The sequence below is a fragment of the Vitis riparia genome, chromosome 17 (assembly GCF_004353265.1).
Source record: "Vitis riparia cultivar Riparia Gloire de Montpellier isolate 1030 chromosome 17, EGFV_Vit.rip_1.0, whole genome shotgun sequence".
Classification (NCBI taxonomy): Eukaryota; Viridiplantae; Streptophyta; class Magnoliopsida; order Vitales; family Vitaceae; genus Vitis; species Vitis riparia.
The window spans coordinates 18,950,831-19,057,886 of record NC_048447.1 but is presented as its reverse complement, the minus strand read 5'-3'; the positions used below and the strand labels follow the sequence as shown (position 1 = coordinate 19,057,886).

The following is a 107,056-nucleotide window of genomic DNA, read 5'->3' as shown; positions in this document are numbered from 1 at the left end:
TGATGATTACAAAACAAAAATATTGTCATTCAATCATGTGTTAAAATGTTTATATTAGGTTTAAAATTGACAAGCCATTAACAAGAACAATTTGAGTAAAGGATACTAGATCATGCACCATGGACAACTCATCAAGCTTAAAGGTTTTCTTTAAGAACTTAAAATTGCAAAGTTGAGGTGCACTAAGTTAGGATTATATATATATATAAAAAAAAAGTAAAAGGCATCAACAAATTCAATTTTAATTGAAAACTTATACAATTGAAATCTTAAATTATCTTATATCCTTTAAAAAAATTAGGTGAAATATTTTTAAATTGAAAACTGATGTCTTTTCAACGCAATTCTTGGTTAAAAAGATTTTCAAAATGTATAAGGAGCATGTCATAGCTAGTACCCAATTTTTATTGGACCTACAACTTGCAAAAAATCAAAAATTGGAAAAAGTGGGGCTAAACAATCAATCAAGCAAACTTATGCATTTTTCAACCAATACCTAATGGACAAAGGGTGGTTGAGGTTGGGCATCAACTAGTCAAGGTTTCTATCTATAACGATTACCTACAAAATATCCAAACATCTAACTTCTAATTTATCACTTAGTTGACTTATTTAGTTAAAACTATGCCTAACGACTAGTTTCATTATCAAACTCCTATTTAAAGCTTTCTAACTTTATTTATGGGCTTACTAACTTCTTGAAATTACTATAGTATGATATTAAAAAGCTTTGAAATAATTTTTTTTTAAGTGCACTATTCATTTAGTGTGCGCCTTTAACCCTAATTTATCCTTATCTTTGAGCTCCAATTGCAAACAAGACCAAATTTGTGATAATATTTTTTTGTACTTTGCCAAGAGTGATTTTCAAATGTGAGACGTCACTTATAGATATGTAAAAGTATACCAAAACCTTGAATCCAAATGCAAAATGCTTAAAAGCTTTAGGTTTAAAGGAAGCCTTGGAATAATGAAAATAAACCTAAAGCTCAGTTTGAAGCGAGGGAGAGTAGAAGTAGCTAATTATGAAATCCCTATGAAATCATTGTTTGCATCTTTCCACCACTCTCAATTCCCCCTTCCCTCCTAGATGTTAACATAGGATTGTTTAGCTTAACTTTACATTAGTTGATTCATATCATATAAGACAAATGTAGACATTTGACTCAAAAGTTATCAATAGATGTGAGTATTACTTCCTTTAGCACACTTACTCATCAATTTTTATAAATTGGTGTCAAACCTAGCTTTTCGGGGGAAACTTTGCTTCAACACTCTCATATCTTACTAAAGGTCCCTTAAATAATTCAGGTCTCTTCAAAATTTCCTCGCCTTAATTTTAAAAAAAGTTCTTTAAATCTTTTATTTCATATTTAATATTGTATTTATATTTTAAAAAACATATGATATAATTTTTTTCCTCATATCTCTAGTCATCATCAAAAAAAGATGCTTCAAAGGCTTCTCAAACACGCATCTAATAAAATACTTCAATTTGTTGCAGGTTCATGAACCTAGAATTTGTTGTTATATAAAATCATCTATACGTTTGATTAAAAAAAAGATGAGTTTCTTTCATATTTGTCTCCTCCCATCTTTCTTTTCACATACCAACCGATTGACATAATTTTTTCATTATGATTATTTTTATGCTACAAATGAAAATAATAATAATTTGTAGCTATGATCAAATGTATAAATAAATCCATTGTTTTTGCTATAGCTTTTATATGTGAAACCTCTTTTACTTGTATAATCACTCTTCATATAAAAAAATAAAATACATAGTAGAATCTATGAAGAATTTGAATATTAGAAGGCATTGTGCATTATTGACCTTGTGAGTAACAATGACTTAAGTTTCAATTAGCTATAACCAATGACATGAACAGAAAAGTACTTAGAGAAGTTATAAACATTTTCTTCATTTAGTTGAAGCTTATAAATAATGGTAAATTTGTGTTTTTTTTTTTTTTTTTACAAAGAGACAAAATAAAGTCATAACTTGTAAAAAAATTGATATTTCTAATTTTATTTAGCTTATTAGTGTATACTTTCATTTAATTTAATGAAACTAAATTTTCTATTCATTTCATTTGCAAATTCTTGTTTTATGAGCCGTCGTAACTTAAATACCTATATTTCATTTGGTATTTCTTTTTAATAAATAAATTTTAATCCTTGTACTCGTATAAAAAAAAGCTTACTATGTCTCAACTTCTACATACAAGTTGCAACCACACTAAGCATTCAAAAAATCATTAAGAGTAAAAGCCTTTATTCTTCATATCACGTATTTCTTTTCTTATGTAGATTAGTTAACATTCTCCATTACGATTTTTCTTATACTATAAAATAAAAAAGAGTTAATTCATTCATCTTCTTTGAGATTTTGGCTAAATACATTTAGTTCTCAATGATTTGAAATTTTATTAAATACTTCCCTCAATTTGAGTGAGAGGAAGAGGTGAGTCAAAATAACAAATGAAAAAAATAGGGGAGGTATTTGATGAAATTTTAAATTTATAGAGGCTGTATGTATTTAATCTAAACCTAAGATATGTGAATGAAATTATCCTAATAAAATAATAATTATTATTTGCAACTACAAGCTATGATAAATATAAATTTTATTATTTATATTATGTCATGTTTTCAAATGTGAAACCTCTTCTGTTAATACATTATTCTTAATGTATAAGATAAAAGTCATAGACAAGGGTTGTAGGACACATGAACGAAAAAATTGAACACTAAGAAGCGATGGACATGCATCATTAATCTATAAGAGGAACGCATGGTCGAATTGGATGTTTAAACTTTAAAATTTTATTTTTCTATCTCATCTTAAAAGAAGTATTTCAAAGGCTTCTCACATATGCATCCAATAATGATGGAAAATCATTCATCATTATTATTAAGAAAAAAACAAATTTCTTTCTTCTTTATATCATGTTGTCATTTTTTTTTTTTATACAAAATGATTAAAGTAATATTATCCATTATGATAATTCTTAGACTACAAAATGCATATCTCATATTTTCAAATGTAAACCTTTGCTATTAACATGTTATTTTAAGCATAAAAAATAAAAAATAAAAAGATTTAGGTAAAATTTGTAAGGTACATGGATGAAGAAAGCATATATCGTTAAATCTATGAGAATAATGGGTTGAGAATTTAAGGAATCTACTATTATACAAAACTATTCATTTGTACTATTAAGAAAGATTCAACTTGTTTTTTTTTCCTTATGGAGAGTAATTAACATTTTCCATTATTGATTCATATAATTAAATTTTATTATTTATGCATGTTGTGTCATGTTTTTCAAACATGAAACCTCTTTTATTGATTTGTTATTCTTAATGTATAAAATAAAAAGTCATCATGGACGAAAAAATTGAACATTAAAAAGCAATGGACATTATTGACCTATAATTAAGAGCAACACGTGGCCGAAGTGCATATTTAAATTGTTCGATTTTTTATTTATTTATATTCCATCTCCATTTTTATATTTTAAGAATCATACAACACTCTCATACCTTTGGTCATTGTTCAAAGAAATAGTTCAAAGGTTTCTCACATGCACATTCACCAAAATATTGTAACATATTGCAAGTTCGAAAATTGGAATTAGTATGGAAAATCATTCATAGTATTATTAAGAAAAAGACAAATTTCTTTATTCTCTATATCAAGTCGTCAATTTTTATTTTTATGCAGAATGATTAAAGTAATATTATCCATTATGATTATTCTTAGACTACAAAATGTATATTTCATACTTTCCAATGTTAAACCTTTGTTATTAATGTGAAACCAAAGTTTGGTTAATCTTAATTTTGATGATCATATTTCAAGTGTGATTAGGCAAGCCAATTTCCAAAGTGGCAATCACAAAGACAAATTAAGCCAAGGAAAAATCATGAAGAAGAAGACCACCTCAAAGAGAAGAGTTTTTCAAGATCAAAGCTTCATAAGATCTCTTTATAAGGTTATTGGTGCACTAGGACTTTCATGCATTTCATTCTTTATTTATGCACCAAAATCATCAAAGAGTAATATTGTTTTAAATGTCTTAAGAATTAGATGATTTCATGTTTTCAACTAAAACCTTGTGTTAAATGATTTTCAAACTTGTGTTAAAAGGTTTTAAGTTGAAAAAGGTTGGGTATTGAACCAAAAAAATGGCTCAATCGGTTGTGCTCATCCAGTCGAGGACCGGTTGAGGGAGGCCAAAAGTTTCTCTCTCTTCCAGTGGCCTTCTCTTCCCGGTCAAGATTGAACCTCAACCGGTTGAGGTCCGGTCGAGGTCCGGTTGAGGCCCAACGGTCACTTACCAAGCATTAAATACTAACGGTTAGTCAACCGGTCGACCTCTAGCTCGACCGGTTGAACCCCCAACGGCTAGTTTGACTTTTTTCTTCTATAAAAAGGCTCCAATCTTCATTGTTTCAAGAACTTAACCTTTCTAAATATTTCTTTATTATATTTGAGCCTTGAAAGAGTATTTTTGAGTGTACCATTATTTTAAAACTTACATATCTTTAATGCACCATTCAATCCTAGTTTTTCTTGTATCATTTGAGCTTAAAGTTTTTGTGTTAAGATTTTTGAGAGATCATTTATTTGTAAATCTTTGAGAGGAAGTTTCTCAAGTGTGGGGTATCACTTGAAGGGTTGTTCAAGAGTGGAATATCTCTTAAGAAGTGTAAAGGGTGCTTGGACCCAAAAGTCCAAGAGGGTGAATTGGAACCATAATCCAATTGTATTACTTGAAAGCTTAATTTGGAAGTCTTGGATTAGTGGAACCTCAAGATCATGATTGAAGCTAGAGGAGAGTGGATGTAGGTCGGGTTACGCCGAACCACTATAAAATCTTGTGTTTGCATTATCTATTCTCTACTCTTTAATTTATATACAATTGTCTAAATTGTCTCTTGCATTCACTTGTTTAAATTTGTGAAAAGAGACCTTCGTCCTATTCACCTCTCCTCTATGGTAATTACCATAAGTTGGATTAGCCTCAAATTCCTAACAATTAACATATTATTTTAAGCATAAAAAAATAAAATAAAATATTTAGGTAAAATTTGTAAGGTTCATGGATGAAGAAAGTTGATATCGTTAATCCATGAGAATAAGGAATCTACTATTATACAAAATTATTCATTTGTATTATTAAGAAATATTCAACTTTTTTTTTCTTAATAGAGAGTAGTAACATTTCCATTATGATTATTCTTATATTATAAAACAATAATAATAATTATGTGTGACTATGAGCTATTGTAGAATTAAATTTTGTTATTTATGTTGTGTCCCAGTTTTCAAACATGAAACCTCTTTTATTGATTTGTTATTCACGGACGAAAAAATTGAACATTAAAAAGCGTATCATTGACCTATAATTAAGAGTAACACGTGGTTGAAGTGCACATTTAAATTCTTTATTTTATTTTTATATCTCATCTCATTTTTTTGTATTTTAAGAATTATATGACACACTCGTACAGTCAGTCATTGTTAAAAGAAATAATTCAAAGACTTCTCATTTACGTATCTAATAAAATATTAACTTATTTCAAAGTTAAAAATCTAAAATTAATATACGAAATCATTCATCTTAATTATTAAGAAAAAGACAAATTCTTTCATCTTTATATCACATCATCTTTTATTTTTTTATGCATAATGATTAAAATAATATTTTTCATTGTGATTATTCTTTTAGGTCACATTTTCAAATGTTAAATCTCTTTTATGGACACATTATTATAACTAAGCAAAACAAAAGACATAGGTAAAATTTGTAAGATGCATGGATGAAGAAGTTGGTATCGTTAACCCACAAGAGTAACACGTGGTTGAGAATCAAGAATTTATTACTATAAAAAATCATTCATTTGTATTATTAAGAAAGAGTCAATTTATTTCTCCGACGCATTACATCATTTTTTCCCTTACATAGAATAGTAATTATTCTTCTACTATAAAATAAAAATGTAATTACCTTAAATCATTATGGTAGAATTAAATTTTATTATTTATGTCACTTTCAAATGTGAAACCTCTTTTATTGGTGTATTAGTCTTAATTTATAAAATAAAATAAAAAATATCAGATAAGATGAGTTGGTGATGATAATGACCTTAAAATGTCATTTACCTTGATAAGTTGTGTGGAAAATATAATAAAAAATGGAAAAGTCCCTCAAATGACATTTAGCTAAATAAAAGACTAAAATTCCAAAAATTTAATTAAATTAAAAGCAGGATAAATTTTTGCAAGGTATTTAAAGCATGCGAATATGTTTGTTTAATTGTTATTAATTACTTGGCGCATCTAATGTGTTTTTTTGACACATTTCTATTTTTCGTATAATTTTTATTTTTATTAAAGAAAAAAAAACAAAGTTCCATGATCATGTAATAAGAACAATGATTTTTTCATAATTTTTTTCTAATTTTGTAATGATAGATTATGTTTTTGTTTTGAGTTTAAGGAGTATGGAATGTGTAATTTTTCATTTGGGTTGTCTAAAAGAACTATAGAAGTATGCAAAATGCTTAATCGACTTTAGTTTTTTATAATAAAATAATTTAAAAAATATTATATAAACTTCAAAGTTTTTTTTCTTTGCATGGTGTTTTTTTCCTTAATTTTTATATCCTTTTTCTTTCTTTTAATGCATGAAGTTGATGTTAAAACATCCATATAATGTATTAGATGTTAAAAATGTATTAAAAGATATCTCTAATATTATTATTTTTGTTATAAAATATATGTAGGATAAAAATATATTATATTTATAATATAAATATACTAACATTACAATACAATATATCAAAATTAATTTAGAAAATTTTGAACCTTTTTTTTATGATGTTGACAAATTTGTATGATCATAATATATTTTATAACATATTTATATTACGAACCATTTTTAAAAATCAAATGAAGTACTCATTTGAATTTAAATGGATGCAGGGCACATGGACCGACCACCTTATTTAATAATCTTTCTTAAAATAAAATCATAGACAAATTGTGGGACAAATTGATGAAAATTTTGAACAATTAAAAGTGACAAATCTTGTTGACTTTTAAGAACTATTAAAATTAACTTTTATTTTTTTATTTTTTATTTTATGTAGAATGATTCAAATAGTTGCAAATAAATGAACGATAAAAAAGAATAAAAGAAAGAAAAAATGTGAAAATATATCCAAAAATCGACAAATATCAGCATCAAGGAAAGTTCATGGGTGATGGATACATTCATCTTTTTTGTAAAAAGACAAAATGGAGTAGTAGTTCACCAAAAAACCAATCTTCTCGTTTCTTATTGGCTAAGTTATCTTGTAATTCAACTTAGTAGAAAATTTTTTTCTCCTTTCATTTGACTACCAAATCTTGTTTTAGAAGTAGAGTGACTCAAAATTGACTTTTCCTTTGGCATTATTCTTTGCTTATGGAAATTTTAAGTCCTTGTAATAATGCTTAAAAAAGAGTTTAATGCACACAAGATTTTTACATATTTCAAACTCTTTTCATTTATTTTTCGGTTTTAATATAATAATTAAATAATTTGAAAATGTATAAGTTTGTAATTAATTTTAATTATATTTTTTTCGTATTTTTCATGGAAAATAAAAATATGAGAAAATCGTTTCCTTAATCATTTTTTTCTTAATACTTTATTTGAACAAAACATAATGTTAAAAATTCAATCTATAAACTTGAGCAACAACCATTTACGATACTCATCGACTTACCATCACCACTTATTCAAACTTAAGGTTTATCCCATTTTTTTCAAACTTAAGACTCGTCTTACTTATGGGTAGAAAATTTTGTTTCTATATTACTTCAAGCTTATTCAAGAACTTCTTTGTATTAATATTAATATATTTTTAAAACTTTTGTGGAGAGTATGATACATATTATAAGCCAAAATATTACAAGAAATTTTGTTGTTAAAACATCATCAAATCCTCTATTATATATTTTTTTTACTCATATTATATATGATGTAAATTATTATTTTTTTGTCATATTTTTATCTCATCTAATATATGATAGATTTTTTAATTTTTTTTTATATCTTTAGTCATTTTCAAGGAAAGATGTGTTAAAAAGGTTCTCATACATAAATCTAATAAAATGCTCATACGAGAAAAAAATACTTTGTTTTTCCTTCATCGTTGTCACACTCTTTTTTCTTTATTTTTTTAACATGTGAAATTATTAAAATGAATTTATTATTTTTTGACCATATTTTCATCCCATTTAATAGATGGGAGAATTTTTCCTCCTTTGTTTTGTTTTATATCTTTAGTCATTATCAAAGAAAAATGGTTTTAAGGCTTCTTTCACACACATGTAATAATGTATTCCTATGAGAAAAGGACAAATTTTTTTCTTCGTTGCTCACACTTTTCTTTCTTCCTTTGTTTTTTTTTAATATGTGAAATTATTAAAACAATTTTTTTATTATAATTTTTTTATATTAATAAAAAAATAAAAAACATTTTCAAAACCACATCTAATGTGTTTTTTTGACACATTTCTATTTTTAGTATAATTTTTATTTTTATTAAAAAAAAAAACAAAGTTCCATGATCATGAAATAAGAATGATGATTTTTTTTCATATTTTTTTTCTAATTTTGTAATGATAAATTATGTTTTAGTTTTGAGTTTAAGGAATATGGAATGTGTAATTTTTCATTTGGGTTGTCTAAAAGAATTATAGAAGTATGCAAAATGCTTATTCGTCTTTAGTTTTTTATAATAAAATAATTTTAAAAAGATTATATAAACTTCAAAGTTTTTTTTTCTTTGCATGGTGTTTTTTTCCTTAATTTTTATATTTTTTTCTTTCATTTAATGCATCAAGTGGTTGATGTTAAAACATCTGTATAATGTGTTAGATGTTAAAAATGTATGAAAAATATCTCTAATATTATTATTTTTGTTATAAAATACATGTATGACAAAAATATATTATATTTATAATATAAATATACTAACATTATAATACAATATATTAAAATTAATTTAGAAGATTTTGAACTTTTTTTAATGATGTTTACAAATTTGTATGGTCATAATATGCTTTATAGCATATTTATATTACGAATCATTTTTAAAAATAAAATGAAGTACTCATTTGAATTTAAATGGATGTGGGCAGAAGGACCAACCACCTTATTTAATAATCTTTCTTAAAATAAATTCATAGACAAATTGATGAAAATTTTGAACAATTAAAAGTGACAAATATTGTTGACCTTTAAGAACAATGAAAATGATTTTTTTTTTAAATAGAATGATTCAAATAGTTGCAAATAAATGCACGATAAAAAATAATAAAAGAAAAAAAAATGTGCAAATATTTTCGAAAATCATAAATATCAGCATCAAGGAAAGTTCATGGGAGATGGATACATTCATCTTTTTTGTAAAAAGACAAAATGGAGTAGTAGTTCACCAAAAAACCAATCTTCTCATTTCTTATTGGCTAAGTTATCTTGTAATTCAATTTAGTAGATTTTTTTTTCTCCTTTCATTTGACTATCAAATCTTGTTTTAGAAGTAGAGTGACTCAAAATTTACTTTTCCTTTGGCATTATTCTTTGCTTATGAAAATTTTAAGTCCTTGTAATAATGCTTAAAAAAGAGTTTAATGCAAGTAAGATTTTTACATATTTCAAACTCTTTTCATTTATTTTTTGGTTTTAATATAACAATTAAATAATTTAAAAATGTTTAAGTTTGTAATTAATTTTAATTATATTTTTTCGTATTTTTCATGGAAAATAAAAATATGAGAAAATATTTTTCGATTTTAATATAACAATTAAATAATTTGAAAATGTATAAATTTGTAATTAATTTTAATTATATTTTTTTCGTATTTTTCATGGAAAATAAAAATATGAGAAAATTGTTTCCTTAATAATTTTTTTCTTAATACTTTATTTGAACAAAACATAATGTTAAGAATTCAATCTATAAACTTGAGCAACACTCAATTACAATACTCACCGACTCACCATCACCACCTATTCAAACTTAAGGTTTATCCCATTTTTTTCAAACTTAAGGCTTGTCTTCCTATGGGTAGGAAATTTTGTTTCTATATTATCACAATACTTCAAGCTTATTCAAGAACTTCTTTGTATTAATATTAACATATTTTTAAAACTTTTGTGGAAAGTATGATACATATTATAAGCCAAAATATTACAAGAAATTTTGTTGTTAAAACATCATAAAATCCTCTATTATATATTTTTTTTTTACTCATATCATATATGATGTAAATTATTATTTTTTTGTCATATTTTTATCTCATCTAATATATGATAGATTTTTTAATTTTTTTTATTTTATATCTTTAGTCATTTTCAAGGAAAGATGTGTTAAAAAGGTTCTCATACATAAATATAATAAAATGCTCCTATGAGAAAAAGATACTTTGTTTTTCCTTCATCGTTGTCACACTCTTTTTATTTTATTTTTTTAACATGTGAAATTATTAAAATGAATTATTATTTTCTGGCCGTATTTTCATCCCATTTAATAGATGGGAGAATTTTTCCACCTTTGTTTTGTTTTATATCTTTAGTCATTATCAAAGAAAAATGGTTTTAAGACTTCTTTCACACACATGTAATAATATATTCCTATGAGAAAAGGACAAATTTTTTTCTTTGTTGCTCACACTTTTTTTTCTTCCTTTATTTTTCTTTTAATATGTGAAATTATTAAAACAATTTTTTTTATATTAATAAAAAAAATAAAAATAATCCACTACTATGACCGAGGGAAGAAATAAATTCCGTTGTTCTTGCTATGTCGTGCTTTTTTTAGATGTGAAACCTCCTCTATTAGTATATAATCATTATTAGTGCAAAAATAAAAGAAAAAAAACAAAAAATAATTACATAACAACCTCTAGTCCAGGACAGGGACAATCCAGAATCCTCAACCCAGAGCAAGACAACAATGACGCAGGTGCCAAACAGGAACACTCCCCAAAAGAGAGGTACGGGAGACGCTTTTTCCAGAACGTGGGGAGTCACGTTGTAAGTGGGTCCCAATGTGGGGTGCATGTTTGCCAGGTGTCGACAAAATCACCCAATCTCTCCACCGTATACATTTCATTTCATTTCATTTTAATTTCGTGTTTTTCACAGAACAAACCCCTCTTCCCCTAAGCCTTAACCAATGATTAAGCCAACTGTACATCTACACGCCATGCCTCTTCCCAGTACTTTCTCTCTCTGGAAACCCTAGCCTTGAGCATGAATTCTTGGAATGGTTGAATTCATTATTTTCGTTTCCTGGGAAAATTTCGGAAAATATGGCGATCGTGACGGGAGATAGGTACCTGGAATCGCTGGTGAAGTTCGTGGAGAAGCAGGCGGGGCCGTTGATCGAAGGGAGTGTGGTGCTGAAACTCAACCCCGTGGGCCTTCACTATGTGCAGTCGAGGCTCGAGGCGCTTCATGAGTTGGAGAGTCTTCTCGCCGGTGCCCCGGTTGATTATCTCCGGGCCTACATCTCCGACCTAGGCGACCACCGAGCGCTCGAGCAGCTTCGGCGGATTCTGCGCCTGCTGACCTCGCTGAAGGTCGTGTCGGTGCTTCCGCCGTCGGTGAGGGATCCGACGAGGCTGTCGTTGTTGCCGTTTGGGCGGTTGAGGGTTTTGGAGCTCCGCGGGTGCGATCTCTCCACTTCTGCTGCTAGGGGGCTTCTTGAATTGAGGCACACGTTGGAGAAGATCATTTGCCACAATTCTACTGTGAGTTTGTTATGGATGTGTTTTACCTTGTGGTGTTTTGTTGGTAAGGAAATTGAGGGAAAGGTGGTAAAGTGAAAATTTGGATCCACTGTTTTGTTGTCTCACTTCTATTATGTCAAAAGGGGGAATGGTGTAATACTTGCAGTTGATTGGGTGTTTTTTGTTTTTTTCCTCCACACTGGAAGTTCGAAGTTTCCAATTTCAAGTTTAACTGCCGTTTTCTTTGCAACTGAACGTAAGGATAAACCATTGTTGAATTTGATGGCAATCTAATTTCATTTTTGCAAAACTGTACGCTATCATTCCTGTTTTTGTTGACAATCCAAGATTTCCCTCTCATACTTATTGAAAACGTTCTGTATTCTTTTGTTTAGATATCGTCCTTGTGCTTGCATTGATGTGAGAAATAGTTTATGATTAGTTCTTAAATGTCTGCATTCTTTTTTTTTTATTTTAATTTTTGAATAATTCAGGATGCTCTTCGGCATTTGTTTGCAAGTAGAATTGTGGCAATAAAGGACTCACCACAGTGGAAACGATTGTCATTTGTTTCATGTGCTTGTAATGGCTTGCTTCTCATGGATGAGTCTTTGCAACTTCTTCCTGCTGTTGAAACTCTTGATCTAAGCAGAAACAAGTTTTCAAAGGTTGATAATCTACGGAAGTGTACAAAATTAAAGCACCTGGATCTTGGGTTCAATCACCTGAGAACAATATCATCATTTAGTGAGGTAAAATTAATTAGAACTATTACTTACTAGTTGGCTCATAGTTGTGACTTAATTTATTGGATATGCATTGATTGGTTGGAAATTACATTTTTGTCTGTGGAATTTTAATTCTAATACTACCTTATCCATATCTTTCTTATTGATCTAAGAATTTTTGATCTGACAAAATGCTCAACAGTATGCATATGGTAAATTTCATCTTGGGAGGTGGTTAGATCTGCTTAACCAATTTATCTCTAATGTGCAAATAGGTTGGCTGAAAACGGTGAACATAAAAGAAAACTCACATATACAACTTTAACAAAATAACATTTTGCTTGTGTTTCGTTCCCCATAAAATCTAACACAATCTGATGCTAAATTTATGATAATCTTTGCAACTATTATTTGTAGAAGGGTGTTGGTTTTGTTTTGGAGGGTTGTTTGTTGTTACTCTTTTCCTTGCCTTTTGGCTCTATTTTCATACTCTGTGTGTATTTTGGTGTGCCTTTTTCAAGTGCTTTTAATTTATTTGTTTATTTACCTATAAAAAAAATCATTAGTTATGTAAGTATTCTTTAGCTATAGAAGAGCTTGGAAGATATTTCTGATGGAAATAACAATGGGAAGCATGATGAAAATGCTAAAACAAAAAAGGGTGGACAAGATCCTTGACCAGGAGCAATCATCACACTATCTAGAAAAAAAAATCTCCTTCCCTATAGAAATCAACCACTAAAACAAAGACCTAATATAAAACGACCTGAACATAGAGAAATTCAATCCATACTTGATTGTAGACCACTTCAATCCTTGCATAAACGCGGACAACTCGATCCTTGCCTGAGTACAGAAGTTCTCTCCTTCCCTGAGTACAGACTGCTTCAATCCTGGCCTGAGTACAGATGATTTCAATCCTTCCTTGGGCACAGACAAGTTCACTAACTCCCTGATCACACACAACTTGAATCCTTAAACATCCTTCAATTGTGCCACTTCTCGATGTACCACAAAGGTCCTTCAATCATGCTCATTCTCAATGCACTGAAATTATCAATGGAATGCTGTAATGCACAAGCCACCAAGCAAAGAGGAGGATGATATGACTAATGGTCTCATCCTCACTCTGATGACATAAAACAACATTAATTAACTGGGTTACACCCTCTTCTCCTCAGTTGATTGATTGTAAGGATCTTGAAAAACTATGTCCTGCATGAAGAACATCTTTGATTTTTATTTATTAGAAATGAATTGATTTTGGTTGTGATAGAAGAAAAAACATATCTTTGATGGGATGCTAGGACCCTAACTAACTTTTGAAGTCGAGAAAGGAGGAAAATGCTTGAAAGAAAGCACCTTGAAAAGGGACATCATCAACCCCCTCCAGCTTCTAATGCAAAGTGTTCTCCTCCTTCCCCAGTATAAAAAGTGATAATGTGGGCCATGAAAGAAACCACCATTTGTAACTCCTATCATGAAAGCTTCTGGTAAAATACGGAATGCAGTGTGCATACTCCCTCTAGATTGTAACAATCAACAACTACAACTTAGTTATTAGTTGCTAAAGAGAATAGATTTGAAAAAGATACTTGAGAGCCATTTCTTCATGCCAAACATTGAGCTAGAAATGCATTCTTTGACGATTGCCCACATCAATGGAAGCAATGCCTCTAAAGCCATCTCTCCCCTTAAATCTGTTCATATTCCCCTCCCTTGGTTCCCTTATCTATGCTTCCTCAAGCCTTTGTATACCTCCTAGCACTACCACCAAAACACCAAACTTAGCCCAGAAAACCATTTTCATCCAAAATCTATCCATTACCCTCTTGGGCATCCATTCACTAGCCAATTATGTTCTATTAAGATCCAACATAGAGGGGATTTTAACTCTGTTACATTTCCAGGGGAAAAAAGGAATGAATTTAGATTCATGACAGATATGAGGAGGTTCTCTGATGTCATAGAGGAGTTAAGGCTGAAAGACTTTCCTCTTTTTGCAGGCTTGTTCACAAGGAGTGGTGGTTTAAATTCTCAGGCAGCTTTAAGGTTGGACCGCTTCTTAGTCTTTGACGAGTGAGAGGACCATTTTTCGGGTATTTCTCAATTTACCCTTCCTAGGATTGCTTCTAACCACTGTCCCATAATTCTTGAATGTAGAGGGGTAAAAAAGGGCTAGTCACCCTTTAGGTTTGAGAATATGTGGCTTTTGAAGGATGAATTCAAAGAGCTGGTGAGAAACTGGTGGACTGGGTATATTTTTACTGGTACTAGCAGTCATTGCCTTGTTAAGAAATTGAAAGCTCTTAAAAAGGATCTTAGAGTGTGGAATAAAGAAGTTTTTGGCAATGTTTCCTGCAACAAATCAGAAGCCTTTTCTCATGTTCAATTTTGGGACTATTAAGGAAATAGAATGTCCTCTTTCTCTTGAGGAGGCAAAGGCTAGAAAGGAGGCCTTGGAGGATTATAAGAAGTGGGCTTTATTGGAGGAAACTTCGTGGAGACAAAAATCTAGAGAAATTTGGTTAAGGGAGGGAGACAAGAACACTAGGTTTTTTCACAAGATGGCCAATGCTTGTCCAAGAAAGGTTTTGTTAACCAAGGTGAGAATCAATGGGGTTACATTGACTGATGATGAGGAGATTAAGGTTGGGGTGTGCAAGGCCTATCTTACTCTTTTCTCAAAAACGAAGGATTGGAGATTGAGCATAAGGGGTTTACACTTTGAAGTGTTGGGGAAATATAGGTTCAGAAGTCTAGAGGCGTCTTTCTCGGAGGAGGAAGTTTTTGAAGCCCTAAGAATCTCTCTGGTGATAAAGCTCCAGGCCCAGATGGTTTTACCATGGATTTTTGTCATCTTTGTTGGGATTTTTCCAAACTAGAGATTATGGCCTCCTTTGAAGAGTTCTTTCTGCATGACACATTCCAAAGAAGGCTAAATTCCACCTTTCTGGTTTTGATTCTGAAAAAATGGGGAGCTGAAGACTTAAGAGACTTTAGATCAATCAATTTGGTTGGGACTTTGTACAAGTTGCTTGTCAAAGTTTTGGAAAATAGGTTGAAGTCAGTAGTGGGGAGGTGGTTTCAGAAAATCAGCAAGCCTTCATTCAAGGTAGACAAATTTTGGATGCTGTGCTCATTGCTAGTGAGGCTGTTGATTCTAGGGTAAAAAGCAATATTAAAAAAAGCGCATACATGTGCATAATGCAAGCACATTTGAGGGTACATAAATTAGACATTTAGAATATATATGTTTGAATTCAAAAAAGTGCATGCTTCAGTCAATTTGGTGAAGAAAAAAATTTCTTGAGTGTTCCTTCTTTTGCATTTTTTTTTCTTTCCTTTTTTAATTACTTGACATGGTTTATCAGTACTGGAACCCATTTTCTACTGGATATGATTCATGGTTTTATCTTCTCTTGGTCATATTCTATTCAATACTAGGATCACCCCATTGTTCAACTTTTCAAACATTTGAATTTATTACAAAGTAGCAGCTCTTGCCTCCCAATTTCTACTTTTCTGGACAAAGACTCAAAAGGCATAGGTAAACATTTCACCTTCCCACAATTGAATGTTTCAAAAAGGAATAACCCATCAACTGGGGAAAGGACCATGGAGTGGGGTTTGATTGCTCTATCTATTGTAATGAAATGAGGTATCGCATTGTGGACACATGGATGATCAACCAATTGTTTTTAAATTCTGTGTCTGGCAAGTAGTACAGAAGGGGAGACCAATTCATAAATGCCTGATATTTCATGCCTAAGAAATTTCCTATTATTTAGATGCATAACCTCAACCTGAAAAAATTCTATTCAGTTTGGAATTGGGTAAACCAACTTGTATATTGAATGCTATAACTTTTAAAGGTTAGACATGTCCTATTTACCAGAAGAAAAAAAAACTTCTGAAATTAACTTTCAAAAATTTCTGTCGGGAAATTACATAAACAGATTAAAATGTGAAGTGGTATGTTTTCTTGTTTGTGGCCCAAATATTTTATCTCTCTTCAGAATTTCTGATTTAGGAATTAGCTTTGGACCCATACGTCGATGTTGTTGGACTATGCAGGTCTCTTGTCATATTGTTAAACTTGTTATGAGGAACAATGCTCTAACTACGTTGCGTGGGATTGAGAATTTGAAGTCACTTGAAGACCTTGATCTTTCCTACAATGTTATTTCCAATTTTTCAGAGATTGAGATCCTTGCTGGCCTTCCATCTCTACGGCGCTTGTGGTTAGAAGGAAATCCAATATGTTGTGCCAGATGGTATCGACCACAAGTATTCAGTTTTTTTGCTCATCCAGATAAAGTAAGTCAAGGTTTGTTGTAACTTTGGAGCCTTTTTTATTTTTTATTTATTTTTTATGGTTCCTTTTCCCTTTTGAAACTCCTCGTTGTAAGTTTCTTTTTTGTATGCTATTGGTAGACCATAGAATCATAATAGGATAACATCTGAGATCAGAGTTTCAAGAATTTCTCTCCTGTTAAACTAATAATCTCTTTGTTGTTTTTTGTTTGCTTCCTCTTGTATGTTTGATTAGGTGAAATTAGATGAAATGGAAATCAGCACAAGAGAGTTTTGGAAGAGGCAAATTATTATTGCCAGTAGGCAGAAACGGCCTGCTAGCTTTGGATTCTATTATCCTGCGAGAGATGATGCTGGAGAAGGGGGTATAAGCACAAAAAGGGTAGGTGATTTTTGAAGTTTCCTGGCAGGTTTGATCACCCAGTTAATAAGTTGGGTAAAAGTATGTATTTACTTCCTGTCGTTTGGGGCAAACTGCATTCCACCTTAATCTTATACTGTGATTCTTAGCAACTCCTTTCCTCTGTCTCTGAATTTAAATTAATCAAACAAATTGGTTGCCCAAGGAGGGGTTCCTGTTAACTGCCTTTTGAAAGTTCAGGGATAAAGGATAGTTGCTTTAAATCTCTAGGGTTCAACATGTAATTTTCCTGGTTAAGTTCTAGCACTTCCTTGCAGTTATTATATATATGCTTTCTGGAATGGAGTGTTTGTATGTAACTTCTGCGGGTCACTTTTTCTTCACCGCTATTTGCTTATTCTTTTATTAAATAAACTGTGTTGCTATTTTTGGCAGAAAAAGCTATCTCGACTTGCTTGTATTGAGACTGAAGGGAGCATGTATATATGCTCTGACCAAGATTCAGTGTCATGTGATAATGAGGTCAGAAGTAAAGAGGATAATGCCATTTCTGATGATGAAGCCGAAATAGTTGATTTGATGAAAAGAGTTGAGCTCATGAAGAAGGAGCGTTCCGTTCTTTGGTTGCGGGAGTTTAAGGAGTGGATGGATCTGGCTTCTGACAGTTTTGCAGAAGGCAATAAATATGGGTCTGTCTTGGATTCTGGTACAGAAAATTATATGAGAAAGAAAGCTGGTCAAAGGCATCTTGGTGAAAGCTCAAGATATGTCTCAGACTCTGTTCAAGCTTCAGGAGATGAAAGTGGCACGGACATATTGGAATCTAATAACTCCTTTGCAGATATCTCCATAGGTTTGGTTCCTCAATACGTTGATCGTAGTGGTGAATCAGGTTCTATGTTTGCATTGAGGGACACTGGTGTGGATGCTATACAGGATCAATCAAAATCTTATTCACATGAACGGATTAATTGTGTGCCTGTGAAAGCTAAAGACTCACATCTTAATGCCCTTACCGCTCAAGGTAGTAATAGGATGGTTCCAGATGTCAGTGTCACACCATTGACTGTGATTGATGATATCGTGGAGTCTCATTTGTCCTCTGATTGCCCCGGATCACCTCCGCATTATCAAGAGGACCTTCTGCATCGCCGCCACATCTTAGTTGAAGATATTTTGCAGCTATCTGCTGAATCCTATTCAGTGGCATCATCTGATAGCAATACAAGTGACAGCAATGATCTCTGTGAAGTTGAATCATCCGTATCTGAAGTTGAGCAATCAGTAAATGAAGAAATTTCCAATAGGAGTGTGGGGCACTCGTTGACCACTTTTTTTGGTAACATTTATTATGAACAAAGACACCAAATTCCACTGGTAAGAGAAAATGGGAGATATTTATTAGATTCACATGCTGGACAAGCCTCTGCTACTCTGAAACTTTTAAAACCGGAGCAATCTCTGCAATTGTGCAGTAATGATTTTTGTGCTGGTGCTCATGATGGTGAAATTGCTAGTCTTTCAAACGAAGAAGCTGATTGGTTGGACAAGAAAAAGTGCAAAAGGAAGCCAAGAAGAATTGTTTCAGTATCACAGAATAATATGGTTGGGAGGGCAGAAGACTCACAAACATTAGTTGCAATCCAGATTTTTGTGGAGGTGATATGGAAGATGAACAAGGAGAACAGATTTTTGGTTGGAATTTTTGGGACAGATTTGTTGATGGGGAACAGACTTGTGCAAGTGCAACTATAACCCCACTTATTGATGATGCTGGTAGAATCCTTTCTGGATTGAGAGGGCCAACTACTGGGGCTGATGATTTCATTAAGAACTATTTCAATTTAAACATTGCGGATTCAAGTGTTAATGAAACTTGTAAGCAGTATATGCGGTCCAGTTGTTTTCTTGAGCTGGAATCCAGGTACACAGAAAGGTAATTGTTTTTGTAATCCTCTTGGTTCAGGAAAGGTTTTCTAACATGTGAGAAATTATGGTCATTAATGTTGGGTTGGAAAAGGAGCTCCACCAAATATTTGATATTGTTTAAGAGTTTGGGTGCTCCCTTTTGTTAGGTTCCTTGCTTGGCCAATTAGGCTAAAAAAGGGAGTGATGGAACATTATGTCTTTTGTTGTGGATTTTGACTTCTTGAGTTGTAATTAGTGTTTGTTGTGGTTCGTTCTTAAATTTTTGTAATCTTCATTGGTCATCCAACTTTTATGGCTTTTGCTATAAGTAGTTTTTCTCTTGTTTTGATTATATTTGTATATTGTGGAAGGATGTCTCAGCCTTCTCGGTCTTTTTGATTAATAGAAAAATTTAGTGCATTTTTGAGCCACAAAAAGGGAGAAAATTTGTCATTCTATATATATGCTCTATGTCGTATAACTATATTTTGATATATTATACATTATTTTTTTATTAAATATGATAAATGATTTGAAATTATGATAAGTTACTTACTGAATATTTTTACCAATGATAGGTTCACATTGCCCTTTTTTTTTTGTGCTTTTAATATATGAATGAAAACATAATATAATGAAATAGGATATGAAGAGGTAAATGGAAAGATCTTTCTTGTAACTATGAAGTTAATTAGAAGCCTTGGATAACTCTTTTACTTGAATCTATCAAAGAAAAAGTTAATAAGAGACCTTAATTCATGCCATTATCTATAACAATTATAAAATATTTATATGGATAAATTGTTTTTTATAGAACTTGTTTTTGAAGTATGCTTAATTAACTATGTAATTCATGTATTAAAGAAAACAAAATATATAAATTAGAGGAAAAACTAATTAGCCAACCTGAGTTGTCCAAAGAATCAGCCTAAAACCGACAGAACCAACCTTTGGTTGAAAATCTTCAACTTGGGGTGAGGTTAAGTTGAGCTTTGGATGGCTTCTAAGCTGATGGACCCACATGGGTTGCAGCCCCAGTCCCTTCTTTGAAGGGGTGATCACATGGCTAAACGATTTACCTGAAATAGGCAAAAGTTTACTTATTAAAATCTTTCAAATGTTTCTATTAACTACAAAAAATGATAGGAATAAAATGATCGAGTGTTTTTGAGTTCTCAATTTTGAAACTACATTAACTTAAGTTTTATTAATTTCCTTTAATATGTGGTCATGCCTAGAAAAAACTTGAATCTTATTAGTTATTGACTTTTACTAAAAATGCTTCTGATAAAATAAGGCCTGTAAGCTATCCCATGGGGTGTTAAGTGATTGAGTTTCACTTAATGGCATTGGTTAGGCTGCAAGTAAGGGGAGGAAGTGTTTTTTGTTTTCTCCCTTGTTCTTTGCCGTGTGGCTCCTATGTATATGTCCTATGTACTTCCTCTCCTGTCAGTCTAGTCTTTTCTTTCCCATATGCGTGCATATTAACATATTGCTTCCCTTACCACCTATCAAAAAAAAAAAAAAAAAAATCAGAAACAGCTTTACAAAGTTTCTTCAAGTTATACATGGGAACTCTCATTCAGAGAAATCATCCTCAAGCTCAGTTTGAAGAGGACTTAAATATTTTCTTTTATTCTCTATTAGAAGTAAGACATGGCTGGATTATCAAACCAACTACCTTTTTCATCCCCTTTTCCAAATTCTATTTATTCTTGTTTTAATAACAACAGCACAGTAACTCTTGATCTCGAAACAACCACAATATGCACCACTTCCAATTGAAAAATAAATTGAAAACATTTCTCTCCTTGCTTTCTTTGCCAATTATGGGTATAGTTGATGTGGGTTTGTTGTCATGTAGTGATATTTCCTGTTATGTTTTGTCCCATTGCTAAAACAAGTATTTTGGTACTTCCAGCTGTAATGGTTGTTAAAAATCTTCCCATCTCTTCAATTCTTGGGTCTACTTATCCGTTATCTTGGAACTTTAATTTATGTGGTAATCTTTTCGATTCTGAGATAGAAGAATTAGAAAGTCTCATGTCTTCTTTTGCTTGTTTGCACTTAACCCTATTTGTTCCAGATCTGAGAGCTTGGTTTTTATCTTTTTTAGGGTTATTTATAGTCAAATCTTTCTTTCTAGTCTTGTCCCACCTTTTTGATTCATCTCTTGCTTTCCCTACTAATTTGTTTGGAAATCTCAAGTCTCTTTTAAGGTTAAGTCCTTTTTTTGGTTAGTGGCGTATAAGAAGGGAAAATACTAATGACATGTTACAATTGAGAAGGCCTTACAAAGCTCTTAGTCCTGATATCTATAAGTTGTGTATGGAGCATGGAGAATGAACAAATCATCTCTTCTTACATTGTCCTTCAACGATGGGGCTGTGACACAAATTATTTTGAATAGCCAAGATGGATTGGGTTCCCTCGAGGAGCATTTATGACATGATGACCATTAATTATAAGGAATTGGGAAGATCCAAGAGAGACCTAGTATTGTGGCAAACCGCTTGTATTAATTTAATTTGGATTGTGTGGTGGGAAAGAAATGCTAGGGTTTTTTAGGACAAGGCAAGGAATTCAGAGGTTCTATGGGATACTATTCACTTCCTTGCTTCTTTTTGGTCATTTTGCACCACAACTTTTAAGGGCATTCCCCTTAATGTGGTTCAACTAGATTAGTTGGTGTGTAGCTCCAAGGGTGTGGGTTTGTAAGGAGAGGTTGCTTTTTGTAATTACCATATGACTTTTTGCTTTTGGTATTCAGTATGTTTAGCTTTCGTTTGTGGGGGGATTTCTCATCCTTCTATTGTACTTCTTAATTCCTATTTCAATGTAATGCATTGTTGTTTCTTGTAAAAAAAATAAAAATGGTTGAAGAGATTCAGCCCCTTTTTTCTGCTTTTCATTTTTCTAAACTACCTTTTTTATATAAAGATTTGATACATGTATTTAATTATGTCCTCCCAAGATATTTTTCTTGAGATCTATTTGTTCACTGTTGGTATTACTCTTAACCTTTGGTTCATTGTAGAACTAAAGTAGTTCTTGGTAATATGTAGTTAGATGAAATTGTACATTCATAAAGCTTATCAAAAGAAAGAGTTGGAAATACTCTGCTTTCTCATGCTTTATTTCTATTTTGTTCCACATGCAGAGAAGTGGCTATACTACTGAGCAGTGAACACAAGTTGTATGTACTACTCGTTGATGTCACGTTTGATGGGTCAGGTTAGGTTTGTTGTGGTATGAACTCTCAGCAGGAGGCATACTTTCCTACATTCTGTGCTAAATGTTTTTAATTTGGAAAATTCCATATTTTTGTAGTTCAGTTTTATATGATTACTGCATCTAAAATTATTTTAATTTTGCAGGAACCATCTTAAAACTTTTGGGTTGCCACAGGCTTGAAGATGTTAGAGAGGTTTTGGTTGGTGTAGGACTTCAGGTTGTGAGGTTAGTGATTTCTGGTAGTCCTAGAAATTATAAAATTCTCACTTCTCTAAATATCTCTTCCTCCATATATTTGTCAGGGTGTTCTGATAAAAAAAATATATATTTGTCAGGGTGTATATTGAGAGGGATGCAGCATATATGTTTCTAACAAGGAGTATGGAGAAATCAAGGCAATTACTGTGTACCTTGCAAGTTGTTGATTCAAATGAAACATGCAGCAAATGTTCTTTGAGGAGGTGAGTATTTATCTTCTCTATGCCCTTTCACATTGATATCTGAAACTTTGTGGTCAGGGTTTCTAAGTTCTATATTTGTTGTTATTCCCAAAATCAGTTAGTGCCGTCAAGTATGTTTTTTCTTGTCTGTTATGATGGACTGGGTTTTTGGAAATTTAAATGGCAGTTTGGAGCAGGTTCAGGTGGAATTGTTTGAGAAACATATATGTGGAGGTTCAAAAATAAGCATATTCCAATATTCTTTGGTGCTTTTCTGGCGCAATAATATTGAAGGTATGTTCTTGCATCTTCACTGTGGAAATGATTTTTCTTGTTAAAATTAGTTAGCAAGATGCTCCTTAGCATGTTTTGGAATGTTTGGGAGATGACTTTTGGTTTATCAAAAAAGGGAGTTTGTTGGCAAAGAAAATGTTAGTAGAAGCATTATGAAAGACACTAAGGCACACATGCAAAAGAACACAAAAAGGAAGAAAGTTTTTGCGATTGTAAAATGCTTGGAATTTGTGTGTGCTTGTGCCACTGTACTTGTGTGTTAAATAGTTATGAAAATAATTGTGGATATAGTCTGTTGGATGGTTAGCACAAATTGGAAAATCCAATTTGGAAATGTCACCTAAGCATGACAAACAGTGCAAAATAGTATCAAAATATTTATGTGTGGCAAAAAGTTTCTACTTACAAGCCTTTGTTTTCTAAATACAACCTATACCATAGCATATTAGATAAAAGAAAAGAAGGTTGTGCAACAAAACAAAGGATGAGAATCTTTCACAAAAAGAAAATGTACATGAGTAAAAAGAAAAGAGGGGAATAAAAAGTCCCCATGGCAGGAAGCCTTTGGCTTCCCATTCGTTAGGGGGAACAAGATAACAAAAACTAAAGGAGGCGGGAAATTCCAAACAAAGTTGAGAGAAAGCACTAGTTTTCATTCCTTACATTAAATCATGTACATAGATGCTAATGATATAAAGTTATTCTCCTAATTTAACAGAAGGGAAATAATATAATATCTTAACAAAAAAGGAAAATAAAATATTCTCCTAACTTAAAAAGGGAAAGATAGTTAGAATGTCTAAATTAAGAAGACAAATTACAAAACAAAATAAATATGCCCTTCTATCATAAAAAATAGTGGCAAAATAGGAAGAAATTAATTTTTTTTAATAGGCAAAAAGAATAAAAGTAATGAAATTATTTAAATTTTAATATATAGTTAGAAATTTTAAGAATAGAAGTGTTTTAAACATGCCTTGGCAAGCGAGGCACTATAACTAGGGAGTGGTTGTGCATTGAGCCTATTTGCACTTGAAGCACAGTTTTCACAACTGTGAGTCTACTCCCACCACATAAAAAACTATAGGACTTACAAATTTTCCATTCCTCTCTTGTTTCCATTGTAAGCTGTCTGTCTGTCTTTACTCCTTGCATCCTCACCAAATGAATGAACTTGAAGTAAACCACTGCATCCATTTCTGAATCCCCGAAAGTGCCTTCTGATCCGAATGGACCAATGGTCTCCATTCCTTCCCCCTTCCCGCAAATCTGCTACTGCAGCATCCTTGTCAGATGCTAAACTGAAAAGCAATGGGCCTCTTTCCACATTCTCTATCAAGCCATAGCGTAGATCTTCCTTGTCTAGGAGCAAAGATGCAAGAACATGACCTTAGGAACAGTTATGGTAACGAGGGTCTCTTATCTGATCTTCTGACTTAATAGAGTGGTAAATAAGGAATAATAACTTCTGCTTTCATGGCCACTCCTATTATAAATTGGATCAACCTTAAGATAAACTGACAATCAACCCTCAATGTGTGTGTTTTGCTCTTGATATACAGGATTATTAGTACATTAACTAAGCACTTTTAATATGGACTCCTAGTTAACAATACTCTACCTCTGCAGTAGGACTAACAACCTGCCTGATCAGCATCTAAAATACTCAGCAAATGAAAACTTTGGCTTCTTTCATGTGTGGGTGTGTGTTTACACATCTACATTTATTTGCTTGGAACATCTCAGGATTCTATGAGCGGCTTCCTAGTGAATTTGTCTTGTGCCCTACACATGGTGACTAGTTTGGAATCTATCTTAAAAGTTCATAATCTTTTATTCTTTATTGTTTGATTAAGGAAAAAACTGAATTTTAATATAGAAACTAATATTACTTTTATAATAAATTGAATTGGCATTAAAAGGAAAATTTTAATTTTCTTGTAATTTTAAATTTTATCTTGAAAAGGTAATTCAAAAAATTCATTTTATATTGTTTATTTTTGTAAAAGATAAAAATTAGCAATTTATTATTTATTGTCGAAAACAAACAAATATATTAATTGAGAAAGAATAAAACATGAGAAGGATGAGAAATCCTCCCTATGATATACAAACATGATAAAAAAAAACATGGGGAAACCTCCACTATACAAGGAGGGCTATACAAAAGGAACAAAAAAACCTATACACGTATAACATCTCCTGACTTATAAGCTTAACCCTAGGGTGTACATATCGAAAGCTAATTAAGCCGAATTATACTCAAAGGATAGAGTTTAAAAACATTTGTACAGTAAGCCCAAAAAGAAACATAGAATAAAACACATCTCATATCATCCTCGATGTCTTCTAAGTGTCCTAGAAAATCCTAACGTTCCTTTCTCTCCACACAATCCACAACAAAGAGAGACACACGATCCTTTAAAGAGTCTTCCCTCTAATAAAGTTCCCAAAGCACTTGAAAGAAATCACCATCATATCGCGAATACTACCTGGCTAAACCAATGCCATCCCAACTTGTGAAAATATCCTATGCCACAATCCTTAAGTAATCGAATAATGTAAGAAAAAATGATCAATTGTCTCTTTATTCCTCCTACATAGGATGCACCAATCAGGGCTAAGGGCTTTGAAAGACTTTCTCAATTGTAGCATGTCATTGGCATTTACTTTTTTATGCTCCATTAACCAGACAAAGACCATGACCTTAGAGGGGACTGTTGATTTCCACAAAAAATTAGATAGGTAGGAAGGAACAAAAACTAAGAAATTAAATAATGTTATTTTCATTTTTATTTTTATTTTTTATTTACTGAAAATACTCCTAAAGAGGATGGTATCCAAGCTTTCACATTTGGAACAAAAGGAGTCAAATGTACGTGGGGAAGTAAAGACATTTCTCTTTCAAGTTCCTCAATTTTCGCATCAGTTAGATTGCGATGGAAGATAAGATCCCAAGACAGAGAGATGTTATTACCCCAGATGGCTGATGTGGAAAGGTTTTTAGTTGTGGTGTCTCTAAAAAGTCTTGGAAGTTGTAAGCATAAAAGTTGGTCCCCCCACCACAAATCTTCCCAAAAACGAATTTTGGTCCTATCACCTACCGCAAAGTGAGTGTGTGTAGAAAAAACTTGGAGAATATGTGTAATGGCCTTCTAGGGGCAACAATGTGACCATCTTACCATATTGTTCACGTCCCATCCATTAGAATGTGTACTATAGATACTCAAGATAACCTGATGTCAAAGGGCAAAACCTTAAGGTACCTTTAAAGCCACTTTCTTAATAAAGTTTGGTTCCTTAGAGTAATTTTCCTATACCCTAGCCCACCAAACTCCTAAGGCCTACACACTATGTCCCAATTGACCAAATGATCCCTTTTACCCTCACCAAAACCCGACCATAAAAAATCTCTTTGTATTTTTTCAATTCTTAAAGTTATTAAAGTTGAAATCTTGGAAATAGATAAAAAGTAGCTTGGGATGTGCGACAAGACTGAATTAGGGTAATTTTACCTCCTAAGGACAAAAAGACTTTTTTTTATTCATCCAATCTCCTAGAGACTCTATCCGACACTTGATCCTAAAAGGAAATTAATTTTGGATTCCCTCCTAAAGGAAGACCCAAACATGTTAAAGGCCACTCGGAGACTGTATTAATTTAGCAGAGAAGCCAACTTGGTGGTTTGATCTTGACTAATGTTGATTCCAAAAAAAATAGCTTAAAGGATTGCAACTCTTCCAAGTAAGCTCTAGAAAAAAGATAGTGTTGTCAGCAAATTGTAAATGAGACGCTCTGGTCCTATTTTTTCCCACTAGAAGCCCCTCAAATAAACCTTTCTCCTTCTCTTTCATTACCAATCTACTTCAAACATCGCCCACAATGGTGAAGAGGAAAGGGGAAAGGGGATCTCCTTGTCTTAAGCCTTGTATGCCTTAACCCAACCTTTGGTATTTCTATTCATTAAGATTGCAAAAGTTGCCAAAGATAAACATCCCCTCATCTAAGACCTCCATTTTGAACTAAATCATTTTCTTTCAAGTACATGGTCCAAAAAACCCTAATCAACATGGTCATAGGCCTTTTCAAAATCAATTTTGAAGACTACCCGTTCCTTTCTTGATCTCCATTTCTCATCTACCATTTCATTAGCAATCAAGACAACATCTAGAATTTGCCTTCCCTCAACTAAAGCATCTTGAGTCAAGAAAATGGTGTCTTGGAGGACTTTACACAATCACCTTGAAAGTACTTTGGCTATGATTTTGTACAAAATGGTAACCAAACTGATGGGTCTTAATTTGAGATCCTGCTTGTTTGACTCTTTTTTTAAACTAGAGCAATGAAGATAGCATTTGTGCTTTGATTAATTATCCCATTATTGTGAAACTCTAAGAACATTCTTAAAAGATCAGCCTTAATCGTCTCTCAACGCTCTTGATAAAACCCAATGGTGAAGCCATTTGGCCTGGTGGCCTTTTCCATGTTTAAATAAAACATAACATTGTGAATCTCCTCTTTTGAAAAAAGGTAATCCAACTACTTGACACTCTCTATTGAAATAGGAGACCAGTCCAAACCTTCAATCCTCCATGAACCACCTGAAGGCTTGGAGAATAACTTCCCAAAATGGCTTTTAATCTCCTCTAAAATGTTTTCAATGTTATCAAAGACTACCCCATCTTATGACATCAAAGACTTGATGAACTTCCTATTCCGCCTGCTATTGGCCACCCTATGAAAAATTTCGAGTTACAATCCCCTTCTATTGTCCATTTGACCCTAGTTTTTTGCCTCCAATACACCTCGTCTTTTAGCAACACTTCTTCCAATTCCCCCTTCCTTAAAGTCTTCTTTGTTGCTAGTTCAGGATTAAAAATCCCTTGTTCATTCTCATCCAAACCCATAATGTCCAAAAGAATATTTTTCTTTTTTTATTTTAAGTATCCAAAAGACACCTTATTCAACTCTTTCAATGTTGACTTGACAAATTGAAACTTTTTCATGAGTTTTTGACCTTCCCATCCTTCAAACCAACACTAATTCCACCAATAACCTAAAATATCCTTAAAATCTGAATGAAACAACCACATGCTTTAAAATCTAAAAGGTGTTGCCCTCCAATTAAAAAGATTGGTGTTTGACACAATTGGACAATTATCCAAGTCAATTTGGGGAGTGCTTCTTGGATGCTTTGAGGGAATCCTTGCTCTTACTCACTAGAAAATAAGAATCTATCCAACCTTTTGCAAACAGGGGTTTCTTGCAAATTTGACCATGTGAAGGATGCATTCCTAAGAGGAGGATCAATTAACTCACAGGTGTTGGCCCCCAATTAAAAGGATTTTCCATATTTAAATGTTCTTTTTATCAAGAAGGCTTTACAAATCTATTGACTAGTAAAAAATGTTGAATTTTAAAATAAAAAATAAACATTTTTTTTTTTTTTTTTGATAAGCAAGCACAATTCATTAAAGAGGCTAAAAACCCCAACGTATACAGGACGTATACCAGGCAGCAAAGGCCAAAACAATCAAAAAAACCAAAAAACAAACCACCCCTCAACTGGAGGCAATCCACTCCAGGAAATCTAAAAGGGAATGCGGCTCCTCTTCCATATACAATTTAGCCCAACCCCAGATATTACAAACAAAAGAATATTTAAACCTCTGAATTACTAAGACCCCCCCCCCCCCCCCCCCCCTACCTTAAAGGCTAATCTATTCCTTTCCTTCCAAACCATCTAAAAAATGAATAACGGAATGGAATTCCAGAATTTTTTCTTTTTTTTCCCCACAAAAGAACCCCCCCAACTATATAAAACCTCATTTACAGTATTAGGGAACACCCACTTGACCCCAACTAAGCCCAACACTAAATCCCAAAGCACTCTAGCCACTGTACAATGAATAAGTAAGTGATCCACGCTTTTCGCTTTGCAAGCACACAAAAAACACCTATTCGGGAGCTGCCAACCTCTTTTTTGAAGCCTATCAAGAGTTAAGATCTTTCCCCAAGTTGCTTCCCATGCGAAAAACATGATTTTAGTTGGGACTCTTCCCACCCAAATCTTATTTTTCGGAAAGTTGACATCCACAGCCCTATCCAGCCAGCTGTACGCATCCTTCACTCTAAACTGCCCACTTCCCCCTCCCTTCCAAACAACTGAGTCATCCTCCCAAGTAATCCTAACTCCTCTCAACGCTTGAAGCAACTCACCTACCAACTTCACCTCCCAATCATTGAAATCCCTTATAAAACACAAATTCCAGCCTCCTTCCCCAACATTCTGGTCCCACAGGTCTTCAACCTTTGCATTTCTGTTGGCTGCTAAGATGTAGAGATGCGGGAACCTTTGGGACAGCGCTGCATCCCCGCACCACACATCAGTCCAGAAACTAATTTTATTACCTTTCCCCACCTTGAACCCCATTTTGTCCCAGCACCAGCCAGCTTCCTTTAAGATCTCCTTCCACACCCCCACACCACACGCACCCACAACCTTTTTGGTCCTTCAACCATAATCCTCCTGACCATGCCTCTAGCACATACTTCCAAAGGGCCTCCTTATCCGAAGCAAATCTCCAAGTCCACTTGCCAAGAAGCGCTTTATTCATGATAGTAAACTTCCTTATTCCCAACCCCCCATTCTCCTTATCCCCACACACCACCACATCCCACTTAACCAGATGAGTTTTCCTCTCCATGAGACCCCCCCCCCCACAAGAAATCTCTTTGCAATTTTTCTAATCTTCTTGCCACCGAAATGGGCATACGGAATAATGACATCTGGTACACTGGCATGCTACCCATAGTGCTTTTAATTAGAGTGATTCTCCCACCCTTTGAGATATATTGGCTCTTCCAAAGAGCAAACCTCCTTCTCATTTTCTCTTCTACCCCATCCCATCCATATGCAGCCTTATTAGGCACCCCCAGCGGCAGCCCCAAATACACAGTCGGAAGCTGCCCCACCCTACACCCTAACTCCACAGCCATCTCCTCTATCCTTTGCACCTCCCCTACTGGAATAACCTCGCTTTTAGCCAAGTTAATTCTTAAACCGGACGCGACTTCAAACCAGAACAAGATCCAACTTAAATTCGTTAAGTACTCCTTCTTTGCCTCACAAAAAACAATAGTGTCATTGGCGAAAAGCAAATGAGCAATGTGAACAACCCGTCCTCTATCACGCTGAATTTTGCACCCTGAGATGAAGCCCCCCTCCATAGCCCTTCTGATTAGGACGCTCAGCACCTCCATCCCCATGACGAAAAGGTAAGGGGACAGGGGATCCCCTTGACGCAGCCCTTTAGAACTTGAAAAGAAGCCAGCTGACGTTCCATTCACCATAACTGAAAATTTGGCTGTGGAGATACACCACCACATCCACCTCAGCCACTTAGCGCCAAATCCCATTTTTTCCATGACTTTCAAGAGGAATTGCCAATTAATGCTATCATAGGCCTTCTCTATATCTAACTTGCAGATAACCCCCTTGTCTTCCTTCTTATTCCAGTTGTCGATCACCTCATTTGCTATTACAGAAGCGTCAAGAATCTGCCTACCCTTAACAAACGCATTCTGATCATTGGAAACTACTTTATCTATAACTTTCTTAAGCCTGTTGGCCAACACCTTTGCCAGCAGCTTATAGAGGCCCCCCAACAGGCTGATGGGCCTTAAATCTCCCAAATCCTCGACCCCTCCTTTCTTAGGAATCGGCACCAGAAAGGTGTTGTTAATACTCTTGAGGAACGTATTCTGGTCATGGAACTCCTTAAACATCACCAGAATTTCCTCCTTGACGAAATCCCAACAGCATTGCCAAAAGAAAACAGAGAACCCATCAGGACCTGGGGCTTTATCCCCATTCATTTCCATCAGGGCCGACTGTACTTCACCCTCAATGAAGGGAGCCTCCAGCATCTCTGCCTCATGCACACAAATTTGATTAAAAGGGAGGCTTCCAATGTCCGCCTTCCACCTCGGACTTTCAGAAAATTGCTGCTTAAAAGCATTTGCTACCCCCTCTCTGATTTCCCGCTCCTCTGTCAGTCTAATCCCATCAATTCTAATTCTGTCCATGTGATTAACTCTCCTATGGGCAGACGCCATACGGTGGAAATATCTCGTATTCCTATCCCCTGCCTTCAACCAAAGTTCCCTAGACGCCTGCCTCCAGTGAGTTTCTTCCAGATCAACCCACTTGGCATAATCCTCCTTGGCTTCCTTCTTACAAGCTAATTCCTCCATTGACAAGCTCCTCTCATCCTCTACTCTGTCCCAATACTCCACTTGCTGAATCACAGCCTCCTTGTTACTTTCCAGATTACCAAACTCCTCCCTATTCCAAACTTTAAGCTTCTGCTTCAGATCCTTTAATTTCGCCGATAATCTAAAACTGGCACTGCCCCTGACCTCTATTCCCTGCTACCAACTTCGGATTAATTCCTTAAACCCCTCTACTTTGAACCACATATTTTCGAATCTGAAGGGGGCAGACCCTCTCCTCCAACTACCCCCCTCAAGTAAAACTGGATAGTGGTCTGAAATCGGCCTGGGAAGCCTCCGCTGGCTCACCCTACTGAACTGATCAAGCCAGCAAGGAGAAACCAGAAACCTATCTAGACGAGCCCTTGACGTGTTATTCAGACCCCCAGTCCACATGAATGCACCCCCTTGCAATTGAAGGTCCACAAGACCTAGATCATCTACAACTTCCACAAACCTTCTCATAGCTGAAGTTATTCTCCCTTGCCTGCTTCTCTCACCTTGAGCCAGGGTAATGTTGAAATCACCACCTAGACACCAAGGCCCCTCCCAGATTCCTCTGATTGCCCCTACTTCTTCCCACAGCCACTCCCTTTCAAGTCTAGTGAACGGGCCATAAACCCCCGTAAAAGCCCAAATCGCCCCATTCTCCATTGTCCTGAATCTGCAGGATAAAGAGAACTGACCCACCTCCCACTCCAGCAACTCCAGAGCTCTTTTATCCCTACAGATTAGGATACCCCCAGCCGAGCCACACGCATTTAGGACCTTCCAATCTAAAAATCTACCCGTCCCTAAACTTCTCACCACCCTATCAGTCATAATTTGAATTTTTGTCTCCTGGATGCAAAAGAGATCCACCTTCTGCTTCCTTAAAACCGATTTAATAACCTTCCTTTTCGTACTTTCGTCCACCCCCCTTACATTCCAGCTTACCAATTTGAGATTCATTAAACAATCACCATCTGCACCCCTTTGCCCTGAATAGGGCCCTTCTTTTTGCCATCCCCCTCATAATTCACTGAGCATTCCAACCTTTTTAGCTCCCTTTCAAACCTCGATTTTTCTAATAATCCTTTACTATGAATCTTTTCCCTTCTTTTCCTGATTTTAGACAGAAAATTTAAAATCTCCTTCTCCAGCCCATCAGTCGAAAAACCCAGGAATTGACTAAATCTTGCTAGGCTACTTTCTTGCCAATCCAGATCCTCCTCCCCCCTTTCATCTTGAATCTCATTCTGTGAAGACCCCCTTTCCTGCTCCCTTGTCGTTGCTAGGGGCCCTTTGAATTCAACCAGCTCCCAACAAGCACTACCATTCGCCCTGGTACCATCTGCATCTTGCCCTTGAGAAATTCTGCCATTTTGGCAAATCCCCCTAATTTCCCCAGAATGATCAAAGAACTCCCCCTCTGGAGTCCGACCAAGAGCAAGCAAAGAAGAAGGAGAAGAATTCCCGGAGACCCATAAATCCCCTAAAGATGAGAAGGCCTCATACCTCATAGCTTCATTCTGGAGGGCACTGTCTACCATCTCCTCGAGTGGATTGGCCTTCTGAGCGCTCTCAGTTTCCATCTCCCTTACTCTTAGGAATTCTATCTCGATGTTGGCATCAACAAGCATCCTAGACTGAGCCAAGGCCTCCAATGGACCTGAATTAGGCTTGCTCACCTTCGGGCCTGTTCTCTAAGGCGACCCACCTCGCTGAGCCTCATTCTCCTGTAACCCGCTTGAAGACGGCCCACTGCACTCTCTTAGGTCCATAGATGACCCAGATCGTGGCCCATGTCTCTCCTCTACAACTTTCTCTTTGCCTTTTGGGCCTTTTGGTTTGCCCGACGGCCAAGCCCACCACTACTAACTACTTTTGACATACCTGATCCAGATAATGGAAATGGGCTAGGCTCCCCGTCCCTCCTAAGGCCCACATTGTATCCATTAGGCCTATTCGGGTTCAACCCATCATCCGCCCCATCCTCTGACACCCGGAGCATCGACCCGAATTGGATCCGGCCCACCGACAAGACCCTGCCCTTCCCATCCGGTTGCCCATCCATCACATCATCTGACCGTAGCAAAGCCTCGAAGCCTGCGCTGCCCCACTCCTCCACTCGCCGGCCAGCGCGTGCGCCTCCATCGTCCCTTTCCTCTCGACCTTTTGCACTCCGACTGTCCTCCGTCTTCTTTCTGATCAACGGTGTTGCTTCCCACCACATCGGGAGGAGATATGAGTTCTCTTCAACCCCAATTTCTATTGAGCTTGGCAGCTCATCTCTTTTCGTCTTCACCAAAATCCTCGCCCATCGGAGATCTTCCATTTTCTCCGTCGGATCATCCATGGCAACAAAGCCCCCGCACTCATCTCCTACTCTTCGCAAAATACTAGGAGTCCATAACGACAGTGGCAATCCTTTTATCCTCACCCATACTTCCTCTTCTAAATCCCCTTCTTCCAAACACCCATAGCGCGGGCTCCACAACTTCATATCAACGTGAATCCCCCCCACCAACCTTTCTCCACCATCGAGAGTTTTCCTAGCTTCTGCCGCCTTTTCAAACTCCAATAGTGCCCGACCCTCATCCATCCAGGCCAACCCTAACTTTCGTTTTAATCCCCAAACGCTCGCCATCAGCCACCCCATTCTCTCCAAATCCCCTCCTCCTGCTGCTTTAGGATTCCATTTTCCAATCAGACATTGACCCAACCGATCCACATTTCTGCAAATGTCCTCTCCCTTAATCTCCATCCTAATCCCGATGTTATTCCTTCTCCCCCATCTCTCTCCCTTTTCAGGTGGCATTCTTTCAGGGATTGGCTCGTCCTTGTTTATCTCCCTTCTATCAACCCTTGAATACAAGTTCCGCACCACTTTCGCCATGACTGTCCATCCTCTCTTTCCCCTCTTCCTTTCGGGATACAGATGCTGAACCATTTCTCCTCCGCGTCTACAACTCCTAGCCTAATGAAGCTTCCCGCCTTGTTCACTTCACGCACCATGGAATACCTTCTCCCCTTTTCCTTCCATCCCTTCTCCCATTTACCGTTTTTCCCGTCCTTGATACACTGGTCCAGCCCTTCCAGAAACGACCCGACACTTGCCGGCCCCAATCTAACCCAAGAGGAAACACCTTTTTTGCTTTCCACAATAAAGAGTAGGGTTTTACCCCTTCTCTTTTCCACCTCTACTTCAAAGGTTTTCGATTCCACCCCGAACTTCTGCCTTTTCCGATTCAACCTCACCTCATCGTCGTCACCCTCCCCCTTGCTCTCGCCCTCTCTCTCTCTCATTTTTTCCAGAATCACAAAAAAAAAATAATAATAATAAATAAAATTTTGTTCTATTAAAAAATGAATATTTGTTTTGTGTTTTATATTTAATATAACATATTTTTTTTTTTAAAGAAGAATTAATGTGGCAAAAACTAACGTTTGGATGCAAAAAGGGAAAAAAGTGAGTCTGAAAATTTTTCCTTTTTTTTTTTTTTTTTCAAAGAATTGGCATGAAATTATCTATTTATTGACACAAAGCAAGTGAGATATGACTAAAATAAAATGGAGCAAATTAAAGCAATGAAATAAAAGATTGATAACCAAAGTAACATGGAATGAAGTACACATACCCAAAATGACCAACTGAAAGTAGCACAATACAACCGTAAATGTACAAAATAAATGGTTGGGGATATAAAAACAATCTAATCAGATGGCTAAGACTCTTGTGGTGCATTATCAACAACAGAGGACACTATATGGTGATAAATTGTGAGAAAAGATGCTACATCTCCTGTGCCTACATGTTTTTATAATTATTTTTTTGGCAATAAATTGCTGATTTTTCTTGATTTTCCCATGATTATATATTACCCCTTGGTTTCATTTTGGATGCCTGATTTAACCAAACTTTTGCAATATTTCAGCCAAAATTATTGATTTTTAATCATTGGTGACACCTAGTTCTCTTGAAATTTTAAGATCATCAAATAAATGAGGCATTTCTTTATTTTTTAACAGCTAGTTTGTAATCATCTCTCTTTGTGAATCTGCCAATGTATGACTTGAATTACCCAGTAGCATCCATCAAATTAAGTTTTAGAATGCCATTTGGTCAGGGAACTCACTTAGGCTTTATGTTCACCACTCTCTTGACTGAGAGGTTTCACTGACAAATAAAAAAAACAATAAAATACTGGACATTCAAGTTCTGACTTTTATTAAATACAATAAAGTTTCTTATCAAATAAGTAAATAAAAATTAGAGCATGCAACATTGAAGAAAGAGACATGGAAGATGAAAAAGGAGATGGAGCCCTGTGCTGACACAAAGATGTTTGCAACCCTGACCTTTTCTCTTCAATAACATGTATGTGCTATAAGGCATTTACTAGGAAGACATACATCAGATACCGGTCATATGATCTGTGTTCACTGAAGCATTAACCCAAGGGGACCAGATGGTGATTAGACATCTTGCAAGTATAAACTAGGCTGTGTAATTGGGCAAAAACTAAAGCCGTAGCAAAAATTCTCAGTCTAGGTGCTGCCCACAGGGTTAGCTGGGTCTTTAGCATGTTGTGTTCAAATTTTGTTCACTCTGCTCTGCTCTGTGCTTTATGAATAAGTTTGGCCCTTCTTTTAGAAACTTTTTCTTAATGAAAACAGATTTCAGTTTTAGTTTGTTGTATATTTGTTTTCTCCTGATGAGTGATATACCACAAATAGTCCACTAGGGTAGCTCAGTTGGTCAGGGTGAATGCTGGGAGGTGTGATCCTAGTAAGAGGTATACGGTCTCATGTTCAAATCCCACCACTGATGATACCTTGATTTACCCAGGGCTGGTTTTAACAGCTTGGCCATGGAAGGTTCCTCACTTATAAAAAAAATTCCACAAATACTTTTGAATTCTGTTCACTTTGCACATGTATTTTAATTTTTCTTCAAAGAAGAGGTTTTTCTGTTTTAATGCTTAGAATCATTGTGTTTAAAAACTTGGCAGATGAATTATGGCTTTCAAGGTCACTATTTGTAATTGGAGGACATTTGCTTGTGTGCATTGAAGACTTCATGCAATTTAGCGCTCTTTCAATAGATGCATCTTCATCAACATATTTCTCCCTTGATTCATGCTGCTCCATCACTGATGTATCTGAAATGGTAAGTACAACCTTACAAAGGCTTTCTTTAAGATTTGTGGCCTAAATCCACGAACAATTTCCCTTTCTTTAACAACCTTGATACAATAACTACTAACAAAATTGTTGTTTGAGTCTTTGGGTATTATTTTCTCATCTCTTTTGTTGATGAAATCTTATACAAGTGCCAGTGTGATCATAATTTATTGCAATGGTAGCAAGGTAATAGCTGTGTAGCAATCTCATTTGAAATCAAAATGCATATTCAATGGGTTAAAATTTGGTTATCACTTTTTCACATCACTTGAAATAGCCATAATAAATTGATGTTTTGTGTGGTATATCATGGAAAACAGTGCTTGTTTTCGTGCTACATCATCCAAAGCATCAATTTTTTTCCTTGATTTTGTTACTCCCACTCATCAATGATCTTACTGTTTTCCTTCCTTTGTTACTTCATTTAACCATCAATCTTGTTCTTCTTGCTTCATTCTGCATTTCACTAACAAATACCAAGTGAACTCAAGGTGCATGTCTTTGGAGAAGTCGATTTGTTTGAAACATTGTAATTAGCAGATTCCACCATAGGTAATGGTGTCAACAATGTGCAAATTGCGGTTTGGGTGGGGGGTGGATATGTTGGGGTTTTGTGGTATTTGTTCACTAGCTACATTTTAGCTGGAGAGGCCAGATTAGGTGTAAATGCAAAATGTGCTTCTCTGGGCCATAGGTTTCCTGTTGAATATGGCACCTACTTCAGCACTGAGAAAAGAAAAAGTGTCAGGAATGTTTCCATTGTTATCAATAGAATTTGCTATTGACTAAGTAGTTGTTTTATTCTATGCCTGAATCTTCGCATACAAAAGCGAACATAGTTTTTTTCCATATGGAAAAAACTTTTATTAGTGATCCATGGCCTGAGGCTTCAGCTTAGCTCTTTTCAAATTTCACCAGTTAGCTCTTCTACTTCTAAGACGGATGTTGCGGGTTGGGCTAAACTCAATAAGGATGTATGCACAAGAGGAAATGCCGGAGAGGCAGATGTTGGAGGGGCATGTAGAGTTGATTTTGTTCTGGTTGAGGGCTTTATATAGAAAATTGAATCGACATAGTAGCCTGACTCCAGGGGAATGAAAGGTCAGCAATCAGCATGGGATTCTAGTTTTGGAGCATCTGTCTAGCAGTTATGCCCTTTTTATCTCAGGAAAGCCACTTCTATGCTAACATGTACACTTATAGTATGTTAAGTAGAAGCTATGTGACATGTATCCTTCGTGGTAATGTTTAAGTACTGGTGTTGAACATGACATGATGATGGTTGGGGCATGAATATTGTATGACATGCATGATAAATATGTGAACAGGTGTGGCAAATAATGGGAAGGAAGAATTTTTTCATAGTTAATTGTAACTGTAAGACTTGTTTTGGACATTAAACACACTTCACTTCAGCCTTGGGTAAAGAATGGGGAAAAAATGAAAAATTAGGTTACTAATATGTTTCTCAAATCTCGTAAGGTTCAGGATTAAAACATCATTCCTAGGTAGACAACAACTTCAGATACTTGTACCTGAATCAAATGTGAACAGCTTCAACAAATGTTACCAGAAGATGATGGTAATTTGACTTGACTTCTATAATATATTATCTCTGGGAGGCATATATATGTATATATATAGTTAGTTAAAGATAGGTATGTACAAATTAATAACAGGAAAGTGTACAATAGAGTACACAGGATGTCTACAAGGAGCACCTAAAGGAAGGCCTCAAAAGAGCGTGCACAAAAGACCACCTTGAGACTCAACAAGACTCCCACCCAATCTACAAAATCAAATAAAGACATTGAGCCTTTGTTTATGTCCATGCTAATCCAAGCTCAAAGATTACAAAGGAAAGAATGTTTTATCTTTTGATCAGTCTGTTCCTTATTTTCAAAAGCTCTTTGATTGGTTGCCGCCAAATTGTTGCATAGGGGGACAACTTTCCACACCTTTTTCCTTTCCTTCGCTACAAAGTAATCACACTAAATAATGAATGTGATAAATAGATTTTCCCTCTAGTTTGCAAAGATAACTTTTAACTATTATGGCACTACAGAGCAAATTTTCAGTTATTTGGTGGTTGAAGATGTAAAACTTACTGTCAGATGGAAACAATATTTTCAGGTGATTGAGGCGAGGGAGAGTCAGTGTGTTACCTTGGCTCTTGTACGTGCCACGTCAGAGTTGTGCCCATCAGCCAACACAGACAAGGAGCAGGTGGGACTTGATAAAGAAAAGACAGCTTCGGGGTCTCTGACATGGAAGCTCAAGTGGTTCTCAGAAGAGAGTCTATTCAAGTTTGTGGCACTCTTTAAGGCAATCCATGCAGGAGCCACCATGTCCCCTTTACCAGTAAGATGTATATCATAAAACTCTTAATTCATTTAGCCCTTTTTTAATATCTTTTTGGGTGGTGGGGTTGGTTTCATATTCATTTCATTCTTTGATTTGGGTGTTTCCCTTTATTTTTTTGAGTTCATGTAGTGTGGTGAGCAAAAGTAGCTTTTTTTGGGGTATTCTTTTAATGATTTGTGTCTTGTTTTAGGCCTGTAAATGAAACAAATTGTACAGAATAGAACAGTGAACAAAATCGCATTGATTCAATCCCTTTTCACTAAAAACATCCATGTGTAATGGTTTTATTTTTTGTTTATACATTTAAATTTTTGGAATAATTATTTATCTAAAAAGTTGGAAAATTGAAAAATCACTCTCATTCCCATAGTTATTGCACCAATTTCCTAGCAATCTCTTCTCCCAATGTTTTCTCTACATCTTACAATAGGAAACTAATATATATTCCTCTACATAATTTAAAGAAACACCTTATCGACAAGCTTCTTGTTGTGTATAAAAGTGTAAGATGTTGATTTTGCGCCACATATAAACACAATCAACCATCTTTGCAAGCATTTCATGATTATGCGATTCAAGCAGTTTTACCCGTCCACCGGAAAATCTATAACCACCCAACAAATAAATTGGCGTATCGACTTGAAAGTTCCATTCAAGGGTTTTTGTTCCTACCTTTCCAAGGCTGCAATGATCTAATTTCTTTCCTCTGTGCACAAGGAAAATACCATTGGCTGAGTGTCGTGCGTGGATACATTTTTTTTATTTTTTATTTTTAAGGTCATTACTCTTGTATCTCATATAAAAATTAATATTATTTTTTTATTTTAAAAATAGAAAAAGGAGATGTATTTAAACAGATATAAATTTTCATTTGAATATATGTAGAAAATAATAGTAATTTCTATATAAAATATAAAAACTCTTAAATAAAAATCCTTAAAAATTATTTAAAAAATTAAGGTATTAAAAAAAGTTTACTACCTCAAATATAATTTTTTTTTAAATAATTTCTGAGGATAGTAAATAAATATTTAAAAAAAAAAAAGCATGTTACCTTCTATATAGAAATTATTACTACTTTCTGCTTTAAAAATAGAAATCCCAAGCAGCGAGAAATAGCAGCAGCATTACCTCAAACTACCAATGTTGATAAGGAGTTCAACACAATCATCATCACCTAATCCGTTAAATACTTCAGAAGTAGAAGGAAACCTGATGAAAACCCAAGATATCCGGAGATCGATCTGAAAGAAATTAATGTTGCAAAACTTGGTTTTCATCAAGTTTCAGCCCTGCCAACAATCTACTTTTGCTAGAAGATCCAATAAGAAGTTCATCAACAAGGGGGTTTAAAGAAGTTTATCAACAAGAGGGTCTGTTTGTTTGGAATCAGGATCCTTTCTTCTTTTCCTCAACTAGGGTTAAGTCATAGCCTCCATTGCTAGAGATTCAACTCCATTTTCCCCTCTTTAAGGACCAAAAACTTATCCCCTATCTTGTTTTGCTAGTGAGGCTTACAACAAACGAAAATCCATAGCTCCCTGTAATCTACTAAGAATCACATACAGAGACGCTACAACTAGTTTGAATCCACTACTATAATAATAAAAGATAAAACAGAGAACAAAACAAAATCCAGCATCATCCCCAATAAGCAAATGAGCAAAGCAACTGTTTTCGCAATCAAGTTCTATTTATCCCAAAAACAGAAAAAGAACTTCCCATAGGTAATAGCAGAAATTAAATTTGCACACACCACCCTTGTTACAAGAAGCTAAATCACTAATATAGGCTCTGTTACAAGAAATCATTGCTCAAAAATAAATACATGATTTGAACAGCGTCTTTGGTAATTTATACTTCCCTTTCATGCTTAACAGGAAAGGGTGAAGGGAAATGGCATAAAACATGATATTGAACAGTTGCCCCTATGAAACAAGTTTATCCACTATCATGCAAAATCAAAATCAGCTTGTTTAATGAGGTGAGTAGCTGACAAAAAGGAAACAATAATCTTTCAGCGAATGATCCCCAGTGTTTTAATGGGGCCATGGTGAAAAGAATGACTGGAACAATGGTATTAAATCAGAAACAAACAATGGCAAGGAAATGGGTATATCCCAGCTCCTTATTTTTATAAATCAATTTCCGGTATGTGATCTAAAAGGAGGATACATGACAAACTTTATATCTCTAACAAAGGCTTGTTATCTCCGGCTCTTTTTTGGCGTTATTCTTTTGAAAGCCATAAATGTTACTGCTGCTGACAGAGAATACCTGTGTGGAACAAAATTGTTATCAGAGAAAGAGCATTAAAGAATGGTATGTCTTATATTATTGCTGTGTTCTCCAGTTGCAAGCCAATGAAAGATGGCCCTTAGTTCTACTGGGGATTAAAAGGGTAAAATTTTTTCACACAAAACTCAAGGATGAAAATTAGGAAAATGAACCCCACGAACATGAGCTATATGCAATGAGAACAAAAAACATAACATGGAATTTCCAAGAAATCTGCTTTTCTTCTAAATGTGGCATTATGTTTTCATTTTCTTTGATCCACTTTATGGTATAAGACCCTTAAAAAATCAAACCGCTGATATCTAGGTAATGATGTATACATATTTGGGCCTTCCATAAGCAAGTGGAGATGTTGAATGAATTTATCGAATTTACTGACTCCTATCCAATTCATGTTAACCATACAGTCAATGCAGCATATTAGGAATAAGAATGAGACCTTATTATAGATATGACTGCTGAGTTTACATTCTATTGCTCCACCTTATATCACATCAAACAGATGGTACAAAATGTAGGTGTTCAGCATGTGATCAGTGATGACATGCCTCCCTGCTTCATGGTTACTAGGTCTATTACAAGTTCTCACTCTTAGCCTTATTTTTAGCTTCAGGTTCATAACCATGCATGTGTGATTCATGTGATTATATGTGACTCTCTAATCATATGAAATCGCACTTATAGTTAATAAATTTATCACAACTTTTTCACTTCATTATCTTGTTTCAACATCTAATCATATTTACTTAGTTGTTGATATTTATGTTAGATGATGTAAATAAAAGTGTGCACTAGTAAATATAGTTGCTTATATTCATTGTTAACTATCTTCAGGTACCATTTAATTTATGATGTGTCCAAGTACCCATACCATTTTTGGATCCTTTGGACGGCGATAAGCAAGCTAATAATTTTTTGTTTTTTCCCTTTTTTAATTAGGCAAACCACAATACAGATTTTATACACTATGATCATTGCTCTAGGGCTTTCTCTAAAACTTAAAACCTAGATTTCTATGTTCTCATAATATGACATTTCTCAAATAAAACACATCTCAACAGGCCATATGACGCTAACCTATATTCAGTTATTTCCAGTTTAAGAATTAGACAAAAAAGTGATGGGTTTCACACACAGCCTTATAATGAAAATAAAATGGGGGTGCATGACCACTGCAGGACGACCACCTTCTTGGGGGACAAAAAACATATAGTTACTGGTAATAGGAATTGACTTGGTGTTAGTAGGCTTATGTCTCATTGTAAAAGGAGCTGAGTCAGTGTTAATAGCCTTATGCCTCATTGTAGTGATCAAGCATGTGGTTGCACTGATTCCAAACTGATCACGAAATATCAAGTAGGTTGACTTGTGGAATTTGAGGTGAAATTTTTTATTTAACCACCAAGTTCTCATGAAAAAGAACAGCAAAGACCATCAACAGACTATTCCTAGGAACTTGAACAGTATTCCCAATATAAAAAATGCATCAGATTACAATCCCTAGACTCACTTGATTTAAAAATGACGAATTATAACAGGCAAAAACCAAATCACTATTGAATTCTTTTAATTTTTAATGTAGTTTTTTGTTGGATTAAGTCTTAACAGTGTCAAAATACTTCTAGTTAAACAAGAATCAGAAAATTGCAATGGAAGGGTCTTTGGATGAGTATCAGGCCATGTTATATAAACATTCTAAGTATGCAAAATACCCACATCAAACATGACATGATGTGTGTAGATGGGATATGTTCTAATAATGCCTATTGATGATATATGTATCAATTAGGTGTGCCCAACATTACACTCATGTTGAATATTCTTATACAGTTCAATTTGCCCCAAAGGGATATGAACACGGGATTAAAAGGGATCTGATTCTTAGACACACACTGACAACCTAACACTTGTACTAGAGTCCATCTAACAAATATCAGGGAGGAAGATTTTTTGAGTTCTATAAGATATACAAGTAAAGAATGGCACAAAATGAGGTTTTGGATTGAGTTCCCCACATCCCTTTAGAATAGTAGAAAATAGAAAGGGCACAAGACGAGACGATTGACACTGCTCTGAGTCAGGGTTGACTAGAATCCTAGCACATCAGGGAGTTCCATGACAAGGAGCTGGAGATGATTACCACCTCTTCTGTAATGCACTGATCACTACAGGAAGTGGAAGTGGAATCAGTGCACCTAGAGTCTTGATCCACTGGATGCAAATTGAATTGGCACAAAGTGAATCAATTGTCTACTTTTTCAAAGTGGAGCAATCATAAGTAAAATGAAAAAGCAGAGATAAGGCAAATACTGAAGATACAAAAGACAAATATTAAAATAGCCAGGTGTAAAAGAATCAGCATGTGCATGCAGGCATTTGAATATTGAAAGAAGCAACAGGCATACCATGTTAATGTATAGTTTAGATGGTCCTGTGGCATGACTGAACTGTGAATCAATGTGCTGACTTCCTTAGGAACAGGGTAAGGATTACTGGGATTGACATTTTCATTTATGTCATCAATGTAGATAGTATTTTCAGCAAGTCCAGAGGCACGGGAAATTGCAGGTACATCAACATAAAACCATTGCCGAGAACATAGGTCATTTTCTGGAACAAATATGCTAGGCTTCTCACTTCCACGAACTACTCCAACAACCTCCACAGGAGTCACAGCAGGAACCTGATCCTGCAAGTTCCAAGATGCTTTACCACCAAATTTTATATTCAAAATCATTTGTTTCCATTAACCAAGATGTTATGAAATCATAAGCAACAACCTCAACAGTTTTAGGCTTTTTAGACCAAAACCTCCACCAAGAGCTTCTTTCACTCTCTTGAATGGAAGGGGATGCTATATTTTTAGATTGTTCATCAACTGGTAGATCTTCTAAAAACTTGTCTCGCCAACTGCGTGGAACCCATCCTCTATTGACAAGAATTGGTGACTGCATGCTGAGAAGAATTTTTAGTACATTATTAGGTGCAAAAGAACTTAGTCAACAAAGTACAAATCAAGAATCCTAAGAGGCAATAATATATTGATGTCAGAGACTAGTATCAACCAAATAAAATGATTAGTAAAAATAAATAAATGTTAATATGGGCAAGATGACAAAATTTTGAAACACTTGCTAAGATAATAAAATCCTCATCTAAGGGTATTTTCATGCTGTAAACATCCTTCTATAAAATTAATTCAAGTCCGATAGCAACATCCAAGTTTTTCTTCAATGTACATTCTCATGCCACAAGGCAAAGAAGTTTATAATTATCACCAGAACATAATGAAGGGAAGTACAAACCCACACAATGTGAGAAGGAATAGAAAAAGATCCCAAACAAGAAAAACCACATCAGCAAATGACAAGTCATACCATAAAAATTCATTTTAGAGCCCATGAATTTGTTAGGTTAATGTACTTTAATGGATAAACAAGGATCATAAGGAATGTTACATAATTAAAAATACACTTCTTTCCTGAGATTACCTATCAGGGTCATCAGGAATCGGCATAAGGGGTGTGATGAGATAGTAGCCATTTTCAGTCACTCCGGATATACTTCTGGAACGTGGACCCACGTAAATAGATTTCTTCTCATCGAAAAATCCTTTGGCTTTAACCCTCCTGAACTCCAGGGAATCCAAATTTTCATTCAGAGAGTATAAGTTGCTTCCTGGAATAGGTTCCAAATCCAATCTTTTTCGTCTGTAATCCAGCATATTAATCTATATAAACAACAAAAAATGTTAAACTAAATAGTCAAATATCTGTTCTACTTCTCCAACCCACTTGGTTAATAAGAGATGTGATATGACACGAAGGATTCTCCAAATTGACACAAGTAAAAATCATCCCTCATTTTTCCAAAAAAATCCATCTGGGTAGTTTCTTCATGTGATTTAGCATTTCCAAGATCAATAAGTTTTCATCACTGAGAGAAGTGAGCCAAAGAAACAGCCATCTGAGAAAAATATATATATATTTGGTACAGGAAATGAAATAGTTCCTGTATCAATAAGATATGATGATTAATGTTATTTCTTTTAGAGGATTGGGGAAGTCAATCAGAGGCAAGACTTGTGGCAAATTGCTTGCCTCACTTTATTATGGATTGTGTGGCAAGAGAGAAATGCTAGGATTTTTGAGGAAAAGTGGAGATTAGAAGGGATGTTGTGAGATTTACTTCATTTCTACTCCTCTCTTTGGGCCTCCTGTACTGCCGCTTTTAGAGGAGTTCCACTTAATATTATTTAACTCAATTGACTTTCAGTTTGTGATTCAAAATTTTGAGATAGTTGGGGAATGCCTTTGTGTATAGTTTTTGTATAGTGGGGTGTTTGTCTTACTTTGATCTGGATCAGCGATTTGAGGGAAAGACCTCTCATCCTTCTCTTGTACTTTTATTATCATCAATAAATATATTTTTTTTTCTGATAAAAAAAAAAAAAATAGTTCCTGCAAACAAGTTTTCATATTTAAAATAAAAACAAGAGACATAATCATTTTCCATCATTTTCAATTATTAAAGCCATGTCTATCAAACGATTTTCAGTTCATAAAGTGTTTTGCATTCTTGAAAATGATCGAACGTTCCAAGAAACAGTTTCAAAAAATTATACTACCAAACACTTTCCTGTTTCCGAATCAGTAAGTAGTGCCAAAGAGGATAAAAAAAATCCCCAAGTATTCAGTAAGGTCAGTATGCCAACAGATATGAGAAAGGAAAAGGAGAAGCAATTACCCTAAATTCCTAAATTCCTAAATTTAAAAGCAACAGAATGCTTAAAGCAAAGAATAAAATTCTCTGTTTTACGATGGAAAAACATAAGTAATTGTGAAGAAAAGAAATTTAATTCAGACCCATGATCACCTTGTCTTGTCTTCTCAAGATCTGCCAACTTCCAAGGCCAAAGGTGACAGCCCCAGGAACGAAAAGCAACCATTTTGTCCAACCCCGTCTCTGTTCCCCTCCTGCTAATCAGAAAAAAATACCAAAAAAAAAGGTAAAATTCAGAAAAATTCCCAGAGAATTTTAAAATATTTTCTGGGGAACCAACCAGAGACCTGAAGATTGAGGTTCAGTAAGAGAGGAGACAGACGAAGAAGAAGAAACAGAAGCAGATGCAGAAGCTGAGACAGGGGCAGAGGATGAATATAGATGTGGAAACAATGGAGTTGGGATCCAGTGGTTTTTTAAACCCCGGGCGCCCTTTGATAGGGTTTTGGAAATGGAAGCTGCTGCCATCTCCTTCTCCTTCAACAATTCATGTTTTGCGGGAGAGGGAGAAAACCAAAAGGAGAGGGCTTTATCAGGGTTTTTGATATTGGGCCGGGCCCAACTTGTTCAATTCTCATTGGAAAAGGTCCAATTTTTATTTTTTAATTTAAAAAAAAAATTAAAGAAAAATAATAATAAAAGAAATTTCTTGAATAATATTAGATTTCCTTTTTTTTTTTTTTTTAATATGAATATCTTTATAAAAAATAGAAATTATTATGCAAAAGTTATAGCCTTTATTTATGTTCTTAAAAATTACTTTAATTTTTTTTTAAACTTAAGGTAATGAAAATAATTAAATATCTCAAAAATTTTTTAATCATTTTTTTAAAAATTTATATTTTTAATATATTATATAAAATTTATTACTATTTTGATTTTTAAAAATAAAAGGTAAAAAATATATATTTAAATGAGCACTTGAAAATTTACTTATTTTTCTTTAATATACATACACAATTTTCTTTCTATTTTCTTCTTTTAACTTTTCCAACCACCAAACATGACTTAAAACACACTTATAGTATTCTAAGTTTAGCAATCATATATATTTTCATTCATTTCTATAATTTCATTAATTAAAACATCAAAAAAATAATTAGAGTTTTAACCTTTTAATCTCCAAAACCCTTTTTCTCCTAAACATTATTCTAAAATTCAAGTATTATTATTTTTTAATTTTTGTTCAATTAATAGATTTAATTTTTTTTTTTCATTTGTAAAACTTTATAAATTAATCTATAACTAGATTGTGTGGATTGAAGAATTATTTTTCATCCGTTAGACCTTTAAGGCTATGTTTGGTTCTTAGAAAATTTGAGGAAAAATGCAAGGGAAAGAAAATACAAAGGAAAAATAGAAGAAAAAAAAAGTGAAGGAAAATAAAAAAATAGATTAAAAGTTAATAAATTATTTTTTTTGTTACTTTAAACTCATTTTATTTATTTTAACTCATCAATATAAAGATTAAATAATTTTAAAATACATAAGTTTTTAATTAGTTTTAATTATATTTGATTTTCTTTGATATTTTTTATAGGACAACAAAACATGAAAAAATCATTTTCCTTTTCATTTTATTTTTATTTTCTGGAACCAAACATAACATTTGAGTCTGCTTTGATAATGATTTTAGGAATGTTAGATAAATCTTTTAAAAATATGAAAAATCACTTATAATATTTATTTTAGAGAAAATACTCTCACAAGAAACACTTCCATTAACAACACTGCTAAATGCAATCTTTCTCTCTATATATAAAATCTTCCATTTAAGGAAACTAAAGGTGAATCATCATCCTTCTTATATTATAAAGAGCTCACAATATTTTGAATTTTTTTTTAATAAAAAAAAAAAATTAGGATTTTGAATTTTTTTTTAATAAAAATTGCTAAAATACTCTCCACATTTAAATATCATAGAGGTTAGTTTACTTATACAAATTTAGGATCATTTCATGATTTTTAATCAACTAATTCTTTTAAAAATACAAGGGAATAGAATGGTAATGGTAACAAATAAAAGCATAAAACAACTTCCATGCCACTAAATTGACAAAAGTATACATCTGAGTCGTGTCAATAATTTAGATGAACAAGATGTCTAGAATACTGAAACAAACAGTGCTACTAAGAGACCTACAAAGCCATATCCTCCAAAATAAGATATCCCATTTGCTGCATTTTTTGCAGTTGAACCCCCACCAGAGCCACTCGGATCTGAAAATTTTAGAATCCAAATAAATCCAGTCTTATAATTCACATGAAAGTTTGAAACCGTATGAGAGAAAATATAAAAATGTGGGAAAACTCACTGTTGGAAGGAGTTGATGGAGATGGAGGTACTGGAGAAGTAGGTGGTGTTGCAGCTGTTGCAAGGAAAACAAAGAAAATTGCATAAGATGATTCTAGTACTTCGGAAGAAGGATTTGATCATCCCAAGCCTTAGGAAATGAATTCAAACCAAATAAAAAAAATTAAAAATGTTTTTGATAATCCCATAGATAATTAATATTTTCAAGAGAAAAAAAAAAAAGTATGATGGTTACCATTTTTGCAAACTGAAATATCCGGATTGGAGCCGCAAGCCTTGGGAAGCTTCAAAGCATCATCCCGAGTAAGATTGAGAGACTTCAATACAGTGGGATTGTTGACAAACTGGCAGAGGCAGTCGCCGTCGTCTTCCACCATGCCCTTCAGCGGAACACAGCAAGACGCCGGCGGTGATGGTGAGTGCAAGTATGGCTGGCAAGGGAGCAGTTTCTTCATGCATGGCAAGGAAGCACCAGGGTCTGCAGACAACCCCAGAAAAGCCAGTGAAGAAATAATGGAGAGAAATAGCTTAGAATAATCCATGATTCAATGAAAAAAAATTGAAGACTACTGGTATTGCGCACTGATATTGAAACCCTAATGAACGATACTATGTTATCTATAGAGGAAGATTTGTCCTTGTGAGTAGTTAGTGGATTCTCTACGTCTTTCTATAGAGGTTTCTTTGGATGGTTTTGTTCCTGATCTCACTCCCATCTTCAACCGTTTTGATAAACGGATCAAAACGGTTGCTGATCATAGCTCATCTTATCTTTGAGAAGAACGTGGGCTGAGGTCACCGGCGGAGCCAGCCAATGCTCATGGGGGCACACGCCCCCTCAAATTTCCAAAAAAACAAAATTCCCCTTTTAGGAAAATAAAAACCAAAATAGAAATTTGCCCTCAATTTTACAAAATAAATAAAATAAAATCCCTTACGTGTAATAATTTTTAGGAAAATAAAACCCAAATGGAAAATTTGCCCCCTCTAAAAAAATATAAATTTAATTTAAAAATTTTTAAAATAAAAAATAATGGTAACTAAATGATATTACAAATACATAATATTTACCATTAATTACTAATAATATATTAAGATTAAACTAATATAATTTTTTTTAAAAAAAATCTTATTTAATATTATTCATACTTATTTTTTCTTGTTGATTCATTATTTTTCTTTTTTATACTTATTTTTTATGGTGTGTTTAACTAAGTCATAAAAACTAATATTTGATTAGTTTTTATTAACTATTTATATTTTTACTTAGAAGTAAGAATGCAATATAAGTCCATCAAAATCTAACCATTAAAATAATTTTAAAGGTTTTTTCTATGAAATAATTAAAATTATTAAAAATTCCTAATGATTTTTTGCTCTATTTTTTAATTCTTTTGAAATTTTCCTTTTAGTATTCTTAATAATTCTTCTTTATATAAAATTTAGAAGTTTTTTAAGTGTTCTTAGTAACATGGTGGCTGAATTTGATATATTTTCACAATTAACATTTAAAATTATTTAATTATTTATAATAATATAAAATACTATTAATTACTTTACAATTTATGAATGATAACTATAATATAATATTTTTCTTCGTGAAAGTCTATGGCTCTGCCATGTGTATATATTTGGATTTGACAACAAGAATCTCTTTGAGTGAAGGGTAATAAAAAGTAACTTCAATGTATATAGAAAATTGACCATTTTCAAAAAATTCCATGGAGATAATCCAAGCATGCATGCATTCTGTTAATATGATATATGATATAGGAAAATTAATATGATGATAATGATTATAAGATATGTAATCATTTCCGCAAATAATAATGGAAAAGTTTCCTCCCTTCTCATTTTTAATTTAAATCGGCTTTAAGCTAATTTTGGTTCTCAAAAAATATTAAAATTTTTTTTTCTCAAATTTGATTTTACTATAAAAAATAATAAAGAAATGGAAATATAATTATACTACTAAACTAGATAATTAGCCATTTAATAAATGTAAATAAAATTTAATCAAATTATTAGATACTCCAAAAACACAATTTTTTCTATTAAGTTTATGATTTATAATAGTTCATTATTGGTATTATTGTTAAAGAACATGATATACATATTAAACCCGAATTGTTCAAGTTTAAGATTTTGAGAAATTAATAAAAATCCAAAATTCTTCACCAGTAGTATAGGTATGCATATTGAGTTTAAATCATATAAGGTTAATTTTTTAGGAAAATTCGTAATTCAATAATTTCAATGTAGTGAAAACAACTTTTATTTTTTCCTTTTTCATTTTCCCAAATCCAGTAAAAAAAATATTACCAAGAATGGGACCTTCCTGATTGCTGAAGCTTCAAGCCATTTTCCCACACAGTATCATGACCAAGCATTTGGAAAAACATCCAGTAATTTATGCAGCCAAACCAGGAAAGAGTGTATATAGTTCTGTCATGTGTTTTATCTCAATTGGGAAAATTGCACCCAACTTGGCTCTTGAACAAATCCCACACTCAAAATTTAGCTGATTTACCTATTCTTCTTGATCTTCCCACCAGAGCCATGATCTTCTGCCTTACTTGAAAATTTTTAGTCTGATAGAATCTTCTACCTGCCTTCAGTTATCAGTCACAATTGAAAGGTGATATGATATAATATCAAAGTAAGGAAAAACATCTCTATCAGTCCTTTTGGTTACTCCAGGCACCACTTTTTTTTCCTGGAATCATACCAACATATGTACCATCCTACACATGATATTTATATACTAATTGACAGGAAAAAAAAGTGTGAATCCAACCTTTCTTTACCCTTCTTTTTGTGTCATTCATGAGTCCTTTGAGATCTGGTACCCTCAAGATGAATTTATATTTCAAATGGAGGAAGATGCTTGACTTAAAATTATGTACATATCAACAATTAGAATTACATATGCATCGGCTTTTGAAATTCATCACATCTCAATCAAAATTCTCGTGATGGTCTCTGATCTTTTGTTTTTGTGTATCTGTCAAAGAATCTTGCTCAGTTTGTAACACTAATTAATTTAATCCTGCCCAAAAAAACAAAAGAGAACTGTTTGGTTTTGTATACCAATTTGAGGTTGCCAACAGGCGGTATTTTTCTTGGATGTGTGAGGAAATAAGTCCATGGAGTGCATATGATCAGATAGAACAAGCTCTATCTCAGCCGAATCATAAGTATACAGTGAGACAATTATACCGATCTAAGCTGAAAGATGGAATAACCCTATTCAAGCAATTGGGTTCTATAGTTTTGTCAACGAGTTACAGTTCCATTTTGTTAGCTTTAGTTTCCAAATTTTCCCAATGTGACAGGCGTCGGTAGCATATTCCTGCAATGAGCATACCTTGATGCGTGGCGTGCATGCACCTAGGCGTGCTGCAGTTACTAGGGATTCCATTTGCAGTGAGATCAAGTCCACTTCCGGCCATGACCGCCAACGCTGTCCTGACGAGCCACCACTTCTGCCACTGCACACAATTGCCTTGCACAAGATGCAGTCAGTGAGAAAACCAAAACATAAGATAGACGGGATATTGGCGCGGCTCAACCAAACATCAGAGTCGATACATTCATGGACACTACAGTTAGGTTGAACCGCACCAACATCTCGTGAAAGCTGAAGCCTAAGCTTGGATCTATGGAATTGATGGATCAAGGGAGAATTCATAGACCTTCCCTTTATAACGTTGATGCTTGTGTAGGCTTGATCATTCAGATGGTAAGAAAAAGAAGGGTGAGCTTTTCTATACAAAAAAAGACAAAGAATTGTCCAAATAAGCGTATATGAAGGCTCTCCAAGCTCGGCCGGCGAGGTTCTCAAGGCATATAGCCGGCTGGCCTGTGAAGGTTTTCCTCATTTGCTCATCTCTTGAAGGGAAATACAACAGCCTGAATGGTTCCAAAACTTGCCGTTTAATAACCCATAAAAAGTGATCCAATTTGGACACATTAATATTGATATTCTTGGTCACAGGAGAGAGAAATGATCCCTTTTTGGAAATCAGTCCAGAGACAACAACGTGATCAGTTTCAATGTATGTTTCTTTTTCATCTATTCACGTCACATGAATTAATTTCAAGTGTATTTCTTTGAGTGAGAAAGACCCCTTTCATAAGATATGTCATAATGATTTGATCTGGCAGCCCCTATGGTAAGTGGGGAAGTCTAGCTACCTCCTCGCCCGGCTGGCTAGTGACCAAGCCAATGGACCCACTTCAGCATCAAGTCTGAAGTTTGAGTATGGAAGATGGATTAATAGGGTTGCAAGGGAAACAAACAAGTTGGCCTTTCTGGGGCTGAGGCATCCATAGACACCCATCATAGGCTTAATTAGGGTTAGTCAACCACTGTTGAGTTGACTATTGCTTGACTGGCTTTAGGGGTTTAGACCCAGTTGTTATTGGGCTAGTCAACGCTCTAATCTTCATGTGGTGCCAAGATTACTATGTCTAGTCATCAACTCTAATATACTATAAAACAATGTAGGAAAATTCTAGGGTAAGAGTACCTATCGAAAAGTTTTTCTAACCCATTGGATGTTCAATATTACATCTTGGTCATCTATTTTAAATTTGAAATAAAAATTCCACTTAACTAGTTAACGGAAGAACCGGTGGCCTTCTGTCTTCTTCCCTTCTCAACAATTTTTTGTTTAAATAAATTAAATATGAGATAAAAATAAAATTGGAAAAAAATAAAAATAAAAATGATATAAAATTTGAAAACATATTTATTAACAAAAAAAATCATCATATATCATAATTACATTATTTTATTTTTAACAAATTATTAAATATTTAAATTCAACATAAAAATGAATATGGTAATATTTTAATATAAAATGAGTATTTTCATTAAAATTCAACATTTTGATAATCATATGTAAAACATAGGTAATTAGATCGTCCTAATCTTTTTCCGTACTCTCCAAATTTTATATTTTTTGAATTTAAAGTTTTTAAAGTTAAATTAGAATAAAATAAATTACTAATATTCTTTTGAGTTACTAATGATAGTATTTTCGAAAATATATTTGTAATTTCAAAAATTTTAAAACTAAAATCAATATGAAAAATGTGATGAAAGTACCAAACATGTATTTATCACATTTTTCGTACCGTTCTCATATTTTTCGTACCCTAAATTATTTATAATTTTAAAATTTCATATTTACTTTTTAACTTGAAATAACAATAACATAGTTTAATAATATTATTTTGAGTTATTATTGATAGAATTGTTACAAAAAAAAAAGAATTTTAAAATTTTAAAATTGGAAATAATGTAAATTATCCTAAAAAAAAATTAGAAAATTAAAACACTAAAAAATTAGAGAGGATACGAAAAATGTGAGAAAATGCATGAAGATTATGAGAAATCCTCACATTCTTCATACCCTACATCATATTCTCCATATCCTGAAATTTAATTTTTTTTTTTATTTTTTCCACTTAAAAATACAAATAATATTGTTTATTGATACTAATCAAGCTTAGAAATGATGAAAACTATTTTCAAGAAAATTAAAAAATTAAAACACTACGTAATTGTGAAATATTATATTTTCAAAGTTCGTACCCTCTCTCAAAAATTTCGCACCCTTTCTTAGAAAGTTCGTACCCTCTATCAGAAAGTTCGCACATTTTCTTAGAAAGTTCGTACCCTCTATCAGAAAGTTCGTACCCTCTCTTACAATTTTTGTACCATCTCTCAGAAAGTTCGTACCCTCTCTTAGAAAATTCGTACATTCTCTTACAATTTTTGTACACTTTCTTAAAAAGTTCGTATCCTATCTTACAAAGTTCGTACCTTCTCTTAGAAAGTTCATACCATATCTTACAAAGTCCGTACCATCTCTAGAAAGTTCGTATCCTCTCTTAGAAAGTTCGTACCATCTCTTAGAAAGTTCGTACCCTCTCTTAGAAAGTTCATATCCTATCTTATAAAGTTCGTACCCTGTCTTAAAAAGTTCGTATCCTCTATTAAAAAGTTTATACTCTATTTTAGAAAGTTCGTACCCTATCTTAGAAAGTTCGTACCCTCTCTTACAAAGTTTGTACACTCTCTTAGAAAGTTCGTACCATCTCTTAGAAAGTTTGTCCACTCTCTTACAATGTTCCGTACACTCTCTTAGAAAGTTCGTACCCTCTTTTAGAAAGTTCGTACCCTATCTTACAAAGTGCGTACTCTCTTAGAAAGTTCGTACCCTCTTACAAAGTTCGTACCCTCTCTTACAAAGTTCGTACCTTTCTTAGAAAGTTCGTACTCTATCTTACAACGTTTGTACCATCTCTTACAAAGTTCGTACCCTCTCTTAGAAGGTTCATACCCTATCTTAGAAGGTTCATACCTTGTCTTAGAAAGTTCGTACCCTCTCTTAGAAAGTTCGTACCCTCTCTTAGAAAGTTCGTACACTCTCTTACAAAGTTCGTACCCTGTCTTATAAAGTTCATATCATCTCTTAAAAAGTTCGTACCATGTCTTAAAAAGTTCGTACCCTATTTTACAAAGTTCATACATTCTCTTAGAAAGTTCGTACACTCTCTTAAAAAGTTCGTACTCTGTCTTAGAAAGTTCGTATCATCTCTTAGAAAGTTCATACCCTCTCTTATAAAGTTCTTTACCCTCTCTTTGAAAGTTCGTACCCTCTCTTAGAAAGTTCGTACATTCTCTTAGAAAGTTTGTACAATTTCTTACAAAATATTGATGACAATGTTATAACAAATGACTAAATGTTCTCAATTTGATTAATAATAACTTAAAAAAAATTAAAAAATCTAGATGTTATAAATCATTACATATTTAAATGTTATTTAACATGACATTTCTACCTACAATAGTTATATGTAAATGGAAAAAAAAAAAAAATCAAATGTTACCTTTTAACATTTGTAATCACTTGACATCCTTCAAGACATATAAAGCTTCATCTTCAAATTTAATATATGAACAAAAAAAAAAATATATAAAAATATTAATAACAATTTGATAACAAAATTTTATAATAAACTCATAAAAAATTCTAAAATCGTTATTTAACATCACGTTTATTCCTACAACAATTATATTTGGATAAAAAAAAAATCAAATATTACCTTTAACACTTGTAATCACTTGAAATCCTTCATCTTCTTCATATAATACAAATTTTAAATTTTCTCTCTCAAAAAGTTTTAAACTTGATCTTGAAATTTGATTCATCAAAATACATCTTACATATTTTGTAATTTGGTAGTTGAAATTATTTAATCTTCATATTAAATTACTATCCCTTTTTTTATATATATGAATAATGAGAGTATAAGAGTAGTTGGTAGGATTTTCTTTTTTTAGATAGAGTTAGGTAATGCATTAAATAACAAATTATATTTGATATTTAATAATAAATTATAAAAAAAGTTGTAATATTTAAATATATATAAAATGCATGTGATTATTTCTCAACAACAAGTCATCTTTATCGATTTGATAAGTTTTTTTAAATTTTTTAATGATATATACTTTGCACATGTCATCTTTTTATTGTGGTCAAATGTGGGTAGGTACCCCCAAAATGAAGAGTGGGTACCATAGAACAACCCAACAATGTATAATATGAAAACAATAAGATTGCATACACACCAACTTAGCAACCTAAGGGCATGCATGATAAATAAAAGTGAGATTATGCCTCTTTGAGCAGCTAACATCTTTCTTGTTGTCTTCAATTTATAGGCAATTTTTGCTAAGAGCTTCCAACTTCTCACCTTTTCCCCATATATGACCATGGGTCTAAGTCTAATTACTTCTGCCATATGTCCATTCTCCACTCATTTCTGGGCTTTCATCTTATTGAACTGATGAACCATTAGTAAGAGGAATTAATACAAATAAATAAACAGGTTCCTATGCTAGCTCTGAATGAAACAAAACTACCAAGCGGAAAACTCAAAGCAAACCAACTAAGAGCATGAAAAGCTTCTTGAAGCTTCAACATTAGTGTTGCCGCCCGATGGTCCATTCTCCTTTGCCTTTGTCCACAACCCTACAGATTTCTTCCTTTTCATGATTTTAACCGTCGCAGCTCTTGTCAATACTTAACACCTCATCTCTCCTCAATTTATAACATCACCCCCAGCTCAAAACTTAGCTCTATAAACTAAGAAAACCCGGATTCAGAAAACCCAAAGAGGCTGAAACTGCTTCATTGCCGTCAGCCCAATGGCGAAGTTCAGTAGGACGGGGAGAAACAGAAACCTGGAAACCCTGCTGGTCATGGACAAGTCGGTGAAAATTGAGAACCAGGCTGTCACGCATGAACCCCGGAAAATGATTCCAGGCCAAGGCCTGGAGTTTAGTAACCTTTCCTATAGTGTGCCGAAGCAGCAGAAGAAGGATGGCGCGACAATCACCAAAGAAGTTTACCTTCTTAATGATCTTTCCGGCCAGGCAGTTAGAGGTGAAATCATGGCCATCTTGGGGCCTAGCGGGGCTGGAAAATCCACGTTTCTGGACGCCTTGGCTGGGAGGATTGCTCGAGGAAGTCTTGAGGGGTCTGTCAAAATCAATGGAAAGCCGGTTAGTTTATTCATCATCTGATCTCAGAAAACATCATTTTTCAAGAACAGTAGGACGATACTCACAAGGATTAATGGTTTTTCAGGTTTCCGCAAGCTATATGAAGATGGTTTCTTCTTATGTAATGCAAGATGATCAGCTCTTTGCCATGTTGACAGTCTTTGAGACCCTCATGTTTGCAGCTGAGGTTAGGCTTCCTCCTTCAATTTCCAGATCAGAGAAGAGAAAACGAGTTTTCGAGCTCATTGATCAACTGGGCTTACAGGTATGAGAATTATGAATGAGTCTTCTTTTGCAAACTACCAAAAAAAAACAGCTGATAACTTCATTGATCTGCAAATAGAGTGCAACCCATACATATATCGGCAATGAGGGCAGACGGGGAGTGTCCGGTGGAGAGCGGCGGAGAGTATCTATAGGGGTTGATATAATCCACAAGCCACCGCTGCTGTTCCTGGATGAACCCACCTCCGGTCTGGACTCTACAAGCGCTTACAGTGTGGTGGAAAAGGTTCAGGACATTGCAAGAAGTGGTAGCATTGTCCTCATGACCATACACCAACCATCTTTCAGAATCCAGATGCTCCTCGACCGTATCACAGTCCTAGCAAGGTAAAACACAATCAAAGCCTATGATCAACATCAAAGCCTGAGAGTTGATGCTTAATAAGATCCCATATGCTGTGTCAACAGGGGCAGACTGATATATACTGGAAGACCAACTGATCTTCCTACCTACCTCTCTGCATTCGGAAGACCAGTTCCAGATGGTGAGAACAGCCTTGAATATCTCCTGGATGTGATCAAAGAGTATGATGAATCAACCATAGGAGTTGATCCTCTTGTTCTGTACCAGCGGGATGGCATCAAGCCTGATCAAGTGGCAAGAACCCCTATTCCAAAAACACCCAAGACCCCCAACACTCCTTACAGAAAGACTCCTGCATCACAGCTTTTCAGTCTCCGAAGCCAACCATTTTCGACTGGGAATTCGACTCCTCGGCTAGATGCTCATTACAATGATGATGACGATGATGATTTTGACAACTCCCTTGAAAGAAAAATCGCAACACCAAAGCATTTGCATGGTAGTACTGCTTATAATCCACGATTGGCTTCTCATTTCTACAAGGACTTCCCGGTTTGGCTCTATAATGGTGTCAAGGGGACCCCTCGTCGTCCACCTACATGGACTCCGGCAAGAACTCCAGGCCGAACACCTGGAAAAACACCCATGGCCGCCCCAAGAAGATATGTTTCAAGCCGGTACTCATTACCTCAGCAGACACCTGCCCACGTAAAAACTCCAGTGTTCAGCCCTTCTGCAGAAACATATGAAGCTTCCTATGAGGTGAAGATGGAAGTACTAGATGAGCCAGAACACAGGGCCAAATTTGCAAATCCATGGCTTCGCGAAGTAGCAGTACTGTCATGGCGGAACATACTCAATATCATCCGCACCCCAGAGCTCTTCCTCTCCCGTGAGATCGTTCTGTTGGTTATGGCTCTCATCCTCTCTTCTCTCTTCCAAAACCTGGGAGACGATAGCTTGAAGACAGTGAGCCGGCTTCTTAATTTCTATATCTTTGCAGTCTGTCTTGTCTTTTTCTCTTCCAATGATGCCGTTCCAACCTTCATCCAAGAGCGATTTATCTTCATGAGAGAAACAGCCCACAATGCATACCGAGCTTCTTCTTACGTCGTATCGTCCCTCATTGTCTACCTCCCGTTTTTTGCCATTCAGGGCCTCACGTTTGCCATGATCACCCGGTATATACTCGACCTGAAAAGCGACGTCATCTTCTTCTGGCTAATCCTTTATGCATCACTCATCACCACAAATGCTTATGTGATGCTTGTTAGCGCACTGGTGCCAAGCTACATCACAGGTTATGCTGTCGTCATTGCCACCACTGCTCTTTTCTTCCTATCTTGTGGGTTCTTCTTGAAGCGAACTAAAATACCCAGCTACTGGATCTGGCTCCATTACATTTCTGCAATCAAATACCCGTTTGAAGCATTACTGATAAATGAGTTCCAAGGCACCCACTGCTACAAGGGATCTCCTGCTGATCTTTCGCCAGGCCCTCTTGGTAACTTGACCTACAGCCGAGAGCACAACAAATTTGTATCAATAAACTGCACATTGATAGGTGATGATATTCTGTCCTCCATGGGTCTTCAGTGGGAGAACATTTGGTATGATATTGCTATCCTGTTGGGGTGGGGAGTTCTTTACCGCCTCTTCTTCTACGTGGTTCTGAGATTTTACTCCAAGAATGAGAGGAAATGAAGTTTCCACAGTACCTTTGTGTTTGATCTCTCTTTCCACTTCCATGCCTGTCTTTTAAGTTTCAGAACATAGCTAATACATAATTCATATAGTATCGGAATACATGTATTTATATGCTCCTGTCAATGAAGATTTAAAACAAAATCTAAGTTTGGTTTTTTTTTTTTTTCTTTTGTGGCAAATTTCCGAACATTATTTATCTATTAATCGTACATAGGTAACAACACCCGTTACAACAAAGATAACATCCACTTGACTTGAGTATTACAACAAAGGTAACACCTACTTGACTTGAGTGGTGCAACAAGTATAATAGGAATTGTATACAGAAAAGTTTATCAAAGAAACAACCCAGAATATACTTAAGATTGGCCTGCATATTGTGCAATCTTTGTTTCAAGTGCACTTTTGTCAACCCCTACCACTTTATCAATCTCCTTGCCATTTTTTATGAAGAAGAAAGTTGGAACACTGCTAACATTCCAGCTTACAGCCACATCCTGGGCACCATCTATGTCAACTTTCAAGAAAACAACTTTTGGGTACTTTCCTGATAGGCTTGTAAAGACGGGAGAAATATAACGACAAGGCCCACACCATGTTGCAGTGAAATACAGGATTGCCAAGCGAGACGTCTTCGAAGCAGCTTTTAACATAGTTTCCAGTTCAGAAGAAGAATGAATTGCCATTACTTGGCCTGTTAATCACCAACAACCCCCACAACCCAAACAAAAATAAAAAGGAAAAAGAAGGGTGAATATGACATGTCATTTATAACTAAAGATCAAAAGCATGTAGTTTGTCACAACTATATCACGCAGAATATGACATGTCATTTACAACTAAAGACCAAAACTGTGTAGTTTGTCACAACTATATCAAGCATAAAAACTTTGAGAGTTTATAGGTCCATGCAGCGGTAAACAAGTGGCCATACAGCTTATGCAATGCTAGAAAAAATCATGTCAAGTGGCAAATGATGACAGTGACAAACAATAATCAAGCATGAAATGATCTGCTATGACTTGGAAACCACATTTCACAAATCCCCGCGTGATCCATTTCAGCTTCAAATTGGATTGCACAGAGGTCTAATTTCTAACACGATCAGAAAAGAAAACTACTTAAGCTCCTACCATAAACAGTTTCTTTGTGGAAATTTTAGTTAATTCAAAATTTTATTTAATTCCATACTCCTTTTTGAATGATTTAAATCCAGTTCTAGCAACTTACGAATGAATTAGAAATATCCAGTTTTGGCAAATTATAAATGAATAAGAAATTTTACTACTTCTATTGTTAAAGATGTTAGGATTCTAACTAGAGTATTTACAATGAATTGATGAAATAAGGACTTCTTATTCCTCTTTTGATTTTCATTATGAGTAGCAAACTTACATTTGTCTGAAAAAGAAAAAAAAATCAAGTTCTCATCAGATTTGGAGAAAGATGTAGAGCTGATTTAAACTAATTGGATTAAGGCTTGATTGAGTTGATGAGTCAAAAAGTGTCAATATTTGCAGGGAAATTTAAGCAGAAATATCTCATCTGTTTTACACTCCTATGAACACTATAAGCTAGTCATGTTTTACACACTTACGAACCAGCACATGCATATTCTTGATCCAGCACAACCTCAAAATTTTCAGCAATCAAAAACTCATCAATTTTCCATTTTAGAGGTAATGGTGACTTCTTCCTTGAAAGGCTGATGCTAAATTCCTTCCATCTCTTCAAAATGGTTACACATTAGCTTGGTATAATGGATCTTTAGTGTCTCTTACCTTTAGTTTGTACATGACACCAACTTTTAAGTGTCAAGATTTCATAAATTGAACTCATTCACTTAGCTTCCTGATTTTAGGTCAGGTCTTAAGATCAAGTTAGGAAAAAGAAAATTCTCTGGAATCAATATGGATTGGGTTCTCCTTAGAAGTCCTGCCTCTTCTATTGGGCACAGAACCATTGGTTGCCCTACTTCTTATCATCCCTTTATGAGGGAACTCTAGAGCTCCTCACTACTGGGATCTTGTAGTTGAAAGAACTGGAGGTAGGTTAACCCTTATCAATTTTGCCTAGCTCAAATATCTAATGTACCACTTGTCTATCTTCAAAATCTCAATGAGGTAGCCTCAAGGATGGAAAAAAATTCAGCTTGATTTTCTACAGTCAGGCCCTAAGATGGGAAGAGGGCTCATTTAGTGAGCTGAAAGAGTATAAATATCTTCAAAGTCTTAATGGTTGTGGGTGTTCCTAACAAAAATAACTTCTTGGGACGTAATGTTATTGCAGGCATCTATATTCTGCATTCCAATGCATGGGGCACTGACACTTTAAAAGGGTGGTAACATTGATCAAGCCATCCCCCAAGGGTTTCTATTTTTAGTTCCTTTTTCTGACTTTTCAGTTAGTGATTGTGTCTGATCAGGTTTTGAGAGGAATTATGGTGGAGAGGATCAGCCTTTTTTACTTCCAATATCCCAGATGCCTTAATTCAATTCAAGGCTAGAAATTCCCCAAATTCCCCTGCTTCCCTTTTTATTGTCCATTCTCACTCAACCCATTTGTGGAATTTTCACCTCCTGCTGAAATTTAACAGACTAAGAAATTGGCAATCTTTTTATCCTCTCATGCAATGCAACCTTGATCCATAGTTATATATCCCCAACATTTCTGGATAAGAAGGTTTGTGCCTTTAACGCATCAAGCTTGTTTTCCTCAAACTCCTTGTTTCATGCATTGTCTTAACAGCTTGTCCCCAAGTATTTTTACATCAAGCTACCTTTATCTAGAAATATAATGCTCCACCTAAAGTCAAGGCCCTTGTGGTTGGTCAATAAAAAAGTGCAAGGCACCAGCAACTTGCTAGAGATTATTAAGCCACTGGAGTCCTTTAAGTGAAGCATTGTGTTTTATGCAGACTGACAAGATACTGCATCATCTTTTTCTGTACTGTCCTGCTTCTCTGGGAGTCTTTCACAGACCACTAGTTGGTATTCCTTGGTTCAGATCTAGAAGTATTAAAGATTTGATAGCCACTGTTCCTAATAGCATAGGAAAGAATTCAGAAGTTGAGCCTCAAGAAAACAGAGGGACTCAGAATTTGGGCCATTGGTTTCACAAAATATTGATCTCTCAAGAGGTTTAAGTTATTCTTTCTCCTGGATATCTAGAATGATCAATCAGGTAGCAGGCAGGGTGGCTAAATGTAGAGCTTTAGAGGACAAGGTTTGTCAGATGGTTTCCCCCCTACCCTCCCTTTGGTTTGAAAGATAGCTCATCTTCTGAACCTTTCTCCACAACTAATGAAATACGGTTTCCTATCAAAAGAAACAAGTGCAATATACATACAGCGCAAATGAATGCACAGACACACGTCTTGATAAAAAAATGAAGAGATAGAAATCATACCATCCTTCAAAGCAGCTGCAGCTTCCGGATCCTGCATTAAAATTGAAAGAATTTCAGCAACAGAGATCAAAGAAAGAAAGATATGACCAATCATTCAGATTTAAGGTCCATATTTCTGGCTTGACCAGTAATCATGACACAAACCTATACACAATGATTTTAAGTCATGAATCAGTCATATGCAATTTAGACCTGTTGGTTACTTTGGCACTGTGCAAACAAACTAGCACTTTACCAAAACCCCACAGACTGGCACCCCAGAAAGATGGGAGTCTAAGTCCTTACCATTATATAAATCTTATTACCAAAGATGGATAGCATTATCTTAAGATGCTAAACAAAATCAAACTTGGTGAGGCTCTCATTTTACTAGGATGTTTTTTTATCCCTTTCATAAATCATAGGTTGTCTTCAATAAAGTCATTATTATTCCTGATGCTAAACAATCATAAGATAATATTAACTCTTCTTACATGGGGTTGAGCTTGCTGCTGTTGCTTCTGATGCCCAGATTTTCTTAGCTCCCTCTCTTTGCACAACCGTGCATATTTTCTGCGATGCTCCTCAATCTTGCGTGCATTAGGTTCAACCTGTGGATTCAATGTAATATCTAGCAACATTCCTTATGATATCTCCCATAAAAAGAAAAGGGAAGGAAAGATTAAAAAAAAGAAAAGAAAAGGGTTGAGGTTTCAAAGTTCAAGTCCTAATGGAGATACACACATGGCACACAAAAACCTTATAAAAAAGAGCAAACAGGAAACAGAAACACAAATCATACCTTTTTAAGTACCAAAGCAATCTCCTCATCGTAATCTAGCCTTGATGCTACATGCAAATCAGTTGCTGCTTCTTCCCACAGGCCCAACATGGCCCTCGCCATTCCTCGTATTTTATATCCTTTTGCAGAGTCAGGGTTGATCTAAAACAAACAAATATTATTCTTCATCGGTAACCAGATAGTGTTGGACAAGATGAATTCAAGCTCAGAAAAATCATAATTGATTGAGTTGAAATTTCTTCCACAGTTTATTCAAGCACAGAATAGATAGGCATCTAGACTAGCCTTTAAAGCTGCATCAGCATCACGGATTGCAGCATTTGGTTTCTTCAGCTTAACATAGACACTAGCTGGATAAAAAAGGAAGAAGCAACTCAGATTTCCAAGGGAATGATCAGGTAACAAGAACTGAATAGACAATGAAAACAACTAGAGATTCAACTAAGACAACTTGAATTTAAAACATATTACCTCTGGTTGCATATAATATTGCTGAACTTGGATTCAACATGATGGCTTCTGTTAGATTATCTGTTGCTTCATCTAGCTTTCCTGCAAGGCAAGTACAGTTTGGCTAACAAATGGACAAGTTGGGCAAGACAAGGCACAATGAGAAATTTAAATCACAACAAATTGATGGCATGCCTCCAGAAATGGCCTCCATGGCTTTTGATTTCAACATTTGTGCAGCATCCTGATTTTCTTCAGTTACATCAATTGACAGATCTCCCATCTGCAACCAAATAATACATGCAGTTCTTTTTAAGTCTGAAACACATGATCAACCTCAACTTCATCTTTATCATTCTTTTTACCACCTACCTTTTGTGGAGGATCATTATCAGGCTCCACAACATCAGTGTCATCCAATTCAATATCAGACTCAACAATATCATCCTCAAACTTGTCATCTTCACTACATAGATTTGTTTTTTTGGCATCAACATGTTCCCCATGGTCTGAAGTGCCACAACCACATTTATCCTGCATCATGTGACATTTCTATAATTAAAACATGAATTACAAGAATATCAAACTTTTGAAAAGGAAAACAATAAGAAAAACATGGTTTCTCTAAAGAAAGTCCCTGAACTGGTCCAAGTGCAATGCAAGTCAGCTACTCAAAGTTCACATATATGGCACGGTCAAAATTTGTGCTAATTGGCAAGAAGAATCATAATGACCAGGGTTGATCTTAACAACTTTTAAGCCCACTAAGATCCTTCTGGTGAATTTTGATCATAATCAGAGTTAATCAACTGGTGTCATCACCCTCTACACCCATCAGAAGGTCTGTCCTCCTCAATTTTCACCACAATCAAAGTTGACCTTAATGGTTTTTAAACCTTTCTATTGATGACAACAAAATTGGATACTGTTCAGATGGATCTGGATTGCAGCTCCTTTTCTCCATTTTTGTTTGTATCTGGCGGTAACTCCTGGGTCAGTTTTAACTTTTAATGTCTGCTGCTCTTCAAACTTTATGGACGTATTGTTATCAGTGTCTCTGAATTTAAGCTTTTAAATAAAGAAATGGTCATTCAACTTATCACAACCAGCCCTACATTGTTGCTGTTTTGTGGCTTTTATGCTTTCCTTTTGAGACAGTTGATCTCAGTTCTATCTCTGTCTTTCTTCAGTGCTTGTTTGAGTTGTTGATTCAGTTGTGAGCATGTCTGACTTGCCTAAGAACCATGTCAATAGTTAACCAACTCACTGACAACTGGTCCTGGAAGCAGTTTTCTTCATTATAATAGAGAGCAAAGATCAGTTATTTAGATGGCAGGAATAAGGGATTATTTTCAAGGCAGACTCAAAGAACCAGCTACCACTGATCCTCCGTATGCTTACTCAGACTCTGAAAATCCTACATATTTTTTTCTTTTGGGAAGATATGATCCTACAATCATATCCTTGGTTCTTTATTGCATGCAACCTGAACCAAGCAACAGAAATATTTTTATGAAGACTACAAAGGAAATTTGGGATACTGCCATCAGACTCATCTGAAAAGAATGCTGCTAAAATTGTTTAGTTTAAGCAACGGATACACAAGATGACACTATCTTGCAATATGAAAAGAGTTCAATGATTAATTAATTATAACCAATTCCAAGATGACTAGCCATGGGGTGCATATATGTTGGTGAAGATGATTAGGGGTGGTAATACATAAACAGGGTACGGGCAGGTTTAGGAGAAAATGGAATAACCTGGCTCAATTTCCAGATGGCTACGGTATTTGAATGTCCCAGCCTAGCCTGGCCTGAATATAGTGTTATTTTACCATCTTATCCTTGAATGTGCCAATAAATTACATGAATGCCATTACATATACCCAAATTCATAACCCTAACCTCATTTTTGTTTTCCTTCCCATAGCTAACACCTCACTTTCCCATTTCTCCCTGCTCAAGCAACATGTTCAGCCCCTTTGTTGCTGCCTTTATCATCTTTAGTCATTGATATCGTTCTAGCTTTATATTCTTTTAGTTTTTCCATTTTATTTTTATGAATCTTTCAAGAAAACCATCAGATTGTTGAATTCTTGTTCCATTAGATTTTGTTTGATTAAGGATTTGATTCTAGGTTTATTAGATTGACACAAAGATGTTATTGGATTATGTTTATTGAAAGAATAAAGCCGAGACTTTTTTATATGATAAGGTTTGTTTTCTGAGATTGGCTTTGTTAAAAGCTTTGATTTACTTACATTTTCACACAAGGATTGCAATTTTTTCCTTTTTTTTTTTTTCATTAGAGATGATTAAAGATGGCAATGGGGCGGGTTTTTTGGGTAACCCATCCCATCTTTATTAGGGTGGGTTGGAATAGATAAACAGGATAGGAGAAGGTTTAGGAGAAAATGGGATAAGCCAACTCAGGTTTGAGCAGGTATAGTATTTGAGTGTCCCACCCAAACTCCGGCCAATAATGGTATATTTTACCATCTTATCCTTGAATTTGCCATTAGTACATGAATGTCATTATGGATACTTACCTTAACCGAGACTCATTTCCTTCCCTCCTCTCCCCCCTCCTCCCCTCGGGAGCTGCCACCTCATTTTCCCATTTCTTCTTGCTCAAGCAACATGTTTAACCCCCTTGTTGTTGCCTTTGTCATCTTTAGCCCTTGGGATCTTTCTAAGTTTATATAATTTTTTTTTTCCATTTTACTTTTATGAACAACTTTCATAGAAATCATGAGATTGTTGAATTCTTTTTCCATCAGATTTTGTTCAATTGAGGATATGTTTTTGTGTTTATTAAATTTACACAGGTGTTCTTAGATTGCATTCGTTGAAAGGATAAAGCTGAGAATTTTTTTTCCATATGATTATGCATTTTTTTTTTTTTTTTACAATTAAGTCTATTTAAAGATTGAAGTTCAATTTTTCTTTTTTCATTTCATTTTTATTTTTTATTTTTGACAGCTTTTCACTAAAACCTTGAATTTGTTTGTTGAAGGTTTCACTTTTGTATTGATTATTTGCTTATTGTCTAGTTTTTCTTTCATTTTATTTTCTTCCCAAGCAAACAAATGTATGTGATAGATTTTTCCTTTTTTGTTAAACCGTGTCCCAACCCATCCTCCACGATTCAGGTATGGGTAATTCTAGCCCCGATCCCCACCCATATCCGGTTTGAGCAATGTATGGGTATATGGTTTTCCTTTTGGTCCTAGGTCAGGCAAGACACACCCCATTGGCATCCCAAAAGATGATAAAGCAAGAGGCACTTTTTATTTTCTTGATAGTATGGAAACAAAATGCTAAGCTTTTGCCTTTTATGGAAAATAGACCACCTCTTCTGTCTACACCACAGCAAGATGGAGATAGGGCTAAAATTATCAGGCTGGGACTTCCTGTCTTCATCACTTCACAAAATCCAATCATTGCATGTCACATGTCAAGTTGCACTTAAGCTATATGACTGCTAGACCTATCAAAAAAGCAACATGTATTATTTAACCTAGTGCCACGCAGATAATGCAATTTTCCATTAGAAATGCATCATATCCTGTCTTTTATCCCCACATAGATTTGCCCTAGCTGATAGCACAATATATACTCTGATGTTAAAGAATTGTTTTACCAAGGCACAAAAAGCCCACTTTTTGGAGGTCAAGAACATCTTCAATGCCCACAAGTTATTGATGCTTTCCATTAGTGGATGTTGAAGGGGTTCTCCTACATCACCTGTAGTGATATGGATTTAAGAGAGACTACTTGGCTTCCATCATCCATGGAGGATTAATTTTCCTTTGAGAGGTCATATCCTAGTTATCTCCCATACACCTCAAAGGTTCATCCTTGACATGGCATCCACATACTGATGGATTTACCGAAGTTAGGAGCAGGGCTAAAATGTTCTAGCATGAAAAAAACCTAGTGCACCTCCATAGGGGAAGCAGCCTTTCCCATAGGCAAGTATTTTGAGATAGTCTTGATTTAGTAACTATGGATTGAAGGTCCCAAGGTGGATGACACATCAAGAACATTTGATAGGATTGTCCCAAGACTTATGTTAGTGTCAGAATTTCTCCTTGTCATAAATGGAGGCTACATGAAGTAATTTCCTGGAAACCTCATAGAAAGGGAGCATCTTTACAAATTCAAGGCGTAACCGCGTTACTTAGCTGACCGATTTTCAGCCTTAACTAGCTGCTAAAGATCCCAAAGTTCTGAAAGAGAGGACAACCTTGGGCTCACCATTTTGTTGAAGTGTTCATCACAAAATGATTATTATCATAAAAATAAATAAATAACTACAAAAAGAAAAAAAGGGATAAGGCTCATAAAAATTCTTCCCAACCCCTCCCCCCTCAAAACAGAGGATCTTATATCAAATTGAGGGTGGATAAAGTGGCAGAAATTTTTATAGGAGTGAAAACTCTATTCTTCCCTCTTAAGAGATGCATCCAGGTACCCAATGAAAAATTATCCACAAAACTAACAAGCCAAGTATAATTTAAATTGAAATGCAGGACAGACACTAAAAAGTATCATGAACAACAAAAAGGAATAACACTCCCATTCAAAATATGTAATAAGGAGTTCTAAAATATTTTGCAAGCTTACACTCATTTCAGAATATAATCAATTTAAAAGCTAACAATGAAGGAGCATTTGTCTTGGAAAGACGGCGGGTAGGGAGAGAGGAAACTCAGCATAAAACATCATGCCACCAATATTAACTGAGCAATAAAGAACTGTCACTCTCCAAAACCAGATTAATATCTATTCAACAGAGATGGAGGCATATGGAAAAGACAGGGTCCCTCCTTCTCTCTGTGGCTACCAAGCATCTAACCTAGTTACTCGGTCCTACAGGATATGATGGGAGGGATAGAGCATACTACAATTACTTTGCAATAGTACTGAAAGATACAAACTGGTGGGAAAATTAAGTGCAGTTTACACAGAGTTGAAGGGTGTAGAAGAAAAAACAGAACCAGAACCTTCACCCGTCATACTATGTATAGTAGTGGGGGAGTATGGGACAAAAAATAAATCCACTGGGTTTCAGACTTGGTACAACCCAAGGTCATCATTCGCTTTGGTTTGCACAACCAAAAAATTATTCCAAGGGTCTACAAGAAGATCAAAAAATACGGGATTGTATCAAGAATTATGTACAAAAAAATATAAGAATATCCTCTGGTGTCGAGGGAATTGCACGTATAGAGATTCAAAAAAGAATCGATCTGATTCAGGTCATAATCTATATGGGATTCCCAAAGTTATTAGTAGAAGGTAAACCACGAAGAATTGAAGAATTACAGATGAATGTACAAAAAGAATTGAATTACGTGAACCGAAAACTCAACAATGCTAGGGAACGATCAGATTCTGATTACATCTCTTATCTGAACTAGTACAAGAGAAAAAAGGATCATATCAAGTCATATGATCAAACACTCAGAATCACCTGAATCAACATTCCAGGATAAGCAGAAGACTTCCCTATCTAATTGACTTCCACTATCAAATTACAAATTTTTTCCATGAATTCCATTTTGATCCCATCCCAACTTGCTACTACTGCTTCCAATCTAAATAAGGTTTGTTTGACAATATTTTAAAAAACGATTATCAAAAATCAGTTTTTGAGAACAGTTCTTAAAACCAGTTCTCAATTGTTTTTAGAAACAAAATCTTATTATTATTATTTTTTTGATAAATAAGCACGAAATAAAAACAAAATCTTATTATTTAAGAACTCAAATATGAAAAACAGTTTTTTGGCCTATTCTCGATGAAGGCCCAGTGCACTTATATACAATGAAAAAGTTTCTGGCCTATTCTCCTTGTTTCCAATTGTTTCTCAGAAAACTCTACAGAACACACTTAAAAACGCCTCAAATTTGTTCTAAAAAATCACCCTATTTTTAGAACAAATTCTCAAAAATCTGTTTTCAGTCCAAAGTAGGCCAAACATGTATTAATTAGAACAGAAAAATCTTACGTTTCCTATTTTATTATACTAAAATAATTAGGAAATTAACTTCTATAGCAGCATATTCATGTAACTTTTTCATCTTATGTTTTTAAACAATAGTAAAAATGGGAAATCAATTTAGTCATCAATTTCATATTATTTACATCATTTACTCAAATAGATACTAGAAATGGAGGCATTGGTACCCAACCCAAATGTACACAAAGTAATTTAGTGGTGTCCGAGAAATCGAGAAAGGTATTATATCGTGAGATGGGCGGGAGGCTCTAGCGAAGTAATTCTTTCCAAGTAATGTTACTCATTCCCCTTTCTGGTTCTAATTTTTAAAATATGATTTGTGTTGCAAACAACTTTTTTGGTTTAATCGCTAAAACACTTGTTGGCATGACATGTTTTTTTTTTTTTTTTTTGACATAAAACAAAAAGATGTATTAATTAAAGTGAAGAAAAACATGATAAGGATGAGAAATCCAACCCACAAACTTGATCAAAAGACCCAAAAAAACCTCCGCTTTACATGGAGAACTGTACAAAAGGAACAGAAAAAGCCTATACAAGTATGACATCTCCTGAAATTCATTTGAGAACCTCACAATGTAGGCCCAACCCTAAGGTGTACATATCGGAAGCTGGCTAAGATGAATTACACTCAATGGAAAGGGTTTAAAAACGTATAGTAGACCCAAAAAGAAACATAGAAATAAAGCAAGTCCCACATCATCTCAAGCATCTTCCAAGTATCCTAAAAAATTCTTAGCATTCCTCTCTCTCCATACTATCCACAACAAAGTGAGACAAGCAATCGTTCAAAGAGTCTTGTCTCTAGCAGAGTTCCCAAAACACCTAAAAGAAATAACCATCATATTGCAAATACTGCTTGGTTGAACCTGCACCATCCTAGCATGTGAGAATAACCTACATAGGATGCACCAGTTAAGACTAAGGGCTTTAAACAACCTTCTCAATTGTAGCATGTCACTAGTATTTACCTTCTTATATGCCACTAACCAGGCAAATGTCATGACCTTAGAAGGCACTCTTAATTTCCATAAAAATTTAGCTAGGTGGAAAGCAACTAAATCTAATAAATTAGACAAGGCTAAGAAAAAGGATTTTACTGAGATACCTTCTTCTTTAGGTACCTTGCCTAACAAGGCTTGAGTAAGACCCTCCAAGAGAGTGTTTGATTCATTAACATCCAACTCGGGAATGAAAATTATACTTCTAGAAATAAATCCTAAAATATGATGAGGTTTTCAATCTAGATTGAAGTTAGCTTTTGAGATTCCTATCAAGTTTTATTCACATTTAAAAATTTGGTTATCGTAATAATTGCTTAGGAATTGATGCAAATGTTCATAAAATCCATCAAATAATATTCCCAAGTGTAATTTGAACTCAATTTAATATTTTCATAATATTCATAAATTAAGTTAGCTTATACAATAACATTCTTTTTTTTTCCTACAAAAAAAAATAGCATTCATTTTTTTTCTTAATTTTAAAGAAATTTGTCAAAATATAGCATGTGCTATTTTATTTTACTAGAAAGACACATAAGTACATTTTTACTTTTTTTTTTTTTATTATTGTCTTGAAATGTTGTCTCATTCACTATTTAAATAATTAAATTTCAGTATAATATATATGAAATTTCTATATAAAAAAAAATGCCCGGGTTCAACTTAATCCAATCAATTTGGAGTAACACAACCTGATCAAATCCAACCCAACTAATGGAATCTAACCCAAGCTCCAAAAACTGAAGTCCAACTAATCCGAGTCCAACTCAAGCTGGAAAAAGAAATGAGGTTTGGATGTTTTTTTAAGGCCAGCCCAACCCAGCCAGTCCGAATTGCAGCCCTAATAAAATTCAGCAATCAAAATGGGGCTTGATCAGAATGTCAGGTACTTCATTTTATGTTGGACTAGTGCCATTCCCAAATGGATATTAATGTCGATCATCATTCATAACTAATAAAGAAAATATAAAGAAAAAGATCAAACAAATGAAAATAGCTTAACCAATTGAAGGTTTTCCAGGAAATTATCTTACTGGTTTTGCCGGAATTCTAGCCCCTAGACTGCAAAACAAACAAACAAACAATAAAATAAAATAAAAAATCAAAAAGGAAAAGGAAAAGGGAAGATTTGAGAAGTGTACCTCTGGAGATATGATTTGAAGAAGGATAGAGATGGATTGTGGAGAATAGAAGGATCTGATTTAACACTGCTCACGAACTGTTTCAGCTCTGAGATCTTTGCATCGTCCATGGCTTCTCTCTCAGTCTCACTCTCTCTCTCCTCCTTTCTCTGGAAACCTCGAGGATTCTGTTTTGAAAGAGGTGGAGCAGCGGTTGTGTGAGACCCGCTAGTATTCTCCATTTTCTGGTGGGGACCACTTGTATCGTTCCATTGGTGGGACTCATGGTCTAGTGAATCTTCATCGTCATAGGATTTTGATCGTGCGGTGGGGGGACCGGGACATGGTGAAGTACGGTAGCTGCGATGGAACCGCTCTATCTGATTCCGAATTTGTTCGAGAAAGTGAGGGAAATTTAATTTGATGGACAGATTATTCGTGCATAAAATTTTGTAAAAAAATATGTAATAAAGATATGATTTTTACATTTATTGAATCAAATAATATATTACTACCTATTTGTATTATTATTTATTTCCAGAAATTAAAAATTATGTTAAAATATTAAATCAAGGTCAGATTTTATTTGGGTTGTAGATCTGGGCCCGAGCCCATTCCGAATCAAGTCCATCTTACCCACCTAGAGAGATCAGGGCCCATCTACATGATGATGTCATCACCACATTAAACCCAGAGCTGGCATGAAGCTTCACTGCAAAATCATATATATTATTATTTTTTATTTTTAATAAAAATATTTTTAATATTAAAAGCACTTTAGCGGGGTTGGTTTCAATTTAAAATTTTGTGAGTTTTCGAATAGGTTCAAACATGTCTCAGGCTCGGAGGGCTGGGTTCACTCAGATTTTCAAAACCATGTCTCAACAGCCGTAGACAACCTGCAACTGGGCCACCCTTCCTAAGCCCGAAATATTAGTAAAAGCCCAACTATTTTCATTGATACATCCATTGTATTATTTTATATTGCCTAAAAGATTATTTTTCTTACAAGTGATTATATTAATTTTTTAAAATTATATTATATTTAACTTGTTACAAAAAAATGTTTATAAACTTGAAAAAAAGTAGAATGCTTAAATTAAATTATCAATTTTATATTATTCTAGTTTTAAAAAAATAAATATATTATTAATTTTATTTTAATTGAGTTTTTAAATAATATAAATTAATTTCTTACTTTATAATTAATTGATATAAAGTAATTTTTAATACAAACAATTAATATGAAGAGAAATGTTTTTTAATTATTAATTAATTTAAAATAAAATAATAATTATTTGTATACTAAAATTTCTTATTTATAAATTATAAATGATAAAGAAATAATGTAATTTAAAAAAAATATTAAATGGGACAAGGGGAACCATGTAACTTGTTGATGCATGGTCAATTGGAGGCGTTGTGCCTCTCGGAGCTCTTGTCTAGCGATGGGAAACTGAGTGAGTTTCTTCCTTTCACAAAGGATGTCTGGATAGGTGGTTCGGGTACATCCCTCCAAAGCTTAAGTTAGACAAAGATAGGTTAGGCTCTTTCAAGGAGGGAATGAGTGAGTCAATTTAAGCGCTCGTACCTTGTTTATGCTTTAGGAGGGTTTTTATAGTGCACAGGAGGAAGCTACTATAATGCTGATTAAGCACTTTGACTTCTCTGTAATGATGACTGTCCTACAAGTGACAAGGCAATCATTACAACTTTAGGCGGCTGACAGATGCCATCAGAAAATATGGCATGATGTCTAATCGTGCAGTTATCCGTCCCCGTCCCCTCAAACCTACTGGAGGTGTGGGGTTGAGTGCAGTTATACGGCGTGCCATAAATTTGTACGCACAAATTTCATAAATTTTAGGTCTTGCAAAATTAGCAAAACAAAATAGGAAAATAATATTAACAAAATATTTATTGAAATTAAAATATTGTTGGTACAATCTTAAAAAGAATATTCTTTCCAAAAGAATATTTTCCCTCATTCTTTTGCCTTGATCACACTTTGAAATATAACGATGACCTTTTTTTAATTTCGAAGATCAATCGAGGGTCATAAGTGTAATAGTTCTTTTGTCGTTTACCGAATTTACTTGCAGGGAGATTTGATGAAACTCTTTCTTTTGTTGTGAAACCCTTTTTCCCGATTTTCTTCTTAAGATTTTCCTTTATGGATTTTTCTGATTTCTGAATCTCTCTTCATCTTCTAAAGAAGACACCTCTAATTATAGGTGAAGATAGGGAATTTGAATTTTAAATTCTCGAATTTTAGTTGCTTAATTTAAGGGATTTAGTTCCTTGATTTTAACAAATTTTCTTTACCAACAAGATAATAATAATAATAATTTTTATGTCTACAGTCTCATCAATCATCCCCCTGCTAGATACGAATGATTAGACAGGTGAATGGGCCTTGAAGGCTGACTGGGTGGTTCCGTCCATTCAGGGAGTTCGATCATGCTTATTGTCTGGCCTCATGGTCTAGATGAAAAACTTCGGATGCTGTGACCGCTATCTGAGTAGTATTAAAGGAAAGTGACACGTGGAGAGGAGTCCTTACATAACCTAAACCCACCCTACTTTGAAAATTGAAAACAAAATTACAAATCCATCCGGACCAGATTATACTTTCCCCAAACACTTTTCAAGGAAGGGTTAAATGCAACATGAAATATCAGTACCATTGTCATCCCTATTTATGTTTAGACGGGGAAAGATCTTAAACCTCACATTCTGCTTTGATTTTCTGATCCACAAATGTGGTCCTTCACCTGGCATAAATTGACATGAGCATTACAATTAATACAATCGTGGTCCTCATTCCTGTAAATTAAATATGATTCAGAAAGGGAAGAATTCATACAGAAATTGGGCAGGTACCGTTTGGTAGGATATTTAAAGCCCTATTTATGGGGACATTCATATGAATACAAAAGGAAACTTTCATTCCTTCACCACAAAACACACATGTCCATTATTATGACATCTCAGCTGAAACCATGCTGACGTGTTGAAACATTGTTAACATTCAAAATATAAGAATAAAATTAAATTAAATAATGTGAATTTACATTATTATTATTATTATATTATCTCTCTTGTAGTTTTCAATATTAAATCAAAGTCCGGATGTGAACCAGCTTTTAGCTAGTTTGATAGACAATACTTAATACTAATAAATAGAAGAAAGATTTAAAAAAAAAAAAAAAAAAAAAAAAGAGACTTAAATATGAAGAGATACATAAAACTATGGCAACTAGGCAAGATACAAAAATGGGACTTATTTAGGCCACCCAGCTACTTGTGATTGGATGTCAATATTTGATGCAATGAAGTAACTTTTTGGGGTCATAAAAAAATCACAAAACTATATTATAACATTTTATGTTAAAATAAAATAAAATCATCTATGATATATTTGGTTCTTAGAAATTTAAGGAAAAATATACTGGTCATGTTTGATTGATGGGATATAACATCATATAGTATCCAAGAATGGATGACATATCATATTTGTTGATAAGAAGGTAAGTGATTTCAAGTTATGCGATATATTATTCATCCATTTTTTTTTATCTCGTAGATCCATTTTTATCTTTTTTTTGTATCCATCCATCCATTTTTTATTTTTTTTACCTCTTTTACATGTATTGCAAATTTATTTATTTATTTTTATCAATTTTGTTATTTTTTATATTACTTGTAAAAAAAATTTATTAAAAATTAAATTTGTCATTAACTAAAAATATATTATAAAATAATATTAATATATGTATCATTTAATATATATATATATATATATATATATATATATATATATATATATTATTTTGTATATTAAATGATATAATATAAAAAAAATCTATAAAATTTAAATATTTTAATCATAAATATTATTAAAGGTAAGAGCTATTTCATTTTTTTTAAAATAGAAAATAGCGACATACAATATAATTTTATTTTAAATATTGAAAAACAATATATATTTCATTTTATTTTTTTATTCATTTTACAAAATAATTATAAGTATAACATAACATATCTCATTAGATAAACTACATTAAAATATCATGTTTATTTGATATAATATTGAAAGATATTATACCCCGTTGAAAATGATATCTTAAGATATGCACTTCCTATCCAATGTGATATGATGTCTCAGTATCCTATCATATCAATTAAACATAACCAAAGGAAATAAAATGACAGGAAAAAAAGTATAAGAAAAGAAAAATAAAAAGTAAATTTAAAATCAATAAATTATTTTCGCATGTTACTTCAAATCTATTTTCCTTATTTTAACCCTTCTATATAAAAATTAAATAATTTGAAAATGAAATTTTTTTTAACTAATTTTAATTATATTTAATTTTCTTTCATGTTTTCCGTTACAAAATCAAATAAGAAAAATATCATTTTCCCTATAATTATCTTTCCTGTCATTGTTAGCATTACACCACACCTTGCACCCTGTCTGCACCTTCAGCAGCATTCATGTCAATGTCCAAAGTGGATGTGAAGAGCTAAGGAATAGAAATACAGAGAAGAAGGAATCAAAAGGCTATAATAATCATTTTTACAGCATGATGAAGATTAATTTGTTTTAAAAGGTGGTCATACAGTATTCTTCTATCCAATAAAAAGACTACAATCACAGTAAAGAAAAACACCAGACTAAAACCATATATCTAAGAGACTCAAACTGAGTTCTGGGGTAGAAAGAATTGAGCTTTTACTAGAATTAACAATGAACCGGAAGAAGATCCTCCGCTGCCATATCTAAATCCCTGGGCAACTTTTTCTTGACTTCCTTGAACGCTAACCCATGGCTGGGAGAGAACTAGCAGAGTGCAGAATTCATGGAGAAACCAACAACATTTGATGCAGGGGTGCTGCCATTATAGGGCGATGCGCTCATCATCCTGAATCCACAGAAAAGCATGATTTAACGGAGAAAGTCCTCATTAGCAAACCAACTATAAATACAATTCTATTAGTTTAGTCAGTGTCTCATGACATCTCAGGGAAATTGATTCTAAATGGGGGAAGAGACTGTTGGTTTAAGGGTATAGAAATAAAGGACTAGCTCAAAAGATACAAGCAAATAACAGAATGAATAGTAAAAAAAACTTATAGACCGAGACGTGATAAATATTGCCTTTGAACTAGATCTGCTCTCCTCAAAGGAACTCGGTGCGCTAGGGCAGCTTGGGTTCTGAAAAAATTTCTCCAAATAGATAAACTCTCTAAAAAATTTGTACTCATATTTAGATAGTGAAGGATGACCTGCTTTTATAGGCCACTAACATAGTCCCAAAAAACTCTCTGAAAGATTCTACCTATAAATGGAACAGGGTCCTCATGTAGGATGCGTGTGCGAACATGACACGCATTAAGGAATTCTAGCCCAACTAGCTTGAAGCCCCACTCAAATGGGCGGCTCTCCCACACCTCTTCACTAGCCCATTAGGCTAAGGAAAATGGGCTAGCTAATAAACCCACTAAAGTGTTCCTCTTTTTCCTATATGAGACAAGCAAAAAACACTTTTCACATTTACACTGTTCCTACATAGACAAAACAAGCTCTCATATGAAAGACTAAATGGATTTGTTCCAAGGTGTATCCAGAGTTCAAAACTACACAACCATTTTGTTTTCATCTGGTGGTTTTGTAACCGAAACTTCATCTACATTCAATTTTTCCATCTACATGATGGAAGGGCAGTTTGAGTAACATTTGAATTAGTAACTGAAATAACCGGGAAATCACCTACAGCTGAACCTCTTTGGTATGACAGAATAACCATGGGATGGGAGTCTGGCACTTACTGAGCAAAATGAGGCCAGAACATGATTAATGGTCTTAAATATGTTTGAAAACAAACTGGAAACATTTCAGAAGATATGGAAAACAAAAAGGAAAGTTTTCATTTCATTTGGACATCCAAACAGACTTCAAAATTAAACGCACGAGCTCGACTTCTACAGTGAGACTTTCAAATCCAAAATATAATGCAAACATCTTCTATCTACATGCAAGATTGCAAACTATAAGGCTAATTGGAACAGTTTGGAATATCTATTCACATGAAATAAATATAGGCAGATTTGAATCAACTAGTACTTAGTTTTTACCTCTCTTTGCGCTTCTCTAAAAATCTAGCCAATGATGCTTTACGAGCCTGAGGTACTGCGAAAAGTAAGACAGTAGTGACTTGGTATGGTGATTTCACATTATAAAATTGCAGGCAAATAAAATCTATGGCTTATCACAGACTTTGAAGAACCTTAAACAACACAAGATTGTACCTGCTGGAATATAGGTTGGAGTAGTGGATCCTAGTGAAGTGACTACGTTGGGAGGCTCTGGTTGGTTGGTGGATGTCAAAGCTCCTTTTGTTTTCCCTGCCATCAACTCATCAATGCTATTAGGTCCTCCCCCTGGCTGAGAGCCAACATTAGATGAAGCAGAAATAGGGGTTGGAAGACCTGAGCCAGGTTGTGAAGTATGAGCTTGGTTCCCGATAAAACCATCACCTCCAGAGGGCATTATGATCGGCCCCTGTCCTTGAGGTGCGGGAAGTGTAGTATTGGGACTTACAGGAGGGACATTTCCAGCCAATAACATAATAGCCTGAGCCTGGATACAAAGTAAAAGCATTAAACAAAAACCCACCAAAAACAGACATATAAAGCAAGAGGTTTTCATAGATCAGAAGGCGAATAGAAACTGATACCTGCTCAGGAGAGATGCCATCAAAAACATTCACTGAACCGGCATAAAAGATAGTCAGCTGAGTAGCTGGCCCAGGGGGCTTGGAAGCATTCCTACAAAAAGAGATTCAAGTTAACTTGATTTTCTAGATGTCCTTTTGGAATAATAGTTTCAATTTAGTTTTCATATCAATTTCAGTGCAACTGAAAAAACTAAAGAAGTAGATGGTTACACACTTTTGATCAGTAGCTCCAATGAAGGAACAGATGGTAGGAAAGGAACCAGGGGCTGCTACTGGAACTCCTCCAAGAGGCTGTGGCTTTACAGCAGAACTGCCCACACTGGGTCCACTGAAAGCAATTTGAGATTGGAGAACTGGGTTGCTAAAAGCAACAGAAATGGAATGGTTTGGTTGGTTGGAGGCCGGGAATTTCCCGACTTCATGAGCACGGCGGACTGACCGTGAATCTATGTGTTGAAGAGGATAGCCTGTCATTACAAACTGGCTTCCCACTTGCTTTTCAAGATTCAAATTTTTCTGAAGAAAAAAGATAGATCAGTTGCCGCCCCATCAAGATAAATACAACATTAAAGCTTTTAAATCTATCTTTATATTAAATCAAAACCTCCATACACGGTTTCATATCTGCACTTCAAGTTTAAGTTCTCCTTGCTGTAACTTATCTCAGATACAAACCATGATTCAAGAAAGAGGCAATATCAAACCTGCAAAACACCAGGGTGTGGTTGCTGCTTAGATTCAAGTGCATCTGCAGTGGATACAGACATTAGCCCAGATGATGCAAAGGGATGATCATACACACTCCTTCTAGGCCTATCTTCTTGAACTGCCTTAAAGGACAGAAAATGAGGAATGGCTGAAACCTTGTTGGGGAAGGACCACTGCATCCCCAACCCTCTAGCAGGCACTACAAAACCAAAATTAAAATCAAAACCCCAGAACAATCAATTATACTTCAGATCTTATTTGATAACAAGCACCATACTCATCAACCCTTGAAGTGCCTCTGGATTAAGAACTAAAACACCAATTTGGCCTCAACTCAGTCAAAGCTCATCAAGAATCAACATTATAAATTATTATGGAACAATGGAATCACCATGAATAACACATCATATCATCAGCTTGAACCCATGAGATTTTCATCAAAGAATAAGAATTTTTTTTTTCCAGTTGGATTGTAACAATTTGATATTATTTATTGCAATAATAAATAATAGATGTTTGAACCAACTGGGCAGGCACTTCTACTCAGAAAAACATTATTTTTTTATTTTTATTTGTAATTATTTTTAAAATGGTGCAATTCAACCTTATATTAATTGAAAATAGCCACTTCAAGCACATGTTAGCAAAAAATTATACTAAAATTGTTAAAATAATACTAAAAAATAAAATACATAAAGAACTCTGCAATAAAGCCAAGTTTCTGCATCCCATTCCTGCAGCTACTAGGCGCCCCAGGCGCACATAAGCAAACTCCAAAGAAGAATGAAAATTAAGACTAGAAGAAAACTGGAAAACCCCGGTAGTTGTAAAACGGTTCTACCTCGTGCTGTAAATGTCGTACACTGATTCTTTGGTTTTTTTTTTCATAACGTTCCGTTCGGTTGCTGAGAAAAGGCAAGGAAAGAAGAAACAAAAAAAAAAAAAAGGATGGAATTCCACATAAGCCCCAACCAATTCAAGCTTTCAGCTCATTTCCCACGCTTTCTCAGCAACCAAACGAACAAGAAATCCCCAGAAAGAAAACAGAATTAGTACCTGAATCACCGGATTCCTCCTTCCCCGATGGCAAAACTTTCCCCGACCCCAAACCCAAGAAATCTCTCTCCATACCGAAAGAAACACGGATCAAATTTGACAAAATTCAAGCTCCAAAGGAATCGTACAAAGCGTACAAGAAAGACGCGGCATTCGCAACAGAGAGAATGGCCTGCTGGTTTGCTTATGAACCAATACTAGAGAAAAAGTTAGCTAGTTATTGGAGCTCTGAAAAGGCAAATTCCTAGTGACAAATCTCGATCGTCGGATCGGAAGATTCTGTGTCTCCCGTCCACCGTGTACCGGGTCGTCAGGTTTCCCACCGGCTATTCTGGATCGCTTCCCACGTGCGACGGGGAATTTGGGACGTAAGATTATTATTTTAGTATTTTCATGAGATTTATTTTGGTACGTGGCAAGTTGGAATTGGTTGATGCTTGACGATGACAGGAGTCAGGGGAATCTGGTCGTTTTCCAGCGGCTCAAATTGGCAATTTTCCGGTGTTTTGTAGTCCACCGTATTTACCATACCTCCCATCTCTTTTATTTGTCATGATTATTTATTTTGTACAAATTTACAATAACACTGACAATTAAAATCCTGACACTATATAATAAAATCAAACTTTAAATCCGGACACAATTCAATAAAACCTCAACGGTACAAAATAGAAATGTCCGACCATAATGTTAAAAGAAAATAAAAATATAAGATATAAATAATTGAATCAAGATATGCATGTGACATTCTATGATTAATATCTCTAGAACCTATGATATTTCAAATCAATTAGGAGAAGAAGTTCTTATTATGTGTTTTAAAGTTGTGAAAAATCATTAACTCAAATCGAATAATATCTGCATGGGAGCATGCTCCCATGCTACTTTAATGGTGTATATGTGCTTTAAAATTGTAAAAATTCATTAAATTTAAATCGATAATGTAATTACATATTACAAGAAGAGGGTTATTATCAAAGTTAATCCTGACTTCATTGTGAGACTTTGTCTATCTAATTTTATAACGGGTATCTACCTATTAAGCTTTACAATCTCATGAGACATAATATCTCAGTCTGTAATCATAAAAAAATTATAATAATCATAAAAAGTTTTCGGTTTTTTTAAGAAAATTAAAATTAGAATTATAAAATATGTTTATTAAAAAAAATTAAACATAATTAAAAATCAATTTATATGTATGTATATTACATTTAAAAAAAAAAAAAAAGTAAAAGCTGATTGTCCCACTTCAAATTATAAGCTCTTCCAATAAGAACAAGAAAAAAAAAATTATTGAAATTTTAAGACAAGGGTTTTTGACTTTTGAAGAGCCCTTCCAAAGGGGTCATAGATTCTATAACCTAAAAAGGACGCACGGACCCACTCCACTAGATGCCAGCTCTAAGTGGCTAAAGTTCTAGTTATGATTATTTAATCTATGCTTTTTTTAAGTTGTTAGTGGTCAAATGAAATTACAATAAGTCCTTCAAAAGTACTCAATCATTAAAACTTGTAGATCATAGACTAATCACATGTGGCTTTAAGGCCATTTAATTTAAGCATTCAAACCATCTCTATTATATTTCTTAAAACAAAGAAATCATTTACCAATTATATTATATTTTATATAATATATATTAAGAAATAATTTTGATACTTGTATATTTATAAATTTGACATGGGTAGATCTCGAGATAAGAAAAGGTCTAAGTTTGTGCATGAAAGTCTCCATCAAAAGCTTTTAAATTGGAAAAATTCTAGAGATAGTTGTATTATGATATGGTTGAAGACTTTTTTTTTTTTAATTATGTGATCAGGGGTGTCAATTTTGTGGGGGTTACTTGAGTAACCTGCTCCTATTGAAACAGGTATGAAATATAAAAAACGTGTATAAATTGAGTTTGTGGATATTCTAAAAACCACGGGTTTGGGATGGATATGGATTTTGTTCCAAACCCACCCATTGACATTCCTATACGCGATGATTAAGAATTAATATGAGTTTAATATTTAGCTAAATAAAAAGATTTAATTTAACATGGATCATAATTAATTAATTTATAAATGAGATGACTATAGTCTTAAGTTATATTAATTGTCAAAACAATAGTTATTTTTAAAATAAAAGGATTATATATATATGCGTATGTACATCAATATAATTAAATAAGGCTTTCTTTAAAAATATTAATGTTAAAAACTTATTTGTAGGAGTCACTCTTGTGTAACTATAATTCTAATAATTACATTATTAAGATATGGTCATCATGTAAATCAGTTTTATTGAATGTAATTGAGGTGTATAGGGTTGTTAAATTTTAAAATGGAAAATAGTTTTTGAACTTAGAAAATATGTTTGATAAATTTTTTACCAACAAAAGGTTTTTAGAGGATTTGTTTTGAAAGAAAAAAAATATTATTTTTTAAAACAAATATAAAATGTTTTTAATTATTTTTGTATAGTATTTAAAATAATGACTTAAAATAATGTCTTTATAAAACATTATAAATGATTTTTTTAATCTTATAAGTAATTTTTCAAAATTTTAAAAGTGTTTTCTAAACTTTTTTAAACACTTTTCTTTTTTTTGCAAAACACTTTTTAATTTAGAAACGTTTTAAAAAATCGTACAAGCTCTAAATATCAAAAGACATACTTCTACTTGAAACATTAAATTCATTAAAAATAAATGATCATTTCTCATATTATTAACATGTGTTGAAATTTTGTTATATGCTTACGATATTCCACATTGCTTGAGATTGACTCAAATAGAAGATATCTACATGAGTATGAACCACATAGTGTTAGATTTATTTCCCTATTCAAAACATTTTTCATAAGAAAAAAGCCTTCAATTTTATGTTGTGGAAAAAACAATATCATTAGCTTCCATTATTGTCCATAGCTCAACTATTGAATAGTAAGAAATACTACTTTTCTTCCACTCTTGGACCCCATTGTTCATACTTCATTGGCATCCCTTCCCATAATGGAGAAAAGTTTTGCCTTTTTTTTTTTTTTTTGGTCAAAAATCAATATTTTACTACATACCAAAATCATTGATTCCATCATCTTCAAAAGAAAAGCTCACACCCACTTCATAAATCATGACTGCCTTGTGAAAAGGACAATGTTAAAGAAATAAAGCAACATCAAACCCTAAAGATGCCAACCCTAAGTTGCTAAGTCTAAGATGATTTAAAATATGTTTTTCTTTAACTAATGCCCAAATGACACCATATTTGTAACACCCACAAGGCTATAAGCACTTCTCTACCATTGAAAAATTGTTAATTGTAGACTAATGACATAGTGCTTTAATGATATTTAAGAATTCAAATTATTTCTATTTTATGTGTTAAAATAAAAAATAATAGGTTAAAAATGATTAAATACTCTTTATATTTATGAATTTATCATCACCCATTTTTTATTTTAAAAGCAACTCGTTTCTAACATAAATATTCTTAATTATTTCAAATATTTAAGGTATGTTTTAAAAGAAATGGTTATTTTTACAAAATAATAATAATAATAATAAGAATTTTTTTTTTTTTATCAAAATAAGACCAAAAAAATTGATGAAATGTTAGATTTCCAAATTATTTCATTTTTTTTATATTGAATTATCCAATTTCCTACGTTGGGGGAGGGTGAGATGACATATACACCCACTCCTAATTTTAAAAATATTTTTCCAATCCTATTTCAAATACATTCCTCTCAAAATTTTACCATTATAAAAGAAGGGTACAAAGTACCTATCATATTTTGCCCTTTTATTTCCAACACAAGCACATGCATATTTTACAAAATTGAGCATATAAACGATAAGAAAACAAAATGAATAGGATAAGCATGAATAAGTTATAGATATATAGATATATATATATATATATATATATATATATATATATATATATATATATATATATAATAAATGGGTTGTCAAATTTATATTTATTTTTAATATAAATTTTATTTAGTATTTTTTATAGGATAACTAAATATGATAAAATCATTTTTTTAATATTTCCTTTATTTTCTAAGTAGTTTTCAAAAACCAAACATAATCTAAATATAAAAAAAAAATTAAAAATGGAAGTCTCGCTTGTATCGATGGACATAAAGCAATTCCATTTTTTATAAATACACAAGTTAGATAAATAGTTAATAAATACATTAACATTTCTAATGAACAAATGAGTTATAGTATTTCATATTGGATCAAGAAATTATTAGGTCCAGTATTTGAACCAATGTAGACATATTGCAAACAAATTTACAATCCATCCCCATTAACTGCTTGGGCATCGACCCAAGAAAAATTAATTCGAAGATTATTGATACTTCATAATCAATTTCCTTTCTTCCTATTCTATGGAAAGTTGAATTTCTGCCGCTTCCTTAAAAGAGAGATATCCTAAACCACCGAACAATAATGATATGATCCATATGAATGAAATTAGATAAAGACGCTAGTTTGCTACCAAAGTAAAAGCCATTTCTATAAATCATTTTAATCTTGAGAGTACAACTAATGGACTTTTTTGCTTTTGGTTGTTTTTTAATGTTTGAAGGCTTGTATTTAAAATAATATATCAAATTTTTAACCAATAAATATTTTGGAGTTGTTTGGAAAGCAACCAATGAAATATGGTATCCGACATATCTTTATGTATTGTCAAGCATTTAAAAATATTAATCATAACATATGTTATTAAAACACTCAATTATAAAATAAGTAAATCTGAATAATCTTATTATTTAATCATAAATATATTAATTAAATGATAATTTCATAATATTTTTTTTTTTAAATATTATTTTATTTTCATAGTAATTTTATATGTAACTCCTATTAAATACTTAAAAGAGAATTTATATAATATTAATTTTATTAACTAACAGTCCACCTGTCACATCTACTTTTGGTAACATGTGTAAACATGTGGAAGGAAGATAAGGCATGTGAAAGGCAAGCCTAATTAGATAAGAAGGGTAGTTGGGTCCACCGTCCACGGGTGATTGGTCCCCCGTTTTAATTATTCAAACAATAAATGATTTGTCCGTCCACTTGCCAGCTTTTTCACTTCACCATTCTCTGATTTTATATTTTTATATTATTATAATAATAATAATAACTCTTGCTGGGGCGACACGTTCTCTTTCCATATTTAAAAATTTTAAATCTTTTCATTCTTTATTTGGAAATTTAGAATCTTTATCAACCTTTTCATTTAATTTTTAATTGGAAAATTCAGAATCTACATGATGATGTGTATGCTTACGTCAACCTATATTATTACTATAATCGGACAACATGGCATGGTCCCAAGTTCCAAACCACAACTTCAAACTAGATTTTTTTATTTATGATAGTGATAGACCACCAGACGAGCTTTAATTTTACTACATTTATGATTGAAATTAATCAAAATTAAAAGTTTTCCCCTCCATATATTTTTATCATTCCTTGTAATATAATCTTCTTTAAATATCTTTCTAGGTGTTTGTCTTTAAAAGACAAACTTTAAGCACACCTGAGCTCAAGGTCCCACCACTCCCTAGTTATAGTGTCTTATGTGCCAAGATATGCGTTTACCTTGTCGAAAAGGCACACCTTATAGAAACGACCTGCCCTATTTTCATCTTTATTTATTTATTTATTTTTATCACGATAGAGGAATTTATATATATATATATATATATATATATATATATATATATATATATATATATATATATATATATATATATATATATTTCAATAAAAATTACAACTAACTTTTCTTGGAAACAGACCCCAACCTTACGGGCAAAAAAAAAAAAAAAAATTCCATCACCAAGCTCCCATGGGGATCCAAAAATATAATGGCACCACATGACTGAACATTCAAGTAAATCTCAGGAGCAATGACTGAGGCTGCAAATAGGGTTAAGTTTGTTGCTTGGGCTTCACGCGATGGAGTGGCCATGGATTTGTTTGCTATGCAGGAATCTGAATGAAGATAAGATGAGAATAAAAATGAATCATAATATCTTCCAATGTTCCAAACATGCCCATTATAGCAAAAGTAATCGACAAGCTAGGAAAGAGTAGTAACAGCTTCACCTTGAACACGCACTAATACCCATGTTTGAATGCTTCCAGGGTTCAATTCCCATACAAGGATCCAGGGCCTCCTGGTGCTGCCCAGATCAATACTACTTTTAACTTTTCCTTTTCCAGAATGATTATAAAGGTCTGAGGATTCGTTTGAAAAATTTTCCAAATAAAAGAGGCACGACGTTTTGGTAAGTTGTAGTGAAGGAAACAAGTCTATGAAAATGATAGTTCAGCATGCTAGCTAGCTCCTTTATTTATTGAATGGATGTTCAGCTCAGAGTATTCATCGACAAAGTTTCAACCCATATCCTGACCTCTCAGTCTACTTCATACCAAAAGAAACAAAATATAACAAAAGCACAAACCAATCCAAGTTCAAGAGTCATGTTCAGGAAAAGTTATGATTCATACATGAGAAGGTTTTAGCTAATTTCAGAATGTTGAGAATGGAAGTCCTCATCAACTTCATACACGAACAACTTGCTTTAGCTGCTGCAACAAGAAAATAGCCTTGTTTAAAGAGGACTCCAGAAGGGGACAATGGATGTGAAATAACAACCATATGTATGGACAATGGGTAATGGGCATACATTGTATACTGAAACTGAGTTGTTTCAGGCGATTTCCCGGCTTACCAACTGCCATCTGGATCACGAGACTGATAGAAATCATCATTTGGCCGCACAATGTTGACATCCTCAAATTCATTGTCATCTGGAAGCAAGATAAAGGGTCTTAGAATCTTGGTCAAAAAATGCACAACAAAAGTCAGGAATATGAGACCGTCTATGTTCATCATGATTGAAAACTAAAATTTTCATAATACTGGAGAAATTTAATTCATCCTGATTGCTTACCCAGAAAATAATCCCATTTCCAGCTGGGAACAGGAGATGGAGAGTGGGTTTTCAAACAGTAAATGAAAATTTTCAATTTATTGATTTGGTCATTAGGGACATTCCCCATGAAACAAGTCAGAATAAAGCCAAGGTTTCAGTATTTTTGAAGAAACTGCAAAACGGACACAATCTAAATGGATCACCTACTTGACAGTCTTGACTAATATGTTTCACTATTGATTAGTGATGTTTACAATTTTCTCCAAATATGTCATTTCACCTTTTATTAATCCTTTTGCCTATTCCTGGACATCTTTTCACAATGTAGGTATCGGTTTTGAAATAAAAACACAAGAATTAATAGAATCATAGGGCCTGTTGGGATCTATTCTTGAGAACAGTTTTCTGTCTCTGGAGACAAAAACATAAACTGCTCATGAATAAATCACAAGTAAATAAATAAAAACTCTAAGTGTGCTAGGAGAATATAAAAATAGGGAACAGTCTAAAAACCTGTTTGCTTGAGCATTTTCAGAAAATTGTTAGTTGAAAGGCAGTTAGAGGAATCTATTCTTGAGTGCTGGTATTACAGATGGGAACAAAACATGCCACTAAATTACAGTGATTAAAACTTGAAATGAGAAAAGTTAACCAAGTTCTACACAATTGTCACCAATAAAACAACCACACCCATGCCCTCCTCACCTCCACCCTGAAACACTGATCAAAGACGTACAAAACATACATGCATAAAATAAGAAACCAAAAGGAAAAGAAAAGAAAAGCAAAACATAAAGGCAACCACACCAAGTGCACATTTGCATATTGATTAGTGCTTCTAGTAACTTCAAACTTTTACCATAATAATATTTATTAGGAGAAAAACAGTCACTTAGAACTTACAATTATAGTTAAAGCCTAAGAAGATTTAATTTTTGGACTTTTTTTCCCAAAAATCCCATGAAATAAGTAAATACGAAGAAGGATGAAAAATCCTTCACTTGTAACACAACCACTACATAACTACTCTAGAGTCAACTAAAAGTGGATGCAATTATAAACTCAAATACTCCGGATGTAGAAAACCCCCTACATTGGCTCCCTGTTATGCTAACATATCGACCATATAATTAGCTAAGTAAAGAATCTAATAAAAGGAAAACCCCAACTCTAAAATAATATCCAAAATTTGGTGAAGCCAATTATCAAATTTCCACAAGCCTCTTTCCTTCTTGTTCACCTAAGATAGGACTACAACAAAATCTCCCTATACTAGAAGACTGGATAGACCCACAGCTTTAGCAAAGTTTTAGGCCTTCAAGGAAGGCCAGTATTATCTCCACCCTAATGGATAGACTCCCTCTAGCATGTTTAGGGAATATTCTCTCACTAGTCTTTCATGATGATCCATGAGCCTTCCACCAATTCCTAACAGTCCAAGGTTACCTAAGGGACACCCATCAAAATTCAACTTGATGGAGGAGTCGTCCATATAGGGACTATCTCCTCAACTAACCTAGTTGATTTCACTTGTATCGTCGTGATGGTGTCTTGAATTCCATCCCTCTTATTGGTCCTACATCAATTTATGTTCCCAGCTAGTCCATGTGGGACCTCACATTCTACAATTTCATCATGCTTGTATAATAGAAATTCCTCACTTTAGTCCATGGGATGACTGAATCCATCAAATTTGTCCACAACCACCCTCTATTTGCTAGTAATCTGGAGTTGTGAATGATATCCACATCATCCAATCCAATTGAGTGGCTTTCTCGATTATAGTTTTCTATGTTACATGGACACCTTAAAGCATAGGAAGTATCCATGCCAAACATAACAGGACAGGGCTTTGGTAAAGGATATTGTTGCCTACATGCCTATCAGTAAGATTTGTAACCAATAGGTCTGCCCAGAGAAGAAAAAATAGGAACAAGTTCCTAGTTCATGTAAGTAAACTTAGACTCGATGAATATTCTTTGTCAAACATTTTAATTTGGCCTACGGGATAGATTTAGAAAAAATTGGAAATCTGGTTATTTAAAGAGTCTCCATGCCTTAAGATATGGGAATCAATGAATGTGACCCAGACCCCAAGGCCCAGAACTTATACAACACCGATCACTTTCCCCCTGCTCTGTGTAATACAAATATCTTCACAGTTCAAACATGGATGGAGTTCAATTGAAAAATAAGTTTAAAACCTTGGGTGGACAAGCATCTTTGCAAATACAAAATTTACATTACTAGATATTGATTATAATTAAAGGATAATCCTTTAATTATAAGTTCATACACTGGAACCACTGCTTACTGGTTGCAAGTTGACAACGTCCAGTCTGTTTTATAACACCTTATCCAGGGTCCAAGAATAGCAAATTACTACCCACTACAACAGGCAGCTTCTTTTTGTTATTAGTCAGATTTGCAGGCTAATTCAGGATGGCCCTCATAAACAGGATTAAGATCCTAAGGCATCCTAAGACAACCTAAGATAAATGTTCAAAAGGGAAGAACTGTGTCCACCAGGCTCCCAGATATTCAAGGAACCTTTTTAACAACTGAAACTATAATGACTTCAAGAGCATGATAACACGGTTCAATTGGTGGTTCTTTCATTCTATTTGCCACAAGAATCTACAATGCTTCCAAAACCCTAATTCAAATTTCAACCTGAAGAGGTCCAAGCAACTCCACAGGAAACTGCCTCCTATTGGTTCAGTAAAACTTAGCACTATCAATTGTTTGAACCTTCCTCAGGAAAATGATAACCATTGATAAGGCTTGGGATTTCATTGGAACAGGAAATATGGTGTGGAAACCTGTAAGAAAGGATAATATTCAAGCATTAAAGCAGACTAATGGGATATCAAAAATAGCTTTTGGATTGCAAGTGGAAGGAGAAGCCTACATAATATCATAGAAATAGAAGGCAAGGAGAAATCAATTTCATTAAGCAAAACCTTATTTACCAATTTAGAAAATAGGAATCAAAATAGAAATGAAAATGGATAGAACATGGGGAACCTAAAGATAAATATGCGAAACCATAATAAAATAGATAGATGGAACATGCAACAGAAATCTAAATGTTAAAGACAAAAATATTGGACCAAACATTTCAAAAAGGTTCTACCAAGGATAACAGTGTTACCTGACTACCTGCAAAATGTAGTTGTGAGATTTCTTAAATGTTTTGCAAGTCTGCAAACAGCTAATAAAATTTTTTTGGGAGTTTGCCTATTATAGCTTCCAAAGTAATTTCATGGAAAGGATTACCCCTAGGGAAAAGAGCACAGTAAAACGAAGCAGAAACTTCAAAGAATCGGGATTGCTCCAATGGAAGATTATAGGATACTACTGAAAAAAGCCTTATTTTCTTAGGTACTGCATGTACTTAGAGGAGACTGTTTATTTCAGAGTTTACGGCTAATAACAGAAGTGAGCAGATCCCACAATGTGATTGTACAGCAGGTGCTCTGATGAAGCTAAAACCTCTTTTCTTCACTTATCTCAAAGGTGTTGCCCTAGCATATTGTTTTGTTTCTATCCTTCATCAACAAGAATGAAAATAGGAGAAAATAGAATTAAAGAAACAAAGAAGACAACTAGGGCCTCAAGGAGGCACATCAAGTTCAGCAACACCAAAAAGAGATCTGGAACATCAAAACCATGTTCTCTACCAAATGGATAGAATTCGAATAAATTATGATCCCTCATAAAATGTGCAACAACAAAAGGATGTCCGTTACCCCTTGATATAGTATCTGAATAGAATACAATTCTTTGTACATCAATCCAACTTCTTTCCCTCCCCTTACAAGATCAGAATAGTTCATATTGAACATCATACAAGTCAAATGAGCTACCACCTTTAGTCAAATCAGTCAACTTATAAACCAAGACATTAAATATGCATATGCCAGTTAGTATGGAAATAACACATATTAATGTGAGACAGAATTAGAAAACAGGTAGGCAAAATAACAGACCTTTTCTTAATGTCAGTGCCACAACAGCATCATTTTCGACCTGAAAAGATTCGGAAGGTTTATTGACAATGTTATCACAAATTTAAGCCTCAAATATTCCTTAAAAATATAGGTACATCCGTAGGAAATTTTTAATCCAAACAAAACATAACTTTTTTTATTAAAATTAAGAACTGAGGATTGCTACTTCCCCAGTACATAATAAGAGGAAAAAAAAAACTATCAAATGAAGGGCATGGAGTCATCAAATTGGTACCTTCTGATCTGCCAACGTTTTGGAATCATCTAATATTTCCCCAGTTCCTACTAAGATCAAACGCTGATCATTGATTGGTTGATCAATGAGGGTGTGCAATTTCTGCTTAACATCTAGAATTGTCTCAGTTGGATCACACTGCAGAAAGTAGGTTGTCTTACTGCGTTTAACACGAATATACATAGCCTGCACAAAAATTGCAATCTAGATTACTTCAAAGGACAAAGAAATACCATATCATCTAACTTTATGTGGAGCAAGACCTAAAAATGCATATGATGCTTTTATATCTTGGATTGCTTTAATAAATGTAGCCTATTATAGACATCTCTAAACATCTTGGATTGCTTTAATTAAATGTTGCATAGTATCTAACTTTATGCAGAGCAATACTTCTTTCTATCTAACTTTATGTGAAATGCCACAACCATTTTCCAATGAAGCTTTCAAACATTTAGATGTTAGAAGAAAACCTACTACATGTCATTGTTTAGAATTACATCAGAGGTGGCTTCTCAAATTGTGAAAATTCAAGGAGATTTTTTGTGGTCAGGAATCAGTGAAGGCAGGAGAGACCACCTACTCCTGTTAAGATCAGGTTTACAGACCTAATTCTGAGAGGGGCTTAGGTTTTGGGAGAGTTTGTTAGGGAATAAAACCTTATTGGAAAATGGTTGAGGCAGTTCCATAAAGAACTTCCCCCAAACCTAAGCCCCTCTCGAGCTTAGGCCCTTAAACTTGGTCTTAACAGGACTAGGTGGTCTCTCCAACCTTAACTGAATCCTGACCACAAAGAGAATCTCTTTGAATTTCAAGTTTTGAGAAGCCACCTCCGACATAATTTTGAACAATGACAATAGTAGGTAGTAAAATCAGTTAAATGGACTTGAATTAAGGTGATTCCACCTTGTCAAATAGGCTTTCTTCCAACATCTTAATGATTGAAGAATTCAGCACTAGCGGATCCCAAAGAAGACTCACCCTTAGGTTCCCTCTAAGTGTGTCAAATTAATATTTGTACCAACAAAGGTGCTTTCATCCATATTGATCTAAGCCCAGACACCATCCTAGAAAGTTTAAAAATTAGCTCAAGGTTGTGAATGCACGGTCCATTTGTAGAGAAGAAAAAAATGGCGTCATCTACAAACTAGAGGTGAGACGCCCCACCTGTCTCTGCCAACCTGAAAGCCCTCTATTAGACAAAAATCACAAATTTGGATATCAATATGCTAAGCATATATACCATAAGAGCGAACAAAAATGCTGAAAGAGGGTCACATAGGCGAACTCCTCCGGAGGCACCAAACCAACTTTTGGTATTTCCAAAGAACAATGCAGAACTAATAGGAATAAAAACTTTGCATGCACCTCCTTTATCCGAGACCTTTCTTGCAAAGGGTATAATCCAAGAAGTTCCCATAAACATAGTCACAAACCTTTTCAAAATCCACTTTGAAGACCACTGCTACTCCCTCCCTTAATCTCCGGTTTTCACCAACAATTTTATTTCCTAACAGTACAACATCAAGAATATATCCACCATGAATAAAGGCAGCTTCCTAAGAAGGAGAGATACTCTCAGGAATCACAAAGCTAAGGCTCAGAAGGAACCTTCACAAATGATGTTATGAAGGCCTGACATCAGGAAAATGGGTCTAAAGTTTATTACCACAAGATTACTCATATTTTCTGGGACAAGCTCCAAGAAAGTTGAGTAGGTACTCTGATTGATTATCCCATTATTGTGAAACTCCTAAGCCTTCCATTTTCTAAAAATTTCCATTTCTAGAAATCTATTTTTTAAAAGCTTGTGTTTTCCAAAGTTTCTATTTTCTAATTCCTATTTTCTACAGGTTCAATTTTCTAGAAAGTTTTTGTTTTCTAAATGTTTATACTTTCTAAAAACTTCTAGTTTTTAAAAAAGTTTATGCTTTTTTCTTAAATGGAAGGTTGAATAATTTTAGAAAAGAATTAAGAATCATAATAAGTTGCCATTAGATTAGATTTCTTTTTCTATAGTTTATTGAGTATTTTAGGTTTTTTAAAGCCTTTAAATCAGCTAGTTGATGCAACCAAGAGGGACAATGAATATGATTTTTTATTTTTTGGGTCCATGCTTTGCAACTTGTAAAGGAGCAACTGCATGGTTCCTCTTCTAGATGAGATTAATGAAAGTTTCTCATGAGACACTAAGGAGTTTCCTATCTTTTGTTCTCCATCTTCACTTTCCTTTTCTCACTTTCATTTATTTATTTTTCCCTGCTGCTATAATCTTAATTCCTCTATTCCTCTCTATAAATCCCCCTCCTTAAATCCCTGAAAGAGTGAAAGCCTTACCTACCTCATTTGATTGTAAACAACCATCTAAGGTTGTCCTAAATGATGAATTTAACAATGGGTCTTCTTCCAATTCAAGAGCATCCACAAGGTTTGAAGGCTTAGAAGACTATACCTCATCTATCTCTAATTGAGGAAATCTTTTTGCCCCCATAGAGCACTCTCCCTTTTCCAACTTGATGATTCTTTAGAGTTGGGTCTTTTCCCCAACAAGGAGTTGCCTGACAAGACAGAATTAAAGGAGCTGGTTTCCTCATCATCACCTTTCTTCATGTCAATACTTATTGCTTCAGCCTTTCTTCTTCCTTCTACAAGGGTAAGTGATCTTCGGCTTGAGTCTACTTCCTCAGCAAAAGTCCCTTGTGCCTTTGGAGTACTCCCCCCTATACTTCAATTCACTCTTGGCATCACTCTATCACAAAACTGAAATCGTCTAACCTCTGATGGAGCAAATTTTGTTGTCTAAGATCAAAGACTTGGAGCCCTTTTTGGCTCCTTGCTACATAATGGGAAAGTGGAGGAATTGGGGCATTGAAATTTAAGAAGCCCTAATGTTGAAAGTCATTTGTCAGTTGGATTAAATAAAAGGCCTAACCTCATGGGCTTTGCCAAGTCATGGTCCCTTGAATTATCTGGTCTAGCTTTGCTTGAGGCTTTTACTAAGGGCATTGATGCCCCTCAATTTGGAGGCAAGAGTCTTTCATCCCCCTAGGACATCTCTTCCTTCGGGAAATAATAAGGAGAGCTTTTTCTCCTTTGATGACAACACTGAGCATAGCAGAAATCTACCTGCATTGTTGCTGCAAAGGTCCAACTTGTAGCCCCTTTGCTTAAGGCTTTCACTAGGCTACCATCCCTTGGCTGAGCCAAAAGAGTTTGGCTACTCTACAATGTTAGGCTTAATGTCATTGGGCTTAGAAAATCTTCTTTAGTTGGTCCTTAGGCACAAAGTATGGCCCGTCACCCTGAAATGGATCTTGAGCACCTTTTTTGGGGCAAAAGGTCCATTGCCATCCTTGTTTAAATTTAGAAAATTAACCCCAGTTGGCTTACCCTAGTTGCAGGCTGTCCATGGTTATCCATACTTGTGCACCCTTCAACTTGTTTATAGAGTTTGCAGGTTTTCTGAGTTCTGCACTGCAACCCCAACCTCGTGCTAAGGGTAAGCTAAATGGTTTATCAGGTTGCTTTTGGAAATCTGAGTCAACTCATCCCTTCAACTTGTTTTTGATTCGTCTTTGGCCTCCAATACTTCTGAAATCAGCAGCAGGAAAAAAATTCCTCTACCATTCACCTTAATTGATGTCAATAAGATCTCCCCTTCATCAAATGTGACATATTGTGCAAGTACACATTTCAGTTAAGGCACCAAAGGATTTCAAAATGGCTTCAAAAGCTCCCATGTCCATAGATGGAAAGGTAAGCCTCTCAGCCTCTCAATTCAACCTAACCACTCTTCAAGTCAGATTCCTAATTGTATTTGTTCTTGAACATCACCTTCCCAAGCAAACTTTACTCTTTTTGAACCATAACCTCTCCCAGATTACTTGATTCCTTTGCTACGTTTGTTGATTTGATCCAATAAAAATGCCTTCCATGGCTGAAAAAGATAAATCACAAGAGACCTATTTATTCCTATAGCAACAGCTAGCCTATGATCAATTGTTTCCCACTCAAAAAACTGGTTTGGATTTCTTAAGATGATTGTCGTTCCCTCATAAAATGGCCTCTTCCTCCTTACTCTATTTTGTGTGGAATAGCGGCCTTCTTAAGCTAGTGTTTGGTAGAGGCCTTATCCAGTTCCTTCAAAAGGAATTGTAACCTCGTAAACACCAAAACAACTGAAAGGTCCAAGACAATCTTCATCACTTTCAAATTCAATCACTACTTTTAGGAAACCTGGTTGGTAGTTTAAGGTATTGCATTCCAACTTCAATTTACTTGGCTCTTACTAGTAGCAGCCTTAAACTTTATAGATTTGAAGAACCCTGTGAAATGGGACAATGTAAACTTAACCAACCACTACAATTTTCCCTTTCTGGGATTAAATTGAATGTGTTCTCTTTTTCAAAGACCATTACAAAATCTTCCTTCCCTATGTCACTGAGTCACAAGCATGTATCCAAACAGCCCCCATCTCTCACTGTAGAATCCAACCTCACAGCCACCAGCTGTCATTTTGTGAAGTTGGCCAACCGGCCAAAGAACTCCTTCTTTATCAAGCCTTAGAGTTTCAGGGTTCTTCTACCTCATTTAGTTAGCTGCAACCAAGAATCTCCAGTTCCATCTCCTTCCCTGATCTCAAAAATTTTTCTTACAGTGGCGTGCAGCTTGCTTTCCATCTCAGATCTCACATAATTGCAACTTTATCATTCGCAGTTTTAAAAAATAAGAAAGGATGTCACTTGTGAATTAACAAAGACACCACCAACAGCCTATGATATGTATCTATTACCATTTAACACAAACTATATCTTATCCTCTGCATATGCAGGCCAAAACAGAGTACGGAAATAACAGTGAAAGCTTCTTTTGTGTATTTACTTTGGTCGGAGACCAAATTGTGGATAAAAAGTGGTCCTTCGACCTTAATAGATTTTATAGATTGGGTAGGTTCGCAATGAGGGAGAAGGTTTTTTGTTTTTCCTTGTTGTTTTGGGTCCAATTGTAAGGGGGTGAGTGTCTCTATACTGTATTTCTGTGGGTCGCTATTTTAGCGCCTTTTCGTAATACAATTCTTTTGCTTATTGATCAAAAAAAAAAAAAAACAAGTAAGATAACAACCAATAACTCTGATATGCCTCCATAACCACTAAGATTATCTTGTTCTCTGCACGCAAACCAACACTTACCATTGAAATATTACCAAATGATTTCCTATTGTTACATTTTCATAAACTCATGTCTACCAAGATCCTAATTAACAGTTGGTCAGTTTGAAAATGTAAGTTTCAACAAAATTGAGAACTAAAAAGGGAAATCAAGGAATTAAAAGAATACAAACATACCATGTAGACTACGCGATAAAGACCCCAACTTCTGATGCTTCTTTTTGCTAGAGTCTGTCAAGCAATTCCTGCCAAAATGAATTAAAATAACATTCTGATTCACATAACTAAATAGTATCCTAAAATTCACTTACATCATAAAAGAATCCTAAAACAACTAGAGGGCAATCTCTTGAAAAGACTTAGGCCATACTTAATTGCCTAAATTTGGAATTAAGATTCAGGTTGGAAATCCCATATCAAATTCCAGTCTTAGGTTTAGTTGCTTTACATATCTATGGATTTGAAATTATTTAAATTCTAGCTAAGAACCTGAGATTCAGAAACCAAGAATCATCCAAGGGAAAATGTTCAAATGATTGATTCCCTTGAGTTCAACTTCTTCTCCAATGTGCTGCAACCCTCATGATCAACATTTTTCCATATGTTATAAGCATCACACATTTTACTCTCCTGATGTTCATAGACAAGTTTCTCTGGTTTCAACTAGTCTATTGATTAGCTCTCTTTCAATCATGCTGCAATTATTTTCTTTTCATAGAGATCATACTGATGAGCTTTTGTTAGTGAATTGCCTAAGGTTGCTCCTTAGTAGTGCAGAAATGGATTTGATTTGGAATTCCAATTCTGTTAAATTTGAAAACCAGTATTATAAGGAATTTAAATTTAATTCCAAATTGATTAGTACACAAAGCAACCAACCCCTGACTCAAATTTACGACCAGCAGTACCATGTCATGGCCTCAATCTCGTGCAGAGAGCCTAAGGCCACTAGTTTGAACATTAAAGCAAATGTCTCCTAGAGTAGAGCCAAGGCACAAAGCCAAGCCAACACTTATCTAAGGCAAGAAGGCCTCCTAGAGCCTACAAACAAAGCAAAACACAAGACGTACACCTGAAAAAAGACCAGACCAACCTAATGTACGTAAGGAATTTTAAATAATTTAATGAGCGATTAATGAATAACCTCACTGATTTGGAGATTGAAGACCTTGAAAGATTTATGTCCTCTCTCAATCGCACGCATTTGTCTTCAACTATCCCAGATGCAACAGCCTGGTCATTATCCTCCTTAGGTTTGTTCTCAATATAATCCTTGTTTGTGGTCTTGTCTCATCTATCAAATACAAGTCCCTTTTCTTCGACCAAAGTTGTATGGAAGTCTAAACCCATCTAAGGTTAAGGCCTTTGTTTGGCTAATGGCACATAAGAAGGCAAATACTAATAATCTGTTACAATTGAGAAGACCTTACAAATCCTCTAGCCCTAGCTGGTGCATTCTATGCATGGGGAGGGGAGAAACAATTTATCATCTTTTTTTACATTTTCAGACAATTTTGGGGTTATGGCACAATCTATTCAAACAAGCTACAAAGAATAGGGTTCCACCTAGGAGCATATATGATATGATGACACAATGACCATTTCATATAGGGTTTTAGGGAGTACCATTAGAAGCAAGATCCTTTGCCAAATCGCTTGTATCGCATTGATGTGGATTGCAAAGGGGGACATGACAGAGACACTATGGAATCTAATCCACTTTTATTCCTCTTTCTAAGCCTCTTGTATATCTACTTTAAAAGGCATTCCTCTCAATGTTGTTCAGCTTGATTGGTCCTCAATGTACAAAACAAAAGGATTTGAAAAGCAACGAAAGGAGTTTTGATTGGGTTTAAGGAGATACTATTGTACTTTCTTTTGGACTGATCCATATGGTTAGGTCTCCTTGTATAATGGAAGAGTTTAGCATTATTTTTTATCAACTTTTTGTAACTATGGGGAGGACTCCTTATCCTTTTTTCTTTTTCAGAAAGGCTTCCTTATCCTTCTCATGTACTTTTTATCCATATTTAATACATTTCTATTTATGATAAAAAAAAATTAATATTGCAAATTTGGACATGCAGTAATGCTTTTTTAATCAATTTTCCACAAAACTGGCAATCTAAATAGGAATTTTTCCACCCCAAATCCTTTCTAGAATTTGAACCCTCAAACTCTATTTAAGCAATAATTATCAAATCTATCAAAGATCAATATTCATGCAATTATCCACAAAGGGGAAAAAACTTGAAATAGCTAATACAACATAATTTACATAATAAAGAAGTAATTTTTTGGTTGGAAGTTTGCAATTATCATTATTATTGTATTATCATTTGTAGCATACAATGTGCATAAAGATATGCTTTGCCTTCAGAGCTTGCATGACCAACCATGATTAATAAAAACTTCCTTACACAACAGTTCATTTTATATAATAATATCCTAGAATTGTTACATCAATTTAGAGAATCAACTCAAGATCTTGAGCAACTACCTTCCAAATTAGCAGGTCAAAGATATGACTCAAACGGACACCTCCAACGATTTTAGATGATTCTTGCCCTTACTTAAAGATGTATCCATCACAAAGGTTCCTAATCCTAGATTTTAAATAAATCTAGCAAGATTAATGATAGAGTCACCTAAGCAAGTCCAAATTCATTGAAACTTGAAAGTTTTAATGGTAAAATCCCACTAAACTGGTTATCCTTTGCCAAACACATTCTTCTTCTTTTTTCTTTTGTTTTTTTCTTTTTCTTTTTCTTTTTTTGCTATCATTCAAGAGGGCAAACTAGCCTCTTCAAAGCAAAATCCCATTGAACTTTGTAACACCTTCCTCCTACTAATAGTGTCATTTCATGGTTTGGTCTCATTCTATCATTGTTAGCTGTACATATCTGTACATACCATAATGTGGTTGTTTCCTTAGGGATAACACCTTCCTAATCAGGTCTCTCAATTGTATATATATATATGTATTACTCCTCTGATAAATAATAGAAATTAAGAAGTACCTTGATTTGGTTACATGGTATCAGAGCCATTGGCTCAAAGTCTGGGAGGTGTCAAGATCGGCCGGTACCCGAAGTCCGGCGACCTGAAGCTGAACGCGTGAGAAGCAGGACGCATCAACTCACGCGCCGGCGCGTGGAGGAGCGTAGCAGCTTCTGTTGACCTCCGATCAGTTGCGTGGGTGTCGCAATCCCGTTCTCTGGCCAAGGATCAGTTGCGTGGGTGTCGCAATCCCGTTCTCTGGCCAAGGTGATCTCGCTCCGCTCTTGTTCTTTGAGATTCTGCCCTTGGGGTTCCGTGAATGAACCCTTTCCTGATCCCGATCTCTCTGGTTACTGCGAGTCACCGCTGCAATCCTCGAGAAAGAAAGAGAGAGATTTGTGGATGGTGTTGAGATTCTGCCATTGGGACGCGTCGATGGAGATTGGTCAGATTTTTCACCTTCGCCGGAACCTTGCCCCTCGATCCACCCTGCCCCTCGATCCACCTTCCTGAGACGCCTTCTTCTCAGATGCGCGACCCAGCCATCACGAGTTTAGGGAAAATCAAACCTCACTGCTCTCTTAATTTCTTCTTCCAGGATTCGAACCCCGGTCTCAGATCCCGACACCCTCTCACGCTTTCTCTTTGACGCTGATCACCGGCGTTCCTCCTGCTCCGCCGCAACCCTAGATTTGCACTTTGCTCCGAATCTGGCCGGCTGTTCCCTGTACATCACAGTCGCCGGAAACCGACGGTTGTGATTCTCCTTCCGCCCACCTTGGCAGCCACGACAGCAATCCATTTTGTCAAGGGGTTTTATAGTTGCTTTTGACGCAATCTTTGACGCTTTTGCCCCTTTGTGTAAGAAAGGTACTTGTCTCTTTCTTCTTGCTGTGTGGTGAATTGTAATTTCTGGTCTGGGCTGATTACTTTGGAGATTGAATTTTATCATGGAAGAGAATAAGCATTCTGTTGCTGATATAGTGCCCATTGTGTCAAAAATAACTGAACACAAATTAAATGGGTCTAATTATATTGAATGGAGCAAGACTATCAAAATTTATCTGAGAAGTGTTGCTAAAGATGATCACTTGACTGAGGAACCTCCTACTGATATCACTAGAAAACTTTGGTTGCAAGATGATGCACGGTTATTTCTGCAGATGAAAAACTCTATTAATAGTGATATTGTTGGTCTGCTGAGCCATTGCGAATTTGTTAAGGAGCTAATGGATTATCTTGATTTTCTGTATTCTGGAAAAGGAAATGTCTCTCGGATGTATGATGTATGGAATGCCTTCCATTGTCCTGAAAAGGGAGCTAAATCCCTCACTGCATATTTTATGGACTTCAAGAAGGTATATGAGGAATTGAATGCACTTATGCCTTTTAGTCCGGATGTTAGAGTCCAACAAGCTCAACGGGAACAGATGGCTGTTATGAGCTTCTTATCCGGTCTCCCATCTGAGTTTGAGACTGCCAAATCTCAGATTCTTTCTGGTTCTGACATTGGTTCCCTTCAGGAAGTTTTCAGTAGAGTTCTACGAACTGAGAATGTCTCATCTTCTCAGCACACCAATGTTCTTGTTGCCAAAGGAGGAAATGCAGAAAATACAAGAAGGGTGAATAATAAGGGCGGAAACAGGGCATTCGAAAATCGTGGCAATGATTCAAGTACTATTGTGTGTTTTTACTGCCATGAGGCTGGCCATACCAAGAGAAACTGCAGGAAATTGCAAAATCGAAATCGGAGAATTCAAACTGCCAATGTTGCTACATCTGATACTGCTACGTTTTCAGACTCCTCAGACAAGATCATCACTATGACAGCAGAAGAGTTTGCCAAATATTCACAGTATCAAGACACACTGAAAGCATCTACTCCTGTTAGTGCTCTGGCAGAGTCAGGTAAAACATGTCTTGTCTCCTCCTCAAACAAATGGATAATTGATTCAGGTGCCACAGATCATATGACAGGTAATCATAAAACTTTCTCTACCTTCAGAACACATTCTGCTCCCCCTGTTACTGTTGCTGATGGTTCTACCTATGAGATTAAAGGGTCTGGGACTGTGAAACCAACATCTTCTATTACGTTATCGTCTGTGTTAAACTTACCAAATTTGGCCTTTAACCTAATCTCTGTCAGTAAACTTACCAAAAATCTGAATTGTAGTATCTCATTTTTCCCTGATCATTGTGTGTTTCAGGATCTTATGACGAACCGGACATTTGGTAAAGGACATGTATCTGATGGGCTCTATATTCTTGACGAGTGGGTACCTCGACCAGTTGCGTGTGTTAGTACTGCCTCTCCTGTTGAAGCTCATTGTCGGTTAGGACATCCTTCTCTATCGGTGTTGAAGAAATTATGTCCTCAGTTTGATACTTTACCTTCATTAGATTGTGAGGCGTGTCATTTTGCGAAGCATCATCGTAGTTCTTTAGGCCCAAGGATTAATAAACGGGCTGAGTCTTTGTTTGAGTTAGTACATTCTGATGTTTGGGGTCCGTGCCCTGTTACTTCTCAAACTGGGTTTCGATATTTTGTTACCTTTGTGGATGATTTTTCTCGAATGACTTGGATTTATTTTATGAAGAATCGTTCAGAAGTGTTTTCCCATTTTTGTGCTTTCTCTGCTGAGATTAAAACCCAATATGATGTGTCTGTGAAAATATTAAGAAGCGATAATGGAAAAGAATATGTGTCTAACTCATTTCAGAATTACCTGAGTCACCATGGATTCTTCATCAAACATCATGTGTTGATACTCCTTCTCAAATGGGGTTGCTGAAAGAAAAAACAGGCATTTACTTGAGACAGCTCGTGCACTCATGTTCCAGATGAAGGTTCCGAAACAGTTTTGGGCTGATGCCGTTTCCACAGCTTGCTTTCTGATCAACCGTATGCCCACTGTAGTGCTTAAAGGTGATATTCCGTACAAAGTAATACATCCACAGAAATCACCTTTTCCCCTTGAACCAAGAATTTTTGGATGTACATGCTATGTTAGAGATACAAGGCCTTTTGTTACTAAACTTGATCCTAAGGCGTTACGGTGTGTTTTCTTGGGGTACTCAAGACTGCAAAAGGCTATAGATGTTTCTCGCCTGATCTCAATAAGTATCTAATTTCAACGGATGTTGTGTTTTCCGAAGACACATCCTTCTTCTCTTCACCCACAAGTTCCGCAAGTGAGGAGGATGAAGAATGGCTCGTGTATCAAGTGGTTCATTCAAAACCAATTGCTGGACAATCAAGTGTGGTTGATTCTGATGCGTCTCTTGCTCATTTGGGTCCTGTTGTTACTATTCCTCCTGCTCCAGACAAACCACCCATTGTCCAGGTGTACTCTCGGCGCCCAGTGACAACAGATACATGTCCTGCACCAGCTCCTTCGTCATCTGATCCTTCCAGTGATCTCGACCTTCCTATTAGCCTTCGAAAAGGTAAGCGACACTGCAAATCTATCTATTCCATTGCTAACTTTGTGTCTTATGATCACCTGTCAACTTCCTCAAGTGTCCTTGTAGCCTCTATAGATTCTATTTCAGTCCCTAAAACTGTTACAGAGGCCCTGATCATCCTGGGTGGAAGAATGCAATGCTTGAAGAAATCTGTGCATTGGAGGATAATCATACATGGAAACTTGTTGATTTGCCTCCAGGAAAGAAAGTTGTTGGCTGTAAGTGGGTCTTTGCGGTAAAAGTTAATCCTGATGGCTCTGTGGCACGACTGAAAGCCAGACTTGTAGCTAGAGGATATGCTCAGACATATGGAGTAGACTATTCTGATACTTCTCTCCTGTTGCCAAACTCAATTCAGTTCGACTATTTATTTCTATTGCTGCTTCCCAACAGTGGATGATACATCAGTTAGACATCAAGAATGCTTTTCTTCATGGTGATCTAGAGGAAGAGGTCTATCTGGAGCAACCTCCTGGGTTTGTTGCTCAGGGGAGTATGGGAAGGTTTGTTGTCTGAAAAAAGCTCTCTATGGATTGAAGCAGAGTCCCCGTGCTTGGTTTGGAAAATTCAGTAAGGAGATTCAAGCATTTGGCATGAACAAGAGTGAGAAAGATCACTCCGTTTTCTACAAGAAAACAGTTGCTGGTATCATACTTCTTGTGGTCTATGTCGATGATATAGTTATTACAGGAAATGATCATGCAGGAATCTCTGATCTTAAGACATTCATGCATTCCAAGTTTCATACAAAGGACTTGGGTGAACTGAAGTATTTCCTGGGAATAGAAGTATCAAGGAGCAAGAAAGGGATGTTCTTATCACAGAGGAAGTATGTGCTTGATCTGCTTAAAGAGACCGGTAAGATAGAAGCAAAGCCATGTACTACCCCGATGGTGCCTAATGTACAACTTATGCCAGATGATGGAGATCCCTTCTACAACCCTGAAAGGTATCGGAGAGTGGTTGGGAAGCTAAATTATCTCACCGTGACGCGACCAGATATTGCATATGCAGTAAGTGTTGTTAGTCAGTTCACATCTGCGCCTACAATAAAGCATTGGGCGGCTTTAGAGCAGATTTTGTGCTATCTAAAGAAGGCTCCTGGTCTAGGCATACTATATAGTAGTCAGGGACACACTCGTATTGAGTGTTTTTCTGATGCGGATTGGGCAGGTTCTAAGTTTGATAGAAGATCCACTACAGGTTATTGTGTGTTCTTCGGCGGGAATCTAGTGGCTTGGAAAAGTAAGAAGCAGAGTGTTGTATCCCGTTCGAGTGCAGAATCTGAGTATAGGGCCATGGCACAGGCTACTTGTGAAATCATATGGATACATCAACTCTTATGTGAAGTGGGATTGAAGTGCACAATGCCAGCAAAGCTTTGGTGTGACAATCAAGCCGCTCTTCATATTGCTGCGAACCCAGTCTATCATGAAAGAACCAAACACATTGAAGTTGATTGTCACTTCATTCGTGAAAAGATTGAGGAAAATCTAATCTCTACTGGCTATGTGAAGACTGGAGAGCAACTTGGGGATATTTTTACAAAAGCTTTAAATGGAACTCGAGTTGAGTACTTTTGTAACAAGCTGGGCATGATCAACATCTATGCTCCAGCTTGAGGGGGAGTGTTAGCTGTACATATCTGTACATACCATAATGTGGTTGTTTCCTTAGGGATAACACCTTCCTAATCAGGTCTCTCAATTGTATATATATATATGTATTACTCCTCTGATAAATAATAGAAATTAAGAAGTACCTTGATTTGGTTACAATCATCAACCCAAAGACCACCACGACCATATGGTCAGTCTTAAAACAAATTCCAACTCTGACATACCCCTAGTATAACAAATATCAACCATAGAAATGCAAGCACTAAGTGATAAAGAGCTACGCTTCAATCATGATGCAGTCCTTAACCCTCGCCCACCTAGTGCTACTAGGTGGTGATTGCTAGAATTCCAATGCCACTTGGCAAGTAGGCAACAACATTCACAGCCACTTCCTTGATTCCTAGGTTCATCGACAAGCCATTTGTGAAGTAGAGAATCTTGGATATTAGAATCATCACCATATAATTCTAGGACACACTGTTCACACAACCAACCATGATTGAGGAAATCTCTTCCTTACGTAGCTGGCACATATCATAATCTTTAGTTTTATGTAATTACATTCACTATTGCGAGATTGGATCAAAAAATAAACGCAAGAACTTGTGAATCTACCTTCCACATAAGAAGATGAAGCCTATGAATTAGAAGGAACAAATCCAATGTTTTAGATGACATTTTACTTTACTTAAAGATACATCCAACCCCATCAGAGGGCAACATAGTTTTTGAATAACTATTGATCCTTGGCAGATGATTCCCAATCAAAAACATCTTACTTCTCTCGTCCCAAAATTTTTTTTTTCCTAATTTTCTGCATAACGAACATTCAGTAGTTTAATGAATAATTTCATTAAATAATTCCAGAAGAAAAATAAATAAACATACCATAATAAAAAAACGCCATAACCCAAAAGACCCCCAAAAAAACCAGGAAAAAAAGCTCAGAAACATAATTTAGCATCAAACAAAGAACTCCAAAACCGTATCCCATGAAAAAATCCAGAGTTTGTAAATTCAAAAAAAAAAAAACCGAAATGTATTAATCTCAGAGTTTGTAAGCAATTACACAAAAATTAAAATAAAATGGAGAAAGAGAAGCTGGAAGAAGTGTTGGAAGAGACTACCTGGTGGAAGAGATGGAGTTGTCGCTTTCTGGGAGAAACAGAAAGACGAGAGAACCGGTGTCGTTTTAGGACGAGAATTGGGGGGTTCTCACTTCTCACCTTTTAGCCAAATTTCGGGCTCAGTCGAAATTTAAGGGTGGTTTGTCGGTGGGCTCTAATAAAGAGCCTGATTGGTGGGCTAACATCCCTTTGCCCAAACCAAAAATCGTTGGGCTTTTACTAATATTTTGGGTTATAAAGCATGGCCCAGTTACAGGTTGGCCATGGCTGTCGAGACAAGCTTTTGAAAATCTGAGTCAACTCAGCCCTCCGAGCCTGAGACATTTTAAACCTATTAGAAAACTCGCCTCTATTTTAACTTTTAATTCTTTACTTAAAGATAAGAAAAATTAGAGAAATAATAGAAAAAAAATATATTAAGAGGGTGTTTGGTAAAACTTAATATTTATTAATTAATGACTTAAGTTGATTTTAAGTTAAATTATATTTGAATTGTTAATTTAAAACTTATTACTTAATTTTTATTTTAAATATTAAGATTGTTTAATAAAATTAACTTAAAATTAATTATAAATCATCAAATTATATAATTAAGATGTAAAAGATTATGTAGTAATAAAAAAAATCGTGAAGATAATTAAAACAAATAAATATAAAATAATAAAATAAAATTTTGAACTTAACAATAAATTAATTATTTTTACTTATTATTTAAATTTTTAACTTTAAATTATACCATTAAATTATTTTATTAAATATATTTAATTTACTTAATAACTTAAATTAAGTTATTAAATCACTTTAAATTATTAAATTAATTTACTAAACACTCGGAGCGAATTTATTTCCTATTTCCTCCCCCTCTTTTTTTAATAATTTCTTTTTTCTGTGCATCTTTTATTGCCATATGCAAGTCCTTTTCCTCATATTTTTCCAAAATTCAAAATGAGTCTCATATAAAAATCATTAGGCATGTGCCCCTCAAATAAAATGTTTTTTCACATTGCAAAACA

The 107,056-nt window shown here is 34.7% G+C and overlaps 9 protein-coding genes across 16 annotated transcripts; 4 read left to right on the top strand and 5 right to left on the bottom strand.

Moving 5' to 3' along the window:
• Positions 1 to 11,204: 11,204 nt before the first annotated feature.
• On the top strand, positions 11,205 to 19,050 carry LOC117934530. The gene is made up of 5 exons (XM_034856245.1): positions 11,205 to 11,821; positions 12,295 to 12,552; positions 16,606 to 16,848; positions 17,081 to 17,227; positions 17,642 to 19,050. Exons 1-5 carry the CDS (start codon positions 11,381 to 11,383, stop codon positions 18,959 to 18,961), a joined length of 2,409 nt encoding a protein of 802 aa, XP_034712136.1. The 5' UTR covers positions 11,205 to 11,380; the 3' UTR covers positions 18,962 to 19,050.
• Positions 19,051 to 22,278: 3,228 nt separating this feature from the next.
• Positions 22,279 to 39,154, top strand: LOC117934531. Of its 2 annotated transcripts, XM_034856246.1 has the most exons (6): positions 22,279 to 22,363; positions 22,492 to 22,573; positions 22,684 to 22,809; positions 22,976 to 23,082; positions 36,351 to 36,508; positions 38,656 to 39,154. In XM_034856246.1, the coding sequence occupies exons 3-6, from the start codon at positions 22,712 to 22,714 to the stop codon at positions 38,899 to 38,901; spliced, it is 609 nt and encodes a 202-aa protein (XP_034712137.1). In that variant the 5' UTR covers positions 22,279 to 22,363; positions 22,492 to 22,573; positions 22,684 to 22,711; the 3' UTR covers positions 38,902 to 39,154. The 2 variants fall into 2 exon arrangements, with proteins under 2 accessions (XP_034712137.1, XP_034672317.1); XM_034816426.1 differs by lacking the exons at positions 22,279 to 22,363; positions 22,492 to 22,573 and having other exon boundaries at positions 22,718 to 22,809; positions 22,986 to 23,082.
• Positions 39,155 to 40,650: 1,496 nt separating this feature from the next.
• Positions 40,651 to 46,473, bottom strand: LOC117934454 (surfeit locus protein 1). Its single transcript, XM_034856143.1, has 6 exons — positions 46,254 to 46,473; positions 46,060 to 46,160; positions 44,676 to 44,914; positions 43,965 to 44,139; positions 43,590 to 43,873; positions 40,651 to 41,163 (listed from the first exon to the last, which is right to left on the bottom strand). The coding sequence occupies exons 1-6, from the start codon at positions 46,432 to 46,434 to the stop codon at positions 41,094 to 41,096; spliced, it is 1,050 nt and encodes a 349-aa protein (XP_034712034.1). The 5' UTR covers positions 46,435 to 46,473; the 3' UTR covers positions 40,651 to 41,093.
• A 1,500-nt stretch (positions 46,474 to 47,973) lies between these two features.
• LOC117905179 (non-specific lipid transfer protein-like 1) lies at positions 47,974 to 49,001 on the bottom strand. 3 transcript variants are annotated; one of them, XM_034818116.1, is made up of 4 exons: positions 48,851 to 49,001; positions 48,516 to 48,758; positions 48,282 to 48,335; positions 47,974 to 48,186 (listed from the first exon to the last, which is right to left on the bottom strand). In XM_034818116.1, the coding sequence occupies exons 2-4, from the start codon at positions 48,733 to 48,735 to the stop codon at positions 48,071 to 48,073; spliced, it is 390 nt and encodes a 129-aa protein (XP_034674007.1). In that variant the 5' UTR covers positions 48,736 to 48,758; positions 48,851 to 49,001; the 3' UTR covers positions 47,974 to 48,070. The 3 variants fall into 3 exon arrangements, with proteins under 3 accessions (XP_034674007.1, XP_034674008.1, XP_034674006.1); XM_034818117.1 differs by having other exon boundaries at positions 48,864 to 49,001; XM_034818115.1 differs by having other exon boundaries at positions 48,516 to 49,000.
• A 7,100-nt stretch (positions 49,002 to 56,101) lies between these two features.
• On the bottom strand, positions 56,102 to 72,208 carry LOC117904570 (TPR repeat-containing thioredoxin TDX). Its single transcript, XM_034817245.1, has 11 exons — positions 71,973 to 72,208; positions 71,865 to 71,892; positions 64,169 to 64,330; positions 63,992 to 64,079; positions 63,818 to 63,898; positions 63,632 to 63,696; positions 63,347 to 63,487; positions 63,039 to 63,155; positions 62,566 to 62,596; positions 56,927 to 59,851; positions 56,102 to 56,838 (listed from the first exon to the last, which is right to left on the bottom strand). The coding sequence occupies exons 1-10, from the start codon at positions 72,191 to 72,193 to the stop codon at positions 59,517 to 59,519; spliced, it is 1,269 nt and encodes a 422-aa protein (XP_034673136.1). The 5' UTR covers positions 72,194 to 72,208; the 3' UTR covers positions 56,102 to 56,838; positions 56,927 to 59,516.
• Positions 56,505 to 59,324, top strand: LOC117904571 (ABC transporter G family member 16-like). Its single transcript, XM_034817246.1, has 4 exons — positions 56,505 to 56,861; positions 56,947 to 57,126; positions 57,205 to 57,473; positions 57,555 to 59,324. Exons 1-4 carry the CDS (start codon positions 56,505 to 56,507, stop codon positions 59,152 to 59,154), a joined length of 2,406 nt encoding a protein of 801 aa, XP_034673137.1. The 3' UTR covers positions 59,155 to 59,324.
• Positions 72,209 to 76,496: 4,288 nt separating the features above from the next.
• Positions 76,497 to 80,688, bottom strand: LOC117905023 (protein TIFY 6B-like). Of its 3 annotated transcripts, XM_034817883.1 has the most exons (8): positions 80,459 to 80,688; positions 79,399 to 79,601; positions 78,909 to 79,210; positions 78,695 to 78,785; positions 78,447 to 78,597; positions 78,267 to 78,362; positions 78,093 to 78,147; positions 76,497 to 76,879 (listed from the first exon to the last, which is right to left on the bottom strand). In XM_034817883.1, exons 1-8 carry the CDS (start codon positions 80,529 to 80,531, stop codon positions 76,798 to 76,800), a joined length of 1,053 nt encoding a protein of 350 aa, XP_034673774.1. In that variant the 5' UTR covers positions 80,532 to 80,688; the 3' UTR covers positions 76,497 to 76,797. The 3 variants fall into 3 exon arrangements, with proteins under 3 accessions (XP_034673774.1, XP_034673771.1, XP_034673772.1); XM_034817880.1 differs by having other exon boundaries at positions 78,267 to 78,597; positions 80,459 to 80,680; XM_034817881.1 differs by lacking the exon at positions 80,459 to 80,688 and adding an exon at positions 79,680 to 79,799 and having other exon boundaries at positions 78,267 to 78,597.
• A 6,102-nt stretch (positions 80,689 to 86,790) lies between these two features.
• On the bottom strand, positions 86,791 to 106,152 carry LOC117904491 (polyubiquitin 9). 3 transcript variants are annotated; one of them, XM_034817117.1, is made up of 6 exons: positions 106,044 to 106,152; positions 97,007 to 97,074; positions 91,662 to 91,847; positions 91,406 to 91,445; positions 87,165 to 87,288; positions 86,791 to 87,066 (listed from the first exon to the last, which is right to left on the bottom strand). In XM_034817117.1, the coding sequence occupies exons 2-5, from the start codon at positions 97,007 to 97,009 to the stop codon at positions 87,206 to 87,208; spliced, it is 312 nt and encodes a 103-aa protein (XP_034673008.1). In that variant the 5' UTR covers positions 97,010 to 97,074; positions 106,044 to 106,152; the 3' UTR covers positions 86,791 to 87,066; positions 87,165 to 87,205. The 3 variants fall into 3 exon arrangements, with proteins under 3 accessions (XP_034673008.1, XP_034673009.1, XP_034673010.1); XM_034817118.1 differs by having other exon boundaries at positions 86,791 to 87,063; XM_034817119.1 differs by having other exon boundaries at positions 97,007 to 97,060; positions 106,044 to 106,149.
• On the top strand, positions 100,530 to 102,452 carry LOC117904490. Its single transcript, XM_034817116.1, has 2 exons — positions 100,530 to 101,737; positions 102,040 to 102,452. Exons 1-2 carry the CDS (start codon positions 100,780 to 100,782, stop codon positions 102,066 to 102,068), a joined length of 987 nt encoding a protein of 328 aa, XP_034673007.1. The 5' UTR covers positions 100,530 to 100,779; the 3' UTR covers positions 102,069 to 102,452.
• Positions 106,153 to 107,056: the final 904 nt, after the last annotated feature.

Coding starts and splice junctions, on each gene's coding strand:
- LOC117904570 (XM_034817245.1), bottom strand. CDS start 72,193: ATGGAGAATACTAGCGGGTCTCACACAACCGCTGCTCCACCTCTTTCA. Junction 64,080..64,168: donor ATAATGATCCTCCACAAAAG/GTAGGTGGTAAA, acceptor ATTTGGTTGCAG/ATGGGAGATCTGTCAATTGA. Junction 63,156..63,346: donor TTGCTTTGGTACTTAAAAAG/GTATGATTTGTG, acceptor TTGAATCCACAG/GTTGAACCTAATGCACGCAA.
- LOC117904571 (XM_034817246.1), top strand. CDS start 56,505: ATGGCGAAGTTCAGTAGGACGGGGAGAAACAGAAACCTGGAAACCCTG. Junction 56,862..56,946: donor TCAAAATCAATGGAAAGCCG/GTTAGTTTATTC, acceptor ATGGTTTTTCAG/GTTTCCGCAAGCTATATGAA. Junction 57,127..57,204: donor TTGATCAACTGGGCTTACAG/GTATGAGAATTA, acceptor ATCTGCAAATAG/AGTGCAACCCATACATATAT.
- LOC117934454 (XM_034856143.1), bottom strand. CDS start 46,434: ATGGCAGCAGCTTCCATTTCCAAAACCCTATCAAAGGGCGCCCGGGGT. Junction 46,161..46,253: donor TACTGAACCTCAATCTTCAG/GTCTCTGGTTGG, acceptor TCTGATTAGCAG/GAGGGGAACAGAGACGGGGT. Junction 44,140..44,675: donor ATTCCTGATGACCCTGATAG/GTAATCTCAGGA, acceptor AATTCTTCTCAG/CATGCAGTCACCAATTCTTG.
- LOC117905179 (XM_034818115.1), bottom strand. CDS start 48,822: ATGGATTATTCTAAGCTATTTCTCTCCATTATTTCTTCACTGGCTTTT. Junction 48,336..48,515: donor TATTTCAGTTTGCAAAAATG/GTAACCATCATA, acceptor TCCTTGCAACAG/CTGCAACACCACCTACTTCT. Junction 48,187..48,281: donor TCCATCAACTCCTTCCAACA/GTGAGTTTTCCC, acceptor TAAAATTTTCAG/ATCCGAGTGGCTCTGGTGGG.
- LOC117934530 (XM_034856245.1), top strand. CDS start 11,381: ATGGCGATCGTGACGGGAGATAGGTACCTGGAATCGCTGGTGAAGTTC. Junction 11,822..12,294: donor TCATTTGCCACAATTCTACT/GTGAGTTTGTTA, acceptor TGAATAATTCAG/GATGCTCTTCGGCATTTGTT. Junction 16,849..17,080: donor TTTTTGCTCATCCAGATAAA/GTAAGTCAAGGT, acceptor ATGTTTGATTAG/GTGAAATTAGATGAAATGGA.
- LOC117905023 (XM_034817880.1), bottom strand. CDS start 80,531: ATGGAGAGAGATTTCTTGGGTTTGGGGTCGGGGAAAGTTTTGCCATCG. Junction 78,148..78,266: donor TCCAACCTATATTCCAGCAG/GTACAATCTTGT, acceptor TACTTTTCGCAG/TACCTCAGGCTCGTAAAGCA. Junction 76,880..78,092: donor TTAGAGAAGCGCAAAGAGAG/GTAAAAACTAAG, acceptor CTGTGGATTCAG/GATGATGAGCGCATCGCCCT.
- LOC117904491 (XM_034817117.1), bottom strand. Junction 91,446..91,661: donor AAACGTTGGCAGATCAGAAG/GTACCAATTTGA, acceptor GAATCTTTTCAG/GTCGAAAATGATGCTGTTGT. Junction 87,289..91,405: donor GGCACTGACATTAAGAAAAG/GTCTGTTATTTT, acceptor TCTTGCTTCCAG/ATGACAATGAATTTGAGGAT.
- LOC117904490 (XM_034817116.1), top strand. CDS start 100,780: ATGGAAGAGAATAAGCATTCTGTTGCTGATATAGTGCCCATTGTGTCA. Junction 101,738..102,039: donor TAGTGCTCTGGCAGAGTCAG/GTAAAACATGTC, acceptor TGTGTGTTTCAG/GATCTTATGACGAACCGGAC.
- LOC117934531 (XM_034856246.1), top strand. CDS start 22,712: ATGTTTCTAACAAGGAGTATGGAGAAATCAAGGCAATTACTGTGTACC. Junction 22,810..22,975: donor AGCAAATGTTCTTTGAGGAG/GTGAGTATTTAT, acceptor TTTAAATGGCAG/TTTGGAGCAGGTTCAGGTGG. Junction 23,083..36,350: donor CTGGCGCAATAATATTGAAG/GTATGTTCTTGC, acceptor AAAACTTGGCAG/ATGAATTATGGCTTTCAAGG.